General features: G+C 42.9%; 5 protein-coding genes across 5 annotated transcripts in view; 2 read left to right on the top strand and 3 right to left on the bottom strand.

Moving 5' to 3' along the window:
• The window catches only part of lcor (ligand dependent nuclear receptor corepressor), a 96,676-nt gene extending 85,006 nt beyond the window's left edge, over positions 1 to 11,670 (bottom strand). Inside the window, exon 1 of the mRNA XM_080463664.1 lies at positions 11,562 to 11,670. Coding sequence (XP_080319790.1) covers positions 11,562 to 11,658 — 97 coding nt within the window. The 5' untranslated portion in view covers positions 11,659 to 11,670. The remainder of the gene's footprint in view (positions 1 to 11,561) is intronic.
• Positions 11,671 to 27,731: 16,061 nt separating this feature from the next.
• LOC308109866 (MORN repeat-containing protein 4-like) lies at positions 27,732 to 51,535 on the top strand (the record flags this gene model as incomplete). The annotated part of the gene is made up of 4 exons (XM_080463677.1): positions 27,732 to 27,798; positions 40,655 to 40,769; positions 49,337 to 49,446; positions 51,381 to 51,535. 4 exons carry the CDS (start codon positions 27,732 to 27,734, stop codon positions 51,533 to 51,535), a joined length of 447 nt encoding a protein of 148 aa, XP_080319803.1.
• Positions 51,536 to 76,946: 25,411 nt separating this feature from the next.
• Positions 76,947 to 104,518, bottom strand: hoga1 (4-hydroxy-2-oxoglutarate aldolase 1). Its single transcript, XM_080463673.1, has 7 exons — positions 103,948 to 104,518; positions 102,662 to 102,790; positions 93,303 to 93,430; positions 92,899 to 93,033; positions 88,862 to 88,958; positions 84,010 to 84,143; positions 76,947 to 77,572 (listed from the first exon to the last, which is right to left on the bottom strand). Exons 1-7 carry the CDS (start codon positions 104,153 to 104,155, stop codon positions 77,423 to 77,425), a joined length of 981 nt encoding a protein of 326 aa, XP_080319799.1. The 5' UTR covers positions 104,156 to 104,518; the 3' UTR covers positions 76,947 to 77,422.
• Positions 104,519 to 109,787: 5,269 nt separating this feature from the next.
• Positions 109,788 to 128,512, top strand: LOC308109800 (metal transporter CNNM1-like; the record flags this gene model as incomplete). The annotated part of the gene is made up of 10 exons (XM_080463605.1): positions 109,788 to 111,307; positions 120,577 to 120,720; positions 120,801 to 120,941; positions 121,592 to 121,761; positions 121,844 to 121,934; positions 122,398 to 122,543; positions 125,596 to 125,881; positions 126,690 to 126,794; positions 127,709 to 127,813; positions 128,433 to 128,512. Exons 1-10 carry the CDS (start codon positions 109,861 to 109,863, stop codon positions 128,510 to 128,512), a joined length of 2,715 nt encoding a protein of 904 aa, XP_080319731.1. The 5' UTR covers positions 109,788 to 109,860.
• Positions 128,513 to 137,546: 9,034 nt separating this feature from the next.
• On the bottom strand, positions 137,547 to 143,946 carry LOC308109858 (aspartate aminotransferase, cytoplasmic-like). The gene is made up of 9 exons (XM_080463669.1): positions 143,744 to 143,946; positions 140,302 to 140,483; positions 140,090 to 140,213; positions 139,896 to 140,008; positions 139,310 to 139,414; positions 138,669 to 138,819; positions 138,429 to 138,594; positions 138,208 to 138,350; positions 137,547 to 137,822 (listed from the first exon to the last, which is right to left on the bottom strand). The coding sequence occupies exons 1-9, from the start codon at positions 143,850 to 143,852 to the stop codon at positions 137,683 to 137,685; spliced, it is 1,233 nt and encodes a 410-aa protein (XP_080319795.1). The 5' UTR covers positions 143,853 to 143,946; the 3' UTR covers positions 137,547 to 137,682.
• Between the last annotated feature and the right edge of the window lie 233 nt (positions 143,947 to 144,179).

Genomic DNA, 144,179 nt, shown 5'->3' with positions numbered 1-144,179 from the left:
GTCGTCTTTGGATGACGGCGGGACTGTCGCTTCGTCTCCAAGTGCCGATTATTTGAGGTGAACTTGTGCCACATTAAACAGTATTAGATATTGCAGCATTGAATCGTTGGCTTTGCGCGATATGTTGAATGAATCTTCTGTAACAGAACAAATGAACAGCTATGCTCATGTTAGAAAACATTTCCAGCAAAAGAAACTGACAGCGCCAAGCATCTTGATGTGTTGGTCTGGACAGGCGACGGCGTGTACGAGGAGCTTTGACAACAACAAAGAGGTCAGTCTTTGCTTTACGATGTGAGTCAGATCCGTACAGTCTGCGGCTTCACGAGCCGTCGTGGGGTATGATCCCCTTGTGCTGCTCCCCGCACAATGGCTGCTTTGTGCCGTCAGGCCACACTAACGTCGCAGAGAAGACCCCGTCATGACGGCGTGTTCCAACGAGACGTTCGCGCAGCCATTAATGTCAGGTCGGCAAGACAATTAACCGAAGACAAAGTGAAGCAGTTCAGGAAATGAAGCTGAGATTGAGAGAACGGCACTGCGAGGGAAGGTTGGCACTTCCTCCTCAGTCTCGTCTCCGTCTGGGTTCCACTTGACAGACGGGGAAACGACCCAAAAAACACACTCCAACACAACGCTCAGCAGCCATAAAAGCTAAACCCAGAATATAAAGCGATAGAGCCTTCCTCTTCCGCTCCTGTCACTTCTGCTTTGAGGTTTCCACTCTGAGACGCGGAGAGTCGATCCGATTCGACCGAACAGTTTCGTGTTTTCACAAGGTCTGTTTTCTCCCTCACAAAAACCCTCGTGACGACTTTCAAAATGCCGCGCAGGTAACTTGAAACGGTCTCCCTCCTGCTCACCCTCTTGTTAATAATTTGCCTGCTGCTGGATTTGTTTACATGTGGACTAATATACCCCGAGACCTGCTCGCTGTGAGGTTTACCGTCCCGAGCTGTTGATTAAAGGGCAGACCTGGGAGCGTTTATGATGTCCAAACAGGTTTATGAGGCTTTTTCTGGTGCAAAAGGTGTACGGTATCTTTTCACTTCATGAGTCAACGCGGGAGGTTTTTTCGCATACTTTGAGGACTTTCTGTTTGGACTTTAGCTACTCGCTAAACGGATTGAGACGAGGCCATATTAACTGCGCTCTCTTTTCTGTTTTGTTCAGTTAAAGTGCTAAACTATCTCGCAAGCCACATCTGGAATCCCACCCACTGAAATATGTTACTATCATTTTTAAGATTCCCAATTAATCAACAATAATTGGTTCTAAACAAGCCCGAGACATTTTGTATCAAGACTAAAATCAAAGCTCAACTCAAAGTAATTATTTGTTGTATTGATACTTGTGATCAAACAAATTTATCATGATCAAGTGTTTCCACGCGCTAAAGTCTTAAAAATTCCCCCACAACAAAAATTCATAATGAAAGAAGAGTTCGATCAATCACGAAAAATGTGACTAACTGATTAAAATGTGAACCGACTGAGAGAAAACAAATCCACTAAATGTTTGTATTTATGTCAAATCAAGTCTTTCTTGCAGTGCTAAACATCCCACGTTCATCTCGTGTGGAGCGGCTCTCGTTTGAAAAGTTTCCGTCATCTGTCATTTCCTAAACTTCCTTCAGGACCTTGACACCATTTCGAGGAAATACTTTCTCTTAATGTTCTCCGGTTTAAACGTAGTGTGAGTAAAGTCGTATTCATTTGCCGTGATTTATCTCCCGATCATTGTGAATCCATCAGAATGAAGCTTTTCACTGTCGAGTGCGTTTGTAAGGACTAGTTCTCCTGAAGCCGAGGGTTTTTTTTTTTTTTTTTGTTCTGTTTTGTTTTGTTTTTTTTACCTGCGTCTCCATGAGCAATCTCACGTCCAAGGCCGAATCATTGCGAAGTCCCTTTTCTGTCTTTGAATTGCAAATAATTGCCCATTGTTTCCGTGTCATTTGTTGTGCAAACCTCGTCCGTCATGTGTCCTCTCAAGGCTTGTTGTACGAGAGCGACATACCTTCCCTAAACGCCTCCCTCCTCCTCCTCCTCCTCCTCCCTCCCTCCTCCCCCCTCCCTCCCTCGCCGTCTCTCTATTGTTCCGACTTGTCCATCTGTCTCCGCTTCAGAAACGACATTTCCCAAGGTGCATGGGAAATGAAGTTCTGGTATGTGGAGCTTGTATTTTGGGACCGATTCGACACGGTCCTCATAAATGCTTCAAATCAAACTGAAAATCTCGTGTCCGGATGATCAGGCTGCAAGTGTCTCTGTCTGTGACTGACTAATAGTTTTGCAGTGACAGATTTGGACTTAATCTGTTTCAGACTGTGGGCTGATGGTGGTCCAGGGACACGTGATGAGCTGATAACAGTGATGAGCCATTTTGGAGGGGCGCAGCAGTTCGACTTCCCCCCAACAGTGTGTCGCTGCGATCAGGCAACACACGTTCACATAAATCTGTGGGGCCGGATATATAAACACTCAGAAAGAAAAAGTCCAATTTTAGGGGAAACTACTTCTTGATCTTCAGTTTGAGGAACTCGGGTTTGAATCCTGGTGTGAAAACTGACCAAGACGACAGTGTGAAGGCGGGATCGGAATATTTCAATTAGCCGTTTGGTTTTACAGTCCAACTTTATCGGCAAATGTGAAAATCAGCAAACTTAAAACAAAAAGGAAACCAGGCTTCATCACTTCAGATGACGACAGAACCAAGCACTTTGTATTCGTGTTCTGCAAGAAAGAAAATGATAATAATTGACTAATATTATGTGATTAACTGACTTAAGACATCATTTATTACATTTCACTCAGTCTTTTGCGATACGTATATTCTGATAATAATAGTAATTTTAACATAATAAAAACATAAATTTTGACTTTATCTTTCATATTGCTTTCTAAATGTATTTCTTTCATTTGATCATTTCACACGATTGTAACACTTCAGTTTTTGAGTTAAATTGAATTTTTCGACATTGATGTTGCACAGATTTGACTCTCAATAAGTGTTTCTGCTTTATTACGTTTCAAACATATTACATTTTGACGGGGTTTTTTTTCTTCTTTTCTTTGTAGTTTGATTAAAACCTCACAAATCACATGTTGAATTGCAACATGATTTTAGTCCTTGAAATATGAACATGGATAAAGATTGTACAAACATGTTGGAGTTGAATTCCTGCTGCAGAAGAGCAGTCAGGTCTGTGTAATAATCAGTGGAAAAGCTGCAGGTGACTCCTTTAATGGAGTGGAGCGGAGGCAGGCGGACTGTCCCTTTAACTCTGAACCATGACGGCTTACCACTGCTTAAGCGACGGTTCATCCCCATTATTATCTCATTAACAGGGCTCCTCTTGTTCGGGAATACCGAGGTGCTACTTAGTATTAATTAATTGTTAATAACAGCCTGAATGACACACACACACTTTAATTCTATTAGCAGTGAATTTTCAGAGAGAAGGCTTTCTTTCAGCTTAATGGTTAACCCTGAGCTTTAACTCTGCCGCACTGAACACCAAAAAATAAATGAATAAACCGCACAACTTTTGACTTGTAAGTACAAAGACGTACACTGGTGCACACACTTTAGGCTGCCCGCTGCCATTAATCAAAAAGCTCTGAAAAGCAGATTGCTCAAATATGACCTTCCGCACAAAAGCAGGCGCTATTGAAGAAGCAGGAGGAATTCACCGAAGGCGGGTCCGAGTAAACATTCCTGCTGCTCTAAAGCCCCGACACCTCTCATGCTGTGCGTGCTTGTGTGTGTGTGTGTGTGTGTGTGTGTGTGTGTGTGTGTGTGTGTGTGTGTGTGTGTGTGTGTGTGTGTGTGTGTGTGTGTGTGTGTGTGTGTGTGTGTGTGTGTGTGTGTGTGTGTGTGTGTGTGTGTGTGCGTGCGTGTGTGCATGTGTGTGTGTATATACTCCAAACACGAGCTCCAAACCGTGCATGAACCCACATGGTGTCAATGTCCAAAGAACTGTACCACGCAGAGGTCAGGTAGCTCTCAGAACAAAAGTAACACGCACGCGCACACACAATGGAACACTTACATAAATTTTAGGTTGAGTCAGGGACGGCGTGTACAAAGTTTAAGGAAACGGAGGACTTTGGACGCTGGTTAAACCAAAAGGAAGAAAAGGGTGGACGGCAGGAAGGAAAAGTTTTGCTTCTTTAGAGAAACTTCAAGGTTCAGAACGATCCCAAACCCAGTGACGGTCATTAGCACAGTTTAACCAGCGAGCTCATCGTCTCTTTCATTCTCTGAAATGTGTAAATCATCCTTCAAAAATGTGATGTTTGTTTAAAAAAAAAGAAAAGAGTCAATTAAAAAGTGTCGAAGAAGAACTGGCAGCTCTCAAATGCTTTAATTCTCAGCTCATTATTTTCAAGGGTAAGAGGTGAAAACCACAAGAATTCATCTCACTGAGATTCCCCCCCCCCCACAAAAAAACCCACTGATTTATGGAAAAGAGCCACAAAAACATTATTAAGCATCTATTTTCAAAGTTTTCTTGCTTTAAACTCTTTAAACAAACAAATCCGACTCAAAATGAAGCAGCCTTAAGTGTTTCCGGGGAGTGTTTGGGGATTGCAGAGCGCCAGCTCGATCCCCCGCTCAAACAGACACGTTATGGAAACCGGCCATAACGTCACCCTGTCGCTGTACACACACTGAAACTCCGAGCTCCAGATCCAACAAGGGTGGGTGGGGGGGGCTGGCTTCAGGGCAAGTCTCATTGTTAAAGCTCCACAACAGGTGAGCTTCCTCCAGGAGCACAATGGTGATGGAGAGAAGCACAGAAAACGTAGCCTGGAGTTACTGGATAGGGACTGGATAGGGACTGGAGAGGTGCCCCTCCTTTCCTCCACTCTGATTTGACTGTGACGACGAACTCAGCAGTTTCATGCGTCTGTACGAGTCTACAAGGTGTAAACACCTGTCTCTGCAGTTGTTCCCTTGGATTATTATTTCTTTTATATAAAAATACAGTGTTTACGTAGAATACACATGAAAGTGAATTTCTGGTCTTTTCGAAAGAACTTCTTTCAAATTGTTTTCACATTCCTTATCGGTAAAACCACTCGTGAGGCTCCGTTTACACGACAAGGTTTCGAGTGAAAAAAGCACGGCGCTGTTGGTTGTTTTAGGAATGAAACCACACACACACCCATGCAAAAGACAACGATTCGCTATAAACATTAACAATGGTATCAATGACATTCTAGTGGACAGACGACCAAGTTGGATTGTTATGACGTTGACTGTCAACTCCAAACCTACCAAGCCCCAGGAGAAGACGGACTGGGAGTCATGAGACTCTGGAGGCCGCCATTGTTGTTATTGTCGCTCTGTTGAACATGTGAAAAAGAAAAAATTCAAAATATTTCAAGCCGTGGCGCTCAAGCACAGTAGCAGCATTTCTGACATCTACGCAGAGACGGACGCCGAACCTTTTCATAAAGTTGCGTTTTCCCTCATCTAGGCCGAGTCGGAGCTTTTTAATAAAGTTCCGCCGTGGAAGCCGATTTCAAAAAATGTGCATTCCCAGTGGCTCCGACCAACTGCCATCTGATCGGACACCCAAAACATAACAAAGGTTTCCCATTTTCACTTTTTTACAGGTCATCGTGTAAACGGGGCCTCAGGTCCGATCTGGCTCACAGGCCTCGGTTTGGCACCGGTGACGCCCAGTGCTCAGAGAAAAGAGATAAATCCCCCACCGATCACACGTTTCCCTTGAGATCTGCAGCCAACAGAGAGGAGTAAACACCGTGTTAATCTCGCATCACGGCAGAATGACAAGATAAAAAGTACTTTTCCTCTTGTGAGACACTTGTGTTCAGATGTTGGGCTGTCAGGAGGGAAACAAGCACTTTACCCAAACCAAATTGCCCAAAAAGACCAATTTTGAAAATTGTCGTCCCAGCTGAAAAAAAAACAAAACAACTCAAGCACACTAAAGACGACAGAGTGAAGCTAAAACAGGGCAGCCATCTGCTGCGAACGACAAGAATTTCAGCCTTTCATGTGAATTTTCAGGGGGAAATGTTTCTCCTAAAGTCGGTCCCACACATTCAGAGCACAATTAGCCTTTTCCTGCTACTTCGCGTGGCGGGATTCATGGGAGATCCCAGGAGAGGCAACAATAGAGGAAAAGACTTCACCAACAGCCGAGCGAAAACTGCTGTTTTGAGAGAAATTTGACTTCCTGACGCCTCTCGGGACTCAAATAAATAAATAAATAAATAAAAACCTTTAAAGCTTGTGAGAGTTTTATCTGAAGACAAGATGAAATGGCTTTGGAAGGCGTGTGTGTGTGTGTGGAAGCAGTTTGAATCCCGCTCGGTTGTTTGAACGTGAAGCAGAGCGTCCGTGGTGAAACGGCGGGAACACACACACACACACACACACACACACACACACACACACACACACACACACACACACACACACACACACACCTTCTGTCGACTCTCACTTAGTGCCAGTGGTGTATTTTGCTTTTCCACAGATTGCAGTCGGAACTGCCCTCCCCCCACCCCAAAGAGAGCAGCCCTCCTCCCACGGGGCTCCTGGTTGGCACAGACCGGCCCCCGAGACTGCTCCACGCTGTACACACATCCGACTGTGTGTGTGTGTGTGTGTGTGTGTGTGTGTGTGTGTGTGTGTGTGTGTGTGTGTGTGTGTGTGTGTGTGTGTGTGTGTGTGTGTGTGTGTGTGTGTGTGTGTGTGTGTGTGTGTGTGTGTGTGTGTAATGAAGAAGTGCACACAGAGATTTACAGCGTTGGCATCCGGTCCGGTCAAATGGGTGGATCGCTGCCACCCCCACCCCCCCACCCCCCCCCTCCACCTCCATCCCCTAGATAAATGTGCCATGTTTTGTTTTCCTTTTCAGAGAGCCCATGAAAAGAATTAGCAAGATGAGAAAGTAGCAGGCAGATCTCTCGGGGCGTCCATCTGTCCATTACTGAAATAAAAGCTGTCTGCTGGTGGAGGGAGGCACGATGGAGGGATGCATAGGAAAAGGAAGGGGGTGGGTGGGAGGGGTTTGTTGACTTGACAGGACGGGGGTTTAATGCTGTCTCTAATCGAGGGACTGCGAAGACCACATAGAGCACGACAAACAAATAATTAACCGCTGGATGGTCTCGTGTCGCTAATCTGGTGATAAAGCTTTGAACGGCAGCGGGAAGATTAAAGTATCACGACTTTCAGAATCACCTGTTACACAGACGCTCGTGCGTCTTACACTTCTCACAAGGGAGCTTGTTTCGTGAAAGGGCCATCAGATCAAGTCACAATGGCAGACAAGCAAGCGGGCGAGGCTGGAGTCAAATTACAAATCCCACAAGCTGGCATTAATAAAAGAGGCGTGGCCTCAAAGTGGCGGGAAGTCCTTTAGGATCGAGTGGCTGCATAGAGAGTCAGTGTGGATAATGTGAGTGGATTCAAGGCGGGATATCATAACTCAGGGGTGTCAAACATAAGGCCCATAGTCCAAAACCAGTCCGCAAGAGGCTCCAATCGGGCCCTACCACCAAACGCATTGTAAAAATTTCAAAGAAAACAGATTTTTTTTTAACAAATGTGTAGCAACACACTGAGGATGAAGCCTGAGATCATTGAGAGAAAACCAACATTAGCTTCAAAGCCATGCTGCCAGGCTGAGTCTGTAAACAATACCTATCAGGCAACGGCTTTTTGACATTTCTGTATTTTGCACCAGAAGGTTTTGTGAAAATATAGACAATGTTTCTGCGCCACAATAAATAAAAAACATTAAAGTTTAAATTTAAAGCTTATTTTGACACTATTTTACCGGTCCGGCCCACTCCAGATGAAATTGGTTTGTATGTGGCCCCTGAACTAAAATGTGTTCAACCTATTCCCATAACATGAAACTGCACTGAAATGAGCACGATCGCCTTTATTTTAATCCTCTTTCAAATCCCTGCCATTTTTAAAGCCCACAGTGGGACTAGAAGATATTAAAAACCTTAAAATTCCAGTAAATAAACACCTTTAGAAGGGCTGGGTGATTTGGCCTGAAAAATAAAAATTTAAAAAAGCTGGATTTTTAAAGAAAATTAAAGTTTCGATTCGATTTTAAAAAAATTTTCCTCAATGCACTTAAAAATGACTGCAGACGTCAGGTATATTATCAGAAGTTCAACTTTATTCCTGTGATTCTCCTCGGAGTTAAAATGCATATCAACAAAGTAAATGAGGCTCAGTCATTCAACAAATTCAAGCTTTAACCCAGCAACTACAGAAACCCACAAGGACTGGTAGAACGGAACGTGAAGAATGTGAAAAAACTGGTGGGGGGGGGGGGGGGGGGGGGGGACTTGAATTTGCAAAATAAAAATCTTTTTTAGTTACAAATTCTATAAATTGATTTAATGAATTTTTAGCCCAGCCCTAAACTTTTGGTGTAATTCTTCTTTATGAGGTTTATCTAACAGCATTAAAGTGACCCCAAAAAAATATCATTTCTACTTTCTGCAAAAGACTAGCTTCACACTTTAGAAGAAATTATAGCATTTGATTATCCATCTTTATTTTTCAAGATTGGAGCATACAGTTCTCAATTTTTTAAGTTATATATGTGGTTGTTTTTTTTTTCCTGTGTTGCAAACTTTCCTCTGTACTGCAGCTCCCCTGATAAACCACTGACAGCATTTGCCGTGTTTAAAAAGGAGCTGCAAGTGAAGGAGAAAAAAAAGGAGGAAAAAAAAGGAAGCAATCTGCCACTCAGACTCACACCCCTCTCTCGGTCTCCTTCGCAGTCTGTCTCTGTAGCACTGCTGCAACCTTTCAGCAATCAAATTAGCTTCACTCTCTTACCCAGAATGTGTGCCAAAGGAATCAGCAGTTGGGCTATAATTGCTACTAACTAATAATGTTAACCTTTCTATGGCATATAGGCTCCTACTTTATTATGGTTGCCACGCAGGGGCATGGAGACAAGGCTCGCCGTGTCGACAGGCGGCATCTGTGCACATCACCGTGAACTGTCATAAACTGGAAGAGCACAACCTTTGGACCCGACTTTCTTTAGCCTAACGTCCCTGACACAGTTAATAACATGTCCTTAAAAACAAGGCTGTCGAGCCACAGTACGCATTTCATGCCGGCACATGTGTCTTGATGTTATTAATGTCTCTCTCTCTTTTTTTTTTTCTTTCAAGTTTACAGGTTTGTCAGATATCAAAACTCCATTCAAGAGTTTCAAGAACTGTTCTTCACATCTATTCAAGTCACTTGAGCTCGTTGTTCCTCCGTGTTGTGGTTCAAAAGGGTCTGAGACTGTTGTTTGATCTCAGCATGGACATTTTCAGCAACTGTGATCGATTAAAACGGGTGTTATTGATGTGTTAATGCATAAAAAGTAGTGATGTACAACTTCTACCTGCAATTTGTTTACATTCATCATGTTAGAAAAGCAATTCTTCAGAAATCTGCTTCTGACCAAATTAGGTTTCAAATTCAGAATCAAGCAATAAATCTCTCTCTCTCTCTCACACACACACACACACACACACACACACACACACACCACACACACACACACACACACTACCCTCATAAGTCCCTAATACCCCTCTGTGAGCTGTGCTTTGAGGTATTTGCGCCCCTGGGGATTTTTATTCATTTTCCTCTTTTTTTTTTTTTTTTTTTTAATTTTTAGTTTTACTCAATAATCTGTGAAATAAATGTGATTCCAGCTTCCAGATTGGGTGCAGCTCTGCTTCTCCAAACACTTTTAGGGAGGGGCCGACACATCCTCAGCAGCCTCATTGACCCAATAAATCATTTCAACAGCACTAATTATAGGATGGAATTAGGTTAGAAGCCAGATTTGACGCAAGCACAGCTACTATTGTTTTCTTTTTTTCCCGAGTAAATCTCACATATTTTACCATGAAATGATAACTAAATGGAGATTTCGTTTCTCCTTTTTGTTTCATGCCCATCAAACAGCATCTGAAGGTCAGAGATTAGCCTCTTTATTTACACAACTATCTGTGAAAATACTTTTTTTCCCCGATTACAAAAAAAAACAACAAAACAAAACAAACAAACAAAGCAATCCCTCTGCAGTCGGCCCCGTGTGGGACATTAGAAAGCGCTCGGGTGGGTAAGTAGGTGACACGTCAACGCGCAACATCTGGACGCACGGAAACGCGTCCAAAAAAACAAGTGGAGCAGCAACACCTCGGACTCTGCTTCTGCGGCTGCAATGATGGAGGAGGAGGAGGAGGAGGAGGAGGAGGAGGAGGAGGCGCAGGAGATGGGGATGGAGGTGATGGTGCTTTTTTTTATATTCCAGCACCGATGAAAGCCAGATTAGGAGCCGGCCGGAGAGCCGAGAAAACCCGTAGAGGTTAGGAGATCAGAGACGAAGAGTGGATGATAATCTTGCCATAACATCGGGATAGGTCGATGTAACCGGATTAAACTGAGCTAATGAAATACACCACAAATGGAGGATTGGGGGGTGTGGAGAAGGAGTAGTGCTGCTGGTGGTGGGTGGGAGAGAGTACGGATGGGAAAATCCAAAATAAACGAACAGAAGCAAGAAGAGACGCACTGATTTATAATTTTAAGAATATCAGTTTTTTAAAGGTTTGAATGTGCGTTTGACGCTGTCGATCTCTTCTCAAAGCAGCTGTTGTCATGTCAATAATGTTTATTTATTTATTTATTTATATCTATATCTATATAGATATAGATTTTTTAATTCATGCAAAGTGCGCCGCAGAGTTTCCCACCGAATCCAGGAGCGCCTTTTTCAACAAGTACACCGAAGCTCCGATCCACGGTGCGCGTAACGGAGGAGGAGATATGAACCGGCGACCCAAACCTCCACCTTCCCAACCCCCCCGGTAAAAATACAAAATATTATCTCCACTGACATTTCCCCCAATGCAGCAATGCGCGCTCCCAAAAGCCGATTTCCAGGGTGGAGGAGGAGGAGGAAGGGTGCGCGCTCTCAATCTCCAAACATGACGCCCCCCACCCCTCCTCCTCCTCCTACCTCCCCCACAAAAAAAAAAAGAAAAAAAAAAGATATCCGGAGGCGCGCACACGGGCACGGGCCGGCCTATAGACGGGACGCTGATTGGCTGGAGCGCGGCTCCATCTGGACACGTGACTGTCCCCTGCTTACAATAAATAAACAGCTATGGAAATAATGTAAGGCTGAGAAATAACCCGCTTTCTCTTGGAGACGGGAAACAAAAAGACACAACAAACAGTTGACAAAGCGCGCACAGGTGGAAACACCTGAAGCATCCTCCCCGGAAAGAGAAATAAAACTTGGAGCGGAATGATTTTGGGGGGAATGTCCGGTGAGAGCAGGCAGCAGCCGTGCGCAACAACAAAAAGATGACAGCTTTACGCAGAGCCTATAGGTTTCTCTGGACATTACAGCCGTGTGGACACTTCCCTAAAGGAAAAAAAACAAACAAACGAAAATACAGAGAGAACCGGCACCGTGCGGCGGCCCGGACCGCGCCACACGCACGCACGCACACAATGCCAAGCGAGCTTACCTACACAGTGAATGAGTTTGTGCCTCCAAGAGTCAAGTTCCTGCCGAAAGCCGCGCCTCTCTATCGTGCATTGCTGCCTTTTGCACAGACTCGCCATTTTCTATCGGCCCCTCCCGTGGGCGCGCACATACTGCTGGGTGCTTCCCTGCGCGCACGTCACCGGTGGTTTTTATTCTAGGGCTGGGTGGAGAGCGGTATGAAGGGGACGGGGCTGCAGCATCCCCCTTTCTATAGCGCTGCTTTTTGTCCCACCCACCAAAAGCCCGTCCCCCTCCCCTCGCAGGCTCTCCCAGGCAGATTCTCCGCGCACGCGGTGGATGCGCTGTCATTGGTGCGTTAATGGGATGTTGGTGCGTTTTAATGTTGCGCGGAGTGCGGCACATGGCGCTTGTGCTCCAAATTTGCCGTGGCTTAAAGCTATGTGTGTCAAAGGGCGAGGGAGTGCCAGGGATTTAAACTGCATGCGCATAAAGACACTGCATTGTTTCAGTGAGCAGATGTGGTACAGTGGGGCAGAGGGTAGGATCAGCTTTTTGGAAAAAGGCGTTGATGCCAAAAACTGGTCACAGCAGGTGTTTCTTTAACATTCAAATATTTCTATTTTATATTGTAGCGATCAGGGAGCTGATCGCTGTGTATGCAGCAATGCATCTTGGGTGTTTGGGGAATATGGGCTTTAAACTTCAATTAATGTTGTTCTAATTAGTTTTGGCTGTAGTGTTGGTGTTTGTGTTGTCATGCTTTTACTGTTTTATCAGTTGACCCAATTTAATTTATTGTTATTTTAGCACCAAGTACGAGAGTTGTACTGTGTTTGATGTGCTCTGGTCCGTTTTCTTCAAATGTGTTCGTTCTGATTTTTCACAATAAAAGCGCCTGTCTGTACAGCGTGCGGAAGGAAGCCTGAATCGTCCTTCTTCTTCTCGGCTCGCCACATTGGTGTCAGAAGTGGGATCTTCCGTCAGAAGAATGGAGATGGAGGTCCACGAACTCGAGCGAGCTGTCGAAGAATGCATGGCTTCCCTACGGGAGATGATGAAACAGACGAAAGAGCCCAGCGGAGAGGGGAGCGAAGCGTCGAGACCTCGACGTCCCCTGGAGGCCGGTGATCGGCAAGACGGCCTCAGCTCGCCACAACCTCATCGCCCCCTGGAGGCCGGGAGGGGTACTACAGCAGACGGCTCCAGTGCACCGCGGCTTCATTGCCCCCTGGAGGCCGGGAGGGGTACTGCAGCAGACGGCTCCAGTGCACCGCGTTTTCATCGCCCCCTGGAGGCCGGGAGAGGTACTGCAGCAGATGGCTCCAGTGCACCGTGGCTTCATCGCCCCCTGGAGGCCGGGAGAGGTACTGCAGCAGACGGCTCCAGTGCACCGCGGCTTCATCGCCCCCTGGATGCCGAGAGGATTACTACAGCAGATGCCGTTGGAGCTGTCGGCCACAGTTCATCAGAGAGCGTTCCTGCTGCTGCCTCAGATAACTCTTTGCCACTGATGGTTTTGTCAAACCCACAACCAATGATGATGCCCAGATTGCCAGTCAAACTGCCTAAATACAATGGCGCAACGCCATTAACACCATACCTAGCCCAAGTCCAACTAGCAGCACAGCACAGCGGCTGGAGTGATGAGGTTACTGCCACACATCTGGCCCTTGCATTAGAGGGGGAGGCGGTGCAAGTGCTTCTTGACCTTGCTCCAGCAGAACAGCGAGACCTTTCCAGCCTGACTACAGCACTGCAGAGGCGGTTTGGACTACGGCGATTCACCGACCACAGTAGGGAGCAGTTAGCTGATCGGCGTCGGAAGGAGGGGGAGAACTTGGGTACCTTTGCAGCAGATGTACAGTTATATGCCCAGCAAGGCTACCCACATTTTGACGCTGCTGCCCAAGAAGAGCTCGCCCTTCACGCCTTCCTACGGGGCCTCGCGCCTGAGAGGCTGCGGCAACATGTCCGCCTAGCCTTGCCTCAATCCCTCTCCGAGGCGCTGTATGAAGCTGAACGGGCTGAAGTAGTGCTCTCTTCTCAGCCAATGCGGCAAATGGCCCCTGCTCCACGACCACTTGTCAGGATGGCTGACTACGGTGAGGAAGAGGAGGCTGAAGAGACCCGCCAAGCCACGCCACGCCAAGTGCTGTCATCCCAGGAGAGGCCGGCGCGCTTCAGCAAACCATCCCGTTCACCTGGCCGCTGCTACCGGTGTGATGAGCCTGGTCACATGGCACGCAACTGCCCAGCTCCTGCCCCGATTATCAAGACAGAGGGAAACGACAGAGGAGTGGCTCAATGAGGGGACCGCCACTCCAACCTCCACTCCCCCTCCAAGGCAGATGCACGTTGGTGGGCCGTTGCGGCCACTCTAAAGGACTCTATCTGAATTGCCAACTTGATAGTCATCACTGCCGTGCTCTGGTAGACACAGGATCCACAATCTCCTTAGTACGACCGGGTACTCTCCCTGACACCACAGGCACCCCTTCCATGGCGTGGGCTCCAACTGATACGCAACTGATGACAGTGACTGGGGAAAAGGTTGGAATGGAGGGGAAGAGGCTGCTGACAGTCCGAGCGGGAGACCAGGAGGTGGTGCACGAATTCTGGCTTGCCAATATCCAGGACCCATGTATCATCGGGCTAGACCTGCTGAGCCGTTGGGGAGCTCAAATTGATGTGGTGAGTAAGACTGTCACCCTCCGTGATGAGATAGTAAGGCTCCAGTCTGGTCGGGAAGGAAAGAACCAGGGGAGAGAGCACCGTCGAGCAGCCGCAGCGGAGCAGGTGCCAACACCCAACACTAGCAACACACCACCACAATCTGTTGGAGCACCACCCATAGGGCTAACAGTCATTCCATCTGCTGAGACAGCTGAAGCTATACATCAACTCTGGCAGCGCAGCAGTAGCAGCGGTCTCGACTCTCAGCAGTGCCACAAGTTGAAATGCCTCCTCGATGACTACAGGGACATTTTTGCTGCCAGAGATGAGGACTGTAAGCAGACTTCCCTAGTCCAGCACACCATTGACACTGGGAATGCCCAACCAATTCGTCTACGCCCCCATCGGCTGGCCCTCTCCAAGCGGCAGGCGGCAGAGGAAAAGATCCACGAGATGCTCGCAGCTGGGGTGATTGAGCCCTCAGACAGCCCATGGGCCGCCCCAGTCGTTTTGGTGAAGAAGAAAAATGCCACCTGGCGGTTTTGTGTGGATTACCGTCGCCTCAATGCAGTCACCAGGAAAGACTCTTACCCTCTCCCACGCATCGATGACGCCCTAGACCACATTGCTGGGTCCAGCTGGTTCAGCTCCCTTGACCTCCGCAGTGGCTACTGGCAGGTGGAGCTGGCCCCCGAGGCAAGACCAAAGACCGCTTTTACCCTTGGCCAGGGACTGTGGCAGTTCCGGGTCATGCCATTCGGACTCTGCAATGCCCCAGCTACGTTCGAGCGACTGATGGAGAGGGTGCTGGCCAACGTTCCCCGGAGCCACTGCGTGGTGTATCTTGACGACCTGTTGGTGCACGCCAATAACTTTGACAGGGCTCTGTCCAATCTGAGTGAGGTTTTTGCAGCCATCCGCCGAGCAGGGCTGCGGCTGAACCCTGCCAAGTGTCGCCTACTGTCCAGGGAGACGGAGTTCCTGGGCCATGTCGTCAGTGCTCAGGGTGTTGCTACTAACCCGGCAAAGGTGGCTGCAGTTCGAGATTGGCCAACCCCTGCAAACGTCAGTGAACTGCGGAGCTTCCTGGGACTGGCTTCCTACTACCGGCGCTTCGTCCGTGGCTTCGCCACCACCGCCAGTCCACTGCATCGCCTCACTGACAAGGGTAAACCATTCAACTGGGACGACAACTGTGCGGCGGCCTATGCTCAGCTCAAGACAGCCCTCACTGAAGCCCCTGTCCTGGCGTACCCCAATCCGCAACAGCCCTTCATCGTGGACACCGATGCCAGCAACGTGGGCGTTGGTGCCGTCCTCTCACAGCAAGGAAAAGATGGGGAACATGTGGTGGCCTACTTCAGTCGAGGTTTAAGCAGAGCAGAGAGGAACTACTGCGTCACCCGCCGTGAGCTGTTGGCGGTTATCCTGGCCCTCCGGCAGTTCCGGCCATACCTGCATGGGAGTCGCTTCCTCCTCCGCACCGACCACGCCTCACTGACCTGGCTCCTGAACTTCAAGAACCCTGAAGGCCAGGTGGCTCGCTGGTTGGAGGCTCTTCAAGGGTACGACTTTGAGATCCAGCATCGGGCAGGGCGGCTTCATTGCAATGCCGATGCCCTCTCACGTCGTCCGTGTGAGGCAGAGGAGTGTCGCTACTGCTGGCGACAAGAAGAGCGGAGTCAGGAGACAGAGCAGGTGGCGGCCGCCTGCCCGACTTACGACACTGAGGGATGGCTCCCCCTCACCACTGAGCAACTGAAGCAGCAGCAAGAGGCTGACCTAACCCTGTCAGTGGTGAGAGGCTGGATGGACGCGGGGCAGCGCCCTAAGTGGGCTGAGGTGTCGGCCCTGGGACCTGAGGTCAAGGCCTTTCATTCCCAGTGGGGCAATCTGGAGGCCCGTGATGGGGTGGTGTACCGTAGGTGGCTGGCGCCCGGACGAGGGAGTGACCTCTTGCAGCTGCTGGTGCCCCATGCTCTGCGTCCCCAAGTCCTACAGGTTGTCCATGGCTCAGCAGGGGCGGGGCACTACGGGGTTGCGAAGACCCTTCGTCGCCTGCGGGGACGCTTCTACTGGCCTGGCTGTCGGCAAGATGTGGAGTTGCATGTGCACTGCTGCGACAGCTGCACCGCCCAGAAGGGTCCAACTCAGCGCTCCCACGCTCCTCTGCAGCAGTATCTGGTGGGGGCCCCGATGGAGAGGATAGGGGTGGACATCCTCGGGCCCTTCCCGATCACAGACTCTGGCAACCGCTATGTGCTGGTGGCTATGGACTACTTCACAAAGTGGCCAGAGGCCTATGCAGTCCCAGATCAGACCGCCGCTACCACAGCAGAGAGGTTGGTGGAGGAGATGTTCGCCCGTTTCGGGGTTCCTGAGGAGCTCCATAGCGACCAAGGGCGGAACTTTGAATCCCAGGTCTTTGGTGAGATCTGCCGCCGGTTGGGGGTGAGTAAGACGAGGACAACCCCCCTTCATCCTCAGAGTGATGGTTTGGTGGAGCGATTCAATCGCACTCTGGCTACCCAGCTTGCCATCCTCACCAGCCAGCATCAGAGGGACTGGGACCGCCACCTTCCACTGGTTCTGTGGTCCTACCGATCGGCTGTGCAGGAGTCCAGCCAATGCACACCTGCAGCTCTCATGTTTGGGAGAGAGCTCCGGACACCGGTGGAGTTGGTGTTTGGTGCTCCGCCAGAACCGGAGATTGCCGGAGGAAAGGAGATGGATTACCTCCGCAGACTGAAAGAGCGACTGCAGGTTGTGCATGACTACACCCGTCAGGCCCAAGCTAATTCCAACGTTCGGCAGAAGAGGGCATACGACACCCGGTGCAGAGGACAAGCTTTTGGGCCAGGGGACCTGGTGTGGATATACTGCCCTGTCCGCAAAAAGGGGATCTCCCCCAAGCTTTGCAGCCACTGGCAGGGGCCTGGCGAGGTGGTGGGCCGTCTGTCTGAAGTGGTGTATCGGGTGCGGATGCCTGGTAAACGCCGCATTGTGGTGCTGCACCAGGACAGACTTTCACCATATCGCCCCCTTGCTCCACCAGCAGTTGTCGGAGGGGGTGATGGCAACCCCCCAGGCTCCAACCAGACTGACACTCCGCCAGGTCCGGCTGCTGGCTGCTCTGGACGGCCTGATCGCCAGCGGAGGCGGCCTGGACGCTTGAGAGACTTTGTCCTGGGTGATGGGGTCGCCGAGGACGACTGACCCCTCAGGTGGGGGCTGTGTAGCGATCAGGGAGCTGATCGCTGTGTATGCAGCAATGCATCTTGGGTGTTTGGGGAATATGGGCTTTAAACTTCAATTAATGTTGTTCTAATTAGTTTTGGCTGTAGTGTTGGTGTTTGTGTTGTCATGCTTTTACTGTTTTATCAGTTGACCCAATTTAATTTATTGTTATTTTAGCACCAAGTACGAGAGTTGTACTGTGTTTGATGTGCTCTGGTCCGTTTTCTTCAAATGTGTTCGTTCTGATTTTTCACAATAAAAGCGCCTGTCTGTACAGCGTGCGGAAGGAAGCCTGAATCGTCCTTCTTCTTCTCGGCTCGCCACAATATTTTACAATATAATTTACTATTCTATAGGATTATACTGAGGTTTAAATTATTAAAGTAGTATCACTGTCTTTGTGCGTTTACTATTTTCCTTATGGGCAGCTGTGGCCTTAGTTGGTAGAGTTGTCTTCTCTCAATCGGAAAGTTGAAGGTTCGATTTCCAATCTACCTGTTAAAGTGTCCTTGAACAAGACACAACCCCGAACTGCTCCCACTGGGCAGATGTAGCCCATCACGAGGCAGCCACATCAGTTGGTGAGGAGGCAGTGGTGGCTGCCAGGGCTGATTCTTTTACTCAAGTCCATTCATGTTTGGCCCAGAACGGCCCACAACTCTATGGGTTGACTGAATCAAGCATTGATTTTTGAATGCAAAGACAAAAACTGACAAAGAGGTCAGATTTGGACGGGTGGGCAGGGGAGGGTTAAGATAGTCATGGGCCTGTACACTATTACCCCCCCCCCCCCCCCCCCCCCCTCATGTGACCCTGCCTCAACTTAACTTTTAGTATGTTCACAACTACAGCAGTCCATAATCGTTACACTCACACTCACACTCACACACACACACACACACACACACACACACACACACACACACACACACACACACACACACACACACACACACACACACACACACACACTATAGCCACGTTTCCACCGCACAAAAAGTGCTTTGATGGAACAGATCGGTACGGAGCAGTATGGCAAAGTGTAACCAGAGCCAAATCTGGTGCGCGTTTCCTCCGCAGGAAGTACGGTTAAAATGTAGGCGGGGCTGAGAGCTCCACAGTAATCTCAGCCGGGGACGGCTGACCTGAACTTTATGAATCCTCAGTTGTTGTTTGCATCCTCTGCTTTGCAGTAGTTGTTTCGTTAACTTGTTTTTTTTTTTTGCAGCCACAGAGCTGCAGCTGCAACTTCTGTGTTGGTTTCCGAGAGAGCGAACGTTGCCCCTGTGTCGCACCGCTGGATGTGACAGCCGCATATTCCGCGTTGGGGCAGAGATCGCGGACGCGATGCCAGGACAGAAACCAGGGCTTGGAGCTCAGAGCAGCTCCGGTGTCCCAGTGCAAAGTGTGTGGACGCAGTCCGAGTCCGATCGTTGCGTTGAATCATGTCGCAGACCAGCAGGTTCCAGAACTCCAGGGGAACCGGAGCTCTGGGGCGACACGCTGCAGCCCACGCAATGGAGCTCCAGCCAGCGACGCAATGTGACGCGACGAGCGGACTCGGTAGAGCATCAGTTGCGGCCGTAGCGTCTGCTCCTGAGTGCCAGTCTCGGTCCCTGCCTCGAGTCTGCTCTTTCGGGACCAACATGAAAGTTGTGCAGCAAAAGACAAACAAACAAAAAAAAAAGCTGAATATGTTAACAACAGAGGATTCATACAGCCGACATATTAAAATATTGAGGACGTGTAGTAAATCACTGACCAATCAGCAAAGGACTCCTCAACCTTTAGAGTGGTTATTTCCTTAAAATCCCAAATTCTTGTGGTGGAAACCCAAACCGTACCGGACCATACCATTCCATTCCTGCACTTTCTGTGCTTGCATTTCTGTAACACTGAACATTGAATGTTGTAAATATGGAAAATATTACTGTGTATTTTTCTCCCTTCCTCTGTGTGTGTGTGTGTGTGTGTGTGTGTGTGTGTGTGTGTGTGTGTGTGTGTGTGTGTGTGTGTGTGTGTGTGTGTGTGTGTGTGTGTGTGTGTGTGTGTGTGTGTGTGTGTGTGTGTGTGTGTGTGTGTGCCACTATCCGAACAATCTTTAGCCTTCCACTTGTTCCATCTTCAGTCATGTAATCTAACAGCCTTCAATTGTAACAAAAAACTACAAAAAGGTATTCAACCAGATTGTAGCAGCTAAACCCAGACACAACATCTGCAACTGCAGGACAGACCACCCTGATCTTCTTAAGCAAATCAAGCAGATGAGCAAAAACAAATTAAACTAAAAAACAGTAACAGAGCAGCGGCTCTCTTTCTTGTTTTCCTGGCTGAGAAGTCTTTGATGAGGATGGTAAAGTAAACCTTCTGAGAACGTCACTCTCAGTGGCCACCAGAGAGGTGATTCAGTCTGTTTTGGTCCATTGTGGATCTCAGTTTAATTTTCAAAAGTCCAGGTTTTGAGAATGAGTGCTCCCCACTGGCACTGGTTTCAGGTGAAGTCTGAAACTCCACCATCCTGTACAATTACAAAAAAGTTGAAAGAACCTCATAGCAACATGTTTCTTTGTCATCATCTCTAATGGTGAGTTATTTCTCTCTGAGGATAAACTCTTTGGGTTTAGAGTCCATCTCAGGGTGTTTGATGGTCTGGTACTGCTTCAGCTTGAAGTTTCAAACTTTGATTTGACAGTATTTTTTACTCCAGAAGATGAATTCAGCTCTAATTCTGGTCATTGTTTCTATGAAGCCATATTCCATTAAAAAAAACAAAAAAATCAACAAACAAACAAACTTAGATTTCTTCGAAATTTTTTCAATTTACTCAGTGGTTTGGTGGCCAGATTGGAGCCTCTTGCGGCCCAAGTTTTGGTCCACGGGCCTTATGTTTGACACCCCTGTCTTAAAATGAAATCAGTGGCCCGTGGTTGGGAATCACTGCTTTAGATCACCTGGATGTTTCCTCTGTAGTCCAGCTGTGCCTGAATGGAGACGTTGTATTGAGAGGCATGCATTGATGTTCAAAAACCCACACATGATTAAAGCAGTGGTGGGATTTGTGGAGGCCGCCTCATCATGGCTAACTCCCGGTTCACTGGAGGCACAACATGGCAATGTTCGGCTCCACTTGATCCCTCAGACTTCACTTCAGAGACAAGGTGAATTGCAGTGGTGGGCTGGTGGCGATAAGCCTTGGGGCCCCCAGTGTGTTCTGTTCAGTGGGAAACTGGTCCAAATGGCTCTTTAATTGTTGAAGGTTTCCAACCCCTGGGCTCACCGGCTACACCGGCTTGCTCATACTTTCCGCATTGCACGTCTTCAGACGGCTCAAACCTGTGTGTGGACCACAAATGCGCTCAGGATTCCTTATACTACATTTCCAGGTTCACCTCGGTGGACGTTCCATGACAGAGTCAGCCTATGTGTTAATCTGTGAAAGGCGGGTGGGGACCTGTTAACCAGCCCCCATAGAGACTGGCCCCCAGGATAGCGCCTGGTATGCCACATCGCCGGTCCACCCCTGGCCAGAGAGTTGTCGTGGGATCGAAAGTTTGAAGGTTCAATTCCCACAGCAGACAAGCCGTAATCTTGAGTCCTTGAGCAGGACTCTTGACCCCCATGATGTGGCTGCCCTCTGATGGGCAAATTTGGAAACAAATTAATTAATTAAAACGCATCCATATAATGTGCTACTTTACCTCTCTAAAAATCATAGATTGCTATAACCGTCAGTAAGATTTTGCATTTTGTCTCTATTAACATTGTTGTGACAAAAATGTTTCCAAAATGCCATGAAAGGTTTGCATTAGTTTGCAATTACCAGTTAGTCACAGTTCCTGGCAAATGTGCCGCTTGAATTTTAAACATTAAACCCTTGTCACTGCAGATGTTTCAAACTCATCCTCTCCATTGGGTATGAGATAAAGAGGCTTCAGCATGTCTTTTCTTTATCCAGGTTTCAGTCCGCATGCAGTCGCTCCTACACTTGAAGCTCCCCTTTGTTTGATGTTTGATGTCAGCTCCAAAAATTTTGTTCCATCCGATGAATGTCATGCAGATGTCGAGAAAATGTGGTGCGACACGTTCTTAAACTCCGGGGAAATTTCGACCCAAATTTCGCTGGAAGCTCTCACGGCATTTTACATATAGAATGTACCAGTTCAGTGTGATTCTAAGTGAAAATTGTCAGTAATTTGCATATTTTGTCACATATATGTGTCTCCAACTGAGTTGTCAGGAGCTTCCAGATCACATTTAATTTTTAACAATTAATTAGAGAATATCAGATCATTTATAGAAATTAATCAAGCGAATCACCATGTTTAGCAACTTTCCTGCATTTTGATACAATCTAACAGGCTAACGGTTACTGAATGTGGTTGTAACAATGGGGATTTGTTCTGCTGAACAAATTTGGAGAAAGGCCATACATGCACAGAGAGAACAAGCAAACACCACACAAGGGATATGACAATGGTTTCAAGTGAAAACGCAAAACTTTCTTCGCTTCTGGTCAGTATTCATGACAACGGTGCACAGAGGCCATAGAAATGCAACTTTTTGAAAATGCTTCGTCTCTTCGTAGATGACGAGAGCACTACTACCTCGCACATTCTTCTGCACATGTGTGAGTAAATGGATAATAACAACAACATTTGCCTCCAGAGTGAAATCATCCCCAGTCAATATTCTATATCCAATGGCAGAAATGCTGAAAATAATGTACTGAGCATGCCAGGCCATTAGTAGGTGCTGTTGGTTGTTTTTGTAATAAAACCACACACACGTGCGCAAAGAACAATACACTACAAACATTAATAATGGGAGTAAATAGACATTCGTATGGACAGACGATGAAACTGTGTTGCCATTCTGGGTGACTATCAACTATATTCAGAAGATGGTGTATTTAGCACAAGTATAGTTTGCTGAAGGAGCTTTGAGAAATTGAAAAGAGCGAGCAACACATACAGCACTCTGGGGACTGCCACTGTTGTTATGTGTGCACAGCAGGAGCGTTTTTTGCTATCCACTTAGGATGAAGTCCGAGCGTTTCCAGAAAGAATAGTGTTCGCCCTTCTATCTGACAAGTTTATCTGTCCATCTGTCCATCATCAACTATCATGTATCGATCTATAGAATATGGATGATATGTAATAAGACAACCAAAAGATTGAACCTCATGAAGATTGACAAACATCTTCTGTTGGGCACTAAACTATTAAAGAATTCATAACCCCAGCATATATTCCCTATAGTGTTTCTTCTTGTACAATAGTCTTGATCAATGTATTCTTGGCTTTCTGAAGGGATTTTTAGTGGCTGATCATCAGTTTCCAGCACCTCTATTCATTGTTACCCATGTCTTATTAATATTCAGAAGTAGCTATAGGCAGCAGGTTAATCCCAGCCGTGGTGTTTCCCCAGAGAAACAAAACGAGGACAGAAGAGTTTGGTTTCATTTGGGTCACCTTGATTGTATCTCCCCCTTTCTTTTTCTTCTTTTTCATTTAGCTTTTTACTGAATTAAAGGCCTTTGGATCTCCATCACCATCACCTACATCAGCCTCAGTGCAGCTGTTTTAGCACAGTAAATCAAATTCCATAAAACTGGCCAAAACGTGGGTCTAATCACCAAAGTGAAACATGAAATGACACAGTATCGTTAAAGGGAACCTTTATAATCCTACAGAGACGGTGTGCAGCACATAAAAAGAGAGAGAAAGGCAAGGGCAAATGCTTTAACGGAGGAGCACTCCGGCTAATTAAGTCGTTGAACCCGTTGCCCTCGACAAAGATGTCTCCGGCTGAGGGCTGGACAGCGGTCACGACAGCCAATCAGAGCGCGTCTTGAATCGAGCTGGAGGAACCTCAGCCAATCAGAGCGTTTGTCTTTTCACCGCGCTGAAGCAGCTTCTGCCCAGGAAACCAACAGAAAAAAAAAAGAGCTAATTAGTGTCTGAGAGGAGCGGAAATCCTCCAATTGCTGTTGTTTTCAACGATGTAGAAGAAAGCGACTGAGTAGCCCTTTAATGAAACAGGTAAACTGCTTCTTTATTTTCGCTGTGTGTGCGCGTGTGTGTCTGTGTGCGTGTGAGTGTGTGTTTTGGGGGCTGACAGCGTCATGCCGGCAGGATCAAAGGGATTAGGGCTGTCTCCGTTACTGTGGCAACATTAGATGGAGGGATACACACTCCTCCTCCTCTAATCTGACAGCATGCCTGATGGCATTTCAGCAATTATTCAGCCTAATAATGTGCCTTTAGATGTCTTCGTCCTCACCGAGGAGCCTAAATGTCTGTTTGATGCGCCTGTCCGCGGCTGTTTGTCTACAAGCTCATTTCCAAACAGTGGAGAGAGACCACAGAGAAGGACAACAAGCATGGCTGCAGCATGGTGGGAAGCTTTGTTAGAAACTGAAATGATCTCAACACAATTCAACACAGTCAGGAGACAATTAAGTCCACTTATCACTACAAAGGCTGTGCTTACGTTCTCACTATCCAGCCGCGGGATCAGATTGTCCTGTTTACGTGAAGATCAGATTGTCCTGTTTACATGAGCACTGAATAAACTGATTTGATTGATGTGTAGGTTTATATGATCCAGTTCAGTCAGTGTATACCAATACTGCTTTTCATTGTCACACTGGCTGTTTGTGACGCGTGTGCACGAGCCCAGGTCCACATTTGCAAGCGTGAATGCTTTGTTAGCTCAACTAATAAAGCTTATCTTGCGTTTTCAAACAGCCACCAAAGGAATTTGAGTAAGATCGGGAAAAGACAAGTCATTGTTTGAGAGCAGCTTTGCCACTGCCGCTTTTCTCATCACAAGTGTGGATGTGGTCCCCTATTTGGAATCATGATAACAATAAACCACCCCACGGACGCTATCTGACAGTTAATGATACTAAGTCATGTCCTGTTTACACAACAAAGTTTTGAAATGGAAATGGCAGAAATGCTGAAAACAATGTGGTGAGCATGCCAGGCCACGAGGTAGGGCTGTTGGTTGTTTTTGTAATGACACCACACACACACACACACACACATGCGCGCAGAGAGCAATTCGCTATGAACATTAAAATGGCGGTACACGGAAGTTTGATTGTTATTACAAAGACTGTCAACTGTAAAACTACCAAGTCCCAGGAGAATATGGACTGGGAGTCGTGACACTCCGGACGCTAACATTGTTATTGTCCATCTACTCGCACTTGTGCAGAAAAAGTATCTAATACAGCCGTTGTGCACATGAGCAGTAGCAACGTTTCAGAAAAGTAGGTTTTCTTTTCCCCCCCGTTTCCAAAAAGACAGAATGGGGAAAAAGTCCACTTTGGAAGCCATTTTCAAAAAGTTGCGTTTTGAGTGTCTTAGAGCACCAGTGTCGTGTAAACAGACAACAAAAGTGCAACAAAAGTTTTTACTTGAAAACAGTGTTGTGTAAACGGGTTGTTTCAGTGCAGCTTTGTTGTGAGCCAAAGTCAAACAAGCAGAAAGCTATCCTCTGCAAATGATGTCCACACATATGTGGACACCTGCAGTCAAGTGTGGCCATTATCTGGATTTAGTGACAAGTTTTTTCCCTTTAAAAAAAAGATATAAAATCACCAATTACTGTAAACCACAGCTGGCAGCATTTCAGGTCTGCCTGACATTGGCAGGGGGCAGATTGATACAAACTGTGACAGTAAATAAACTGCGTTCATGCAGCTCGGGGAGTTGGAAAGGAGAGAAGTTTAGGAGTTTTATAAATAGAGAAATCCAAACACATGCAGATTTGTGTGCAATCTAAAGTGAGATCTGCCTTTTTCTTTCTCATTCACCTTCAATGATCCAACAGCGCTTCACTTCGTGCAACTCATAGGAAATCAACTCTCTATGGGCGAAAAGAAAAAAAGCTCCTTTTCCTCTTGACTGATCGGGGGGTATCCTATGATTTCCCAGAGACTAGTACACACTACAGGATTTTACAAACCTTCACAGATTTAGAGACCACACACTTGACGGTCCGATTATCCTGTAGTGTGTACCAGCCTTAAGTGAGACAGGACCGGGAGGGGATTTTGAGGAAATGTTGATAACAAAATCAGAAAAAGTGGAAGCTTTAACAACACTTTCCAATGTTTTATTGAATATTGGCGAGATAAGAGGGTTGAATCCAGCTAATGTGCTGATTGACAGGTGAGTTCAGTCACCATTGTTCACTACCACCATTTGCTCAGCAGAAAAAAAAAACTGATGACGTCAGTTAAGATTTTACAGAAAGTATTCTCGGTAACTTAAACTCTCTGGGGTCAAAGATTTCCTTATGCATCCAAATTGGTTTGCAGTCTTCAAAAAACAGGAAAATAACAAAGATCAGCAACATTGTGTGGATTGGAGATCTGATGATATTTGGGCGTTTAAATTGATGATGAAGGTTTGGGTTTCCCTGAGCAACGCTACCAGATGTGGTGGCAAATGTGCATTCAACCTTGTGGTCGTTTTAGACGAAGCCTCTTTCCACCAGAAGCAGACTGAGCCGGGCAGGAAGCCGCCACGTGAAAGGTGCAGACAATCATCATCATCATTAGAAAACATTACTTCACACCTGGTGGCACGAGGCCAGGAATCAGAGGCTAAAAAGAACAAACACGACAAAGTCAACAAGAAGCCTCCCCTAATGGACGGCGGAGGGTATTTATCTGTGTTCTGACGGATGATTGGATGATGTGGTTCATTGAAAGATCGTCTAACTCTTACATACCTGACATGTGGAGAAACCACATGTCAGTTGATATGTCAATGATAACGCATTTAACCCGTCTGCAGCGCAGACATTCCTGAATTTCTCTGACAACGCATTTCAGGCAGTTTGTCCTAGTAGACTTACAGTCTGGCATGCCGCCGCCGCCGCGCATGCGCAAATGGGCAGTTGTTTCGGTAATGACAGAACCAACTCGATATGGAAGACGCTAAAGCAGCACGTTAGGCCTCTTCATGGGAAATTTGAGTTAGACAAACACAATGTGGAATAGTCGACTGACAAAGTATTCTGCACACTCTGCAGGAAGGACTTTTCTTTTCACCGAAGCACTTCCAGCTTAAAATCCCACATTAACGTGAAGCAAACGTCCGTCTGGTACTCGGCTGACTCTTCTCAGCTGCAGCAACATTGTAAATAAGAATTGGTCATCTCTCCTCTCAGACAATGTCAGCAAGTTAGTTTCTCTTAGTCGCTGGTGAAAAGGGAGTAACAGGAACTTGTTAAATGTGGATAAATGTTTGTTTTGAAAAGGAGACTTTTTTTTGTTCAGATGAACTGCTAAAGTTCTTTAATGAACATGTTAAGTTCAGATATAGTCCCTTCTATCTTGAGTCTGTCAGCTCATGCAAATAGAAATCTGATTTATATAGATTAAAAATGAATGACATTAGTTTAAATTAATCCGCGGCAACCCTGTAATCCATCCACATCATCGATGCTCCATCGTTTTAAAAAGACCTTTACTGTTGCAACAACACATCATTAATGGGCTAAAACTAACCTATCTCACAACGGACTTATCCCAGCTCACGTTCCCTATTAGTGGGTGAACAATCCAACGCTTGGTTAATTCAGCTTCACAATGGTAGGAAGAGCCGGCACTTCAGGCCCAAAACCCCAAAAGTCAGAAGGATAGTGAGACTCCACTTTCACGGTCTGTATTCACACTGAAAATCAAGATCAAGCGAGCCTTTGTAGAACATTTGACCTTCTAAAATAAAGAAGACTTCCATTTGGTTTCATAACATTAAAGCTGAATGATCTCTTTGATTAAAATGAATTATTGTGTGAGTTGTGTTTGGCTTTCTTGGGGCTCTCACCAAACACCATTGAGAAACAGGAAGTCCTTGAATCCAACAGTGAAAATCTGATAGAAACCCAAACAACAAATCAGTGAACCAACAACAGGAAGAAGAAACCTAGGGACTTTGACCTAGAGAATTACAGAAGAGTGTAAAGACATGCTGAACTCCATACTGTGGATGCATGGTGTGTATCCTAACGCCACCATCAAAGGCTGTGCATTGAACAGCTTTCACAGCGTTGGCTCCCATAGGGGCCCTGTTCTTCTTGCTGGAGCGTCATGGCTTTGCAGGCTGCCGCAATAAAAAAAAGAGCATTTAACCTCTCGCAGGGTCAGACGTCATTCAGTGAAGTCCCAGTCCACCTTTGTCTGACGTTCAATGCTGCAGGTAAATGGGATTTGACAATGCAATGTTTTCACGTGTGGCTGTGTATGCCTGCAGGACCCATGACCCTGACACGAGGATCCTTCACCTACTCCAATGGCGAGGAGTACCACGGGGAGTGGAAAGAAGGCAAGGCTCACCTAGCTCCATCACCCGCCCATCCTCCATCACCGCCTGCATTTGCATGAGCAGCATAAGTGTTGTTATAATGTGATTAGGACATTGGTGCACAGCCAGAGCCAGGGCGCATGCAAACACGGCATAATGAGAGAATAATACTTCTAAATGTGGGACGCTTAACCTGAGATAGCATGTGTAGAGGAGCCAGGCTTCTTTGAATCATTAGACACCCCGAAGGAGAGTCATACACCGAGTTTAGTGGCATGTCCTGTTTCAAGATAACGTCTCTTTTCACTGGTTTTGTGCTCTTGGACAGAAGAAGTAAGACACCACAGTATCACAAGCTGAGCCACTAAAAGAATCAATTCTTATTGACTTGCAAGATTCTCCATCAATCTCTGACATCTGCTTGGTTTCACCCTATATTTTCATTAAAAGTTATTTCAGTGACAAAATGTCCAAGAATTATTCTTTTTTTGGATGATCTACCTCATTTGTGTGAAATTGATAACCCTTTTTTTTTAATTGAAGTGGGATTTATTTCTTTTAAAAAGTGTGTAGGTCTTTTTAATTTCCCTTTAGACTCAAAGGCCTCTTTGAATTTTGGAATAACGACACCACAGACTTCAATAGCTAAGAGTGTAGAAGACCTTAAAGACCTAAAATATGCTTCCTTTTCGAAGGGAAGTTGGTACGTGCATCTCAAGCATTGGCAGGTTGTTAATGAATACCTCCAGTGGGACAATAGAGGACAGTACAAGTTGTTGGTTTAAAGTGGGTCAGTGTCTTCAATGGAACTGTTAAATACTACTGGGGACACCAATTCTTATTTTAAGTCTGGTTTGGGTGGATAATTTGTTGCCTTATGTTGAAGACATTTATGAACGCTTCACTCAAGTCGTCTGAAATTTCTTTTTCCCGTAGCCTCGGCACCTCAACGTCGTAGAATTGTTTGTATTCCCATACATTTGTACAGTCTTTCCTCAAAGGGAGCACAGAGAACTGAGGCCCGGCGCATCGCGAGACTTCCGTAAAAGTTGTAAACTAGCTGTAGTGTAACCAAAATGAGGACAGATTCAGCAACTGCACGACTTATTTCTCAACTCAAAGGTTTTTTTCAGAAATATGTTTCACTGAACCGTTTGAGTAATAACAGAGAAACTTTGGATCTGAGCCACCATGGTGGTTTGTTTTGAACTCCAAGAGCAGACAGCCCTGAGTGACGCGTTTGTCCAGTCAGGTGCAGCGCGCAACTCCGAGCTGTGCTACATGCTACATGCTACATGCTCACACACCAGCGAGGCCACATGCTGCACATGAGTAAGATACGACTGAACACTCATTAACCGCGAGCTGGAGCATGCGTGCGCGGCACACAGCAGCACGGCGATAGACACTGTCCTGTTCAAAATCTTTGCGGTCGAATGAAAGCTTCTTCTGAGCGAGACGCAGTCGAGTTGCCCGCACGCCCACAAAGTGGGCCATATTTAGATGCAGTGCGCTTGCATGCGGGGGAAAACGCCCCTGCAGACCCACACCAAGACACTGCAACTTTGCCCCTCAGGTTATCAGAGGTATGACTACATTTACTATGATATCTGTAGTGAAGGCAGAAGATGAACATATTTGAGCCTTTAAATACTCTTCAACAACAAAGCTGGACATGTTTTTGTTATTTTTTTCGTTTTCGAAAACTCGTGCAGAAATCTTGCTAACAATCGTCGTATATGGTAATTCTAGAAGTGTTTAAAACACTGTAGTTTTCATGCAAGGCCACTAGTTGATGCTGTGTGTTGTTGTTTTTTAAGGCAAGTCCTTCATTGCATAAGCCCTCTAATTATTTAGACTCTGTAATGGTAACAATAATAATAATAATAATAATAGCTGTTCGTATAGCACTTTTCAAAACTGGGTTACAAAAGGCTGTACGTTAAAACCACAGTAAAATGAATATCAATAAAATACTGAACATACAAATCTTGATCAGAAGAAATAGAAACTAAAACAAGAGAACATCAGTTTAAAAAAGCAAGTTTTAAAAACGTGTTTTAAGAAGAGACTTAAAAGAGGATCGGGGAGAGTGGGGTAAGATGAACCACCTTATACTTATGTTGTCCTGGAGGTAAGGAAAAATGACTCAGAGATGGAATGAAAACATACAGGTATACCTTCATTTCAGGATGTCTGCTATCAAATGACATGATCACAATGCATATCTGTCAAAGCTGCCCAAAATACTAACTTGTCAAATAAAAGTGCTCCTGTGGCTCAATTTACCCCGGGTGAGGGGTAAGTTGAACGAAGTCATTGGGTAAGTTGAGCCACCTGGGAGTGAACTGACAATCTGAGTTTTAAAACATAAACCTGAGCATATTGTGCTAACCAACAGTTTAGAACTTGTGAGAACAAAGAAAGTTAGTCTAAAAACCATCAAGCACTTTTGAGCCCAGACATCATTGACCGCTCTCTCCATCTCTGCCAGGGGTGTTGAGCCCCAGCTTGTCTTCCTCTTATACATTCTTGGCATACTTTTTTGATTGACTTTTGACAAAATTCAGTTTAAAAAGTGTGAAAAATGTATTTACTCCTTGAAAAGAGCCACGCGGATACATAGAATAATAGGAAGCATGCACCTTGTTCCAAAAATAGCTGGAAACGGTTCAGTTCCCATCTTTAGGGTGATATCAATTCCTATAAAATAGTGGCTTCAGGTCATTTATATTGAAGAAATCCAGCACGAGTGTTGCAGCTTTCTACGAGACAATATAGAAGCTACACTTTCTTCGAAATAAACTCAACCGACCACAACATTGGTGGTGGTTATTTGTTGTACGAGCCGGGTCAATGAGAGCAGCGCTACTTTGTGGTGGAAAAGTGTTTTTCCAGTGATGACCTCCATTACTCACGTTGTGGCAACTACTCGCAGATAGTTTGTCAACACTTGATGCAAAGTACAGTAAAACTGGACTATCTTTTGTGGTCTTCTGTTCTTCTGTGGAAGGGCAGGAAAAGAAGTATTACGCACGATTACTGGTTATTATGGGGCAAATATGTGTCCGTCGTTGTAAACAAATGCAAAAAAAAAAAAAACCCAGTCCAAGTAGTGGTTCCTATCCTGGGGTCTGGGTGATGGGGCTCAAAGCTGAATATAGTGTATGTACATGTCAAAGGAAACCATTCTCGCGGCTATCTTGACCCACAAATAGCCATGTCGTTTTATGTGGAAAAAAGTGTCTTTTTTTTTAATGGTTTCAAATGGCTCAGGGCGACGCCATAGAGATGATTGAGTCTGATGTCCATTTATTAAATAAATATCAAGAACGAAAAGCAAATGATCTCGCTTTATGGCTCATTTATGGCCGTCTCTCCCAGTACTCAGTGATGTAAAGCAGATTTTGTGTAAATGAGGGGAGATAACAGTTTTTATCAGTCTAATAAGATAAAGGTTTCTAACAGATTTTACTACATTTATGTGACTTTTATCGATTGAATACATGGCAGTGGCAGCCATCACTGTGATTACCTTTCATCCATCAAACTATATGAAGAGAAGATTGGTGATCAGGTTATAAGGAAGTAGATTAAATTGGAAACCACGAAGAGAACCAAACTGAGGAGGTTGGTCTTGTTTGTTGCATCGCTCTTGGTCTGCTCCGGCCTCATCTAAATGGAGCACATCCCCCGCTTCCTCACTGTTTAAACTGCAAACCGCTGCCTAATAATATCCCAGTTACCATGGAGCGATTCCATTATCCCACAAATGTCCTACAGAGAGACTGTGCAAATTATTTTGGCCGTTCTACGTGTTTGGATTATCCATGACAAAGTACCATCAGGGAGGCGCTCAATCATTGTGCAGCAGACAATAAGGCCAAATATTCAGCCAGCCATCAAAGACGGTCTTCAAGAGGCGCTTTTATAGGGAAATAGTTCTGTGAAGTCCCTGATAGGAACCGCCTGCTGAGGAGCTCCCCTGTGAACTGCGCACTGTCAAGAGCTTCTTTTTTTTCTCTTCTTCTTCTTCTTCTTCTTCAGTGTGCTTTCACGTTCGCAACAGTAGCAAGGAAACGATGCGAGACAATGGACGATTACCGCAGCACCTTCTATCTGCACGACATGTAACGTCACAGGGTTGATGATGTAGAGAATAATACCAATACCTTATTATGGTTTCAGTTGCTTCCATGGATCTTCTTTACCCAACTCAGGGTCTTTGACACCCTGGACAGTCCATCACAGGGACGCGTGATGCACAGAGGAAGCAGGAGTACCCTGAAAAAACAAAGTAGGAAGAACAAGCAAATTCCTCACAGGTGGGCCAAAAAAAGGGTCCAGTATTGGACCGGAACCAGGGACACGCTAACCACAACATGCTTTCACCTCAGAAATACTGTAGCGTCTACAAACAGTTTTGAGTGTCCACCTGCTGCATAGGCTGATTTGTTGTTGGCCTTGACGTTGAAAGCTTTCTTTCTTCAATCTGAAAACCTTGGGACGTCAGACGCATGAGCAAAACGAGTTAACTGATACGAGATCCGAATCGAGCTCCTTTTAGTTTACCCAGAATTCTAGAAGCAGTACACAAGGCTTTGACCAAGTACCTTTAGCATTTAGCATGAGAACGTGTATTCGCTGCTACGTTACATTGATGTTCTCTTCCACATGCAACCGTGGAGAAATGCTTGCTATCTCACGCACACCAGTGAGGTAAAAGCTACACTTTTGATTCCTCGTCGTGTCTCAAGAAAAGCTGTATTTTAATTTTTTTGTCAGTTAGCCTTGAGGTTAGCATGAACCTGAATATAAATGAAATGTACCTGTGATTTTTTACAACTTGATCATCATCACCTGCATCTGAAAGTGGACATTCAGGGCCCGTTTATGCGATAACGATGCTTGGAAGCACTGAAGAGGGAACTTTTTGAAAACTCTCCAACTACTTCTCCGTGTAAACGGGAAAACACAACCTGTTGGAGTCTTTCTCTGTCAGTGATGCTCTCATATGACGCGTTACTATTCCCAAACCAGTCATCAAATTAAAGGTACTTATTCAAGTCACGGTGCGTTACTATTGTAGTGTCCTGCAGGACGAGTTTTTTGAATGTGAAGCCGCTTTAATACTGAACGGAACAGACATAGATTAACCTGGCTGCTCCTCTATTCCTTTTCCTCCAACCGGGCTCCTCCGGCTTGCCCACCTGACCCGCCTCCCATCCCCACGCTCAGCCAATCACAGGCCAACTCGCTCCAATGGCGCGTTCAACTAACATAAAAGAATAGGAACCAACAGTAAGTCATCATCGAATCATTTCAACAATAACAACTGTGGAGATGTTACACTATTTTTTTCCAATTTTCCGGAGCAAAAACAAGCATAAAGTTACACTGGCAGGAAGCGCCCTACATTGTTTTAAGCATTTCTGCCGTTTCGGTGTAAACAAACACCGCTTTCAAATTGTTGCAGCGTGAACGCAAAACTTTTCTGAATCGAAAATGCAAAAACTATGCATGTTCACTTGAGACGCAGCCGTGTAAACGGGGCCTCAAGTCGTACAGGTTTAAAAATGACACGATTTGAATACTTCTACAAAAACATTGATGGCCTAAATCATCTTCCTGGTTGCCTCCTCGCGAGAAAATTACAGCAAAAATGTAAAATGCACCTTTCTATTCTGAGTAGGAGAGGATAATTGAGCATGTTTATTACCAACAATGAAGCGTATTTCCATTGGCCTGCTCACTCACGGAGTTATTAGAATAAAGCAATAGTGAGGATGCCAGTTTTTGTGATAGAAAAATCTCGGCTGCTTTTAATTAATGTGGGATTTAATGTCAGATTGGGTGGAGAAGTGGGTGAAAAAAATGTGTTTCTTTTTTTAAATGAACTTGAGCACTCACACAAAACAGATTGTATCTAACAGGCAATAAAATAAAAAAAAATAAAAAACCTCTAAGGAAAAAGGTGTTAAAGTGAAGTCAGTAACTAATCTGTGCACACACACATATACCATCTGGTGCCAGTGAGCCCGCTGAGACAGGATATCACACTACCTAAACCAGTATTTGCACTTTGACAAAAACACTTTGACAACCTTTAGGGCAAGGTTAAACGCAGAACAAAAGTTTGGCAGTGAGGCAGGCGAGAGGCTGCGGGGAAAAACATATGCTCTCTGCATGATTAACCACAAACTGTTAAACTGGTTTGGCTGCGATGCGCCGATACGCTCGGGTTTTACTTCACAGCAGTCTCTCTCTGTGTGTGTGTGTGTGTGTGTGTGTGTGTGTGTGTGTGTGTGTGTGTAAGGGATTCCTTGCATTACATGATGAAAAATGAATCCTCTTTCTAGAAAAATGCTAAATATTACAAAATATTTGATCACATGACAAAATACGTCATGTAATAAATCATAATAAATACAAAACAAGCTTCATTTTAAGTTATTTTTGCATAAAATAGCATTATTTTCTATTTAAAGTTAGTCTTTAAAGTACAAATAACTTCATTATACTTCTGTAAAACTCCTATTCCTATAATTGTTATAAAGGAAGCAGACAACAAGACTTATACAGACGAATTAGAGTGTATCCGCAAAAGTTTCTTCTCTTTTGGGGGGGTCCGTTTACACGACACCAGTGTGCGGTTACACTGTATCTGCAAAGTTTTTAATCCGGCTCCCAAAGTGGAAAGATTCTTTCACGGCCGCTATTCCCTCCTGCGGAGACTACCGGAGGCTACAGAGCCTGTTACTGCGCATGCACATCTCTCCCCCTCCCTCCTGCTCATTCAGTTGTAAACGAACATGGCGGCCGCGTAGTGGTACGACCCGCGGTCTATATTCTAGTTGTATCGTCCAGATCAGTACTTTAATAGTTGAGACTCACCCCTGATAGCATCCGATGTGTCATCAGTCCATACGGATGTCGGGTGCTCTCCATTTTCTTCATGTTTATAGCGTATTGTTCTCTACACACGTCTGTGTAGTTTCATTACAAAATCAAGCAACAGCGCCCTCGTGTGGCCCGGCATACTAACGACATCCTTGTCTCTGTGTCCGCTGCTGCAGTAGAAACACACTTTTTTAAAATGGATTATACGCAAGAGTTTTTGGGCCACTGAAGAAAAAAAAATTCGGAGGCTAAAACCCCCCCAAAAATCTTCATGCACTCCAGAAAAAGTTGAAAATCAAAGTCGAGATTTTTTTTTTTCACAGTGAAAAAAAGTCCGTCCATCCACATGCCAGCGCGTGTGACTGCTTCCTCAAAATGCATATCAGGCGGTTTAATGAAGTGGTGAAAAGATGCTTCAGGACAGAATTTAGCTCATAAACACGGTGCAGTTATCATCAGTATCAGGACTAGAAGAGACAGTTGCAGCCTGCAGCGTTGTTCCGTCGTGGAAGTTTGTCGAATACGAAGGACAAAGACACGGATCCCGGGCTGCTTATTTAAATGTGTTCTTATTAATCAAGGAAGTCCTGTGTGAAATCACATGTCCATAAGCAGTAAGCAACCCTACATAGTCACAATTAAGTGATTTAATGTGATTTCACATCTACGGGGATGGATAGACGTCTCTCCGTGAAAAAAAAAATCTCGACTTTGATTTTTGACTTTTTCTGAAGCACATGAAGGTCGTTTTTTTTTTTCACTCTCCGAATTATTTTTTTTCTTCAGTGGCCCTAAAACTCTTTCGTAGGATTAGGTGTTTTCACGTGAAATGTTGTCGTGTAAACGGGGCCTGAAACCTAAATCAGGGTGTTAAAGTCATTTTAGTTCAGGTCAAAAACCAGACCAGAGGAAAGAAGGCATAATAACCTATAAATAACGGCAATTCTGAATATATATATAGATACACACACATAGGATGCATCATAATAATATATGATTTATATGATAAAATATGAGGTGTAATAACATATCATTAATTATTAAAATTGGAATGTTATTGTTTTATTATTTCTGATCATTTCGTTATAATATATAATCAATAAATTGATGATTAAATTAAATGTATAATTATTATATACTCATAATTTTCAAATGTTTTGAATACATTAATTTGAATTTCAAATGTCTTCATCCCGCTAACACTTCAATATTTACTTTCCTGTTGAACAAAAACGTGCACTTGTAAACGTAACGTTGATTTGACTTCATTGAATCACTTTAAGGTTGCATTTAAAAACCTAATGAAACTCATTAGGATTGGGCATGTGTTACTGCAGCTGATGTGAGACTCTAAAGCTTAGAAAGTAGAAATAAGATCAATCAAGTGAACTCTTTCAGGCAAGTGGCTTTTTGACACTTTTGTCTTTTTCTTCCAAAATAAACATTATTGGTTGACTCAACGTAAACTCCAGGATATCAATAAGTTCTATTTTGGGAAAATAATATATTTTATGATTTGACAGTGGACAGTGTACAGGTAAGCTTATGCAGAAATGAAATGGGAGGTTTGTTGGATAAATGTATAGGTGATTTTATTCAATTTAATTATTTTCAACAGGTTTAATTCGATAAAAATGGCACAGGAGGGAGTTTATTAGGAGAACCCTACGAAGGGTTAAACATATTTACTGGTGTTTGCTCAGTACAATTGTCATAACAAAATATCTCAACTTAATTAAAGTCTTGACTTCGCATCTACAAGCTGAACTATGTGTAATGTGTTTTTACTTCATTAAATTTTCACACTGAATTCAAGTTGCTCCACCTCAGCTGTAAACATGAAATGCTGCAGGGAATCTACTTCCGTTTCTTTGATATAGTACTATTTCTTTCTAAAGTACGTGCTCCGAAAGATTCAGTCATTTTTCATGGAGATAATTGATCACCGCTGACGTAGGTCATGTGCTCGAAAGTGAGTCTGCGGTTCGTCGCTGGAGCGCATCACGCGACGCGTCTTTTTTTTTTTGCGTCCGTGCATGCAAAGTCACTGTTTGCAGACAAACACGAAGGTGTGTGTCAGACAAGAGGTCTATGGTGTCGCATGAATAATTGAGCGCAGCGCTGGTTGAAGACAGAACTGGGAGCGATCAGGTTACAGGAAGCCGGTCGGGTACTTTCACAACAAGTCGAGACACAGCCAGAAGTCATTTACTGCTGTACTCTGCCCATGCGGTCATTTAACATCTGTGCATTACCGCTATTGATTGACATAAAAGCCGGACAAATTCAGCTGAACCATAATTAGCCAGGGACCGCGACCCAACTGGAGATCGGAGGGAGGCGTTACAATGAGGCTGAACGACAGATTAGAGTATGTCTGGAAGGATCAAATCCCGAGGAGAGGAAATTACTGTCCCTCGCCGATAATCTGTCCCTTCAGTAAAATCCCAACTGACTTAATGGTGGTTTGGAAAGTACTGACATTGCTGTGGCGTGATTTCCTCTCAATCATTGCTGTCGTTCATTTTACCGCTGACTGAATGCTCCATGAATGACACTGGTACTGCGGGTGTTTGTTGTCAGATGACTGCGGTCACTTTGACACTCAACAGATTGTTAGATTCCAACAGCTAGTCTGTGGCCTCGGGGTGTCGATCGCTCATCACGGCTCCGGCAAAATGAAGAGCAGGATTTGAGCTGCTGTTGGTCATCTTTTTGTTTCAGCCATACACGCTTAATGTGGTCCAGCTTGGGCACGAAACACGCATGTGGGTTTTATGCTTTTTTGGGGGACATTGCATTGATTTACATTAATTTGCTAGATTATTGACAATCTATAACCAAAACCACTGTATATACGAACCTTTAAAAAAAAAGCAAATAAGCTCTTCTGATGTGTGTTTTATGGACTTTGAGTCACATCTGTTAAAAAAAAATTGCCATGAAGAAGATAAAAAAACCTGCTGTGTAGGTTTTTCTTTTTTTTGCTCTCAGTCGAAAAGAGTAGTAATGGAGTTTATTTCTTTGATGCTGTAGCAGCATTCGGTTGTCATACACTGACATCTAGTGGTTCCAGATGGTATGTGCCAGTTAATTTTTACTTCCCCAGCCCAACAGCAAAAAAAAAAATCGATTCTTCATACAAATAATACGGTAAGTACTAAACACCGACCAAAGGAGAATTGTAGCTTCAGCCTAAAAACTAAATATATTTACCTTACAAAAATATGCAAAATATTCTTTTTTGATCCCACGTTTCAAACTTCACCAAGTGAGATGGTTTTTACAGCAATCCTTGTAAACCATCAGTTGACATAACACAACTCTTTACCAAACATCCCAAATACCGTATATTCTAGACTATAAGTGTTAAATACATCTGACAAAAGACCCCCCCAAAAAAAAGTATATATAGGTGGCAGTGGTGTTTACGCCAAATTTCATTTTGTTAAACACGAGCTAAGAAAACATGAGTCAAATTTATCACAGATTTTATATATATATAATATCACTACATTTTAATTGGACTCTCTGCGGTGGAACCACGCAGCAGATTTGGTTACGCTGTGCCATACTGTAATGTCCCGTACCGGCTCATACTGCGCAGTGGAAATGAGGTTATACAATCCCGAAAATACCACAAGTGCACTTGATTTATCTCTAAAACTCGATCCTGACCTTTAGCTTTGGATAAAGGACACAGTTGGTCAGACCCCATGATTTGGAATACATACTCACCTTTGTTCCACATTACTTTTAGGTTCCAACCAATGGCAGATTAGAGGCACTTTAACTTACCTTTACCTGAACTCTATCCCAACTAAGTACCTCCCTCTGACCCTTTATCTGACTTAACCTGAAAAACAAGAACATATCTCAATCTCCATAGAGATGTTTTACAAACAAGTAGTTGTGTCTGCTAATTCACATGATACATTCTCTGGACCGTAACTTTTCAATTCACCAAATACAATAGGGAGCTTTAAGTGTTTGCACATATAAAAACATACAAACGTAATATTGTGAGTACAATGGTGTGGAAGTTGATCGACTTATGTGACACGCATAGGATGTGGAAATCCAGGAAAGTCTGCCAGATCTCTAAAACACTGGGAAAACTTTCTTCTAATAGATTATTGTACTTAATGTCACTCTGGAGGCCAACATTTCTATGGAAGAACTGTTTACTGCAGCTTTGCTGCACATGCACAGTAGCAGCGTTTCTGCTTTCAACTTGGAATGCTCTGAGTGTTCCCAGAAACGTTTTAACACGTTTACACAATGACGGATCCCGACCATTTTCGAAAAGTTCCAGCTTGGGAGCTGTTTTCAAAAAGTTGCATTGACAGTGGCTCTGAGTACCGTTGTCCTGTAAACGGAGGCCCAAAACGCAACAAAAGTGTTGCGGTTTCGCTTGAAAACATTGCAAAGTCAACGGGGCCTCAATCAGGCTCCAAACGTTCACAATAATCCTGAAATTCAACTTCATCAAATTGCAAGTTCTGCCATAAAAAAACACATCCGGGGACTTAAAGACACGTAAAACCAGCATTGCTGGTGCTTTGGTCCATATGAGATTTTGCACTACAAAAAGAAAGCCACACACACTCACACACACACACACACAGTTCCAGACTAAATGTTCATGCACAATGTTTAAGGAAAAAGGAATGCAGCGCTCCAGATTTAGTTGTGGCCAAATCTCCTTTCCAAATCTCCTGTGAAAACCCTGCTGAGATTAGGCAGAGGGCAGCACCCTAAGCAGCCCTGACAGATGGACCGCCTAATTTACTTTGCCATTAGCTGGGAGCAGGGGACGGCCCTGCCTCTCGCCCCCTGCTGAGCAGCATCCCATTCAGCTCACAGCATTCCTCTTGCACATCCTCTGCTCCTCTCCTCACTTCTTCAGCCCCGCACCACTTGGCGAGCTCCCAGTAAAGCCTGTCCACCGCCACGCGAGGAATCACATCCAGCTTTTCCTGCTAATAAAGATCGGCAGGAAGGAACACTCGCTTCGTTCTCTCCCCGCGTCGCTCTCGACTGCCGTGCTTCTGCTGCAAATAAGCACCGGAATTAGAGGGAAAAACTGGGTCTCACCTCCTTGGGAACATTTTTAACAGGTGAAAAAGCAAAAGGAGGGGAGTCACATTTTCTCTGCGAGCGCCGTTCATTAATTTCCCAATTTGCCACCTAAAAATACCAAATTAAAGTCTCATTATTTCCCTGCCTCAGACACCTTTTGTCAAAAAAAAGAAACGGCTCCTGCAGTGCGCCGAAGTATTACAGAGGCACTAGTGAGACTAATGAGACTTTTTTTTTTTTTTTTTTAAATGAGTGTTAAATTGAATTAAAAACGAGATGGAATGAATTGGGCGAATCTATTCCCAGCTCAATTTTCTTTACTACCAACTAAGGAGTTTAAAACCCAACAGCTCATCTCAAAAAAGTTGGGATGCAGGCGTCAGAAGGCTGAGTCTCAGAGGTTTACTAATCACCGACGAAACACACATTTCAGAAATATTTGTGCATAATTAGACGCTCCCGCCATCAGAAGAAAGCTCAGTGCATTTAAAAGGGATGTGTCCACACACGTTCAGTCCCTATTAGCTGCTGAAGTAGCTCGTTTTCTCCCCAAACTATTTTAACTAATTAGATTCCAGCAAAAATGTGCACAATGAAGACTTGGCACCACTTGAGGGAAAATCGAGCAAGACGGGGGCCGCTGCTTAATGGATTACCTTCACAGATGTTCCCGGTGCTCCCTCTCATTAGCTCCGTTCCTCCATTCTGTTCACAGCGATTTACCATGTTTGGAAAACCTCTGAGAATCGTGTGATTTTGTGTGGTCGGTTGAAGTACTTATACAAAAATGGGAAATCCAACAGGTGGAAGTGAATATTGGTGATCGTGAAGTCACATCTTGCTTTCTGGAGCTTCTGAACATCCTCAGAAGATTGATCGAGTTTCTTGTCTCCAGGTCTGCGTCACGGCCTTGGTCAGCTGACATTCAGCGACGGGACGTGCTACACCGGACAGTTCGAGAACGGCCTCTTCAACGGCTGCGGGATGCTGGTCTTTCCCGATGGCTCCAGGTCTGTGGCTTTCACAAACACCTGACAATTCAGAATCTCAAATATTACAACTGGGGATCCACAGATAACATTTAGCTACTTTCCGATACCGAGTAACCGATAAGAGTATTTCATAAATGCCATAAAGCCTATTTCATATGCAAACGGTATGTGAAGGCTCTGCGCTGCCGTGAACCACTTCTGGTACACGACTGCTGGAGTACACAGAGGGCTGCTCGACCGAGGAGAAGGACTCAACATCATCAGTAACAACTTTGAGTGGTCGGGTTTGTCCGTTTGATGCTCCTGGTTCTCCTCGTCCTGGTCTTGGTGAACGTTCAAGACCTCTGATCCTGGTCAGTGATGCCGGTGACGTGTTACTGCGTCATGACCACTTTTTTGTCCAGTAACGAGTAATCTAACTCGTTACTATTTCCAAACTGCTAGTCAGACTAAAGTTACTTCTCCAAGTTACTGTGCGTTACTATTGTAGCGTCCCGCAGGACGAGTTCTGCGGGACAGTGCGTTCAGGTAACACAACAGAATGGGAACAAACCAACATCATCAATAAACCTTAACGTTGCCATCAGACCCACCCCCCTTTCTTTTCCAATCAATCAATCAATCACTTTATTCGTTCCCCCGGGGAGGGGGCAATTAAAAGGTCGCATAGAGCAGGTAGTGCAAATAAATAGATAAATAAATGGATAAATAGTGCAACAACAGACTACAAACTATATCTCCGGGTAAATAAATACCAGTAATAGTAACAATCTGATCATAAAACCTTGAGTCAGACATAAATACAACAAAGAATAAAGGCCAAAGGTTAGAATATGTATGAACATGGTGCAGGAGGCAGTGATCATTTTCATGTTGAGATTGGGCGAGCATGTTGTCGGCAGCTGCTCAAAGTAACTCGAAAGTTACTTGCAATCTAACTTAGTTACTTTTTAAAACAATTAATCAGTAAAGTACTTTTTAAACTTTTTCAAGATAACTGTGGTTAAACTGGTGCCGGTCCACATTCAGGGCCTCAGAGCAAATAAGTACACTTTGCTTTAAGTAAAATACAGTTAATGTAAGTTTTACAGCAGAAACACCATCAGTTTCCTATCAAGCCACGTTGCTGTTGGTATACTAAATGTACTTGTGGGCTTCTTGGTATAAAAATTAACAACAGCTAATACTATGTATTTCAAGCTGCCTGAACATCTGAGCTCCAGTTGCCACTTTCACTCCTGATTGATGAATCTACCTTCATATGTTGCAAGATGTGAGTGGACCTATGTGACACGAGTTGATTTAGTTCAAGTTCAAGACCCGGACATACCTTTGCTTATTCAAGAAGACTTACTTGATCCACAATCGACAATTTATGAAAACCAAAGGAAATGTGTTTTTGTTGGATGAAGAATGAGCAAACCACATTGACTTTAATGCAGGACTCTTTGTTTGGAGCTATTAATTGATTAGGCTCCTCTAAGCTGGCTGAGTTTTGCTCTTTTTTTTCAAACAAAGAACAGTTTCAGAGCTATTGAGAGCAGTCACACTCTGAGAAAAAAAAGAAATTGTCTCTACCATCTATAAACTGTTTGTCCAATGTAGGGAACACGAGCTATGGTTTTTATGAGCTTGAAAACATATCATACAATTCAAATCAAATGTTAACACATTTAAAAATAGTTTTGATGCCTCAAATATGAAATCTGTAGGCTGAGAAACATAGCCATCCCAATTAAAACTGTAAATACTTTGACTGTGTGTCTGTTCAGTGTCTTCAGTTTCTCTCTGCTTACATTTCACGCTTACATGATATAAAGAACTCTTTTACTGAGGGTACACAAACCCATGTAGACACTTTCTTTATTGTATATTCCTCTGCTGATACTACATAAGTGGTATCAGGGGCATTAACGCCATGTGTGCTCAGGTGGTCAGTCGGGTCGTCCTTTACTTTCAAGGTTGGCGGTTCGATCCGCTTCTCACTCTGTCCATTTGTTGGGCCAGAAACTGTATGGAGGTTATTCTTGATGGAGCTCAAGCACCTGTGTGTGTGTGTGTGTGTGTGTGTGTGTGTGTGTGTGTGTGTGTGTGTGTGTGTGTGTGTGTGTGTGTGTGTGTGTGTGTGTGTGTGTGTGTGTGTGTGTGTGTGTGTGTGTGTGTGTGTGAGAAGGGCATAATGCATTTGGAGCATTTACTCAAGTATAGCATTCAACTATAAACAAATGTGCTGTAAATGCATTTTATTGATTTTCGCTCACACCAATATTGGCACTGAAGCGTTTTTTTTTCTTCTTTTTTTTCAAGTAGTCTCACTTTGTTTTCGCTGAAAAGTGTTTTCACGCAACACCTGTGCTTCCATTTAGGCGGCCTTATTTATATTCATCAAAAAAAATGATGCCTCCACAGCTAGATGGGAGCATGTTTAGGATGTCTCTGATGTGTCGATGTTCTCATGTTTCCTTTTATCAATCCACCGATCCATTTTCTTCGCTATTTACTAAGGCTGTGGTGTGCATGCGCAGTGGCGTCTAAACGGAGACGAAGCCCGACGGAGTTGGAGCATTGTCCAAAAAGTTCCACGGTCATAACAAGTTGTGTTTTCAGTGGCTCCCAGCACCGTCGTCATGGAAAGGAACACCTAAACGTAACAGAAGTTTTGCGTTTTCGCTTGAAAAAGTTGTAAACACAGCCTAAAATACTCGCAGTGCAGTACTTGTCTCTCTTGTCTTGACACCTACGAGACACACAGCTCATATATACAATAAGTGTGGAAAAACCATGTATAAAAACATCTAATTCATGATCACAAAGTGTATTTGAATAGGACAAGTTTCTCATTGGATTTCCGTAAAATGTTGCCACATGCAATAGGCTTTAAAGAACATACACAGGATGCACTCATTGTTTCCTGCACACCTGCTCCAGAGGGGGCAGCGACACTCTCATTCATCTCTCAGCCGCCCCTCCATTGCTCTCACGGTGGGCCCTGAACCACATGACATCTCCTGCCTCTTGATGTGGTCTCAGATCACTCCCACATGTGCCCAATTAAGTGTTGGTCTTCAAGGACTTCTTCTAAGTCTTACCTGTGCTGGAGCGGTCAGAGATCAGACGACCCTGCAGTCGGCTCCCAGCTCCCAGTGGTGGGAGCAAAGCTTTTGACTCCTTGCACTGGGTGGCGATCGCAGGTTTTACTGTGGTATATATATATATTTTTTTTCTTTTCTGGCTTTGATTCAGGCTGATTTTCTGGAAGCGGCAGCAACTACATTCATAAAACAGCAAATCAGAATTCCTGAAACGAGTGGTGATTGCACCAATGTGGCAGTCACGGGCTTGATTCTACACAGACTGAAATCAGAGCTCGGGAGGAGAGTCAAAGGTCTTATGTTCTGTCAGATTACTCAAAACACAATAGGTGACTGATAGGTTTTTGTGGAATTTTGGCTCAATGACGACGTCCACACATCTTCTTTCCCATTGAATCCAATCAAAGGCAACTTTGTTTTTACCGCATAGTTCAGCAACCAGGCAAATCAAGCATGTTCAGCTGGCGAGAGCAATATCAAGGAGAATGTTGACGAGAAATGTCAGAAGATCAACATGTCCAAGATAAAATGACTCTATAATGAAATTCAGAATCTAATAGACAGGAAATCAGAATTGGAGCCATGCTGCACTTTTCATAGTTTGTTCCAAATATTTGATGCATAAAAACTAAAAGCAACTACTGCATGCTTACGACCAGAAGGTCACAGGTTCAATCCCCGCAGTGGACATGTCATCATTGTGGGTCCTCAAGGTCCCAGGGTGCCGCTGCCCACCGCAACCTACTAAAAGGATGATTCAATGTGGAATACAAGGATTTAATAAAGTATGATTAGTTTTAGTTTAGAGTATTCTCTTAAAGTGATCCTGGGCCAATTCCAAATCTGGACCCAGTTGGTTGTGCTGCCTAAACTTTCCTCTGGAGGCCCTCGACAATGGATTCGTACCGGCTCTCCTTTGGGACAAAGTCTTCTGTCTATAAGACAAAGGTCCCCTCCCCTCTGAAGAAAACTCTTTTTGGCCATGACTGTATTTCTTTTTATCATGAACTTTAAGACCTAGGTAAGGGTCAGGAGATCTCTGAGAATGTTGCTTCACTTCTCTGCTTCCTCTTCACTTTTTACTGCAATAATGTCAAAAACAAGGCAACATGCACTCACTAGCTAATGTTGACAGTATGGGTAAAAAGAAGTTTTCCAAAGTCATATGAGGCAGTTCCAGTTTGTATCGTATCCTTAAATACAGAGGTGGAAAGAGTACTAAAATCTTCTACTCAAGTAAAAGTACAATTACACTGATGACATTTTACTCAAGTACAAGTAAAGTTACCACTCTAAAAATGTACTCAAATACAAGTAAAAAGTCACTCCTATAAAATGTACTAAAAGTTACTTAGTTCCTTTTTTGACAGCGGGAGAAAGGTCTCTCCTGAGCAGTGCAAGAAAGACGATGGGATATAAATCTCAAGGTAATTGCTCTTATTGAAAGGAACAACTTTACAAATGAAATTGCTGTGGCAGTGAAACTCAGAATGGTTCAGCCACAAGTGCTGTGACTTTCCCAAAAACCTCTACTGTCAGGTACCATCCCCACTAAACTATGGCATTCTTTGATATGAAATTGTGCTCTACTGCAGTGCTGCAATGCACCATGGGTGTTTGGGTTCCCTATCCCTACCCCTGCCCGAACCAGGGTCTGTATCCCCTCCCCCAATCTGTCTGTCTGTCCTGTCCCTTCCCCTCCTCCGTCCCCTCACCCCAACCGGCCAGCGGGAAGCCGCCACCTTTGAGTCTGGTTCTGCAAAAGTTGAATTGAATTGGGCTGTTGGGACTTTCAAGGCCATTATTGTGGGTTATATTAGTCTTGTTGTGTTGTTAGTGATTATCGTTTGTTGTGCTTCTGTGGTTTAATTAGTCCAGTTAGTTAGTCGGTTTAGTTTACTGTAGTTTAGTAATTATAATGTTGCAACCATGACTGAAAAGTGTGTTTAATCCCGTCCTGCCAAGGTGGTCTTGTTTGGATTTGTTTAACTATAAGTTCGTTCCTTATACAGTTGGCATAAAGGGAAGTGCTTATTCTAAGGAAAAGGTCTTAAATTTCGCCTGACACATAGCTATTACCAACATACAATTTACTTGAAATCATAACTCAGTACACTACTTTTATAAAAACAAACTCCTGACAAAGTAGAAATACTGAGTGTCATAACAACTTAAACATGTACAAACACACATTACTTTCCATCACTGCTTAAATGGTTTGAAACAACCTTGATAACCAGCAGAATATTTACTTAATGCAATTTAAACCAGCTGGCAGAAAACAGGCAAACAGAAAGACTAAGGTCTGAAGAAATGAGTTCTTCCAATGCAGTTATTTACATGATTTGAACGTGAAAGCTGCATTAATTTTGAAAAAAAAATCTTTTCTTTGTATTCGAATATTGTCCGCAGTCCAGCGCCTCCGTTGCCTTTCTTCGTTTATAGCACAGGCGCCAGGTTTTGTCTCCCAAGCAGATACAATTCCAACTGCATTAGTTTATGTTCTTTGTGTGCTCCTCTTAGTTTGATGATGGTGAAACGTTCAAGTGCAAAACCGCTTAGCAGAAAGCACCCAAGGATAGCGTGTCCAATGCCATCTGTTCTGCTTTTACTGATGAAACCTTCAAGGACTTTTGAAGTACTAAACATGGTTTTTTTTTGTAAGGTAAAATTATTATAATTTTTTTAAGGTTACATGAATATTCACCAGAACATTCATCTTTTCAGCATTAAACAGTTTCTGCCTGTAAATATTAAAGGCACTTATAAGAGACGACCTCAGTGGATGCTGGAGAAATGAGAAATTTCCTGCGCCATGGAGCCCGCACAGAGTCACAGTTTTATAATAACTACAAAGTAAAATCCGAATGCAGATGAACAACACTCAACAGCCGCTTTTAAATTAATTTGGCTCTCACTTGTTGTCGATGCTAATCACCCTCCTTCCTGCAGATGCTGGAACTCTGGCTTGCTCTTTCGCAGTTCGGATTTTTTGTTAATTTGCAGCTGTTTGACACTGAAGTAATTGTGTTCATGCTGTGTGTGTTAAAAAGGCTGACATCCTGCTCTTTGATTAACACTACACTCTTAATAAAGCAGCTAATTCAATCCTCAAACTACATTGTTCTTTTTCTTCTGCTTAGTTTTGTAAAGTTAAATAGTTGTTTTTTTTTTAATTTAAATCTATTCAATTAGTAGTCAATATTGGTAGCATAGATTTCAGCGAGTATTATTGATTTGTTTGAGCTGCTGCATCCAATGTTGTCTGTATTATGTACTATGTATGGCCACACATTCGCTTTCCTTTTGTTTTTGAACCTTGAAGTAATTTACGTGATTGCAACATTTCTTTGGAAGAAAGACGAGACAGATGACAAAACACTGAAAATTTGGGGGTTGTCGTATAAATACTGATAATAAAAGTGTCCATTCGTTATCGGTAATTACCATGATGCTTGTCATCTCATTAGAGTTTGAAGGCTGATCCGTGTTCCCAAAAAGAATTTGAAGAATTCAGACGATATGTTGTGACTCGATACTTTTTCATGGCCAGAGCCTGACAGACACCACAGACTGGGGAACCTCGTGCACACACAGTGGATCCTTTTATTCTGGGACAGCGCCGTAGCATCAGATAGTGTGCCATTCGACAATCAAACCGAGAAAAAGATGAGACTCAAGCACTATATAGATATTGCAATAAGTTGTATAACAACATTCTATATATTAACAATGTGGGACGCAGTCCAACAAGAAGCACCAACGCACGCACACGTTTCCTTTTTTTTCCAGATGTTTCATGAAAACTGCTTTGAAAAGACAAACAAATGTTGTTGTTCCTTCCCGTGGCCAGAAGACTCTATAGTACCTCCTCCCGGTACATGGTGTTTGCTGTGTTTTGCTTAATTTAATATTTTCTGTGCTTAATATTTGTCACATTAAGTCTTATGCAAATCAATATTTAAAAATCCCTTATTTCATTTCTATCTTGTCCTTTTCGATATTCAGCTCTCTTGTATTTATTCTGTGCTGAGCAATTTTCCTCTGGCATTCATAAAGTATTTCAATTCTAATCTGTTTTATTCTATTCTATCAAAACTGTCTGAAGAAGGATGAAAACATTAAAATCAGGAACAAAAACAGCTGAAAATGTAGTGAAATGTTTAACATCATATATTGGAATTGAAACTTTATAAATACAACACAAGACGCAGTTTTTTTTTTTATACGTGTTTCTAAACTACTGTAGATATGAAACTTTAGAAGCTGTGTCAGCCTCAGTAAAGAATATTTTATAACATATTTGTAGTCCTGGTAATCTCTTGTTTGTGATGTTAAGGTGATATAAAGGACCATTTCCAGTGCTTTTGCTCTTCAGTCAGTTTAAATGTTATTTAATCATCTTCCAAAACAATATCAAATTACTGTGAAAAAGGGAGAATTGCAAACTATTCATCAGAACTTTCCCTTGTCCTCCCAATCCATATAGATAAAGTTGAATTGAATTGAATTTGACCACAGCAAAATACCTATAAAAAAAATAGTTATTGCCTCAGTCTGTCCCCAGAAGAATTCTCGGACGGAATCCTCTGCCAGGGACGCTTTTATCTTGCAGACCTCCACACACGGATGTCGATATTCTTTTCCAAAGTTTCTTTGGAAAGTTGGAAAGACCGAAACTCAGACTGCCGCATTCTCTTAAAGGAATACACGGCACGCACTGATGATGTTTACGTATGATGTTTTTTTTCCCGATGCGCCACCGCCCGAGAGCGCATTGGCAGCACAGGACTGTTCACACTACAAATCCTCTGGGGTCAGATGCCCAGACCACCTGGGAAAGCGCTTTGTGCTTGTTCACGCTTGTCTTCGGGGCTCGTAAAATCGTAATCGAACGTTTGTTATTTCCAGGCGTGAACGGGCCCCGAGAAGAAATGATAAGATATAATGTGCGTTTAGTCACTTTACGCTTCCCTGATACTTCCACACTGTCAACTGAGCTTTGCGAGCGTGCAGACATGCAAACACGTCGATTGTTGAGTGGTTTTTTTGTCGACTTTTTTCTTCTTAACATACCTGTCAGGGTTGGGTTTTTTTTCTTCCTTTCTTTCAGTTTTATAATTACGAGAGCTGATACATTGAAACTGACGTGGTGTTCCCGTGTACGCTGAGGGCTGCACTCCACTGATGACAATGAACCATACTGATCCTGAAATGCGTCGCATATTTCTCCTGCCACTCAAACGCTTAGGATGACACATTTCAGGAAAGCTTTGATACTCAAATACCTTTTTTTTCCCCTTCTAATTAAGCTCAATAGCCTTTGTTGTTTATCACATTCATAACTAAAATTCCTACAAATCAAGTGCCGCAGTTAAACCGTCTCATTCCTAGTTTTCTTACACATACAATTCCTAAATGACATAACATGAGCTGCTGTGCTTGAGCTTGCGATTCCTTGTTTGATTTGTGTTTTTGTTTCCTCTCTTTCAGGTATGAGGGTGAATTTGTGCAGGGGAAATTCCAAGGCGCCGGTATTTTCACTCGCTTTGATGGCATGAGGTTTGAAGGCGAGTTTAAAAATGGATGCGTGGATGGCTACGGTGAGTAGATTAAAAAGGACGTAATTCGAGAATGAAGAAAGCCATTGTTAGTAGTTACTATGTCATTAAAAGTGATCTAAAGCTTCAAGAGGCTTTGGAGCAGAAGGATAAGGTGCTATATCTCAATTTTATGCCTTTTTTTTTTTATAGTCTTCGACCAATAAAGACACTATTTTAAGTCCAAGAGTTTATCTGAACTCTTGGTTGTCACACCGCCTCTGCTCTTTGTTCTCATTCCAAATGTCTTTTTTAATTATATTAAACAGTGAAATGTGCTAATTGTCTGGTCTGAAGCTCCCGCGTGCCTCGACTCAGTCTCTGGGGGTAATCAACACGTTTTTACGTGAAGGCAGCTGTGTGGCGAGGGGTGATCAGCGTGTCACTGTGACAACTGGCAGATTTTTTTGCTTGTAAAAATAGAGACGTTATGCAGAGACGCCTTCAGCCTTCCCAATGTGAGAAGCACAAATCAGAGCGGGGCCAAGGGCTGCTTCTGAAAGGATGTGCGTCGTGCTCGCATGTTTTCCTCCTGCAGCCTTTCGATAAAGATTAACCTGAGTTTAAGTAACCGTTAACTCTAAATGGAAAGTCGTGGAGACGAGGGAGCGGTTGAAATACCGCCTCAGGGTTACCTAATAATGGTCACGTAAAGAAAAGTCAAAGGTTTGCTCAATTCAGAAACATTTTAAGGCAGCTATTCATCTTCAAGTTTTTCCAGTTAAAACATCAGTGTCTCTCTTAGGTGCCACTCAGCTTTGAAATGAATCAAATGAATCTTTCCAGTTGAGTCTCTGCAGGCCTGCAAGTAAAAGTTGAGCTTTAGGGTGTCAGACAAAATTTTTTTGTACGTTTCGTGTAGTTTGATTCAAAAAAGTATCGTAATCTATCACAACTTTGCTTTCTTGTTCCATGAAAACAAACAAACTCATAAACTTGATCTTTGCTGCTAAAGTCTGTGTCAGTTTTATATCCTCATCAGCAAAGAAAACACAACTGCTGAATAACATCACATACATAACAACACGTAAATAACATTATATAATTAGGACGTGTAAATAACATTATATAATATTGACACGTAAATAATGCAACATAAATAATGACATGTAAATAGCATCACATTCATTATGGACAAAGGCCCTGATTTATGAAGATCCTGCATAAAGCCTGCTATGTTCCACACTTAATGCAAATAGATTGTGCTTCCACTTCGAATGTGTTTTATGAGTGATTAATTAGAAATAACACCATCAGTGACGTCAGCGGCAAACAGAAGTATTCGAATTAGAGTGATTGAAAGGGACACAGAATAATGTGCTGTTTTGAAACGTTTTGGAGGAAGAACTTATTAAACATTTTGGAGCCTGTCACCAAATTAATCTGGATTTGGCAAAGACATCAACAACAACTATTACATAACATACATGATGTCTCATACAGCTGTACATACACCACGCTCATAATGACATGAACAAAACTTCCCATTGTGTTTGTTTCAAATAGAAATGGATGTGTGGATGTGACAGTTCTACTTTTTGGGAGTGTTCTGTGGCAGTTTTATGAAAAACCGCTGGCGAGCCTGTTGGTTGCCAAGCAATTTGTCCCAAAGACTCCGAGTCAGGCTCCCAGTTGCACAGTCTGTGTTGTGTACACCAGCCATGCACCCTTTGAACCTCCCCCCTCTGATGAGAGCCTCACACATCCCCTGTGAACAAAGTCCATGCGGCCATTAAATTCCCACCCAAAGCAGAGATGGTCCTTTTCAGAGCCAGAAAATGTAGGTAACTCGATTACGAAGGTGGATAAATGCATCCAGGTCCGACATTAATGGCTCTGGGTCACCTGTTTGATGAAGTGACTTGTCTTTAGCTTTGCTTTCATTCAGGTTGCTGTAAACCCGTTCCCTTTGATGACGTCCCTGATGTCTGGTGCAGGAGTGCTGACGTTTGTGGCCGGTGGTCCCGGCGGAGGGGGTGGCAGCCACGAGGGCCTGTTTGAGACCAGCCAGCTGACGAGGAGGGAGAACAGCCAGGGCGCCGTCCAGAGGGCGCAGGCGGCCGCTGCCAAGGCCCGAGCTCTGGCCATGTGAGCCAAAGAGGCCCGGTGACAGCACCATCCACCCCTCCAACTCCACCTCCACCTCCTCCTCATCTGAGCTGCTGATTGTCATCTTTCTACTCTTTTCACTTTACTTTTCAGTTTTCTTCTCATCCAGGTCCTTTTACAAATATTCTTTTATTTTATGCCTCTTGCCTGTAACGTTCCCCAGAGTAGAAGGGAATATCCCCGGTATTAAAGAGGTAACGCAGCCACTGACTCAGGATGAGCTGAGCCAAACACGGATTACCTGCTCAGTTAACACGCTGGTGCTAAATGTGCGTCAGGGTCCGCAAACCACTCAAAACCCTGTATACAAAAGTGCATGTGGACATTTTCCAGTGAAACAGCAGGTTGGTGGCGTTCATGCTGAAAATGTCTGCGATTGTCTTGGTTCAACCATCTTTTTCAACTGTGTTTGGAGTAATTCTAACAAGGTTCCTCAAAGGATATTGCAAAAATCTATACTTTTTAGTGTTTTACAATTTTAACAATACACTGAAATACTAAAACATAATGTTCAGTTTATTTTGAGTACATTTTCCACACATATAGTTTGATTCTCTCTAAATTTCCCTCAGTATTGCCATCAGAACGACTCATGTGCTGACTTATGCTGACGACACAAGTATTTAGAAACATTCTAGCAAACATTACTTTTTGCGATTATCTGTTATGTGCACTACTTATAAATACGATTGTTACGATCCTACTTTTTTAGTAATGCACCAGTAACTGATTACTGTAGTTGTAGTTCTTTATGTTTCAAAAAATTGTTACTTTTATTGCACATGAAAACAGCCACAAAGCCTCTCTCTGTTTAGCTTTCAGTTTTCAGCAGTACACATTTTGAAAACCTCCCGTTTACTGGACGAAGGTTTCCTGAACTCCATGATGCATTGAAGGCCACAAATCAAGCAGTCACATGCCCATTTGAAGACATTCACTAGAGTTCTGCTTGAAAAAAATATGAAAATATTCCTTTTTTTTTTTTTACAGTTTTTTACGCCAACTTTCATATCAAGATGGTGCTATGGAATGTTTAATTCCCACAAACTTTCATATCCAAGGCTCGTTCGTGCGCTGATTCAAATTTACACACACAGTTCATTACATGCCTGGAAACCCAGGGATACAGAACATAGTTGCAGTACCACCTGAAGTCATGCGGGGCACCACTGAGATGAGAAGAAACACACATGAAGATTTAAATGAATCAACATGAATATCTCTTAAAAGTCTTAACTTAAGTTAATGAGTTAGATCAAGTTGGAAGAACTTCATTCATTTAGATGTTATCAATTGAAGCAATGCAGTTAAGTTGGTCCAACTAGTTTCTTTTTTTCAGTGTTCGATAACAATGTTTTGTTCATAGCTTTGAGGTACAAGACAAATCCTTATGGTGAAACAGGAATAGAAACCAGTTTCAATTTACACGTCAAGACATTTCCATCATGAAATGACCAAAGCTGTTCTTCCTGGATGTCCCGCCCTCCCTTTAAAAGGTGCATTTGTCGTGATATCCAACCGGTTATTGGTGCTCTAATCTGAATCCACAAAGTTTGTCAGTGAAAATGAGATGTGAGCAGTTTGTGTTTTGGTTTGGTTCCTTTCACTCAGTGCCGTTACAGCTCAGTCTGATCACAGATCAGCAGCGTCGTCCTCCTCAGTGCCAACCACTCAGTGCCAACAGGCTGAACAGCTGATCCTGACTCAGTGGCTCATCATGGGGCGGGGTGGTGGTGAAGTACACACAGGGTGGAGGGGTGGGGGTGGGGGCAGGGGGGTTGAATGGTGGATGGGAATGGAAGCACTCGCATTGTCAAAGCTCGCAGTAATGAGTGCAATTTTTGTTTTGAAGGTGCAATTTGATAATACTGTGCAATTTCAGCTTGAAAGCAAGATCTCCCTTCCACTGGGCTTTTACATTCGGGGATGAGGCTGTTTTGTCTGCAAAAGAGGCTTTTGTAGGTCAGAGAGAGCCTCATCCAATGAAAGAGAGACGGCATGTCAAATGCACGAAGGGTTTCATTCCAGAAAATATGTGCAAAGGACCTTTTTGTATGTGAAGTTTGATATGTATAAGAGTATCTTGTAAAACTCTGAGGCGAACCCCGACTATGAAGACTTGTGAGCTTTAACACAGGAGTTATCCTCGAAATCCTTCATATAAAAGGTGTCATAATAAACTTTTTGGTTCGTTAAATACCCTCGGAAGGTTAGTTTATATAAAACGTCGTTGTTTTAGGTTTTCTCATTCCTAAAGACAATTTAGCATTTTCTAGCCCAACCGCAAGTCTTCTTGACGTTGTTTGCATCCTCCAGCTTTTCTTTCTCCTCTTCATAGCCTTATTGAAGTGAAACAAATCACTTCAGAAAAGATTCCCGTTTACACGCCAAATACTATGCCAGGAATACTAACGACGATGTAGTGAGCATGGCGGGCAGCGAGTTGGCGCTATTGTTTGTTTTTCTAATGAAACCACACACACGTGCATGCAAAGAATAATTTGCTATGAACATTAACAATAGGAGTTCTCGAGGGCAGACGATCAAATGGGATTGTTATTATGGTGACTGTCACCTATAAAATTACCGAGTCCCAGGAGAATATGAACTGGCAGTCATGACACGACGGAGGCAAACATTGTCCATCTACTGAGCATGTGCAGAACTATTTACTACAGCCATATGGTGCACATGCGCAGTAGCAGCATCCCCGCCGTCTACATGGAGACAGGGGGCCCCAAGTGTTTCCAGAAAGTAAATTTTTTTTCTGGTTATAAAGACACAGAGACGAAGTCAACAGGTTTTGGCTCTGAGCATCGCTGTCGTGTGCACGGACTCCCAAGACGCAAGCATAATGTAGCATTTTCATAGAAAAATCATTGTGTAAATGGGACCTAAATCTATTACCAATTTTCCTCTAAACTACAAATTGCAATCAAAAGCCAGCTCGTTTTACATGAAAGGCTCTCCATCGCTTCTCCGTTCGAGAGCCTTCAGTGAGGCAGCACTGTAATTATTCTGCCATAAATCACCAGAAGGGTTGACACACTGCATCATGGGCTCAGAGGGTAACAGCTTTCATGTACTGGCAACTACTTCTATTAAGGAAACAGATGAAACATGGAGGATTTCGTAGGGTAGCTTGATTATAGCTTATTCAGGCCTACAAGAGTCCATAGGCGTGGGTTCCTTCAAAGTATGTCCTCTTCCTGACGAGTACGATGTGTTAATTGTTAAGATCCATGTGCCAAAAAATATATTTAAGAAGATTATTTCACACATTTTTCAAAGGAAACTCTTCACTCAGTGCTTTTCCTCCTCTTGGCTGCCGGATGCAGCTTTTTTTCTACTTTACACGACCTTTAAATCAGCAATGCCACTTTAGATGTTCAGTGTTTGTGTGTAGTTCAACAAACCTTACAAAAAAAAAAAAACAATAACAAAAAAACAAACACAAGCTTCAACGGTGGGTGTGTGTGTGTGTTGTGATGTTGTGGATGGGCGTCAGGCTATCAAACAGGAAATCAAGTGAACTATCAGTTGAGTGTGATTACCTTTGGGTGTGGATTTGGAGGCTGATGTTTTCCCAGTTGACCAATTTGACAGCGACATAGACGATGGGCGAAGTGATGGAGGCATCTCACACCTTTTAATTGGCTCTGGGATGCAAACACGTTCTGTTAGAATTGCAGATGACTGTTGTAAAACAACTAAAATAGCTAATATGGCTGAAACAGCTTAAATGGTTGATATGGCTAAAACATCTACAACCTGCTAAAATGTCTTTACGTGGCTCAAACACACATTTTGGCCATAAAAAAATGAATTATCTAAAAACTGTAAGATGTTGAATATTCTTATCATATTCAACACAAAATACAGTTTTCATGCATGTACCTGAAATTATCCAACTTTCGAAAGTTGTAATGTCCTCCTTTTGAAGGTTAAACAAGTTTTGATTGATTTTTTGGGGTAAAAAGTGGTAAAGTCGTCCCTTTTGGTCACACACATTGCAGACTGCTGCTCTTGGTGAAAACCTGATTCCTTGTGATTATTTATTTTTCTTCACTTGCCTTGTGATGGATGATTCTTGTTCCTTCAGTGAGAAAACAAAGAGAGTTATGAAACCCTTTAAAACGCACTTTTGAAACCTCAACTTGAAATGTTGCTGTTTGATATTATGCAGAGTCAGTCTGTGGTGTTGGTACTTCTGGATTCTTTCTTTCACTGTGACAGTGGAGAACACCATGGAAATTCACCCTTTTGATCGTTTATTTGTTTGTAAGCCTGAAAGTGAGAACAAAAAACTCAATCTGTTGAAACATGCTGATGTCCTACTTTCCAAAGTTCTAATCCTAAAAGAAGACATTCTGGCTTCTGAATTCTAAAAATCAATCTTGACCCAATGGACAATTAGCTTAGCTTAGCTTAGCTTAGCTTAACTGACCTGTTAAATAAACATGCACCTTCCAAACACTCAATAATTAAAAAAAAGAATATGAATGCATAGAATGTTTTTTCAAATTATATATATTTTTTTCCAAGTGTTTTGTTCTTCGTTCCTGCTATAATCGATAAAACCACTAGAGGGCACAAATCAGTGGTAGCAGATTCCCAACTCTGAACGTCTTCATCGTTTGTCAAAATAAATGTTGTCCATGAGAGTCAGTCTTGCTGTACACTAAGCTAGGCTAGTTCTTAGTCTCGTCATATTTCTCTTAATTGTTACTCCTAGTGATGGCCAAATGAAGCTTCATGAACCACTGTCTTCATTTTCTGGGGCCACTAGATGCCGCTGTCTGTTCAACAAACATTTTAAAACACACTTCATTGCCAGTCCTTCAGCCTCTATCTTCAAACCAAAAGCGCCATCTGGTGGAGTCAGAAAATAAAGAAAGTGGTTCATGAAGCTTCATTTGGCCATCACTAGTTACTCCTCCGCTCCAACAGAAAAAATGTTAGAATAGCTTTTTGATCAGGAATATTCATATAATGAAATGGTTTACATTCAGTAGACAGACTCTTTTATGGGCTACATGTAGACGAAGCTGGCTTCGTGCTAAGCTAACTAAGCTAAGCTAAACACAGCATCAACAAAATAAATTCTTATGAGTTTTAACATTTTTTTCCATTACTGGATAGAGCATCAACACTTTTGACCTGCCTCTGAAAAAAAGGAAAATGAAGACTTGATGGTTTTTCACTGTGGCTCTGTGACTGTTTCTCACCAGGACTCTGTCGCTGTTGGTTTTTTTTCTCTCTGTGGGTATTCGAATGTCGATTTAGATGCTTTTTTCCCCCCTTCTGTGTATATTTCACAAGACAAAAACCTTGAGTCTGTAATAAGAGAAACTGTCACCTATTTCACACGGATGTAATCAGTGTCGGATATTCCATTTGATAAACAGTATTCACTCCTCACACTTTCACACAAACACTCTGGATTAAGCATTGTCCTTACACCATCCAAATATAATGGAAAAAAATACAGACTGGTAAATATGTATAAAAAAAAAAGAAAATACCCAGAGTGAGTCTAACGAGTGCCTGAACTAAACTCTTCTTCTACTGTGCTTTGAATACTTTTGACTGTTTGACAAACTTTTTATTGGGTGTCACTGTTTTTTAAATGTTGATCTTACCCATGCTTGAATTGTACAAATACAAGGGGAAAATATGAAAAGTGGGGGTGAAGGACAGTGGTTTGTTGCGATTATAGCCCGACGACAGGACCGACTTGCTGCCTTCAAACCTCAGCCTTTATTTTAGGGCTCAGTTTTCAGTGATACATCAAACAAGAATCTTAAGTGAGACAAAATCACATTTGCAAGAGAAGAGCCATGTGAAAATCATGTCATTTAAAAGGAAACTCCAGCAATTTCACTTATTAGATCCTAGATTAGAAAGATAACTAATAAATATGAATACTGTACATGAATGTTTACAGCATATAATGGTTATAGTCTATAGATCAAGGATATAGAACTCTCAAGACACTCGAGGCCGCCATTCTTGTTATTGTCCATCTATTCACGCATGTAGATGTACTACGGCCGTGGTGTGCATGCGCGGTAGCAGTGTTTTCGCCATCGACATGGAGATGGAGTATGAACATCTTCAGGAAGTTACATTTTCTCCCCGTTTCCAAGGAAACAGAGTTACAATGTTTGTGAAAAGTTCCGCCTTGGGAATTATTGTGAAAAATAGGCATTTTCAGTGGCTCTGAGCACCACAGTTGCGTAAAGAAACACAAAAGCCTACAAAATGTTAAGTATTGAGTGGTTAATAATTCAGGCCACAATGCTTGACCCTAATCAAGAGGGGATCTGTTTGCCCTGTTAGGGAGCATTTTGGTGGTTTAGGCCTTTGAGGGATTTACTCACCACAAATCAATACAAAGTTATTCTGACCAATTCAATGACACTGATTCGAAGGGTTTCTTTGAGCATGATAATGTCCACCTTTCATTGGAAACAAATGATCATTGATTGGTTTGATGAGGATGAAACTGATGAAGATCTCATGGAGTGGCCTTTTGAAATCGCCACAGCTCCAACCAGTTAGACACCTTTGGGCAATACCGATTAGACGTCGGCCTCCTCCTTTGGCCTCCTCGGTCGTCTGCACCAGAAATATTATTGGGACAACGTTTATGTCCTATATGAGGCGCCGTTTAACTGTCATGTGCCATCAACAACGCCATCAGGCAGCTGCAGTTTATTAGAATATTCATCCTGATGATGTCAAGCACTCTTCTGGAAAAAAGGTCAACCACATCAACTTAAACATTTGTATATTATCCTGCTCGGAAGGTGCTAGTAGTGCTAGCTAGCCATGCTCAAGTTACTTTGATGACGTTTGAATTCTTATTCCGCCGATGACGCCACTGATCATAACAATGACCCCACAAAACCTGCTTCCGCTCAACTTAGCTAAAGTTCCAGGCTTAAGGAAGTTTAAAACGTTAAGTGTAAATACACAAAGCGGGGATGCTAAATGCTAACCACCAGATTAACGGACAGAGCAAAGTGCCGTGCTCTTCAGCAGCACCTGACATCTATGAAAATTGTGAATGAAGTGAAGATATCAGTATTTCAGCTAAATGCTTTTCTTTACAATGTTTTAGGCTAATTGACTGGTCTTAATTAAAAATATGTTTTGTTGATGAAGAATTTACTCACAAAGACCCTAGCGTTGAATTTATTTTGGACAATGTGTTCCTTTATGCTAAGCTAGGCTACTAAGTCATGAAACTCTTGGAGGTTACCTCTTCATTCCTGCTCAGATAGAAGCAGTCATGTCACTTTGGATTAGATTTGGGAGTTCATACTTTGATGATTCAGGCGCGTCAGTTTCAAACACAAATCAGGAGGCTGTTCTAACAGGATGCAACACATGTTGCATCGGTTCTTTTCTTGCCTCCGTATCTATAGCGCGTATGTATTTCTGATCCATAGTAGGAATTTCCAAGTTGCCAATTGACAAAGTGTTTCAGCTTTGGGTTGGGGTTCGTCATCCCTCTCGCACGTGCCTGAGAGAATAGATGCACTTCTATTTTAATCAGTCAAGCTGTCCATGCGGGCTGTTTCAAGGTGTTTCCAGCTCTTCCTGTGTTGTGTGTTTGGAAATGTGGCCTGAAGGCGGAGCACCAGAATGTGTCTTTAACTTGAGAATGTTGTGTTGAACAATGTCGTGATGAGATCTTCTGCTAGTGGACTTCCAGTCACACAAGTGCATTTGGAAATTGGTGGAGTTTCCTTTTCAAGAACTGAAGTAGAATTGTTAAGCTGTTAAACAGCTGAATGCTGATTTCGTTGTGAAATTAATCAAAAGCGGTCTATTTTTCTGAAAGACCTGTTGGTTCAAAGTCAATTGGATTTCAGTAAATTGTGCGAGTCAACATTAGGAATTATCCCGAGGGACAAATTAAGAGCTGAAGTTAAATGTGATTTTGTCTTTCTCCATAAATATCCACTGAAAATCACAATGGATTTAGTTTATTTCATAAAATTAGGCGAGGATCCATTTTAAATGGAGATGTGGGAAAACATGAGGGAAACACAAACAGAGTGTGATAAGAGGTCACTACTGACTGAGTTTATTTACATTATTTTATAAGTAAAGAGCTTTTCTGCTCAGATTTCACCTGCACATCAGCAATCTTCGACACTATGCAGTTCGATTTCTCGCTGCTGCTATTCCCTTCACCAGACGTCACTGAATCATGAAACTATGATCACAAAAAAAAGGTGAGACAATCAAAGATCAAAGATTCACTTTTAAACGCATGATATACCTTCCTCTCAGAGATCCAGTCGGCTCAGGCGTCACAAACTCTACAACTATCCTGAAAATGTCAAAGACCGAACACATGCAGCAGTTGTTTCTGATCAGACTGCTCTTTGAATTTCAAAGTAGGCCACTCATACCAAAACACGTAAATCTGGAATTATTCTGGATAATCTGGGACCTCTTGAGGAAATCTTTTAGCACGTTTCACTCGGGGCTTCGTGCCCTTTATGGCACCTTGTCAAAAAAACAAACATTGAGAAAGTATCTGAAAACTGAGGCCCGTTGTTGTAACGAAGCCATAACATCACTGTGGTCGTTTTTACGATTACCGTAAATGTTGCCAGGTTATTATGATGTCATGTTGAAAAAAGAAAAGAAAAGAAAAGCTCTGGTATTTTAAATGGGAATGAATCCACAGATAAACAATAAAGAAATGCATGAAATTGACTGTGTGCGTTTTTTCTTTTCTTCTTTTTTCTTTTCGTTAGGCAGCGGTGTGTGAGAGACAATCAGAACAATGAAAGGTGCATGCACACACACACACACACACACACACACACACACACACACACACACACACACACACACACACACACACACACACACACACACACACAAAAGGATTTTGAACTATGATCACACATCTCAGCAGGTCTTAACGATTATTTGTGGAGCTTGAGCTCTCAGAGAGAGACCACCCCCACCCCTCCCCCCCGGCCTCGTCCACCCCTCCTCCCCCGCCAACACTCACTAAAATAGCTTTAAGGTGTGTTTAGGTTGGACTTTAACCCCTCCGTCTGTTTCGTCTCCCTGGCAACCGTCCAGAGTTGCCTTAATTTGTATCATTTCAATCCCGAGTGCTTCCGCAGTTTTGCCTGTTTGCCCCTAATCATAGAGCCTGTTGCCATGGTGAAGTATTTGAATATGCTCCACGGATCATCCTCACCTATCACACCAGAGGGGGCAGATGTGCAAGTGTGCTTTTTTGAGATTACGTCTTTGTTGCTACAAGTGAATTCCTTTCCTCCGCTAAACCCGCAGTCCACATACTGCAGTATAGACCGGCACAGACCACCTTCAGACCAACTTCAGACCAGCTCAGACCAACTTCAGGCCAACATGGATCAACATAGACCTGCACTGATGACGTTCAGACCAGTATAGACCAACTCAAGACCAGCATAGACAAACATCAGATAAGCAGAAACCATAGCAAATGAGTAAAAACCACCATAAACGAAGACAGGCCAGCATCAGACCAGCATAGACCAGGACTGTTCTCCACAGACTAGAACCACACAAGCAAGCAATACAAGCAAAAAATAACATCAGTGTAGACAAACAAAGATCAGATGTGACCAGCCAGGGCCACCAAAAATCAGCATAGACCACCATCAAACGAGCATGAATCTGGTTTGATGATACTGCATCAACTAAACTAACTTTGGAACACCGTAGATGACCATTTACTGGCATTAGACGAGCTTCAAACAAACTTCTCATCGGCACAGACCAGCATAGACCACTAACAGAGCAGTTTAAACCAGTGAAGGCCAGTAATGATAAGCATAGATCAAGCACAGGGTAGTATGGCCAGCATGAAGTACCATAGACCATGGATCACCAAAATCACAAAGATAAACTGTAGAACAACACAACAACCTAGACCAGCGGAAAACACTTTGTTGTGTTTTGGTACTGGTGTGCTGGAAGGACATCAGCTTATCCAACTCTGGAACAAGACCATCTGATACTAACATTAAACCAGCTTCACACAAACTTCACACCAGCATCACACCAGCATAGACAAGGACAAGACCAGAAAAGGCAAATATGAGCGCAGCATACATCAACAAAAGGTTGAATTAACAAGCATTGAATAATCTGACAAGCAGTACCCAGAGCAGAGCAACAGACCAGACCAGCACAGAACAGTTAGGACCATTAGAAACCAACAAAGACCAGCTTCAGACCGTCATCGATCAACAAAGACAAGCAAACAACAAAACAAAACCCTGCATTAAGCAGTTATATTGTGTTTTGGGGCTGGTACAGTTATAGTGCTCCATTGAAACCACAATCCCACCAGAATCAGACCAGCATTGAGCAGCTACGACATCATCCAGTATCTTAGCAGAGTACTTGTTTCCTTTGCAAATTTCATTTTCCAAACATGTGACTTCACAGCGCTCCTCTCCTCCTCCGCCTCCTCCTCCTCCTCCCCCTCCTCCTCTGTCTAATTCCACAGGGAGGGATCTCCTATTTTCTATTTCATGCATTCCTTAAAGAGAGAAGGCTTTGTCTCTTATCTTATCAGTGAAGCTTCACGGCTCCCAAAAGCTTTGGCCATGTTTAGAGAGGAAGTGCACGTGGCATACTGATAAGAGAGGCCTGACACTGCAGGGAGAAGCACGCTGTCGCTACACACATAGCTGCCAAAATATATATATATAAAAAACAGCAGAGGATGAACGATAAAATGAGAAGGAGGAGGGGGTTGGGGCAAGGTAACATAAAACACACACACACACACACACACACACACACACACACACACACACACACACACACACACACACACACACACACACACACACACACACACACACACACACACACACACACACATATAGCGTGGATTTTTGCCTGCTTTTAATTGCTCTGGGTTCTCACTGCTCACAACAACAGCACATTTGGGAGTTTGTGCATGCGTATGCGTGTGCATGCATATGCGTGTGCATGCGTGCCTGTATGTGTGTTTGAGAGGAGCTTGCATGCCTGAGTGCGTTGGGGGAGGTATATAATAGGTGTATTCATCTGCTAAATAAAAATTTCAGCGGCCCTTGCTCCTCAACTCTGAGCCGCAGCTCGAGGAAGAGAGGCAGCGAGCGACAGCAAAGGTTAGACGGAAACATCACCCTGACGCCGGCTTCTTCTTATTAAAAATCATATATCAGCTGCTGCACAAACCCACTAACCTGAAAGAGAAAAAGAAAGCACACCAGCCTGAGAGGAATTAAATTGCTGTCATTTTTTGGCGGGCGGTTAAACCAGAAGATATTGAATGGAGATTGGCACCTTAGATGGAAAGATATTATTGCTTCTTCAGAACCAGCGAGGAAGACTAGGGTGAGCTTTAACGTGCAAGAAATCCCAGATAATTCAAATAAAAAAAGCACATATAAGTTTAGAATATGCTTAGGAGGGTGTTTCCAGGCATTAAACATGTGACTTCACAAGATATTATTGGGAATATATATATATATATATAGTTGTGGAAAAGTCTCCCAAAAGGAAATTGAGTAGAGCCTCATTTATTCATTGGTTCGTTCAAGATGAAGTCAGATCTTCATTACAGTTCTCCCTCAGGCAAGTCATCACAGCACATCTTGATTTTAAGACCAGGACACATTAATTTTATGGGTATATTTTCACATTTAACATGCCACCACCTTCTCCCTGCAGGTGCTCGAGGCAGAGGGAAGAAGAGGAAGAGGAGCACAAGAGAAGCACAGGCAGATTGAAGAAGGGCGAGAGGAGGAATCACTCAGAGGAGGAGGAGGAGGAGGAGGAGGGGAAGTGATGGGTTGGGTTGGGTTTGGGGGGGGTGCATACCGGGGGATATGTAGACATGATATACATATTCAACATTTTGAGCCCCATCAAGGAAGGATCCACACTTTGATGCTCAGATGCATGTAATCCATCTGTGGTGCAGCTTCTTCTTCTTTTTCTTCTTCATCTTCGGCTTTCAGACTGGTAACACATCTAGCCGATCCCAAATCTGCATATCCCATATTATGCAACACTTCACTTTCTAATGTTTTTCTAACAGTAATATGAGTCCCCATTGCCTGTGTGAGGACCACGAAGTGAAAAGTCTGTCTTCTCTCTCACTTGCTTGCTTCACTTTTTTGCGAATGTGTGCTCATACAGGCAAATCAGAGTTTTTCCCTTCATGACATCATGTGGGGAAATAACCATTCCCTCTGGTGGTGGCTACTCACTTTGGCCCTCCCAAAGGTAGATGAGCTCTGCGATCTAAAATTACGAGCGGCACCATTTTTTCTCCTCACAAACGCTACCAGGAAAACACACACAGCACATTAGCATTTAAAGGTACAGACACAGAAACAGCCTGTTCTCAACAGAGCTTACTGGACTTTTAGGACCTGTCCACATGAGAATGGAGATTCACGTAAATGCTTTTTTGTGTATTTGGTGAGTCACAGCGCCCCTAAAGGCCTGGCATATGTACTACATGCCCTCGTGTTGAGCCGTGTTCATAGTGACTTATGTGTTGAAAAAAAAATATCATTTTGGCTTGTGTGGACGGGGCCTGAAACTTGCTGTTGAAAAACTGTACATATGGGACCTTTAATCATGAATAGTATGTAGCATCGCGATAGTTTGGCAGATTCACAGTTCATCTTACTTTTGTCATTCTTGGTAATATTAAAGAATCTCCACACCGCTGACATTGCACTTCTCTTGTGTACCAGCAGGTGATGTTGCTGACACATGACGTCACTTAGTACTTGTCGAGTTGTATCAGGGAGCTTTCATAAGTACGAGTACTCCGAGCAGTATTGGACCTGATACAAGTATTGGTATTGTTGCATTCCTACACTGATGTACTGCGGTTAGATGTTTTCAAAGCCCCTTCAAAAAATTCAAGAGTCACTCCGAAGTCAAATTGAGACTTTTTCTGTTTGCTGTATGGATATCACATTTTTCCGGCTTTCAATTTGAAAACAAAAAACAGAGCCATTAATCTTGTCAGGTGCAGGAAAATGCAGGTGGCTTCAAGCAGCCGCTTGCGCCTCCGCCGCCACTTTCTGGTTCCTCTGCTGAGGGCCGTCTCCATTTGACGTGGAAAATAGGTCACACAGCTGCTCAATTATGCTTAAATTTAGATCCACAACGCCCAGTTTAACAAGTCACTAATCAGGTTGTCGCTACCTTTCTTCACACGTTACATCCGACGGCAATCAAGACTGAAATCTGGCTGTAAAAACCGAGCAAGACATTTTATCTCCGTATATCTATATGTGTGTTCACTGACGCGTTGCTGTTTTAATGTCTGTGTTTTATCTGCTGCCTACATCTCTCCTCCAGCTGATCCACTCCCTCCCCCTTGTTAAAGGATCTTTTTTCTCTCTCTTTGACCTCCACACAGGCCTCGTCATCTCTGATCTGCTTCCATCTGGTACATGCTTTTTCTTCCCCGGCACTCCTCTGTGGTTATCTGCCCACCTTGCTCTCCCTGCCTTGTTTCCATCCTTGTCAGCCGTGAGGCTTGGCGATTCAGAGGGAGACGGCGGACTGAAAGAAAACGTGACTATGGCTTCTCTGTGGTCACTCGATCTGAAAAGGACGTTTGAGAAAGTCAAGACAAATGAAAAATCGTCATTTTTTGGTTGGAAGTGAGCCGGATGGCAAAGTTCTGAGTCTTGGAGATCTTCAGCGTAGATAATGCCTCAATATTCACACATTTCTTTTCTATATAACAGACACAAAGATCTAACAAGCTACAACAAGGACAAATACACCTGTATTGCCACTCCGAGAAGCCGTAGTGATCATAACCTTGGAAATGAAGCATTGGGAGGAGTAAAGGGTGGATGAATGGATCAGTGCTGATTACGTTAGACTCAACGTTTCCGTTAGACTCAACGTTTCCATTTAGAGATGACAGGCAAATGTAGAACATTTCTAAAAACGATCACGCTTTTTTTGAGGGGGATAAATCTGGCCAAAAATCAATCGTTTCGTGAAAAAAAAAATATATTTTTGTTATGGTAATAATGACAGTAACTGCTCTGATTAAGTCCCTTCATGTGTTCTTCATCACTTAAAATGTTTTCTCCTTCTTCTCCTATGCAGGTTACGTTATGATCATTTCATTAATAACTAAATCCCCCCCCCCCCCCCCCCAATCTATCTCTCTGTCTATCCTATCCTTACCTCTTCTCTATCCTCTCCCTCCAACCGGTCAGCAGAAAAGCCGCCACCTCTGACTTTGGTTTCTGCAAAGGTTTCTTCCTGTTAGAGGGAGTTTTTCCTTTCCACAGTCGCAAATAAATCTGCTCGCTCATGTGGATTCGTTGCGTTTTTCTCTGTTAAAAGCACCTTGAGATGAATGTGTTGTATTTGGTGCTATATAATTAAAGTTGAATTGAATTGAATCAAAAAAGTTTCTACTTCTTAGAAGGTGAAAAACCCCACACCTTTTGTGTAAGAACATGAAAAATGATCTCTATTTTCTGATACACACTGTAATAATCCAAACTTAACACAGCTGAGCCAGGCTTCATTAGCCCAGCCTTCGCAGTTTTCTGCTTACATGGCGGAAGGAGAAGAGTTTTAGTTGTATGAAGGAAATGTTTGGGCTTTCCGGGGCTTAGTTTTGCATCCAACAGTGTGGTTGGATGGATTTGCTTTTGCAGACACATTAGGACTGACCGACTAAAGGTTAGCTCACCTACAAATGCACACAAATGTGATATCAAGCAAACACACAAGTAGAAAATCATCAACTGACAGGAAACATTGAGGAGCAAAACATCACGCATGGAATTTTGTGTTCCAGCTTTTTTCGTAAAGTCTCAGTAAATCATTCCTCCAGGTAGTTGGACCCAAGCCACAAGCAACAGCGATATATAGTCTTCAGACCAGACATCACGGAGCGCCTTCCTCTCTTCTTCCTCTCTTCTTCTTCCTCACTACTCAACGTCTGCCCACAAGACATTATCCAACTTTTTCTTTTTGCATCTGCTTCTTCCGATTTGTGCTGTGAGCTTTCTTTGTTTACTACCCAGAATGCACTGCGCTCTACGTCACGTCTTCTCGCTCCGTCCGCTAAAAAGTCTGCTGATGGTCCCTGATGCGTTCACACTGTCTGTGAACCAGAACCTCACTTCACTCGCAAGAGAACCAAGACCCACATTTTCCAGTGGACTAGAGTTCACCTCTTTGATCTGGATTAGAGTCCAGGGGAACTTTCACACCTGCAGCTGAAGGTGGAAGTCCATTGCATGCTTTTACTTAAATGGCCTGTTTTTTATGGTATTTTTTCATTGCAGCGAGAACTTTTGACTTTTTCTATAAATTTCACCGGCCAAATATCCCAACCTTTTTGTGAGTCGTATACTTCACATTTAGACAGAGAGAGAGAGAGAGAGAGAGAGAGAGAGAGAGAGAGAGAGAGAGAGAGAGAGAGAGAGAGAGAGAGAGAGAGAGAGAGAGAGAATGCAGTGGCTGACCACAGTGAAGAGGATGGAGGAGAAGAGAAAGATGAAAAAAAGGAGGGGGAGGGGAGGGAAAATCTGGGAATATTCTAAACTTGGTTTTAATCTGGGGCGATGCCAGGATGGTAGAAAGAGAGAGAGACAGAGGTGGAGAAGGAGAGGGAGGGAACAAGAGGGACAGGGAGAGAAGAGAGGAAGAGATAGAGAGGGAAGTAGAAAGAAAAAGCAGCAGAGAGAGAAATTATATATATATATATAGACAGAGAGAGAGAGAGAGAGAGAGACTGGGCATTACATGCTACACTAAACAGAGAGGTCACCACGCGCCTGCAGGGTTGGGACACAGATAGAGAGAAGAAGAAGAAGAATAAGAAGGGGGGAGGAATAGGGGAGTGGGACGACAAGCTGTCAGGTGTGGAGGGATGATGGAGTGCAGAGGAAGCGTGTGTGTGTGTGTGTGTGTGTGTGTGTGTGTGTGTGTGTGTGTGAGAGCGGGGAGATTTCGACTGGATGTCCTCCCCCGTGTCATCATCACCCTCGTCCTCGTGACGTGGCGGGGCAGCTTCTGCTGACTCGCCACTCGCTCGCCCTGGGTGCAGGAGTGAGAGAGGCACTGCCACAGCCCCTTAAACCCCCCCACGCGCCCACCGGGAGCGAAGGCATCTCTTGCCCCGCGGGGTCCGAGATTCTCTAAATGAGATCAAAGAGATGCCCTTGACGCAGAGCAGGCGGTGGGGTATTTTTTTTGGGGGGGGGGGGGGGGGGTTGTACATGGTGGTGGGTGCCGCCGCCTTGTGGTTGCTCAGGGAACAGTTGCAGTCCAAACATGAAGTGAAGCCAATATACTGTATCTCCTACTTTTTGGAGTCAAAAGAGATTACAAAATGTTCCAAACACTCACTTGGTTGAATGTGAAGAATGTATCAATGACATGGATTTTTCGCTCCAGAAGGTTATACGGCGCCGGGATCAACAGTCAAGAATGCTGTGCAAAAACACCCAAACAGAAGAAAAAGAGAAAAAAAAAAAATCCAATTATGCTTAGAGACAGCTGTGAAAGAAGTAAAAAGTTTAACAGGCTAAGGTTAGGAAGTAATTGTGTTTGAACATACCATCTTTTGGTTAAAAAAAACCCCAACTGTCCTTGAAAAGAGGTTTTACAGACAGGAAATGAAAATAATTCCCGTCCAAGTGGAAGAAATCCTTGACTTTTTTTTAAATTCATGTGAACCCTGCACTGGAATGTCTTTGATGGTGGAAACATGAGACCCTGAAACTCTCCCGTCTTCAAAAAATCAGCCTGGTGATCGTACTCGTGAATAGACCTTTTTTTTTTGAATTTTCTATTTGTTGAGAAATGCGTTTGTTGGGAACTTGCAAGCAAAACAAACCACAGAGTCTAATTTCATTGAGCTCACAGAGGCTCAGAAGCAGATTGGTAGGACGTTCTGCAGCCCGTGTGCTGGGCGGCCTTGCTCTCCGAGCCAAAGAAGAGCTGAGGAGCACCCAACTCATGAAGGCAGGAACTAATTGGTCTTGAACTTGACTTTTTAATTCAATCAGACGGAAGCAAAGAAGCAGAACCGCATTTGAAATGTGTTGCAATGAAACACACTGTCACCTTTAATTGATTTAAAACTACGAACGCTGATAACTGTATCCCAAATAACACCAGATTATGTTCTGGATCATTATATCAACTTGTACATAGGAATTCAAGTATTCCGGTGTCAACTGGCGCTAACAGCTGCAGGGTATCAACTTTTTTTTTTTTTTGGGGGGGGGGGGGGGGGGGCTTGGATTTTAGCATTTTAGCTTTTTAAATCTATTATCAACACATTTTCAAATTTGAAAACAACTGCAGGCATCATTTAAGTTACATGAGCAAAACACAGGAGCAAAGTCTTCTACTTGTCTCGAAGTAACATATAACATTAATAAGCATGCTTCTTTTAAACATGTATTATAATATAGTAGGAAGTTTGGCATTCGACTCATGATTAGAATAAGATAAATGCCCCTTTCAGACATTTTGAAATGAAAACGGAAAACTTTCATTGGTTACATGAACATTACATCGTTTTCAGTGTAAAACTGACAATATTTTGTGTTTTTTCCCCAAATTTTCATTGCTTTTGCCAGAAACAAACAAACAAACACCCAAACAAACAAATAAATAAATAAAACGTAGAAATTGTAAATGCCAAACTTTTCTAAAAGGAAAACACAGAAGCGATGTGTTTTCACTTGAAACGTTTTGTAAACAAGGCTCAAAATAGAAGACCTTGCTGGGAGACTGCTGACGTTTGACGGAACACTGAAGGACTGAAGAGCTGTCATCAAATGTCAAAAGACTCATTTCATTCAGGCCGATCCACATGATCAAATCTGGCCTCCTCGTGATTGGCGTGAGACTACGGCCCCGTTTACACGACGTTTTCAAGTGAAAATGCAAAAATGCATATTCTCTTTGTAGTTCTATAATTAACAATCACCCGTTATAACAATCCAACTTCGTCTGCCCATAAGAATGTCCCTGTACTTAGCATTGTTAATGTTTAAAGCGTGTTGTACAAATTGTTATATGTTCACTACTCTATTAGATAAATCAGGAACCCCAGTTAATTCCATTAAAAAATTTGTCTGATTAACATTTATCACGGTATGAATGCTCATTCCGGCCAGATTGGAGCCTTCGGCGGGCTCGTTTTGGTACCGGGACCATATGTTAGACACCCTTGACATCACTGTCCCACTGAATTAACACTCCAGTTTGATGGCGCTGTCACAACTGAGCAGGGGTGACCAGATTTGACTGACAGTTTCCAGGCTTAAAAACCAGCCCACATCACAATCCCTGCAGAAAGTCACAATAAAAATTTGATATATGTAAGTAATAATAAAGAATATGATATAATCACACAGAAGTGTGATCAATATTCAGAGTGCAAACACAAAAAAGTAATCTAATCTCAGACGTGTGACTGCATATGAGGGTTGATTTTAACTATATAAAGGTGCTTTTTATTTTCCCTTTATTTAAACCAACTATGACACTAACTATAGTGTGTAACCTTAATGTTGACAGTGAATTCTTAATAAACTTTCCAGGCAAAGTCTTGATACACAAACAAAAGTTTCCGAAGTCGACACCTACACACACAATTTAAAATGCTGCTCAAACAAAAAAGCAAGAAAATCTTCAGTCTCCACCTCATATTTTAAGTTTAATTATAAATACAATATGTAGTGTCTATTTAATCATTTTCTTTTCTTTATTTGTTTTATGTTTGTTCGCTTATCTTTCTTGTTAAGTTGTAACCTTTGAGATTAGTTTTGTCTTTTAATGATTTGATTCTCCACCAACAGTAACATACATGTCAAGAAGAGCAGATAAATTAAAAAGTTCCCCCCCAAATGTTTTACGTTTTCACAGTTTTTTTTTTTTTTTTTTTTTTCAAATAATACTTTTTATTGCTTGATTTCTCCCTTTTAAAACAAATGCAAACCCTGATTTGGATTAGTTTCGGTTATGAAGGATTCTACAGTGCAGTGGTTAGCGCTCTCACTTCACAACAAGAAAGTTCTGGGTTCAAATACCAGCCGGGGACTTTCGGTGTGGAGTTTGCATGTTCTCCTGATGCGTGTTTGGGTTTCCTCAGGGTACTCCGGTTTATTCCCAAACATGCATGTACAATACACTATAAACGTTAATGCGAGGACACAGACATTCCTATGGACAGGTGATGAAGTCAGATTGCTAATCCAGGTGACTGTCAACTCTTAAACTATCAAATCCCAGGAGATTATGGACTGGGAGTCGTGACAAACATTCTTGTACTGTCCATCGACTCGCACGTGTGCAGAAGAACCATTCACTACGGCCGGTAGGCAGGCGCAGTGGCAGTGTTTCTGCCATCGACACGGAGGAGCTGGCAACCTGTCCAGGTTGCATCCTGCCTCCTCCAAAGTAAACTGCCTGCCACCCCGCACAGGGGAAAGTCATGGAGAAGACATATGGGAAGGATATTGTATTATTATATATCAAAGGAAGAACAAAACAAAACAAGTGACTGTGGCTCCCAATCGGAAGGTTGTAGGTTCAATTCCCCTTCTCCACCTGTCCACACGTCGAAGTGTCCTTCAGCAAGACACTGAATCCAAAATGGCCCCCAATGGGTAGACAAGGGGCCTTGCTTGGCAGCCGCCACCATCGGTGTATGAATGTGTGTGTGTGAAAGTGAATAACGATGTATTAACAATGATTAATGATTAGCAGCGATGGGACCGCTCAAGCAGTTGAAAAGCGCTATATAAGTGAAATCTATTTACAGAGAGAAAAGAGAAAAACAAAGTCTCTATTACTCCACCTCAAGTAATATCATGTCCATCCCTGAGTTCATCTTTTTGAAGTCATCCATGAGATGTTGCCATATTAAGTAAAAAATGTTTTTATAACTTTCTCTGAACTAATTTATCAATCCACCCAAACGTGATTTTTCCAAAGCCAACGTTAGAAATGTCCAATATGGCAACCTTTCCAATGTAAAATTTTGTGTATCGCAGTCTCCTCCGGCAGCTCTGATCCAAACTACTAAACAGTGGAGCGTCGTGTTTCCGTCTTCCCTAAAGTACTTTGTGCAGCTGGTCAAACCACAAGAATCCAGTTTCATTCTGCTAATGACACTCTTTGGACCTTCACGCAGCACTCATCCACAAACCAAATGAATCTTCTTTCCACAAGACGTTTACTGACCAAAACCAATTATGCATCACAGCGCATATAAGTCAGGCATTTTCAAAGTCAATCAGAATTGATTACTTAAAGCCTTATGGTGTAGATTGTTAGATCATCAACAAATGCAAAATCATGAGAAGAGATATTCTGCGTGGACCACGAGTCTACACTGCTGTATTTTCCCTCTCTGACATCAAACTGTTGAACTGAATGAGGTAGAAAATACGAGGAGACAGAACAGGATCAAACATGCAGATAAATTGAGGAAACCTTTCAGAGCTTCTTCACCCAGTAACGAGACTCAAATGAAACACTGCAAAAGTCATTGGAAGTCTAATACTTTGATGCAATTTGAATTATAAAATGAGCCCCCAAAAAGGACTAAACACCTCGTCCACCTCAGAGTGATGTATATTCCTTACCATTTATAATTCATTCATCAGTTAAAGCCGTTTGTGTTTTTGTGTTAAAGTCCCGGCCCTCAGCATAAAGAAGACTTCATTGGACACTTTCTTTTCATTTTCCCAAAAACTTTGAATCTAAATGTAAATAAATGTTTTAAAGAGCCATGAGACTCAACTTCACTGAAAGAGTCCAACATGCAGCAGTTCACCTTTATGTCTTTATATAAATATATGAAAAGTCAGGTCACAGAATTGGTGTTTTACCTTTCAGGGTCAGGAACGTCCAATAACAGAGTGAGTCAAAGTCAAACCTTCACAGTGATAAATAAATCCAATCTGTATTCAGCAGAAGGTTTTAACGGACAGAGCATTTCACACGAAGAGCTCGGGAAATAAAAAAAAACAACATTTCAAACATTATTTTGTTACTAAAAGCAATAAAAAAAAAAAAGTGGCCTTGGAGCTCGGAAATATAAACAGAGACTCACTTAAAACTGGTGGCCGGCTGTTTCTGTGAAATGTACAGGGAGCGTTTCCTTCCTCGCCACATCGAAATAGAGAGAAAAACAACACAGACATCTCGTCTCTTGTTATGATCCAATGAGCATTTCTGGCAATATCTCCTGCTAAGTAAGGTGCTAATTGGACTCACGGTAAGATATGGGCTCTGGTGTGAAAAAGCCAAAGGCTCTTATTGCCGTGGCTACCTGCTACACTCGGCTTTAATTACAGTAATTATGGTTTTTAAGTTTTTCACATCAGAGTGTGTGCTGGCGTTGTACTGCAAACTGACGCCGCGACCTGCAGCTCAGATTCCTGCTGTACTGTCACCCAGATCAAATCTTGAGATGAGGAACTTTGTCTGTGACCGACTGATCTGAAAGATGGAAATTATCTGAGCAGCAAGAAAAAATCAAAAACCACAGTTTTAAGTTTTTTTTTTTTTTTTAAATAATGTGTGAATAATGAGTGAAGCTCAGTCTCATGGCAGTAGAACGAAGAAATCCTCAAATCCTCGGAGGAGGAAACAAAGCTATCAGATATAAAGAACTTGACTATTTGACCCTTCATATCAAAACTGAATTACACATAGATGACTAATTTAAACACGGCTTTGTCCAGTACTGTTCTCTACAATTCCTTATATTCTTCCTACAATCAAGCAAAGTGTTTAAGGGTGCAGAAGGTTGCACAAGCTCTGCTCTCCATTCAGCCCTTTGTATTTCCCAATGACCTTGATGATTTCAGTGTTAAAGTACAATTGGTCTTCACACAATAACCACAATAAGCACGGCGCTTAAAGTTATTATGAACACGGAGACGTCTCCATTGGTGACAAGGCGGTGAAGCCACATTGATCATTCAACATGGTCGTGAGACATCTTGAAAGGATGATGTGAAAAAATCAAAGTCAGTTTTTCTACACCTGCTTTGTTAAAATCTCAACACCAGGATGTTGATGAGGTTAATAATAGAAAATTACTTGGTGGGTTTAAGAGAAAGATCCTGGTTTCACTTTGAATAACAAATCAATGACAAGTCTCTTAATTTTAGGAGATTGGTTCCGTCCGATCTGATTTCTTGAAATCACACTGGCAGCTGTATTGGTCACTGATTGGTGATTTATCACCATGATTCCATGAATGACACTTAAAGTATTCAAATTACTCTTTTGCATGCTTTTGATGAGGACTGTCACACTTACAGCCTCTAGCAGGCCAGAACCAGCCTGCTAGAGGGTCCAATGCGGCCCACAAAAGGAAATTATGAACAGCTTTGTATCTATTTGCAATACATTTATTTGACCACCAGGGGCGCACTTCAGTCTGTATTATGTGGTAAGTCAGTTCACCTGATCAAGATTACTACACAGAAGTAAGAATGTGTCTACATTCAAGTGTCCAACACCATATTTCATATTCATTTTTGCCTTAAAAAAATAACAGTGAAAGGTTTATTTGTCTGCGGTAGACACGTGATCGAATATTGACATATTTGCCCTGGAATGCTGCATTTTCATATTGTTGTGGTGCATTGTCTTTGAGGATTTTCTCTTGTTCTAATTAGTTTTTGACATTATGCCGGCTTGTCCTGTGGCAAGCTGTTGCTCGAACACTAGAGCAGACAGAGTAAGCTTGTTCACATTTCAGAAAGACGCCGTTCGCAACAATCAGTGGACAGGGAAAGTGCGAGGAACACAAGAAAAACAATGATGTACCAACGATTCCCAGCTTGGCTCAACAGCAGGTGACAGGAACCTGAGTGGTGTCTGCTTTCACCCGATCAAAACCTCCTCAGATTTGAATCTGTGGGAGTTCTTGAAGGACCAAGTGTATAATGATAGTCCACTTTCCATTGGCGAGTTGAAAGTGGCCATCACCCAAAAGATTTACGCCATTCAAAGGGAAAAGCACATCGGATTGATCGACCTCTTGGCTCGCCGGATTCAAGTGTGTGTCTGCAGGAAAATGGGGGTCGTTTGGAACATGTACTCCAATAAAAGTATCGATTGAGCAAAAGACCTGAAATCTCCAGGTTTTCATTCTTATTGCAACTTTCAGGACATGTAAACTTTTTCGGGAGTTTTTTTTTTTTGTGTGTGTGAATAAGTACTTATTTGCAATGACGGTCTGTATACAACTCGTGTTCAAAAACGATCTTGTATAGAAATCATCTCTTGAAAATCTGTCATATATCTGAGCATTTTGATTAAATACGACATATGTGTTAATGTGACATTGGAGTCAGGACGTGGGTGAGTGGAACATGTACTATCATATCATATCAGATCTACCTGTATTTATTAAGTAGTCCCGCACTGTCCACTGATATGGACACATTCACATCGCCTTGACCAGTGTTGCCGGCTGTCTTGTCTTGAGATTCGTCTAAAATCTTTGCTGGAGTTGCTCGGTTGATTGTCAAGATATGGCTCAGATCTGTACAGTCTGACCTCCAACACTCCCGCGAACACTCTCTCATACTCTTCTTTAAAAAGTCGTCAACTACCGAAGGACAGTCTGGAATGTCAGAAAATAATTGGCATTCTTCTCTTTGCTGTGCGACCATCTCTGTGTTTTGATGACTGGTTGCTGGTACATGTTCTCGCTGGGATGTTCACAACGTTTGCTTGGTGGCGCTCCAGAATCACGTCTTAATTTAATGTATTTTTCGTAGATGTTTACCAGAAGATGACAGCGGTATGACAAAAACGTATTATGTCAATACTTTGATTTCTTATTGGTTTTTTCAACCATTTTTTGGTGCCATAAGCACTTCGAAGTAGCCATTGAAACTGGTTCGGACATTTGAATAGGTTGTGCTCATGTCAGTTTCTTTAGGAGGTATAACAGACACAGCCTGTGTGATCATGGCACAGTCACAGTTGACATGTTTTATTCTATTAAAACAAACCTTTTAACCTCCATGCACACCTAGTGAAATGCAGGTCATGGTCTGCTTTCAAACACACTCCGGTGGGGTTTCACTGAAGAATAAAAGCAGAACGATTGAAAAGAGTACAAAGAGACCAATGATACAGAACCACCCTGCTTCTCCTCTTTGGAGAACTTCCTGCTGGCGTTTCCGCACAATTTGTAAGCGAGTACAACCTCTCCGCCTACCAACACAATTACCCTCAGTTGCATATAGCTCGGCACACGGTGGTGTTGTCAAAGCTACGACAGGTGCTGTCCGACGTGTTTACTTTGCTCATATCTTATGTACAAATCTGCACAAAAACATCATCTTTCTGAGTCAACTTTTCCTCTGTAAATGAGCAATATATGTTGTAATGTTCTGGAGCTATGTTTAATCATGCTTCATTCTGTGTCACAGCCTGATATAGTACATATTTACTTGCACTTGCCTGTCATTAAGTTCTCGTAATGTGGATTACATGCTTGCTTTAAGTGATTTCCTGAGGCAAACAGCCGGATGTCTGTATTGTTTACTTGAATTACAATAATTAGGGACATTTGATTTTTTTCTTTACGTTGCTTCAAACCAGGAAACTGCCCCACGGGTGTGAAAAGAGTCCTACTCTCCTTGGATTTCTTGCCAGGATGGATGACCTGGTTTGTTCCACACTCATCCTGACCAGCGGAACACCACAGGGGTTTGATCTCAGCCCCCTCCTCTTCTGCCCTTTCGCCCCCATTCACTCCACGATCTCCATCGTAAAGATGGAGGACCCATTGAAGACAGAGATGAATCAGCTTACAGGAAAGATAAGAATTGTAGCAATACCTTTGGTCTTGGCTTGAAATTGGTGGTCTTGCGTCGCACTGTGAGGCTGCTTGAAGGACAGTCCTCATGGTTTTGCGACCAAAGACAAACCTGATATAAGATTGTGTCAGACATTTGGGGTGATTGTAGCTGCTGCTGTGTACTGTGTGCTGCTTGTTAGGTTTACATGAAGTGTGTTTTGCTGGAAAATGAGCGACCATAACGGTTCATGCTAACAAAAAGTGCTAGTAGATGCTAACAAATCTAAAAAAAATCGTCAACATTTCCATAATGGACGGATGGATAAATGGATGGATGGCAAGACAGACGGTCAGACGGACCAGAGAAATGGGGGGAATGTATAGCTGGATTGCATAAATAGATCGATGAATGCGTGGAAGCATGGATGGATATAATGATGGATAAAAGGGAGGAATACTAGATGAATAGAAAGCTGAAATTAAGGTAAAGAAACAGAATATTGAAGGGAAAGACAGTTTTATTGGGAAAAAGAAGCACGCACACGGTGCTCTACCTCATTCCAAACATTATCTCGAGCACTTTGCTATCAGAGGCAGCTGAGGAGCAAACTGAAGGTTCATAAGTGATTCACTCAAAGACTAAAGTAAGCGACTAAAACTCTGGTGAATACATGAATGGAAGGTACACAATAAAGTTCATATTTTAGATTCAGTTTCAATAGTGAGCTGATGTCATTTCTGTTTATGAATACCTCCATGACATGACCTATATGACAGGATGATTCGTCATCCAGTCTTTTTTTTTAGTCCAGCGAGGAGATAGACTTACAATTGTTTCTTCTGCTGCGGGGATCACAATTAACTCAGGTTTTTAAAAAGATTTCTCCAAACACATGGCATTGTGCGATTACTTTTAAGCCCGGCACATACTAAAAGCTGTGGAAAGGTGATGAGAAAGCACAACCCTCCGATGCCCCCTCACAGCCACCCGTTGGAGGAGAAGTCCCGCCTCAGCTGCTGCGTCTCTGCATCGGTAAGAGGCTGAAGAGGCGATCTGCAGGCACCTCCGTGGAAACCGAACCACTCCATCGCCTGCTTGAGGGCGGGAACTCCCAACTTCCTAGTCACCTGGTAAAATAGAAATCCTATCAATAGCTATATCGGACACGGGCAACTCGCTGGACAGGAAGCCCTCGGCCCTCAACTAGGATCATGTTGATCTAAGTTTCAAACTCTGCTCTGTAACTGTGAGCTTTATTATCATGAATGTGTGTCATGCAATGTGGAGTTTGTTTTTTTTCTGTCTTTGGACCCGTTTACACAACAAGGTATTCAAGTGAAAACAACTTTTGTTGCGTTTTGGGTGGCCAAAACCACTGAAAATGCAACTTTTTAAAAACGGCTTCCAAGGTGGAACATCGTTTAAAGGAAAACAGAGGTTTTTTTGAAAGGGTTTATATATTTATCTTTATGTGTATGTATATAGGTGAATCAGTGTGCACATTGTGACAGGCGGCCTGTCCACCCCCCCATAATCACATCCTGGTGCCCTGGGCGTACCGTTTCTCAGAGGCGCTGATTTCTTTTTAAACTCCGTCTCACCTGTCAGGAGCACGGTGAGGTGCGGACGTGTCAAGAGCTCCTACGATCATTAATACTGGAAGCGAGACATAAATCCTCACATAGGGCTTTTCCACCAAAAAGAACCAGGTGCTAATTCGGGGGCTAGCGCTTTTGCCAGTTCTTAAATGAGCACCGCCAAAGAACCGGTTCTTTTTCTATTGTCAACGGAGCCAAGTGAGAGCCACGTCATTGCGTCACAACAAAACGTTGTACGTCACCAATGTAGCGCCGGCAGCGCTCATACAGGAACAAGGAGACGGACTGTATAAATCTTATTTTTCAGCATTACATTGTGAATTACTGCTCCTTTCACTTTATTTCTGGATGTCGGACTCAAATGCTTCAACATCGGGAGGAATGGAGGTGTAGAATGATAGAACGCAGCTCTAAACCCGTTTCCAAAGGCAACCTAAGTAAACACACGCTGATTAAAGTTCTCTTTCACATGAAGCGCCGTTAAAAGTCTCATTTTATGGCTAAAAACTTCAAGCTTTCATTTACAGTAGTATGTAGTTTATGTTGGAGTTGCTGATGAACCAAAAGTATCACTTCATTATAAAGACGTTGTGTGGGTAGAAAATAGTGGAGCGTCTCATAGCGGAGAGTAACGCAGTGCATGCAGACCTCCGCCTGCGGTCATAACGCCATACAAGACCTGGAAGTGAAGTTAGTTACAATGACGTTACGGCCAAAAGCGTGAAAAAAAACGACAACGGAAAACTGCTTCTAAATGATATGTCTGACGCTGCTGACTGTGTGACAGGGCAGGAGCTCTGCAGCACAACAGTTGGAGAGCCACCGGCTCCATGATCGTCGATTAAATCATTGCGTTCCCCATGCGTTATTATTTTTTTCTCTATAACCACTCCGGGGCTCCGTGTTCGCTGTAGATTTCAGAAAGCCGGTACAGCGTCTCTTCCGCCTCGTAGGAAGCGATACCTCCGCCCCCGGCTGATGACGCGTCAGGCCCTGCTCTGGCCCCGCTCTGGCCCCGCTCTGGCCCAGCAACGATGTGGGACCAGCTAAGCACCTGTTTAGACCCTGATAGGCCGGGGCTTTGGTGGTGGAAAGACAAAGAACTGGTGTTAAATCTGGCCCTGGCTTCGAACTAGCACCTGGTTCCTTCTGGTGGAAAAGCCTCCACAGACCACACTCACCACAGGCCGTGGTTTAGGTGTTTGTGTTTTTACAGTCTGCTTGCACTGTTGTCCAATCTCGCTTGCACAATCTGAGGCTCATCTTCAATGCAGAGAAAACAGTGATGTTTTTCACTCATTGTAAGTTACCAGACAGCCTTCCAGAAATAACCACCACTCAGGGTGAACAAATAGAATGCAGCTACAACTGTCTTGGCTTTGTACTTGATCCAGAGCTTATTTTTAAAGAGCACGTTGCAATTTTCTTTGGCAAACTTAAAATTAAGATTGTACTTTAGTTTATTTTCGTAACAAATCATGTTTTTCCCAAAGTGCTCGTAAATGTCTTGTGTCTGCAACGTTTCTACCACTTATCGACGACGGTGATGTTCGGTATATGGGTGCTTCATTGAAATGTCTGCAGTCCTTGAACACAGTGTATCATTGTGCCTTAAGGTTGCAACTGGATGCGGTCGTCTCACTTACCACTGTGAACAAAATGCCGGATCTGAGTGGCTTCCACTCAGAGCGAGGAACTAGAGGCACTAGATGAGGTTAGTATACAAGGCTCTTTTTTGGCTTGGTTCCATCTTATCTATGTGCTCTTCTCCGGAGGACCAACAGCCATTATTCCCTACGGTCCAGGGACATTAGTCTCCTACATGTTCCTCGTGTTCGGACTGAACTGGGAAAGCGAGCTTTTAGTTTATCTGCCCTTTCTCTCTGGAACTACTTCAAACAGAAAGTAAAATGTCCAAACTGGTATCCTTATATAATTTACGTCCTTTATTACTCTTCAAAGAGCTAACATCGACTAATCAGTGTTCTTGTCTTTAAAGTTGTGGTTTTTTACAGTGAATGAAATCAGCTTAACATTCTTTTCCACTTTATTCTAATCTGCCTTAAAAAAAAATCAGCCTTCTATCATTTGTTTATAGTAACCTGCACTTTCACTATTGTATGCTGTTGTTTTAAATCTGTTTTGTTTTTAAATGTAAGGATGTGGTGTGTGCTGCGAACCTCGTGGCCAGGTCACCCTTGTAAAAGATCTCGGTCTCAATGGGTTTTTTCTTTTCCTGGTTAAATATTGGTTAAGTGAAAAAATATATATATATTTATAAGGTGTACATGATGTAATGTATTACAAAATGTTTTGGGTTGTATAAAACAAATGAACTAAAAGAGGAAAAACCCCTAAGACCTAACTGCCCAACAAAATAACTGTAAATGTTAGGGGAGAGAGAGCTGGCTGGTGTGCTTACACACATATTTAAAAAAAAAAAAAAGCTTAATCTCTGTTGAGACGGCAGAACCCCTGCTCCTGTGCATGTGCACCTGGGCTGAAGTAAATAATTCATCTGCCCGTGTGCAAGTAGCTGGACAATCAGAACAATGTTTCCTCCAGAGTGTCATGAGTCCCAGTCCATAATCTCCGGGGACTCCTGGGTAGTTTTAGAGTTGACAGTTGCCGTAATAACAATCCAACTTGGTCGTCTACCAATTGTTCTCTGCACGCATGTGTGTGTGTGTGGTTTCATTACAAAAACAACCAACAGCACCCAACATGAAAACTGCATTATTTTTTGTGTTTCTGCTATTTTTGTAGAAACGGATATCGTTTTCAAAACATTGCAATGTACACGTGAAACTTTTCTGAAAACATAAAAACTACGCATTTTCACTGGAAATGTTGTCGTGTAAGCAGGGTCTGAATCAGTCAGTTGCACTCAGTGGCCACAGGGCTCCAGTTTATGAGCAAAGCAATTGACTCTAAAGCCTGAACAAAAAGAAATGAGCTCAAGATTTTTGAGTCATTAGACTTTACAAATACAAAATATGTCTTTTCCACATTGTACAACATATTCATTTGCTGAAATTGACTTGTGAAACCAACCAAGAGCCGCAATGGAGGACGAGGAATTCTTTCAATTGATTTTATTCACTTTTTGGTTTCCAGCAGCTTTAATGTCCTTTGTATATCTGAAAATAGTTTTTGACTTTGTTGAGGTAAAGACGGAGTTCACATTTCTAACAGAAGACCTGGGTAAAGTGCTTGTATCCATCAGGTTTCCAAAGCTGGGTATTCCTAGAAATCCTGTTTTTCAATCAAATATGTTATAGTGATGACGTTAGACGTCTGGCAAACTTATGCAGCAAATATGCCACAGTTAATGTTACACGGTGAATAGTTCCATATTTATTTTTGATCATGTTTTCACGAAATTAAAAGAAGTAAAAACAGATCGGATTTTTCCCGTTGCTGCACTGAAACTCTCCGGCGCCCCCCAGGGGAGACTTTGTTGCAGATATATCGAGTCACAGTTTGACCCTCGGATAAGCGAAGATGAAATTTTAAACAATAATCACATTTACTCTTCATGACACGAGACACGGATCTGATAGATGTTCAGCTGCCGAGCTCCAACTGCAGCGTGTAGATACTGCTGCAGAGTTGGAGCTTTACAATCCTCCTGTGTGTGTGTGTGTGTGTGTGTGTGTGTGTGTGTGTGTGTGTGTGTGTGTGTGTGTGTGTGTGTGTGTGTGTGTGTGTGTAGGTGGTGCAGTGGTACAATCATGCTGTTAGGGCAGTAACATTTAACACACCTTAACGAGCACGTTTGTAGCCTGAAGCACATTCCGAAGCAACTCGCTCGGGTTCAGTGCATCGTGGAGCGGCGTGCAGCTCACAGCGCTGACATTTAGCTTTGCCGTGTCACTCAGAGCGCTGCCTCGTGTCATTCAGCGTCCGCTTCAGTCTGTGCGCACTGCAGACATGAACTCAGGGCTCCAAAACACACTTCTTCAACTCGGAGAACACTCAATTTCGTGCCCTTCATTCTGTGTTTCTAAGACTTACGGGATCCGGTCGGGAAGAGTTTACACAACATAATCCAACTGTGAGTTACACAGCTTACTTTTCTATAAAGGTATCGGTGAAAGTTTCAGTTACTTTGTTTGACTTTGCTTTAACACGTTTGAGTGACCCGAGGGGGTTGAATAGGAGTTTAAGTGTAGAGTCCAGAGCAGCATTTTATACGAGGTAGCTATGGAGTGCTTCAGGTACTTGAACCGGTAACGTCAATACGAGTCATGACCTTCCAATCTTTCCTAATCTTGACACACTATAAAACAATGTCGTCAACTTTTTTATTTTAGTTTACCCACAATGTCTATCAGTATTCTATTTAAAAAAAAAAAATGACAAACAAAATATCAAAGCAGAATGTCAGGGGCTTCGTTGGTACGTGGTGGGTTCAGTTGAGGAAGACAGCCTGATACCAAACTAACCCAGGGATCTGTTCTGGGTACAATTTTCTTCTCGCAGTACATATTCCCTCTTGGCTAAATAATTAGACGTTAAAATGCTATTTCTTACCTCTATGCTGACAACATCTAGTTATACCGTATTGTTCTTATAAGGGCAAGTGTTTTTTTGTCTGGTGGTCAAACAGAGGATTCGGAGGGAGCTCGACGGAGCAACCCGCCACGAGTATCTGGAGGTCTCAGGGCTGCCGATACCGCTGGTGTTTCAGATTAGCTGGTTTCCCTGTTAACCGGTGACCGGCTTCCTCAAGTGTCCCCTTTTCGCAGCAGATGTTAAAAACCCGACCAAAATCTGTTGCTGTTCTGGTGAAAGTCGTTTAACCGCATTTTCAATAAAGTTTGAAATATGATACCATTTGTTTGTCTCATTTTAAAAGCATCTGCTATCAACAGCTTGTGGAAGAAGTCACCAATGAACAGGGGCACCAGTGAAACCTAAACACCGGACAGTGAAGCACGATAATAACAATCCACATTTTGTCATATTAATAATAAATCTATACTATTCAACTTATTATTTGAGCTGATATATTCAAAAAATTTTGAATTAATCCAACATTTTTGTCTTAACTTTTAGGGTTTGACATCGTCAAGTTCCCCAATAAATCCCCGAACTGCTGAAACCACATTTTTGTCAACAGATCAGACTTTAGCACTCGGTTTAATAAGTACCTTCATGAAAACAACCATGTAACAGTTACTTAACTTTGGACCCTCTTGACATTTCAAAAAGTCTTGAAATGTGAAATACATAACTAAATATTACTGAAAAGTGATAACGATCATATAATGACAAACTACTTCCAAAGCCATTCCTGGTGTTCACAGGACCGAAATCAGAAACACGGACATCAAGGAAAAATTAACAATAACAACAAACAAGTCAATCTGCTGCTTCTGGAAACTGCAGATTTACACGTCATGGAAATAAACCCCAAAGAAAACATGGCCCAGTTCCAGCTGGTGTAGTGAAGGGGCAACAAAAAAAGAGCACTGTTATTTTGTAAACTAATCTCAGAGCACAAAGTCATAAGCTGGTGTTTGTATTTACTGTGAATTTTATTATCATCACGATAACAATATCACAAGTTCACGTTCTAATATTGTGCAGCGCCCGTATAGATTATTTTCGGTTCCGCTGATTTGTTGTGGATCACAGTATTTATGGTGCGCAGTATAAATATGCTGAAGAGAAGGGGGCTGCCTCATTTCTGGAATGACTGGACTTCATACAAAAATCCCTCTGGGGTGCATTTTTGTTGCACGTCAAATCAGCCAGAAATACAGCAGGGAAATGAAACCACGCTCCTTCTCCTGGCCCACGGGGCAGTAATGCAGTGCGAGTACGTCAGGCTGCAGAACCTCGCAGGAAAGTGACTAAACCTCCAGTCTGGCACCGTTTGTGAGCGTTTGTGCGTGAGGAGCGCTGGTTTCACAAGAGCGGCGGATGAAAGCGTGCGGCGTGCAGCAGATGGTACTCACGGCGGCGTTGGGCTCGATGAGGCGCTGCTGCAGGTCTCTGGCTTCCTCCCAACGCCCGGACACACACAGACGCTCCAGCTCACACAGCTCCTGGCCCAGCACGTTAGCGAGCGCGCACACCCCACCGACAGCACCTAGAGAGTGTCGGAGAGTCGGAGAGAAAGACTGACTGCAACACATTAACAACACCGATATGCTTCTTGGGCAAATAAAAAGAAAAAGTGTTTGTACTGTCTCAGTGTTTTCCACTGGGGGAGCACAGAGAACACATGGGGGCTCACACCTTTGCCTGCTCTGAGAGCGTAAACAGTAGATTTGTACATGACAAAGAAGTATCCTAAAAGAAGAGACTTTCTAGAAACTGGATCAGGCCTGAGAAACTGCACATAGTTCTACGCTGCAGAAAGGGCCTTTACACTAATGTTTAGCTTCACTGTGTTATTATGCAATCATACATCGAAGAGGGAAACTATTGCTTTTCTTTGCTACATACATAGGTAGTAGGTACAAAGTATTTAAGTAGGTTGGTAGTTAGACAAGTAAATACGTATATGGTGAGGAGTAGATATGTAGGTAGGTACATAGTTGTGTGGTAAGTAGGTAATTAAATGATAAGTACATGGTTGGTAAATAGATTAATAAGGTAAAAGTTAGAATCCTTCGCAGAACACACCTCAAAACTGGAAAGTACACCACATGAGCTTTAGTCAAACTGAAAACTGCATTTACTGGCACATCAGTCAATCATTGTTTCCACGCATTTTGGTCTCAAACCTTTAGGTCAGTGGTCATGAGCAGGCTGTCTGCTCAACAACTGCCCTACTAGGTGATCACATCAGCCTCAGCATTTAAAAAACATTTTATTACTAGCATTGACCTCTGCCAAAAAGACCACAGTGCTAAATTGGAAAGATTAATATCCACAACTCAATAGTTGAATCTACTTTCCCATCATTCAAACCTTGAAACACAGTATTCTGAAATGACAACTCTGAATCCTATGAAATCATCCTCATATATAGACGTAGGTAGGTGGCAAGTAGTAAGGTATATAGTTAGTGCAGTTGGCGCATAGGTAAGTGAAAACTTGTAGTAGGTATATTAGTACACAATAAATAAGGATAAGGGACAGGTGACAAGGTGGGTACTAGTAACTAAAGGTTCCAGACCCTCATTATAAATGCAGTAATAGTTTCCTTCTGCAGAGTTCAAAGCATCACAAACTGGACAGGAATGACAGACTTGTGTGTCTTGTTGATTGTATATTTCAAAAAGCCATCCATCACGTCATTCACATACACACAGATTCAGAGATGCCAGCGAAGCCTTTCCTTTGCCCGTCCTCCACTTTTCCTTCACTGTCAGATCAGTAAGCAGCAGCGCCTCGTATGATGTCCTTTTCTTTCTTTCTTTTTTATAACTCAGACATGCTCCCGGGCACCAACATATCACCTTTCAGCGTGACATCTCATTGTCTGTGTCTGCTGACGGAGACGGCATCCGCCCGTGGTCTCCGCCGCTGCTGGTTGCTCATGGGCGGATTTGGCGTTTCATTTCTGTTTCCGTGGCCTGCCATCGCTCACGTCGCACAGCTGACAGAAGCTTACCTCGCGCTGCTGACTGACTGACAGAACCACAGACCCGCCCCCTCGCACCCGAACGCCTCGACTGGCAGACCGAGGCTGATTTGATGTGTCCAAAGGAACAATGGAGCCATTTGTGAACACTGAACGCAGAAACAAACATTGATACACTAATCACATGTTATTACGACAGAAGAGACAAGTTAGCGTTTTAGCTAATAATGGGATAATCGTTGTTTCTAACAAGAAATAATTTTTGCTTCAAGTATGTCAGTAAATCTCATTAATTGTATTTACTAAAGCCTTTGCTTGTAGCTGAGCTGTTGTTGGCCTCTGGCCGTGACCCTGCGGCCACCAGCGTGATGCTACTCTGAGTAACTCGAATCAACATTTGTTACAGATATTTCTGGTCATGGGAAGAAAAATACATTGTATGGATGCACTAAATATTAATCATTCTGCTTGGAATTGAACACCAATACAAGAATCTTTCTTGCTTCTTTAGCTACTAAGAACTAGACCGGGGTGTCAGACTCATTTTAGTCGATGGGGTCGTACCAGTAAAATAGTGCCATATTAACCTTGAAATTAAAATTTTAATATTTTTCTTTGTTGTGGTGCAGAATATACTTGATGAAAATGGCGACATTTTGACATAAAATTACTATAATTTTAACATAAAACCAATTTAAATGATACGAAACACAGTGAAATGTACAAATAAAAGTCTCCCACAGCTGTTGTATTATGCATCTTTTTACAAACTCACCAGTAATAATACTAGTTTGATAGCAACTAGGAAGCTCACCTTCATGGCAGCATCACCCTTATCTTAGCTCAGCTCTCAGTGATGTGTCGCTACTCTTATGCAATTTATGTTTTAAAAAAATCCTGCCGATGCATCTTACTGAGGAATATTACAAAAATAGTGTATCATCTCTGCAGTTGTGTTATTGTTGCAATGTTAATGTTAATGATTATGTGTGTTGGTTTCTTGGTTGAAGAGTTGAGAGAGGGGGCGGGTCAGGTGAGCGTGAGACGACCTCTGTCTCTCTGTGTGTGTGTGTGTGTGTGTGTGTGTGTGTGTGTGTGTGTGTGTGTGTGTGTGTGTGTGTGTGTGTGTGTGTGTGTGTGTGTGTGTGTGTGTGTGTGTGTGTGTGTGTGTGTGTGTGTGTGTGTGTGTGTGTGTGTGTGTGTGTGTGTGTGTGTGTGTGTGTGTGTGTAAAGTGAGATCGTTATTCTGGGTGACTCAACTACAAAACTACCAAGTCCAGAGAGAATATCTACTGGTCACATCATTTTAGAGTCCACCATTGTTATTGTCGATCTACTCGCACATGTGCAGAAGTATTCATGACAGTCGCTGTGCATGCGCAGTTGCACCATGTCATAAAAGTTGCATTTCCCCCCCCCCGTTTACACAGAGATGGAGTCGGAGCATTTTCAAAAAGTTGCGTTTCCAGTGGCTCCGAGCTCTGACGTCCAGAACACTGTGAATTCTTCCCACCTTCACTTGAAAACGTTGTGTAAAGGAGTCAAAGAGGTCAAACAGCAGATGAAACCGAGTGTAGAATGTAAACGTGACTCAGCAGTCGTAATGTTTTCCCATTAAAGCTGCGAGAAATTCTGACTGACACGCAGGGTCCAACGGGGTCCAGCACGACCACGGGGGCGCTACATAATGACAATTTGGACATCAAAACTTGGAGCGTGCACTCTGCGTTGATACATTAGCATATCCATCGCTCTGGGTTACCTGGCTTCCACATCAACTGGATCCGTGTTCAAATCTGCACATGCACACACACACACACACACACACACACGATCAGTTACTTGCATATTTTAGTTATGGAGATGAGAAAATGTCAGGGATCAAAGATCGGAGAGCTGTGGGAGGAAGAGGGTGTGTGTGTGTGTGTGTGTGTGTGTGTGTGTGTGTGTGTGTGTGTGTGTGTGTGTGTGTGTGTGTGTGTGTGTGTGTGTGTGTGTGTGTGTGTGTGTGTGTGTGTGTGTGTGTGTCAGCATGTTTGACAGGGCTGGCAGTGGGAGAACATGACTCATTAGGTTCTTGAGCATCATACTGATGCCTATTCCCAGACGTGTTATCTAATCCAAACACGCTGTACGTGGCCGACATACCAAGAAGGTAGAAGACATCACTTCAGATCGCTGCAAGGATTGCTTGTGTTTTATAAACTGCTCAGCTCGCGGATGAAAACACAAGCTGCAAATAAACATACCAAAGCAAGCAAAGTCGATGCTGCTACTTGTTACTGCAGAATCCATCATTTCTGTGGCGGTGTCGATGAAGTGACCAACTGCAGCAAGAACTTACAAGTAGTCTGGTACCAGAGTCCACTTTTCTTTTTGGGGGGGGGGGGGTTATTTTGTTTGGGTGTGGTCAGTGCAGAACATTTCATTGTATTTAATCCACCATATTTGGATGATACGCTGATCAGATTGAGGAGCGTTTCTACTGTTCTGGATCCGTCTTGTCTTCTTTCACTAAGGAATAAATCACGTATGCACACGAAGGTTTTTAAAAAGCTTCTTTAAATTTCATCCCATTTTTTGTTTTTTTATTTTATTTTATTTTTGATCTTACCATCGTCCTGCATGGTTTAATGTTTTACAGAGAAACGCTGCATCCCTGCTGCATATTGACCAAAAGTACCTGGAAAACCCCAAACTGTTTACACAACAACATTTTCAAGGAAAATGTAAACATTTTGTAGCATTTTTGGTGTCTGATTCCACATCATCAGTGCTCGGACCCACTGAAAATTAAACTTTTTGAAAGAGTTCAGAGGAAATCATATAGGCTACATGGCTGGTAGGTATTGCCGAGTGATGCATCATGGGGAACTTTGGAAGTGGGAATGCGCAATGCTGGCTGAAATATAAGTGGGTATATGCCGTATACCTTGGCCGACAACACTGATCATATCCAGTAAGGTCTATGTTCATTCCACCATCAACCAAGTGGCCCAAAACAACAGTCAGTTTACGTCGCACTGTTCTGTTTGCATTCAGGGGCGGTTTTATGACAAAAAACACAGAACCCGCGAGTGAATTAACATGAAAGCTACGTCGCTTTTCAAAGTGTCGCCGTCTGAACGCGAAACGAAAACGTAGAAATGACAACATTCTCAGTGGAGGAATTCAGAGATCAAGTTGTCAGGTCATCAACACGTGTCGATGGCGGTTTGAACTCCTTTGCTTTGGTGGAGGACAACAAGCAGCGGCGTGTTGGGAGGGTTTCTTACCAACACAATAAGCAGCCATGAGGAACCCCGCTGAGCCCGCTAAAACCTGGAAATCCTCCGCCCGCGTTTTGTGAACAATCAGGCCGATCCGTGTGATCTGTGAAGAAGAGGAAAAGCGTTTTATCGTCATCGCTCCTCCCTGCTGTCAGGACTAATATCTGCTGTAGTTTGTTAATCCCAGGAGAGGCAGTCACAGGAGGCGACGACAAACCCAACATCTCACAGGGTAAACAAATCGCTCAAATTGAGACAAACAGCATCTCCTCACGTGGTTTGAAGGTTTTGGAAGGAGGGGGATCGCTGAAGATCCAAAACAGAAGCAGGAAAACAGACAGGTCCCAAGTGAGAGGATATGGGAAAGAAAAAAAAAAAAGGAATCAACTTCAAAAAAAAAAAAAAAAAAAAAAAAAGGAAGGTAGAGGGGGGAGGAGGACTCATGAATATCTGATAAGATCCCTATTTTGTTTGCCTCTTTTAATTCTCTTTTGTCACTGTGGATGTAAAGCTCACAATCCAAATAAACCTGAACTGTTCAAAGGCGGCATGAGACGACTTGGCGGCGGCTGAAAGCTCCGCAGGGAAAACCTGGTGCCACCGCCAGGAGGCTCTATTTTTAACCACCGACTGTCAATCAGCTCCCCTTATATCCGTCATTTCAAACACGCAGGACTGTAATTGATCAGTCAATCAGGTTATGGGAGCTCCTGCTGGTCCCCTGAAAGCTTCAGCGCTCTGGCTATTCACACACATCCCCCAGTGGGAAAAATGGGACTGCAGCGAGCCTGCCGTCAGCCCCGGTGACAGAAAAACACTCATTAGCCTTCATTTTATAAAGCTTTAACATGGTTATTTGCCTGTGGTGTGCAACTTAAGGGCATAAGGACACATAACCTTTCAAAGCATGAAATATGCTCGCAGGTGAACTGCAGCCATCTGTAGTGAGTCACAACCTGAGGTCTGGGGCACAACTGATCACGTCCAGAATAATTAACCAAGACACTGGATGGGATCTAGAGGAGACCTGGAGAACGTTCAAGTTCTGAATTTAGTTTCTAGAGCCTTTGTGTGTGGAGTCTGCATGTTCTTCCTCAGCCATCAGTCCATTCTGACGTCCTGCAGTGATCCACATCTCAACATACTAGGTTCACTACTTACTTTAAAGTGTGTGCGGGCTGTTTGTTTTTGTATGATATTTGTACATGGATCTTTTTTTGGTGCGCAAGCGTGCGAATGTGTCCAAATGGAGCAGTCAACAGAGTTGACAGTTGACTCGCTCAGTTATGGATGAAGTTTCAGTTTGGCGCTTTTCACTCCTGCATGTGAGAGTTGTGTGAATCCATCGCTGGCTGACATCAACCTGAGTGCTCACTCCAAACAATTCTCTTTCTTTGAGTGCGGTAATTACACCGCCAATGCTATTATTTACCCCTGTGATGGAGGTGAGGGCAGGACTATTTATAACCCTGCTAATTGTCGTACATGTGACAGGATGAGACCAAAAAACTGCTTCTTTCACTCAGCGGTCACAAAAACAGGCCGTACCAACTTGACCGTCTATTCAACGCACGCACGCACGCACGCACGCACGCACGCACGCACACACACAGGAAGAACATGGAGACTCCACACATGAAGGCTCAGAATCAAACCCTCCTCTTCTCACTGTGACGGATCATGATGATTATCTGAGGTAACATTTTTGCTCCATCACAATGAAAGCAGCATAATTAGCAGTGTGATAACTGTAAATAATATTTGGAGCACTAACAAGGGTATTGTATGTTGTCCCCCCCCCAAGACTCTTAGAACTGTTTTTGCTCTTGCAACAGGAAGAGACTGACTCTCAATCACATCATATTGTTTGCCAAAGCTGCCGAACAGGACAAGGGAGAAATTTTTTTTATAAATAAAATAAAATAAAATAAAAGAATAATTAGCTAAATTACCATCATCATCATCCACATAATGCGTTCCATTATGAACTGCTTCCTACTGTAAATATCTCCATCTTCTCTGTGTCCAACTGTAATGTTCATTCTACTATTCTTTCATCAGCCAGGCTGAGCAAAGCAGTGCAGCATGTTAGTTAAAAGCAGTAGGTGGCAGCAGCAAGTGTAATTTGGCACCAGGCTCGTCATTGTGCAATTACCCATAAAACGATGTTTGTGAAGAGCTGTTTGTTAAACGGTGAGACTCAGCAGCAGTCTGAAGCCTGACAAGCTACTGAAACATGGTTGAAATTAATATTGTGGCAGGGAAGAGACAGATCTTCCTAAAACCATACTTCTATTGAATTAAATGAAAACCAAAACTCAAAAACACACAATCAGACACACTGCTCCTCTTTCAGGTGCTTGCTCCAGTGTGTATCTACTCCGCCTGTCACACCTGTGTCCAGGCGGCTCTCCCTTTATGGACACAGAGGTGATTAAGTACCTGATGTGAGTCACCTCTCTTCCACAAATATCTATCAAAATATTAAACATCAGAAGTCGTTACACTAGAAGTTATCGAGAAATTATGTGGAAAGAAAAAAGCCTTCTTTAAGAAGGTTTCAATGTGTTACTGTTATTCACTGATCACTGCTATGAAATTAGGAGTAAATACTAAAGTTAATGTGATCTGCTGTCTGGGCGTTATCTTATAGAATTATTGTGAAAAACAAATGACAGCCAAGCAACACTTTTAACAGAAGATATGGAATCCCAGCTGCGCGTTGGGGAGGTTGGACACCCCCCCCCCCCCCCCGCCTCGCAACGTACTCCTGGTTCAAAGATAAGCGTAAGAGTCTTTCTGTGTGGATTTTGCATGTTCTCCCTGATTTTCTTCGCTCTAACAATCCAAACACGTCCTTAAATAGATTTTTCGGCAAGATGCTCAAAGTCTTTTCATGTAGAGATTCAAGATTTTGATTATCGGATTTGTGATATGAGGAAAAATCCATCTCCACCATGCAGGGTTGAAGCAACTGTGAGACGTTTTTGTCCTGAATCATGTTGTTAAATTCACAGTTGTTAGACGACTCGATCAACCCAGCAAACAGCAGGTGCTTTCTGAGGTGAAAAAAGAAGAAGAAGAAAAAAAAAAATCGCTTTGACTCACGTGTTTCAAATCATTTCGCTGCAACTTCTGTGAAATTGACCCATCACCCCTTGTTTTCTGCATTTGTCCTCTTCACGCCCACTACAGAGCAGGGCCGCTCTACACTCAGACTACACCTGCACGTGTGTCTCCCAGCCAGTGGAGAGACATGCCATTTCCCAAATCACAAATCCACTAGGAAATTCTTGCGACCACTTCCCACACAGACGAACAGAGTATCGAGAGCTCCAACAAGAGCAAACCGTTTTCCCCGACAGCATCCCTGAAATCAATAGTGAAGAATGAATTACCCCAATTACTTCAGAAGAATACAATCTACGAAAAATGGCAAAAAAAAAAAAAAACGTGATGAGAAAAAGACAAAAGATCCGGCCCATTCGCAGCAGATGTAAATGTAAACTAGGATCGAGAGAAAGAGCACTGTTACATGGAAGAATAAAGGACAAAGACATTAACATCCTCCACATACATGTTATTTTCTTTATTCCCTCTTTCTTTTTCTTTTTGAAAAAAAAAAAAGCAATCCAGTGATCACCTGGAGAAAAGTAGCTCAGAAGTTGGTCAAATGAATCTGCTACACAGGAGGAGTGATGAGTCTCATTTTAATCTAAGAGTGATCCCCGCAGCAGAGACTCACAACTGTCAAACCGTAGAAATAATTTGTTGGACCCATTTAGTAATTTATGTTCCAATTCATGTCTGTACAGATCAAAAACTTTTTGTATACTTTTATTTATGACTGCAAAAGGAGGATCAGATTGTTGCGTCAAGATACCGTGGCCCGTCTCAATCAGTTCCCCTGCCGGCCTTTTATCAAACATCCCAATGTGCAGCAGATTAAAACCCTGATTCATTACATGCGGCCCAACAAACAGTGTTTCATCATTTCCTCATCACGAACCGGTTCTAACAAAGCCCAATAAAGAGTTCCTTACATCACCACCGCTGTCTTTCACTCCCTGGATGTTAGGGTGCTGGGAGAGATGCACCACAGCATCCAGCGGCAGCTCCAAGCCCGTGTTGGCCGGCACGCTGTACAGGACCACCGGCACAGGGCTGCTGTCCGCCACCTGTAGGGGAGGAAGCTCACTTCTTCAACCAGAGTCTGTTTTTACATCTAAGATCACCACTGCCTTACAAAGAATTCATGAAGGGAGTTAAAGTTAGAAGTGATACATTATCACGGTCTTGGTCTCAACCCGTTCTCGGCCTCGTTGTTGGTCAGGGACTTTAACTTTCATGGCGTTTGGGCAGGATTTCAACCGGTGACATGCTATTGAAGGTTACGTCAGTTTTTATTGTACAAATGTGTGTTGCTGTGTTAGTGCTGCCTGCCGACCTTCGTGAAGTGCTGGATCAGAGCACGACTGTCCATCTTGCCCTTGTAGAAGCACGGTGTCACCACAAGGGCGGCGTCGGCCCCGGCTGCTGCCATCCCTTCTGTAAGCTGGACGGTAGCTCTGGTGGCTGAACCAGAAGAGCAACCACAGAAGGAAGAACTTTATTTCACAACATTATGGGAAAATGTATATATGCCAACAACAAAATTTGCATCATTTCAAATGTTTGCTTAAATTAGTTTGGTTTCCCTGAAGTGACTTCAAGTTTGTTAAAGGTCCCATATTCTGTGTCAGAGGTCCAACAACATTTTATTCAAAGTGCATTTCCCCAAATTCAGCCTTGGTCATAGTTTCATCCAGCTCTACTGAGAACAGGCTGTTTCTTTGTCTGTGGTGTCTGTCCATGTCTACTCCAGGTCCGTCTCGAGGAGAGAGTTCTGGTGTTTCGGATTAAGTGGGTTTCCTGTTATCTGGTGACTCTTTACCATCCCTTGCTGCTGCTAATAACAGTTGTTAAAAACCCGACAGCGAACGTTGTTTAACAGCTTTTACAATGACGTTTGCAAGTGTCGGATCTTTTGTGAGTCTTTTCTTTTTTTTATCAATGCTGCGATGGATGCTAAAGGACGTCTGTTTCCATTTAGGACTCGTGGAAATGCTGTCGTTCACCCAGTTAGAACCTGACGCAGAAGGAGAGCCTCCTGAAGATGGTGAGTTAAAAATATTGTGTCTGAATACGTTAGTTTGGTCGTGTGTGTTGTTACAGTTACAGTTAAAGTGGAGCAAGTGCGAGAGAGGGATGACAAACTTTCTTCTCTTCTGGATCCTCGTGCACAGGCTATGGGGACACACATTATTGTTAAAAAAAAACCATTAGAAAGTGAAATTTGCATGATATAAGACCTTAACTCCAGATTCCATTCACCTCTTTTCAGCTTTTGGCTTCTATATTTTTTCGAGCACCACATTATACTTCATGACTCCTTTTGATAAAAAACAAAAACTATTGAATTATGAGTATAACAAGGATAGACAAACTGATTTTATTTTTCTTATTCGAAAGCATATATTTTCTCATCGTGTTTTTCACACTTTGTCACAGTATGGTGACACAATACAGTGAAACCAAGGATGAAACTTCATGTTGAGGTGAATTTAAAGCCACACGTTGAAGTCCAAACACAAAAGTGAAACTTAAACTGCAGGAGGCATGGCAGATTTTCATTTTGCATTGATTGCGGCTGTCTGTTGTCTAGTCTTTTGACAAGATTTCTATGGCACATTTTATTTGCTATTAATGGGTCATTTGTGTGCACACATAATGCCTGCGCTCACCAGCAAGGCCTCCGCTGCTTCAGCCCCGCATTAAGGAAACCAACTAATACAGTCTTGGTCTCAGTTTTCCACAGTGTGGATGTAGAGCAGGAAGGACAGAAGGAGGGGTCGAATGTAAAAGAAAAAAAAGAACACTGGAAAGAATGGAAAAATGGCCCTGAACAAGAGAGCTGGCTGATTCTTTGCACAGTATTTACATAGCACTAGTTTGTTTTTCGTTTTTCTGAATAAGCCACTCATACTTCTACATATTGCACGCGTACACACTGCCACCATGTCTTATTTCTCATGCTGAAAAAAAGTGGGCATGAGGGTCTTGCGCTCTGCCTTTATACATGGAGCAGATAAACAGATGGAAGGACGGACGGGGAACCTGAATGGCATCAAAGAAACAAAGAAGACGTGCCATGAAAATTGCTCTGGGTTTAAAATCAGTTCTTTAGGCTGCAGCTATTGTGGAAGGAAGGTCAAGCAGGCCTGAGATAAAAATGATTGTGTAACCTGGTGTGCATGCGATCTGGAACCTCAATACAGGGAATTAAAACCTCTCTCAACAGTCTCAAACAATACCCAACATTGAAATGCTTGTTAAAGCATGGCCGAGCTCTGATCAGCCAGTAAGGGTTGTTGATCAGCGTACATGCACTTTGCTCTTAAAGGGAACGCGAGACAGCCCGCTGTTGTTTTGTGATTAATTAGAATAATTGGTACATTCATGGGGTCATATGCATAGGCGTCAAACCTCAAGTAAGCCAATCAACGGGCACCCAAAGAGTATTGACAATAGTGTACATCATTGATAATATGTTGGTGATCAGTCTGACGGGGCCCTCTACTAGTTCCTTGATGCTGCTGCTGTGAAGCATGTTGAAGAAAATGTTACCGGTCCAGCCCACTCAAGATGAAACTGGACTGTGTGTGGCTTCTAAAATCACATTTTATTTTGTATACATCTTTGTATATATTACACACACACACACATATATCTTTATATTGGTTCAGTTATTTGATTTTAAAGAAGTATCTTTCTCCCATGACATGTTTGCTGTTTGGTTAGTTCAATATTAACTGGCCCTACAATTTATCACATGTCACAATGTAGTATTTCTTTGCTCCCTTTATTAATGTTTATCTTATATTTACTTAATTTTATGGTTGTATAGTAATAATAAAATGAAAAACAAATGACCAGCACTGGTTGTTGCCCAAATGCTTCGAGTAGTAAGGATTAATACAGTCCTATAACAAAAATCATAAAAAAAAAAATAGTAATAATTTTTTCAACCTTGGCTGAAGCATTCAGGCAAATTGACATTTGGCTAAGTGTCGCTCCCAAAAACAAATTGACCAACAGCATTGAACAACCAACTGCCTAGAAAAGCAGACAATAGCAGCATAAATCTCCATAGAGAATCATTAGAGCCGGTGACACCTTTGTTGTTTTCTGGAATATTTAAGCTATTTAAGATACAGAAAATGATCAAACAATGTGCAACAGTGATACCGGGTATCCCGAAAAGATAAACAATATCCCATGTCCCAGAACACACAAACTCAACGCCACAACCAGAAACAAGGACTTTCTACATTTGTTCCAAAGTAAGGCAATGTCTTGTATGAGCTTAGTAATCTAGTCGTATAATATCAATCACATAACACAAGCAGCGACAAGGTTCTGTAAGCGAGCCACCGAGCTTACCTGATGATCCGTGCCTCTAAAAGGTGTCCAGTTGTTGCGATGTGGTTTCTACACTGACAGCATGCAATCAGCTGCTACGGCTTGTCCCAGTTAGCAGCAGTAACTAAGAGCCGCATAGTTTAGCCAAAGGTCAATTCGTATAATGCAGTAATACTGGAAACATTATTCGAGCCACATATTGAGGTAAAGAGTACGTAATAGGCTTTATTAAGAACAGACACAAAGGGTCAGGTGTACTTATTTAAGATGATTTACATCTTATTAGGATCTAAAAGCGATTTGATTTCATCTTCTTCCACTCAGTGGAGGTAAAAGTATCCAGGTCTGTATTTCTCTCTCAACTGAGCAATGTCCTCGTGTCGTTTAGGGAAATAAAGGGTTAGAAACCAGTGTATTCCTGAGAACAGCTGCTCATCATACACATCCATTTATGACCATACACATCTTCCAGTGGCTCCACTCAGCAAGAAGATAGAGCTTCCTTTGTCTCAAACTGGTTTCCTCAACTGTCAGTTCAGCCATTTCAATGAGCAGCCCTTCAAGATGTGGAGGAATCATTGATTACTAATGCAGTTCCCTGAACTAAACCCAATAGGAGCCATAATATTCAGATTATTAATGCAGCATAATGAGGTCTAAGTTTGTTGCCTTCCCGTCGCCAGCACAGTGGGTGGAAATAGCACTGGATTTCTGCAGAATTTGGAACTTATGTGTGCCATTGATAGCAAACACATCCAAATAAGATCTCCTCCGAGGTCCGGTAGTGACTATTTCAACTACAAACGGACCCACTCCATTGCGATATGCCGGAAGAAGTAGAGACTGGCGCATGCGCAGTCGGTGCGCACAGGTCGCGCGGTCACAAAGAGGCGTCGGCGCGGACACCCGCGCACGGGGGCGGATGACGATTTTGACGTCACGCGCACTCTGCGCACATGCGGACATTCGCGGACATGGGTAGCACGAAGGCCCCTTTAGACACTGTAGAACTAAACCACCAATAAAACTGAACAAACTCCATTCCAGTACAATTGTTTACCCATGAAAATTGGTGCCACCGGCTCCGCGATAAGCTTTTAACAGTCAAGGTCTTTAAAATCCAGTTTAACCTTTTATCCCGAAAAGTATGAAACATCCACAAAAACCTTAATACATAATGCAAATAAGTGAAGCTTTGATTCAACAAATTAAAAAAAAAAAGAAAAAAAAGAAAAAAAAGCAGCAGTCTGAAGAAAATTAAATTGCGCACGGCTCTGAATGTTTTCATCCTTTAGTGCCTCTTCAAATTCAAGTTGGCTGAAGACATAATTAGCTTTATTTGAAACATTCCACTTCAATGAGTTTTTGAAGAACTTTTGATGACCTTCATTAAAGAAATGAATTTTAACAATCGTGACATGTTGGCAGGGCTAAACTTCGGAGAAAAGACACACTCATTTTGAAGCACATATATCAAACTTCTCCAAGCTGCTTCACATTATGTGAATCTAAAAATACAGATGCTTCATCTTCTGGCGGCATCAATCAATGTCGGAACAATCTTAAAGGGACAGTATGTACAATCCAAGTAATGTCACTTGAAGTTAAAGCAGTAAAACACGTTTTTTGAGGTCACCTTTTTTGGACCCACACCTGATGTCCAGTCAGAAAGAGACTAGTACATTAAAGGTCCCATATTATGCAAAATTCCCTTTCTAATGTTTTTTTTACAGTACCATGTGTCCCCGCAGCCTGTGTACGAGGCCCCAGAAGTGAAGAAAGTCTCCTCTACCTCACTTGCTTGCACCTTCCCACAGGTAGATTAAAAAAAAGTTTAACAAAGATTTCTGATATACGGAATAAATTCAGTATAGTATGAAAAAACACTTACAGTTAGCAGGAGCTAGCATTAGCTACTTGGTAGTAACTATAACAACACATACGACCAAACTAGGTAATACATTCAGACACACAATATTTTTAACTCACTATCTTCAGGAGCCTTTCCTTCTGGGTCAGGTTTTTGTTCTCGCTGTTTGAACGACAGCGTTTATATGAGTCCTACCAACAAATCCACCATAAACATGAAGGCATTATACCGGATTAACTGGTTTCCCTGTGAAATGGTAACGGACGTCCTTTAGCGTCCATCGTAACATATATCAAAAGACTCACAAAAGGTGCTACAATTTGAAACATCATTGTAAATGTTGTTAAACAACATCCGTCAGAAAAGCGACGGATTTCTATCGGGTTTTTAACGTCTGTTATTAGCAGCAACAAGGGACGGTAATGGGCCACCAGTTAACAGGGAAACCCTTTCATCTGAAACACCAGGAATGGCTTTCTTCCCCTGAGGGGCCTGGAGTAGGACAGACACTAGGGATGCACCGATCCACATTTTTTCACTTCCGATCCGATCCCAATACCTGACTTTGAATATCTGCTGATACCGATGCTATTCCGATACCAAAGCTCTGTTTGCTTTAATATTATTATTGTCATTATTGTTGATTTTATATGAGGCAGTAATAAACTATCTACAGGCAAGTATGAAATGTACGAATTCATGCAGGTATTCTCTCAAAAGGCAACTTGACGTTAGTATAAGAAAGAAAAGGAAACAGTACAAACTGTTTTTGAACAATTTGGACAATGAGGGGGTCTGTGTGACGTCATCATCTCTTAATAAACTTATTACATCTTTAAAACCTCAGAATCACTTTTTAATCCCTTTTTTAATGTCGTGTGGACGTATTTTACACTCAGTACACCGCAAAGCAACAGCAACGTGCAATGTTTGCAAAGCTGGATCGCCACAGTGCTGCTAAGCTAACCTGCCAGCTGGCTGCAAACTGTGGAATGGATTTCCTGACTCATTGAGACTCTCCTCCATTCAGGAACTCCATTCCACATTTTGCAGCCAGCGAGCAGAGCACCCTGCAGGGGGTCCCCTTAAGCACAGACGTGGCTCGTGGATCGGAAATCTTTGCAGGTTGGATCAGAAATTTCCTATCCATGAATTAGGTTGGCATCGGAACCCGATTGCGATACTGGATCGGATCGGCCCCATCCCTAACAGACACAGGCACAGAAACAGCCTGTTCTCAGTAGAGCTCACGAGAAGGAGTTTAAGATTGCATGAATTTCTGGACAAAGGCTGGATTTGGTGAAATTAGTCCGTAGGGTGAACGCTGTATCGCTTCATTCCATTCCGACATATTGAGCACTACAATGTCTTCAGGGAGTTACAAAGATATATTAGTCCTGAGCTAGATGTCAAAGGTTCATGTGGAATCCCGCAGTTTGTATAAAATCAGTGTTTGAAGTGGGTACTACTTTCTTTACTAGCGTAATGATATTGTTGCCATACGTGACCTGCTGGTCCAATAGGCGAACGCAAAGCATGCAAGATGGTGGCGACCAGGATAAGATCTTACAGCAGTTCAGAGGAGGAAAACACGACAAAACCTTTTAATAAGCCGTTAGAAATATGCTGTATGTACCAGATATTGGTTAAAAAATAAATAAATAAATACAAGACATTTCGGCAAAACAATGGGAATCGTTCAGAAACTGCGTCGAACGATGGCTTTGTTTGAGTGGTGAGAGCAAGACCTTCGATCAAATTTAAAAACACTGCATCATATTGATTTTGACAATGTTCCAGAAGATGCTGGTTTCTTGCAACATGCGACAGACGATCCATTGATAGAAAGCGCTTGGATCCGTGGAGAAACACAAAAGAAAGCGTCCAGAGTCTGTGCTAAGAAGTGGTGCTGCCAGCATTCTATTTTGTTTAGAGTTGTGATCATTTTAAATTAAAATCTCCGGGCTAGGTAGTACTGATTTTAACATAGGGAAGTGGTATATTGTGTTTACATAAGATCGTATTATTGTATGTTATATTTGATTTAAAGCCCACACAAAGACAGAGAGACACCATGTAATTATCTTCCTTAATTAAAGGCTTGTTTCTGAAAGCTGCTGAGGTGAAGGAAGACACTGGGATTCTTTTGCGTATTAAAGATAAAGACAGTGTGACCATGGAAGTTCAATGACACAAGTCCTGTTACCGCCGGTACACCAGGTTATTGGCCAAATCCACTTCAACAGTTACTGGGACCACAGAAGAAGAAATGTCAGACACAATGTTATGTGGTCGTTGTAATAATTTGCTCATACTGCACAACTCTAGATATATTGTAAATACATACCACGTTTGTTGCACAGCTTTCTGCACTGTTTAAGTCTGAGTGTTTCAGAAATGAGCCGGCCTTCGTTTAAGCTGGAATTATTGTAAACCAAGAGGTGCTGAGGATGAATCATCTAAGAAGGAAGCTCATCACCATAGTGAAAGAGCTTGAGGACGTTGAGGCTTCAAACTACAGGTAAAGTAACTCAAATTACCAACATCGTCTTCGTCAGCTTTGGACAGAAAACATCGCAGCAATTCTAAATGATGGATTAATCATTGTAGGTCATTTGAAACCAATGTCCAGGCTCATAATTTTGCCTCTTTGACTACAATAACTGCTTGAATAGGGTTGTCAAGGTGGTAAGTATTTCCCCCCCAAAAAGTCTGGGATGGTAAATTATCTTGTACTGGTAAATATAAATGTATTCATACTGTAATCAAATATCATGGTATTGATGTGTTGCAGGACGCATAGATTGAAGAGGAGGCTGACCCTCGACTCCCCTCAGCTGATGTTTCACTCCCAGAGCGAGCACAATATATTTGAGCTGGTTTTTCTTGAGGCACTATCGCTGCAGATAAGCTCAGACAGGGGTTACCTCAGCCATCAGGTACAGAATCCTCAGGTCAACAACAGAGGGAAGCCTCGTCCACTCGTACTTAACAACCAGTTGAAAATTGACCTACATGGGCTGGCCAACATTGTCAGATACAGCGGGTATCCCCCAATAGGAGAGCCAAACTCTCCTCCCCTTTTAACTTTGTTTATTGTGTGCATGTTTATGTGGTATCGTTACACATCTAATCGTTTTATGGTCTGAATGTGATTACTACACAGGCGGAGATTTGAGCTGGTTTTTATTGAGTTGTGTGGATTTTACATTGTTTGGGCTGAAAATAGTGAGTGACATCTGGCAACCCTGCTGCTGACCAGCGTGTCATCCATATTCATGTCTGTCAACAGCGTTTTCTGCGCATGCGCACTGGGGACCGAAACGATCTGGTCTGATCACGTTCATATGGCAGAAAACTTTTTAACTTTTAACCCAAAGTTCATAAAGGTATAGTCCGCACAAAAATGCATTTAAAAAGTAGTGCCCAGACATGGGAAGAAAAATCATTATGTAGCCACTTTGTCATGGTTTGACCTTACGGCCTAAATACAGTTTAAAGACAATGTGGTTTGACCTCTGACACGGATGTGAAATTGTTGAAAACCGGTAGGATATGGGACCTTTAAATATTTAGTTGGTGGCTGGTGAAAAAGGCCTTAAACACAAAACAATTCCTTCACAGGAAAGCAAAACTTTAAATATGTGGATGGACGTTACGATAGCACATACGAGACGGAAAAGAACACGTGTTACAGCACATGGAGCTTCAAGAAAGGTTTGTTTGTATCCTGCTGAGAAAAAAAAGCAGAGTAACAGCAACTGATGTTTATTCTTAAGTTTGTCGATGAATGGCAATAAAAAGTAAAAGAATAGAATTGTTCCATTTGCAAAATGTTTCAGAGGGCAACTTTTTAGTAATTATCCGTTCACACAGAAACTCTAGGAACTCTGTAGTTTCCATGTTCGGCCACTAGTCGGTGCTGTGTTTTGTAACGAAAACTAAGACGCAGAGAACAGTATGATGAAAGCATTCAAGTTTGTTTGAAATGTATTTCTTTCCTTGTGTGAGCTCACAGTATTTGTTGTTGGTAAGAAACGTTTTCCACGTAGGCAGATGATTGTGTCGTCAATCTTTAAAATGTAAATCTTCTCTCTGGCACTCTTTCACACCGCAGCTTGATAAATGAACAATTTGATCCAAAAAAGAACAACAAAACACTTGTGTCGGATTTAAACTGAGTCCAAGAAGAGAAAGAGCACTGTTAAGAAGTAAAAGTCCCAAAATACTAAGACGCTGACCACATCAACTTCAATATGCATCATAAGTCAGTTCACCATTGCAGCACTTGACAATATAACACACACACACACACACACACACACACACACACACACACACACACACACACACACACACACACACACACACACACACACACACACACACACACACACACACACACACACACACACACACACACACACACACACACACACACACACACACACACACACACACACACACACACTTACATTCACAGCCTGATCCGGCCATCAGCAGCTTTTCTTTGGGCAGTGATCGTCGGACCGCCCTCACCACCTCCACTCGCTCCTCATTACTCAGGTATGGATACTCGCCATTGGAGCCCTGAACCACCAGACCTGCGGCGCAAAAGACAAAACTGTTTATCCTCTATTACGTCTCCTTTAAAGTCTGAAACGCTGCAATCCAAAGACCACAGCAAGTGAGGCCTTCTGGTACAATCGTTAGGAATCTCCTCTGTACAGATTTCTTCATTCCGTTACTTTTATTATTATATCGTGGGAAAAAGTCAATAAATAAGGAATTCAAGGGAAATGGACATTTTTGTAGAAAGTTCTGGTTGATTCAGAAAACAATATGGTATTTTATTGGTCATGAAAAGATTTAGTTGACTAAGAAAAAGAGGCCAAGAAATATTTAAGAAAGGAGAAAAAAAAAACATCTGGTCAATGCAGAAAGAGTGCTTTTTTAATAAAACATCTGAAAATATTTTTAAATAAATGTATCTAGCTTACTTACAAAAAACTGCATAAATATCTTTCATGAAAAAAAAGAAAAAGTCAGAAAAAAAGATTGTCCCAGAACATCAAGTTTACCTACAAACGTATATGTAAAAAAAAAACAAAAAAAAAAACATCTGGTGCACTACATAAAGGGAGTGAAGCCATTTATTATCTAGATGAACATATTGTTCAATTTACAAAATGGGATTAGATATTTTTGTCATATAGTTCAACAGACATCTAAGAGTTTTCCTTCACAGTTCATTTTAAAGAAAACTTAACCTCAAGAAAGCAAAAGGCAAACGTTCATAAAACATCTGGATGATTCAGAAAGAGGGTAAAAAAATATATTTTCCATATCTCAGAAATCATTGCATTATTTAGAAAAAAGAAAAACAAAAGTTTTCTGAAATAAATGTTAAATAAAACCTTTTTAAAAACGAGCCAAAAAGATTCAGAGAAAGGGGCAAAGGATTTATAAGTTTCTAGTGATTGAGATATTTAGTGTCTTTACATCAGTAACATTATTTCTGGTGTGATTGACTGAAGCGCTGAATGGATTTAATAACCTGCTGCAGTAGCAGGAAGTGAACACTGGGGGCGACAGAAGCAAACAGGGGAGGACGCAGTGTGTGCTGGACTTTGTCCCGTGTCTCAGGGTCCCCGAGTAAACAAATACAGGAGACTTGTGGTCAAACCAATGCCGCGTTTCCTCTCGGTTAAAATAAAAGTGTAGAAGTTCACATGAATCCTCGCCGCGCCCTCAGTCTGACCTTTAAACGGGATCTTTGCGTATTTCTGCAGGTTTTCCTCCAGTCTGCGGTAGTCCACTTCCTCCTGGGCGGTGAACGGGGTGGCGATGGGCGGATAGATCCCGCTCAGGTCCAGCCTGGCCGCGGCCGTGAGGCTCCAGCTCCGGGTTTGGATCCACGCTGTCAGTGGAGCGGCTGCCGCGCGCCTCCAGGCCCGGACACACTGCATGCTGAGGCGGACACGCTGCTCGAGCCGCCGGATGACTTTAGTCTGGGAGTCTGAGCAGCTGCCTGCAGTCCAGCGAGTTAATCACTAACTCTCTTCTTCAAATATTGACCACAAGTGTTCATTTCTGTTCCACTGATGTCCTGACTGGAAGTGTGGGTCGTTTTTTTGTAATTGTTGTTGTTTTTTGCGTGTCGCGCTGCGTAAAACCTGCAGACTCAGCACGCACACACCCGAGTCAACTGTAACTTTCAGCTTTTTGCGAAGTCTTTACATGCACTCGTGTGTTTTGGATCCTAAACTCTGTCGCACAGACAGGAAATCCGCCCCGGCACATTCAGGGATCATCAATCATCAGCTTGTTCCAGAAATAACGCAAACGGAAGTGACGCGGTGTGGAAAGACGCTCACCTGGTTCCTGACCGAGACACACGAACCCTCACTGCACCTTTTGTTTAACGTCAAATGGAAAAAGAGACATCGAGGTTAAAATACAACCGTTAAAAGACAATAATCTGATTTTATTTAATATTTTAAAATGAATAAGATTCAGAAGGGGCAACTTTGAATCGAGTACAACTGCCTCAAGGAACTGTGTAATTACTGGTTTGCCGTTCCATATTTTTTTAGTTTTTGTATCATTACATAAAACCAATAATCTAGTCTTAAATCAGTGATTTCCAAACAGTGGTGCCTGACATTCAGAGAGGGGCTCTAAAGATCTATGAGGGGTTGTGAAGCCCTCTTGATGATCGATGGACCGACAGACAGAAATTGAGGTATAACATAATCTCAGGTGGGATTTCTCTGCAGCAAACTTCATGAAGCTGTAAGAAATGAAACGTCACTTTCCTCCATGGTGCTACTCACAAACAAAACCCCTCCTGCTGCTAGTTATGAATGCAAACAAGTGATTTCACGTTAAAAACTCAACTTTGTAAACTGAGGCACTATTTACACAGAAATGTTTCTAGTGAAAACACATAGTTTTTGTATTTTTGTTTCAAAAGTTTCGCGCTCACAAGGCAACGTTTTGAAAACAGTGTAGTTTTCATGCAGGAAATTTCGAACTACCAAGTTAGATTGTTACTCCGGTGACTGTCAACTATAAAACCACTCAGTCCCAGGATAATGTGGACTGGGAGTCATGACGTTCAGGAGGAAAACATTGTTCTTATTGTCCATCATGAGCACGTGCAGAAGAACTATTCACTATGGCCATGGTGTGCATGTGCAGTAGCAGGATCTACAAGGAGACGGAGCTCCGGTGTTTCCAGAAAGTTGCATTTTCCCCAGTTTACACAACGGCAAAGTGAGAGCATTTTCAAAAAGTTCAACCTTGGTGGCCGTTCTTTAAAAGTTGTGTTTTCAGTGGCTCCGAGCACCGTTGTCGTATTAAACAAACACTTAAAATGCAACGAAAGGACCATTGTCTAAACAGGCCCTAAGAGCAGACAAAATGAGGCCTGTTGTTTTTAAACGTTCAAACTTTATTTCCTTCACACATGAACACAGTTATTAAGTTTCAGAGCGGAACTCAGGCTGAGATGTTTTCTCATAACCTCCAAGATGTTCAATAATCACTCTTTTCTTATCAAATACTCAACTGTGGCAAATCTCACAAGAAAGAGTCTTAATAATATTGAAGAGAGGGCAAGGCAAGTCAGATTCATTTATAGAGCACCATTCAAACACAGGGCAGCTCGCAGTGCTTTACAAAGAAATTAAAGAAATACAGAAAACTTTAAAAGAAATAAAAAAAAATTATAAAAGAAATACATTAAAGTTTTAAAAGAAATTAAAGAACTACATTGGAAGGCTTTAAAAATAAAAATTCTAAAAACAATCTGCTTATCTTAGCTAGAGTTAATGATAAGGAGGTATACAGTATTTTTACTTTAGTGTGTTGAAGGATTTGATGCACTTTGTCGATGTCGCAGCCTCTGATAGCCTTTGTACTACTGCCACCATGTGGACATACTTTGAACTGCATAGACGTTTACAGTTTGAGCCATTTAACTTCAACATTCAGGTAAAACAAATACCCTCATAGTGAGTGTGTATGTCTATTTCTGACCAAAAATGTGTTAAATAAGGAAATATTGACCATAATGAAATGCCCACTTTTACATTATATGTTCATATTGTCGTGACCACATCCATATGGGCAATCTGAAACTGTAATACCGATCATGATTTGCCTGGAAAACATGTTACCACACACATACGGATGACTGAAGCAGCACAGGTGGAATAGAATTATATAAACTGATCAACTCACCCATACATAGACATACACAGAAAATTAAAACAGATTCTACAAATGTACCTCTGACTTTATCTGTCCATTGTCTGTACTATTACATCAGTGAGTGGGAAGATCATCATCATCATCATAATAATAATGATAAACGTTTCAAGAAAATCTTAAGAAATGATTGGGGGAAACGCTGCTAATGTTAAAGCTGGATTCATCCTTCCAGTTTAAATCAGTGTAAATCCCCTGAGATCCAACATGGAAATGCATCACCTGCCTCAATAAACCAAACCATTCTATATATTTGTCTATCTTAATTGAGAATTTAATGAGTTGAAATAATGTGTTAAAGACAACTGCATGTATTTTGTGCAGATGAAGCTGTGCTGTAGTGTAATGAATGATGTTTTTTACAGACTCATCTCCTCTAAATGAAGCTTCTTAATGAATTGAAGTGGCCACAGGGGAACTGCTGCTTATTAAAAGCTCAATAAAAACACACACACTCACTCAAAAACACTCTTCAAAAGGGTTTAATGTAACCTGCTCTTCAAAAACATTAAACCAGCTGGAATCATTTAATAATGTACATCATGGAGAAAACACGAATCACTTACTGCGTATTGATATTTAACTGAAGCTTATTTGTGTAAGAATGTTTAATAAAATACATTTACATACCAGAGCAGAAACAAAGAAGGCATCTGAATGAGGATTCTTTTTTTCCATTTTATTGGAGTTTATTGTGTTATTTTTAAATATTGGTTTTAACTCCAGCTCAAGCAGTGCAGAACGATGAAACGCCGCATTTCACACTATTGATTAGAACATCCTAATTCAGATACTAGAACATATCATCAGTGTTAGAGGTGAAGCACTGAAGTGGTTTCCATCATATTTATCAGACAGGTTCTACTTCGTTCATGTTAATGACTCCTCAGCTCACACTAAAGTTAAACATGGGTTCTGTATCAGGACCTATGCTTTTCACATGATATATGCTTTCTGTAGATAATATTATCAGGAAACAATCAACTTCCCTTGTGACACACAGATCTACTTATCTATGAAACTAGATGATACTGATCAACTTATTAAACTAGAAGCTTGTCTTGAAGACATAAACTCCTGGACGAGCTGTAATTTCCTGCTTCTGAACTCAGATAAAACAAAATGAATGATATTTGGCCCAAAACGTCTGAGAGAGAAATGATCTAAAGAAATAGTAACACCGGATGACATTGCTTTGACCTCCAGTAGCACTGTGAGGAACCTGGGAGTTCTCTTTGACCAGGATTTATCCTTCAACTCCCACATTACACAAATCTGCAGGACTGCCTTTTCTCACCTACGTAATATTTCTAAAATTACCAACATGTTGACTCAGAGTGATGCTGAAAAACTAATCCATGCTTTTGTTATTTCGGGAGTCGACTAATGTAACTCCCTATTATCAGGGTGTCCCAGTACCTGCCCAAAAAGTCTTCAATTGATTCAAAATGCTGCGGCGGGAGTTCTGACAGGAACCAACATCAGAGATCACATCACTCCAATACTAACCTCGCTTCAGTGGCTCCCTGTTTAATCTAGAAGAGAATTTAAAATCCTCCTTTTAACTTATAAAGCTCTTAACAACCAGGCTCCACTATATCGTAAAGAACTGTTAGTCCCATATCTCCCAAGAAGAACACTTTGTTCTCAGAGTGCTGGCTTACTGGAGGTTCCTAGGTTTTCTAAAACTAGAATGGGAGGCAGAGCTTTCAGCTCTCAGGCTCCTCTTATGTGGAACCAGATCCCAGTTTCAGTCAGGAAAGCTGACACAGTCTTTACTTTTAAGGCCAGACTCAAGACTTTTCTATTTACTAAAGCTTACAGTTAGAGCTGTTTCAAGACACTGCCATAGTGCTATATAAATAAAGTTGAGTTGAATTGAATTGAATTGAGCCGAATTGAATAAAAACATTGTTTTAGATCTGTGAAACATCTAATCTCGAATAAGACCTTTCAAATAAAGCTTAACACTGTTATTTGTGTGGGAATTGTCATTACAGCATGCCGGACAATACAAGGTGACCCTCTGCGTTTTGTTTTAGTTTTTTTAAATTTGCTTTCTTTTTGGTTTCGTGTAATTTTTTATTCTTAACAAGATAATGTGGCCAACAGGTTATATGTTATATATATATGTTATATGTTCATCACAGCACCGGTTTCACATTGCACACATCTAAAGACAGGATAGTTACATATATATATATATATATATATATATATATATATATATATATATATATATATATATATATATATATATATATATATATATATATATATACACACACATAGAAATATAGGACAACAAGAATTGCCGTCACTCAACATAAAGAAGCAAGTATTTATGTGAGTTTAAATAAACGATAGAATTATTTGTTTGCTGAAAATCACCGTCCGTGATGTGATGTGATGTGATGTGATGTGATGTGATGTGATGTGATGTGATGTGATGTGATGTGATGTGATGTGATGTGACGTGATGTGATGTGACGTGATGTGATGTGACGTGACGTGACGTGACGTGACGTGACGTGACGTGACGTGACGTGATGTAATGTGAAGAAAATTTTACTGACCAGCAGGCTGGACGCACATGCGGCTGTATCGGGACCCACTGACCACCAGAGGGCTGCCAAAAGCAAGCACTTTGAGTTACTACAAATCAAACAAAGGTTTCACAGATAAGATTTTTTTCATATGAATCGTTGGACTCTGTAGGATTATCTGGTCTGGAATTGTAAAATTGTAAAATTGTACTTCTATCTTTAGATACAAAACTGAGTCACATTCATGAATGTACAATTTTGATTTACACTCTATAATTTGTATTTTTTATTTCTATTTTTTTTTTTGCTTTCATATTGATTTTATTCTAGCTATTTTTATGATTTTACTTTGACTGTTTCTTTTCAGTAATCTTTGCCATTTAAGTCGTTTTTCGCAGCGTATATGACTGTTTTAGCTGTTTTCAGCCTGGAGATTGGACCATTTTTAAAAATCAGTGCGGTGTGCACAGAAAATCAAGAAACAGAATGTTTCTTACCATTACACATTGTGAAAGCTTCGTGGAGCCGCTCCAGAGCAGCACATGGCTCCAGAGCAGCAGGCTGATTTAGACAAATAAACGAGATGATAAACAGAAAGATGGAGTTCTGGATCACAGCAAACACTTAAATCTGTGTAGTGTGCAGGTCATTATTAGAAAGTTACATCCCCGCCGGCTGAGGGCAAGTCAGATCCCCGTAAAGGCCTCCTCTTCCCACGCCCCCAGCCCCCCCATCACTGATCACAGGTCCCCTCCTTCCCCGCACAACATGGACCGGAACCCACGCAGCAGCAGCAGCAGCAGCAGCAGCAGCAGCAGCACGTGACCTGGGCTACCCGCTCCTCACACCGCATCATGGCTGCGGAGGCTGCGGCGGTGCCGTACCGTACCGGGGCTGGAGCTGGAGCCTGCGGGGCTCCGCGCTCCTTGTCCCGGCTACTGCTGCTTCTCTCCCTCTACTCCTGCTCGCTGCTGCCCGCCCCAGCGCGCGCGCTGCTCGGCTTTCGTCCGGAGGACACCGGGGCGGAGCTGTCCGTGCGGGACGGGGTGCTGAAAGCCACCGAGGGGACCCGTTTCATGCTGCGGGTTTACTACTCCACCTCCCCGCAAAGGCTCAACCGCACCGCGGGGACGCGCGCCAACAACGCCGCGCCTTGGATCGCCTTCATCGAGGAGCCGAGTCCCGGGAGGGAGGGACAGGTTCACCCCAAGAGGAACATGTGCATGGACAAGACCGCCCGGACGTCCGACATCGAGGTACTGGGCTCCTTCAAGTCCGCCTCCAGCCAGAACTCGGTGCTGGTGGAGCTGCTGGCCAAAGACCTGCGCCGGGGAGAGAAGGTGAAGTACTACTCCATGTGCGCCTTCGACGGCTCCAAGTGGGAGCACTACCGGACCCGGGACTTCTGGGTGGCCGTGGCGGAGCGCTCCGCGGCGCCGGACCTGTGGCTGCAGGTGCTGGTGTCGGTGCTGCTGCTTGGGCTCTCGGCGCTCTTCAGCGGATTGAACCTGAGCCTGCTGGCCCTGGACCCGGTGGAGCTGCAGGTGCTCCAGAACAGCGGTACCGACACGGAGCAGAACTACGCGCGGAAGATCGAATCCGTGCGTCGGCATGGGAACTACGTGCTGTGCACCCTGCTGCTGGGCACCGCCATCATCAACGCGTCGCTGGCCGTGTGGATGTGTCAGATCCTGGGCATGACCTGGCTCTCCACGGTCATCTGCGCTTTCGGAATCTTCTTCATCGGGGAGATCCTCCCGCATTCCGTGGCGTCGCGCCACGGCCTCGCCATCGCCTCCAAAACCATCTGGGTGACGCGGCTACTGATGGTGCTCTCGTTCCCCATCTCTTACCCCATCAGCAAACTGCTGGATCTCATCCTGAACCAGGAGATCTCCAACTTCTACACCCGGGAGAAGCTGTTGGAGATGCTGCGCGTCACGGACCCGTACCACGACCTGGTGAAGGAGGAGCTGAACATCATCCAGGGTGCGCTGGAGTTGCGCACCAAGACGGTGGAGGACGTTCTGACGCCGCTCACCGACTGCTTCATGCTGGCCTCGGACGCGGTGCTGGACTTTAACACCATGACCGAGATCATGCAGAGCGGCTACACCCGGATCCCCGTGTTCGAGAACGAGAGGTCCAACATCGTGGACATCCTGTTCATCAAGGACCTGGCCTTCGTGGACCCGGACGACTGCACCCCGCTGAAGACCATCACTCAGTTCTACAAGCACCCGCTGCACTGCGTCTTCAACGACACCAAGCTGGACGCCATGCTGGAGGAGTTCAAGAAAGGTCAGAGGAGACGCACAACTTCACAACTTCAGTTTGCACATCCTCCGCACGTTTAGCACATTGACACACAGATGACCTTCAGAGTTTATCATGCACACAAAAACTACTGCGAAACCTTTGAGTTCACATTGTTAATTACAAAACACATTCAAGCAAAATCTCAAAGTGCCACTTGTGATGTTTATAAAATAAAAGCATAAAAACAAACGAATAAAATCAGATAAAAGCAGGTACCAACAAGGTGCGCAACATGTCTGTTTACCTTTGTATCGAAAATGATTCAATGAAAGGATTAGATGCTACCGAACCTGGTGTTTGAACCACTATCAATTCCATGGGGAGTTCTTGAAGGCGGCTGCTATAGGCTTTAACCAGCAGGTTAAACCTACAGCAGCACATCATCCGTTGTGTACACTTTAAGAAAAAAAACAAAGAGATAATAATAACTTCTTATTGATAGAAGCATTTCAAGTAACATATCACTTCCATATTCCACATACCTTCAAAAAGCAAACTAAATGTTGCATTTTTGTTAAGAATGTGTTAAACAAATGTTAAATGTATCAAGTAACTGAGAAAGTTTTGACTTTGGAACCTAATTGATGTGTATTTGGAGAAAGTGTGAAGTTTTGAGGAGCCATGTGAAGCTGAATGTTTCTCATCTTTTTTCTGTTGATAACACAGAATTCTCCCAACTCAGAGTATTTCCTGTGTTCCCTTCATAATCTGATGAAAAATGCTTCAGTTGTACATGTTGCTTTGAAATGATGCAGGTTTAGAAACTGTTTTAGTACCTGATAGGCTCCAATAGAGGCGTACAACCTGCATCTCTGCAGCCACATGTGGCGCTTTGGCTCTTTTGTTTGTGGCTCCCTGAAGCTTTCACTAAACTATACCTGAATTTATTTTTACACACCTGTCTTTTTCAAAATAAATTTTATCTCTTAGATAAAAAAAATGGCTTTAAAAAGGCACAGTAAGTAAATTGAGAAAAAAAAGGCTAAACTGACTAGAATTTCTAAAAGGGAATAAATAGGTAAACAAAATGGAACAAAAACCAACAAAACTGCTGAGAAAAGAGATACAATGGTTCAAATGTCCTTCCTTCCGGTAGCCTCTATAACGTCTACTTGTAAATAATGTCTGCTGCGTTTTGGTTAATTTAAATCTTTCAGTTCTTGTATTTGTCACTGTTAAGCCTTAGACATATTTATGTTTTCAATCACTTATTTATTTTTTGATCAGATTTCATATTCATCCTTCGTTTTATTCAATCAATGTGAAGTAATGCTGAAAGGAAATCCCCTCTGGGATATATATATATGCAACATAAGATATAGTTTTTGTTTCAAAACTACTGTATCCATGAAACTTTAGAAGCTGTGTTAGCGGCTCCAGGCAAATTTTCTCTCAAATGTCTCTCTTGGTCATAAAGGTTGCAGACCTCTGAGCGAGTCTGAAGCTTCATGGATGTTTGTTTTTTTTCACCTGGAGCCTGTTCAGGTGTCTTACTGAGAAGTTGGAAGTTTCCCACTTCCCAGTCATAAATTCCCAGCTCTGTGAATACCCTGAAACAAGGGCTCCTTTATTTTTTTTTACCAGGAAGGTTTTGTGGGATACATCAGGGAATGCAAATGTGTGTCTTTACAAATTGGATCTGGAAGGGAGCCGTGCTGGTGGCTCGGCCCTCCTTCTGTGTCACACAGGCTTTGCAGTGCTGCTGCAGACTCTTTTTTTTTTTTTCCCATCCTGCATGCAGTCAGCTGGTGCTCCTACCTCTCTGTGAAAAGGGTGGGGTGCCGCCCAGCCAATGGCGAGCCTCGCCGCTTATCGCTGCCTTCCTGCGTGCTCCGGGATCCTGCATAGTCAGCAGTTTGTGTGTGTGGCGAGGATGGAACAAGAGGGAGGTAAACAGAGGAGGACACCTTGACCTGCTGACAGGAGACACTCCACAGCTCTTTTATTTATAGTCTGGAACTGTAATCACTAAACAGCGCGTCCCACATCAACAGCGCAGATAAAACTGATGAATGTGACTAAAACAACTCCAAAACATGCAAATAATTAAATAAATCCACTATATTTTTATGTTTTTTTCTGGGCTTAAGGTGGATTATCAGAGTATTGGTATTAGTATAATGGAGGCGAACCAGGTGCCATCAGTGTTCTCTCTCGCTCTCGCTCTCGCTCTCTCTCTCTCTCTCTCTCGCTCTCTCTCTCTCTGTAGCAGCACGTTCATGCACTGCGGCAGAAGAAATGCCGACCTTTTCATTCATTTCACTGAGACTCCTGCAGCAGCAGCTTTGCAGTGTTTACCCGCTTCTTGTAGTAACCAGCTCACATCAGTCAAGGAAATCTCCTCCTCATACAGACTCGTTACATGGACAGCGGGCCCACATCATAATAATCCACAAGTCTAAAAAAAAAACCCTCAATCTCAACGTACAGAGCAAATGAATACTAGTTGCATGAAAATACAATATTCATTTACAAAACTTGAAAAAGTTGGAAATAAGGAAAGACCCCGGTTTGAAAATACAGTATAATCTCAAAACATCACGTTTACTTCAACCTCATCATTTTGGATTGTCGAGAACACAATACTAATTTAGTTCGTGTCGTAGGGGGTTCATTTTATTACAACTGAAAATACAACAAATGATTGGAGGTTTTCTGCGAGGTCAACAGCAATAGAATGTGTGCATTCGTGAAATCATTGGGTTCCTTCATTCGTGACGACTTTTTCTTGTTCAACAAGCTGCTGCAGAAGGTGAAGGCGGTATTTATGTGGTGGATTTGACTCTACTTCCTATCGCTGCAAGCTCTGCAGAATCTCAATTCTGGTCTTTGCCAATTTCAGTGTGAAAGTAGAAGAAAATGAAGTTTAGAAATATTGAAAAAGATCATATACACATTCTCGACGACCACTTTTTTTCTCACATATTTAAAATTCAGGCAATGTGAATTTCCAGAACATGAATACAAAGTGAAGGCTTACGGTTTAGTACTTTGTATTAAGTTGTGCACATTGATATTGCAATGATGATAAATTTGCTATATCCTGCAGCCAACAATTGTTACTTAAATAGAAAGAGAGAATGATGCACAAAGAGTTGTTTTTACAACATGAACTTGTTGATCCTTGAGGAGGACACTTGCACTCACAGATCAGAGCATGATTTCCCTTCACCAGAAAAAAACATGGAGAGAAAATCCAAGAACTTCGCTGACACATCAGAGAAGATTTGACTTATAAAACTGCTTTCTATTTAAAGATATTGAGCAGAACTGGCCTCAACCTAAACTAAACTGTCTCACGCTGATTTACCATATATTTGAAAAGCAAAGTTAAAAGGAGGCCTGTTGGCTTCAGTCGAGGTTTCTGGATGGAAACAAGCTACAACTGGGAGGAGAACTGTACCCCATCCTGGCAGAAGTTAGTGAAAGCGAGTCGCAGCCAGCCTGCTGGTGTGCTGAGACCACAGAGGCTCTTTGGCCTGAATACAAAGCAGAGCGTCTGGCACAGTGAAGCTGGCCGAGTGACGGCTTCCCCGCTGTGAACTAACGGCAGCAGCAGCGTGCGAGAACGGGGGGAAACCTTCCCCGTGCCAGAGCGAGCACTGTGTAGACAGATGGGAAGCCGAGTGTGAGCATCGCACAGCGATCGGACATGATCCACCAAAGCTGGTGAAGGAATGTGTCTTTTACCAACAATCCAACAATAGGTCCAATTTTATCATCCTGAAAGTCTCAACTGAGACATGGAAGTTTGCATCTGTCACCGTAACCGATCCTTTACCATCTTTTATGGGCTGTCAGAAGTGATTAAAGTCGAGAAACACGGGACTAGCTCAGGAATTGAGTTATATGAAACGCCCCTTCCATTACTTTCCCTCTCTCTTTTGGCTCTCGTCCCTTCACAGTCCCCTCGGAGGCAGATGATTAAATATTCATTGTGCTGTATTTTCACTTTGTCTCTCTGCCATCTGTTCAATTCTGGTGCCATTTTTTTACACATTTGATCCATTTGACCGACGGCTGAGTCTTAGCCTTAGTTTTAGATTTGGTAGAGTTTGATCTAAAGCGTCTGATAACGAAAAGATGACCCACTTTTACTTTTCACTGCTGAGCTGTTGTCCTCCTTCTTTCACAACCATGGCTAATTGGTTAGATTGCAGTCTACACAGGACCTTCTGGAGGCCATTCAGACACATAGGCCTTTTCCACCAAAAAGAACCAGGAGCTCGTTCAGGGCCGGTTCTTTTTCCATTGTTTTTTCCAAGTGAGAGCCACATCATTGCGTCACTCCAAACGTTGTACGTCACTGATTTCACCAATGTAGCACCCGCAGCGCATATACAAGAACGAGGAGACGGACTGTATTCACTGGTTTGGTCCGGGTCGCGCCATTGAGTTTGGCCTGAAACATTGCGTCTTCTCGTTGCTCTATTGGTGTTTTTTCACGTCCGTCTTGCTTTAGTCCGGAGCCCCGGAGTGGCCATAGAACAAAAAACATTGATAATAATAACACTTGAATGAGCTTTGGGCTTATTTTTCAACATTTCATTACATTGTGAATTTCTGCTCCTTTCACTTTGTGTCTGAATCAAATGCCTCCACATCGGAAGGAATGGAGGAGTAGAATGATAGAATGCAGTTCTAAAGCCGTTTCCAATGGCAACCTACAAAAACACACACTGATCAACAAGTTATCTTTCACATGAAGCGCCATTAAAAGGCTCATTTTATGGCCCCCCAAAAAATCCAAGCTTTCATTTACAGTAGAATGTAGTTTGTTTTGTAGTTGTTCATGAACCAAAAGTATCGCTTCGTCATGGCGCAATGCAGTGCATGCAGACCTCAGCCTGCGGTCATAACGCCATACAAGACCTGGAAGTGAAGTTAGCTACAATGATGTTACGACAAAAAGCTTGAAAAAAACGACAATGGAAAACTGCTTCTAAATGATATATCTGGCTGACTTTGTGTAACAGGGCAGGAGCTCTGCGGCACAACAGTTGGAGAGCCACCGGCTCCGCGATCGCGGATTAAATTATCTCGTTCCCTCGCGTTATTATTTTAGTTTTTTTCTATAACCACTCCGGGGCTCCATGTTCGCTGTAGATTTCAGAAAACCGGTTCAACGTCTCTTCTGCCTCGTCGGTAGCGATAACTCCGCCCCCAGCTGATGACGTGTCTGGCTCCACTCTGGCCCCGCTCTGGCCCCGCTCTGGCCTCACTCTGGCTCCGCTCTGGCCTCGCTCTGGCCCCGCTCTGGCCTCGCTCTGGCCTCGTTCTGGCCCTGCTCTGACCCAGCAACGATGTGAGGCCAGCTTAGCACCCGTTTAGACCCGGATAGGACGGGGCTTTGGCAGTGGAAAGACAAAGAACTGGTGCTAAGCCCCACAATGAGTTGCACATTGTTGTTTGACCTGAGCCTGTAAAACGCAAAAACGAGTGTGATCGATATCAATCATTACAGGACAAGTTTCAACCTTTCTTTGTATTTGTTGTAGTTGGGGATTTGGCTTTTGTATATGCTGCGGTTTTTATGTTTTTCTGCAATGTTGACCTGCCATACAGGTCACACATACAGTATGTAGGTTATCCTTGGATGGCTCACATGAGGTCAGCACCAACTTGAAATACAAACACAGATTCGACTAATACAGGAGTAGAGGGTTGTGAAACACTGAACCTGCTGGCAGGAAACGTACGGTTGCAGCTGGTCAATAAATGAGGCTTCAAGTGCAGAACCTGCGTTTGGATGTACCATCACACAATAAAATGAGATAAAGTCTCAATATGCTTCAAACATGTCAGGAGATATTGCTGCAGGTTTATTGGTGACCTAATTGTGGTCTGGAGACACAAATTAAATGTTATCTTTCTAAGTCCAAAGTAGATCCAAGCTGGCAGATTGCATTTACCCTGTAGACATTTGGTTCATTGGGTCAGAATGTGTTAAGTGATGTGAACAAGACAAAAAGAGACATTTTTGAATTTGTACTATCTCATAGACAGAAAGAAGTGTGTGGGATTTTGCATCTGATTGGTTAACAAGGCTCAGTGTTTGGTCCTCTTATGTTTAAACTTGATGCATTATCGATCTTTATGCTGATGATACTCGCTTGTATTGCACTATAGATACAGCACCATCTGCCGTTATATCTTTTTAATGCTGTTTCAAGGATTCCGAAGTTTCAGAATCACTCAGATGGTCCTAAGTGCTGAACTGTGGTGCAGTGGTTAGAGCTCTCGCCTCACAGCAAGAATGTTGTGGGTTCTTTCTGTGTGGAGCTGGCATGTTCCCATGTGTGTGCGTGGATTTCAACTGGGTAATATTTGGGTCCAGCGCCCCGTGAACCTGAACGATGGATGGATGGATGGATGGATAAATAGAAATGCTCTCCAAGCACCGTTTTCGTGTAAATGAACACCCAAATCATAATGAAAGTTTTCCCTTTTTACTGGAAATCATCATGTAAACGGTGCCTCACACGATCCTTATTGGAAAGTTGCCTTCTCACATTATTGACAGAGAAAAAAAACAATTCAAAATGAGCCAGCAGATGAGACGGTTGAAATGAAAAACTCCATTTAAACTTGCAGAACAGACAAAGTGATTTGAATTAAAATGAATTCTGAGGAAAATGTACAGCATATGAGCCTGTCTCAGCCCAGTGGAAGTCTGCCTGACCTGATTAGCCGCACCGAATGGTGAACACTTTTCAGCTCTGTGCATGTTTGTGCCTCGGTGTGTGCCTGAGGTACTTGGCAGGCGGAGAGCTGAACTGTAGCCAGACTGCTGAGATGGAGCTACAAACAACATTCACTCTGTTTTCTACCACTTCGTGTCTGTATGCATGTGCACGCGTGTGAATGCTTTTTCTGAGTGTGACGTTTTGAATTATGCATCAGCTGGATCACACCTGATGATTTCTCCATTGTGCTGCAGAACCTCTCTGTCACAATCCTTCCTCACATGCATACAAACCTCTCTGTTGTATTTACGTGAAATACACTTCCTGGACAGGCTTTGCACGTATTGGTGCATTGCATTATTAATCACGCCAATTATCTGCCGAGATGCCTCAGCATTGCACCTGAGTGCACACACTCATCATTGTGGGAGTAAATACACAGGGAAACACTGCAGTCTGTTTTGTTTGTGTCACATGATGGATTGTGTTTTTACATCTACAGCGTCTTTTGTGTGTACACACCCCCCGTTTACACCCACTCCATTCAGCTCTTGCTGCTCCATCCACTCTACATGAGAGTGCTGAGCTCCACTCCCACTCAGGATGAGTCACACAAACACAGTGAAGCAGGTTTACTCCAATCCCAAGCACTAATTTCAGATCAAACAATATCTGTGGAAAACATTGTGTACTCTGATGATTTGTGTATCTGAAACGCAGGACACACTGTTCTGTGCACGGATACACAACATCAGATTATGTGGACTTTATGTGTTTTGTATTAATTTTCTTGCTCTGAGTGAAATCCAAACATGGAGCTCTTTGAAAGTCAGATTGTTATTTCACTTTGGAGTACAAAGTGTGACCCTATCTGGCATGGTGGTTAATTCAATCCCACAGTTCCTGTTGATGGAGAGAAATCAATAACACAAAAAGATGTAATTAATACTCACAGGGCGTAATCTCATCTGGGCCATTTCCGGGCGGAACTGTGCACATCAATTCAGTTTTCAGACTAATATGTTCTAAATGCACGTTCACACGAACCATGGCTGAACGTTCACGTCAGAGATGGAGATATTGACATGTCCTTTTTAGTACAAAGCTGCCACTGACAAGTGAAGCAGGATGTTTACACCTTGCTGACTTTTGGCTGCATCTGCAGTCTTTCTTGGCGCGTCATCTGACATGTGATGACGTGTCGGTCTGTATCAGATGACCAGGCCGACAGATAGGAAATCCACTATCTGCAATAATCAGCAATTTTTTTCATGGCGGATCTAAACTAAAGCCATCCACACAGTCCCACACACTGCAGACACACTCTCTGGAGAAGATACGTAGATTACATCCTGGGAATATTAAAAACTGGACACACACAAGACCTCACAGACCATCTGAACAACATGGACGACACTGGAAATATACAATTCACACACGAAGAGGAAACAAACAAGACCCCTTCTTTTCAGGACATGAACATTTACTACAGACAAGACGCCACTATAGAAGTCACAGTCTACAGGAAACCCCCACACATGGGCCAGTACTTCCTTTGGACATCGGAACACCCGACAGCACAGAAACCTTCTGTTCTCAGGACACTTTACAATTGACCGGCATCATAACAGATGAAATAGACAGACAGGAGGAGGACAAACACATCCAGAACGCACTTACACAGTGTCAGTATCCGAAATGGGCTGACGCTCTGAGGAAAACTGCAGATGCAGCCAAAACATGTCAACAAGGTAAAAACATCCTGCTTCACTTGTCGTTAAAAAGGAAACTATAACATATGTTCATCTTTCATCCTATTTTAGCTTATCCTAACTGTGGATGGAGGCAGAATGCACAGGCTATTTGTCCAGCACATGACAAACACAGACAACACATAGAGCACAGTCACACTTTTGGTCAATTTAGAGTTTCTTTAATTAAATTCAAATGTATACTTGGACTGTGGTAGAAAACCAGAGCAAGCAAGCAAGTACCTGTACAAAGTGCTGCATAAAAATAAATAGGATGTAAAAGTGCACAGTTTACGATATTTAGAAGATACATAAAATACAAAAAAAACTGTTAAAACAAATTAAAGAGGCTAAAAACAAAGAACACAGAAAGGCAATCAAGCCCAAACCGGACTCAAACCAGGGGCTTTCTTGCCATGATGCAAGTGTGCTAACCACTACCCCACGGATTGGCAATAAAACAGAAATGTAAAATCAATTCTGATGTAATTGATACCAATGTTATGGGACAAAGAGCCCTCTAGTGGTCATGGAAATTATGACGGGAACAATGGAGATTCGCAGTTTAAGCCTTTATTGTAAAAGTGTTTATATTTGGGAATTTCTCCCAAAGTTGTTTTGCAAATCAGAGAATGCACAATGAAGTTGTTGATATAGGTGTTTCGTGAATTTTTGACAACTGTACTGCGTCACACTTTTTGTGTTGGGGTCTTTTTCAGATCGGTTTGATTCCTTTTTTTTCCTGATGTTTCGTTCCATAGTGAACTAATTTAAGAACTGAAGCTGAGCTGTTGTACTGACCCTTCCTATCCAGGGAAATCCCACCTGGCCATTGTGCAGCGTGTGAACAACGAGGGCGAGGGTGACCCTTTCTATGAAGTCATGGGCATCGTCACCCTGGAGGACGTCATCGAGGAAATCATCAAGTCAGAGATCCTCGATGAGACGGACCTCTACAGTACGTATCCTGACACACACATTTGTCCTGACGTAGCGAATAAAACAAGAGTCTTGATCTCATTGCTCTGTGTGTCTCAGCCGACAATCGTTCTAAGCGGAGGGTCTCCCACCACGAGAGTAAGCAGCAGGACTTTTCCATCTTCAAACTGTCCGAGAACGAGATGAAAGTGAAGATTTCGCCTCAGCTTCTTCTGGCGACGCACCGCTTCCTTTCCACAGGTACCAGCCAATCAGATCGCTTCTCTGAGAAACCCTCTGTTTCTAAACTGTACAATGTAGGGATGCATCGATAGGACCAGTATCGAGTATTCGGTCCGATACTGCACGAGGTACTCGTACTCAGAAAAGATCCCTCATACAACCCGACGAGTGACACCTCGGCTGACATCATACGTCGGCAACGTCGCCTACGAGTAACAGAGGATGAGGGATGTCAACAGTTTAGAGAATCTTTGATATTTATGAGAATGACAAAAGTAATTCAGAGTGTAAATAATGTTCTGCCAAAATATCAGGAGGAGGTAAAAGATTGTACAACACCAGCAACTTAATCACATGTGGACCAGCAGAGTTAACCTGATGTAATTTACAACTTGTTATGTTATGTTGACGTTCACTGAGTTTAGCAAGCTGACCAACACGTCTCTTAACTTTTCAGTCTTGTCACTCTACTTTGTACCACAGGATGATGTTGTGAGCTATTCTGATTCACAACTATCAACAAATTAAAAGTAAAGTGAGAAGAAATGTTTTCTTTATATCTTGTATAACACATCTTGGGTGTGTTTGCGCTGAAAACTGATTCTTGTAATTCTTTGAACATTCTGAATTTAAATGTAAATCTTTTTGGTGTGTTTATACTGTGTCAGAGGTGGAGCCCTTCAAACCGGCTCACATCTCAGAGAAGATTTTACTGCGGCTCATCAAACATCCCAGCGTGGTTCAGGAGCTCAAGTTCGATGAGAAGAACAAGCGAGCGCAGCAGCACTTCCTGTTTCAGCGCAACAAGCCGGTGGACTACTTCATCCTTTTGCTGCAGGTATGTCAAACAATCCAAAACCAAGACGGTGTCCAGACCATGGTCAGAATGTCTCTGTGTCTCTGTGTCTCTGTGTCCTCAGGGTCGTGTTGAGGTGGAGTTCGGTAAAGAAGCGTTGAAGTTTGAGAACGGAGCCTTTTCTTACTTTGGGGTTCCAGCCATCATGCCGACAGGTACACACACTTTACATTATGCTTTTAAAAAGGACAAACCAGAAGAATCAGCAAAAAACTGTATACACTAATCAGCCAGAACATTATGACCACAATATCTTATCAGTCCGAGAACACTTCTGACTAAACGCCTGAAGGGGAAGATGCTCTGATGTGTGTTTATTGTGACACAGTAACTAAGTTGTTTTGGGCCATATTTGACTTTCATTTCTTGAAAAAATTTAACATGAAGGGAAATACCACTGAATGCATATTAACATGTGTTTTTGTTGGCCAATCGACAGTGAGATCTATTTTTTTTGTCTTGTAGTGTTACCTGTTGCTGGTCATAATGTTAAAGTAGTATTATTTTACAAATTGAAATGATTTCCATGCTACATTGATGAACTGGAAAGGAGTCAGCTCTAACAGGTGAATGAATGAGAGGATTGAGCTGATTCAGTTCTCGTTCTTCCCCCTGCAGTCCACAGATCCCCCTCTCGCAGCAGTGGTCTGGACCGCTCCGAGTCCATGCTATACGGGGGCAGTATGGGGCAATTGAACGGAGGTGGGAACGTCTACCTGCCTGACTACTCTGTTCGACAGCTCACACATCTCCAGGTCATCAAGGTGACACCTCAAACTCACTCATGAAAGTAGCACACTCTGTTTTTAAGCTTTGTTTTCACATCTGGATTAAATGCGATCGATAGTTCAAGTCACGGGTCGGCAACCTCCAACACTGAAAGAGCCATTTGGACCCGTTTCCCACTGAACAGAACACACTGGGAGCCTCAATACCCTCTCGACATAAAAATTAAGATATCGCTGCATGGATCGATTTTAACCTCTATGCTATGGCGGGTCTAAAATAAAAAAAGAATAAACAAACCGCGTCTTTAAAATTAACTAAACATATCTAAATAAATGAATGCAACTATAAGGAATCAAACCCTGGTTTCCCGGTACGGCAGGTAAGAGTCATAACCACTGTACTACTGTGGCTGCACGGGTGAGACCCGCTTCCTACAAAGATTTGATCACCGCGTCACTCAGTTCAATCTTTTCGCTAAAGGTTTTGGCCCTAATTAAACTGTCTCTTCACAAAAAATATTCCATAAATGAGGAGGGGCAGAGAGAGGTGATGTCCTTTCCTTTCCGACCCAGAAGCTTCTGACCGACTGGTAACAGACCAGCTCTCTCTCCGTGTTACGAGTCGTCCATTCATTCCCCAAGTCTCCCCGTCCATATTCTCCTGAGACTCGGTAGTTTTATAGTCAAGAGCAAAACTTTTCTGAAAGGAAAACGCAAAAACGATGCGTTTTCAGTTGAAACATGATGGTAAATACACGCACATTAAAACTTTTAAGGAGGGAAGGAGGTTTGATGTCTGGATTTAATGTGATTGACATTATAAGTAGAAGAGAGTCGGTTCAGTTTGAAGTGAGATGGATTCGTTTTTAGTGATTAGAAAGGACATGACACTGAAAAAGAGTCATTTAATTGTTGTATACACAGTATAATTAGTTCTCTGCATGTCACTGTGCAGCACATACTGAGTGTTTTCTGAGTTAGTGGCCTCACAGATAAACACAGACCCCTCCGCTCAGAAAGCCAGCTCTTTGCCACTATGGCTACCGCTCTCTTTAGCCAACAATCTAGTTAAAAAAAAAAAAGGAAAAATATCTGGTGGCACTGCAACACAATGCCTCCTTTTTTCAGATCTGTTCACCAGAAAATAACAAAAAATTACATAAAATGTGTTTCTACAGAAGATCCTGAATATTCAGGCACATCAGGGTTGGGAAATCCATCTATTTATAGTTGTGGTGTAATGGTGAGTGTTCTGTCCTGGGCTGATTTATTGCCATTGTTTGAAAACATGCATGTGAGGCTTACTGATGACCCTAAATTCCCTTTGTTAGATGTTAATTTCAGTGTGCGGTTCTCTCCGTCTCTCTCAGTATAGAAAATGCATGGATGGATGTTTTGGATTCTCACAGCAATTTGTTGCTCACCACAAAAGATAAACATATCACGATGGATTGCAAATACAGAATTAAGTAATTTGAAAGTAATCGTAAAGCTAAACGTGTCATTCCATTGGTTAAAAAGAAACAGATTTTTCAATTAATTTTTATTTCTATAGAACTGAATACAACACTGTCATTTCAAGACACTTTTAAAAGCCAACAATTCCACTTTCTGCTGTTCTGGCTGGTGTTGGGGGATAGAAAGAGAGAAAATCAGAGGACAAACAGATTGTTGGGAGGGATTCAAACCTTGGTTCAGGTAGGGGGGTAGGGATTCTCCAACAAATTAAGCATCCAGTCACATCACTCGGCATGGCGGAGGCAAGAGACTCATCCTGAAGGAAGTTACTTTGGAGGCTTTTCCACCAGAAAGAACCAGGTGCTAGTTCAGGGCCAGGGCCAGATTTAACACCAGTTCTTTGTCTTTCCACTGCCAAAGCCCCGGCCTATCAGGGTCTAAACAGGTGCTTAGCTGGTCCCACATCATTGCTGGGCCAGAGCGGGGCCAGAGCGGGGCCAGGGCGGGGCCAGGGCGGGGCCAGGGTGGGGCCAGGGCGGGGCCAGGGCGGGGCCAGGGCGGGGCCAAAGCGAGACCTGACACGTCATCAGCTGGGGGCGGAGTTATTGCTACCTACGAGGCGGAGAAAACGATGTACCAGCTTTCTGAAATCTACAGCGAACACGGAGGCCCGGAGATGATAAGTCGCTCCCTCAAGTTAATCATGTGAGGGAACGAGATAATTTAATCCACGATGGCGGAGCCGGTGGCTCTCCAACTGTTGTGCTGCAGAGCTCCTGCCCTGTCACACAGTCAGCTGCGTCAAACATATCATTTAGAAGCAGTTTTCCATTGTCGTTTTTTTCACGCTTTTTCCCGTAATGTCATTGTAACTAACTTCACTTCCAGGTCTTGTATGGCGTTATGACCGCAGGCGGAGGTCTGCATGCACTGCGTTACTCTCCGTTATGAGACGCTCCACTATTTTCTACCCACGGAACTTCTTTATAATGAAGCAATACTTTTGGTTCATCAGCAACTCCAACATAAACTACATACTACTGTAAATGAAAGCTTGGAGTTTTCAGCCATAAAAGGAGCCTTTTAACGGCGCCTCGTGTGAAAGAGAACTTTAATCAGCGTTATTTACTTAGGTTGTCATTGGAAACATCTTTAGAGCTGCATTCTATCATTCTACACCTCAATTCCTCCCCAATATTCGCACAATATAAAAGTGGATTAAGACAGAGGACAGTAGGTAGTAGTCTCAGAAGCTCTGGATCCTTCCAGCAGATCTGCTCTGACTTCTTGATATAGTTTGAAAACTGTTGCTGATTAAAGCTGGTAAAACTGATTTTACAACTGAGATGTGATTTCTTTACATCTCAATGCGTCATTATGATCCTAAACCAAACCCCAGTGGTAACTTTTCTTTGTGTTTCTGCCTTTTTATCTTTTAGCATGCTAATTCTTCTGCTCACTTTTCATTCATGCCCTGCAGTGGAGAAACAACAAACTGCTCGTCTTGGTGAACGTTGCATCTGGTTGCAAGTGGGTCCAGAAAGAGAAAGGACACTGTTATTCTGAAACGCGAAGACGTTAACATTTCCTATGACTAGCTATTACCTGGAATCCTCTGCTCTTCCATCAGATCACCCGGAGCCACTACCAGAACGCGGTGACGGCCACCCGGATGGACAGCTCCCCTCAGACGCCGGACGCCGACACCCGGCTGGCCGAGGCCAACAGCCCGACCCCGGAGGCTCCGCCCACTGACCACGCAGCCACGCTGATGCCCACCGAGCACGCCACCAGTACCACCCTCCTCATGCCACCGCCCCGGGAGCTCGGCAGGCCCAGTTCGGCCCGGAGCCGGGGGCAGCAGTCCAGCGTCCCGCACAGCACATCGCTGCTGAATGAGAAGAACCGAATCGTCCGTGAGTCCTGAGACACGTCTGCAGTTCAGACGGAACAAGAAATGAATTTCATGAATATGAGACGTTTTCACTGGAAACATTGTGTATATGGGGCTTTAATTATTTTATAACATGGACCTGCTCTACCAAAGGAAATGTGCAGACAGTGGTTAGAGTAGTGGGCTTGGAGGTTTTCAAATTTGAATTCCACTGTGAGTCCCTGAGCGTGACCCTAAAATAGAAGCAATAAATAAAAGAAAAGGAAAGTCTTTCAAGTTTTGTTCACTAATTACAGCTTGACTTCAACCATGTGCATATTAGTTCTGCAATCAGTCAGACAAGTAATACTCATAACGATCTTATATTTCACTATCAGAAACTATGAAGTAACTCCATTCATTTTCAGAGAGTCAGCATTAACAGGCACCATCTTGATCCTTTACTTTCCAGAAGCATTGAACACTTTTGCTCATGTAATTCTTGCTGAGGTGGGATTTTACCACACGGCTCCTGAGTGGCTCCTCGAGCTGCTGACAGATGGAGAAGGCAGGTTTGGAGTGTGGTTGCATTTGAAGCAGAGTGTCTTTTTGAGACATCCTGAATCAAACGGCTCAATCGACTCAGGTCCCGTTAACACGACAACAAAGAGTGGAACCGCAAAACTTTCGTCATGTTTCGTCACGTAGTCTGACCTGTTATTTTTCAACAAACAAGTCTGGTGTCATGTAAACGGATCCTTAGATCATCTTTAAAAAAAAGTCCTACTGCAAAACACTTTGATCAGATATTTGAAATTAGAAGCGCCTAACTGTGCGTGTGTGTGTTGCAGGGAGTAAGTCTGACGGCCAGAAGAGCCCCAGCGACTCCGTGTTTCTCAGGATGGACGAGATTCCCTACATCAGAGAGGACCGAGCTGAGCCTGATGCACACGCCGGTTTGTTTCATTCATTTGTTTTTTTTTTAATGTGACAAAATAAACTGCTGCTTTCACTTCTTCTCAGGAATCAAAGCTGAAAGAAACAGTAAATCCAAAGGCAGCTTCAGGCACCATGAAAAGTTTAAACAGGGAGTGTTGTACTGTTATTTTTCAGCTGCTTCAATTATTCTGTATAATGTGGCTACTTATTTTTAATTTATCCTCAGAATTAGTTAAAGACCAGCTTTCTGCAATGAGATGACTCAAAGGTTACAACCTGGTTGATGTCGTTCAAAGTTAGAAATTTGTAACAATGGAGGTTAATAGAAGTGTTTGTGGAAAATAAGCCACAATTATAGCGTTTGATAGTAAAGCTCAATATGAAGAGCAAAGCTTACTTCTTAAGATGGATGCCTTATTCCATGTAAAATTTCTCACGTTTGTTCCTGAAAAACTTCAGGATTGATTGAAACTATCTGCTGTGGCATTTTGTAAATCCACAGCTATGTATACATAAGAAAAAAATGTATTTAGAAGATTGTTATATAATTACTTTATGCAATTAATGCATTCATTCTCATCAAAAACAGTTTTTTTTTTCATTTATTGAAAAAACAGAAAAGAACAGTCAACCAGTGATTTAATGGAGTAAAGACTGTTGTGTGTGTCTGACTTTATGTTGCCAACATTACAATAATAAAAGTTTAAAGCTGAAGAAATACAAGTATTTCCATTGGATTGGACTTTATTACTTTTCAATTGAACCACACCTGAACATTTTCATCAATTTGAATTTTATCTTCTCATGAAAATCTTTACTCAAATCTTCACAAAAGTCATTTTAAAGGTGTTAAAATGATTAGAGTACAGGAGTTGAATTTGTCCTGTAAGTGTTCATGAAGGACGGACTCTTGTGGCTCTCTGTCTTTCAGACTTGGCTTCTGTTCCCATGGAAACGGACACGTCGCCTTTCATCAGCAACTTGTCGCTGAGCAGCTCAGAGGACACGCTGGGCAAGAAGCTGCTGCTCAAACTCAGTCAGTCTCACACACAGAGACACACACAGACACACACAGACACACACACACACACACAGACACACACACACACACACACACACACACACACACACACACACACACACACACACACACACACACACACAGGAGTGTCCAGTTCTAACCCTGGAGGCTGATTGTCCTGCAGGTTTAAGGTCACTCCCAGTTACAGTACACCTGACTGCATAGAGGCAATAACAATAACAAGCGTGATGACAACCGTCATTATATTCAGGTGTGCTGACACAGGCGGAGAGCGAAACTTTCATTTAAAGTAAAAACGCATAATTTGTGCGTTTTCATTTCAGAAAAGTTTCACGTTTACAGACCAACACTTGTCCTGGCTTGCAAGCTACATAGTTTTCTGATATTTCCATGTAAACATCATTTTCAAAACGTTGCCGTGGAAATGTGAAATTTTTCTTTTACTCATGAAATGTTGTGTAAATGGGGCCTCGGCTAGTTACATAATGTACATGTGTGTGTGTGTGTGTGCGTCAGCTCTGACAGAACAGTTGATAAGAATAAGATCTTGACAGAAGACAAAGCTGCCATTTCGATTTCTTTCCATTTAGTAATATGTCTTTTCTGTCCTCAGGTCATAAGAAAAGGAAAAAATCCCGGGAAGGAGAGAAGACACCAGAAGACGTTTCAGAGCAGCCGCTGGTGAAAACCTAGCCGAGCGTGTAAAAGAGACCCGAACTCTCCAAAATCCCCAAACTCCCATCGCCTGGTGGTTCTTAAAGCTGTTTGTAAAGACGATGTCTTCAGCTGTCAGAGTTTTATCTGAAAGCAGTTCATACGCTTATCACTGAAGGAGGTCATGAGGTGGATCTATCACCTGGAATATCCTGCGCGAGTGAACGGAGCGCACCATTCTCTTCAAGAAGGCTCAGCTTTGGCAATATGCATCAAACCAACGTTTGATCAACAAAGGAATTAGCTTCTTCAATACGCCTCTCATCTCCACCCCTCCGGCTTTTTCCTGCTGATGCTCGTATATAAAGGAATGACTTTGAATGTAGTAGATTTTAAAGAGTTTTTATACACAACTCACATGTGCGCACTCACGCCGGAGCTGAAGGGGACGATGGGACACAGGAAACAGGAGGAGGATTCCAAAGAGGATGCTGATTTGTACGCACTCTTCCACAAGGCACGGGAGGAACCTCAAACAGGAGCGTCCAGCCTTGTACTGGATTTCCTGATGGGATTATTTTCTTAGCATTTATCACCTCCCTATACAATGCAGAAGCGTCCCGTTTACACGACAATGTTTTCAAGTGAAAACGCAAAACTTCTGTTGAGTTTTTTTGGGGTCCGTTTACACACCAACATTGCTCAGAGCCACTGAAAACACCAATTTTCTTTTAAAAACGCTCCAGCTCCATGTAGACGGCGGAAACACTGCGACTGCACATTCCCACCATGGCTGGAGTAACGAGTTGTTCTGCACATGCTCAGTAGAATGTTTCCTCCAGAGTGTCATGACTATCAGTCCATATTCTCCTGCGGCTTGGTCGGTAATTACAAAAACAGCCCCCACTAGTGGCCCAAAATTAAAACGGCATTGTTGTCAGTGTTTCTGGAATTGCCGTGTAAACATGAAACTTTTCTGAATAAAAAAAAACAACAAAAGGATGCGTTTTCATGTGAACTAGGCCGTAGGCTCACCTTTTATTTGTCAACAACCTCTGCAAACTCACAGAACTCTGCAGCATCGTCTCATTTTGGTGGAAAAGAAACCTGCAAGAACCTTCTGATCTCCACCTAATCCAACACCTTGAAATAAGCTAGAATGACCACGACCCAGATTGTATCTCCCGGCACCGCCCTCACAGAGCCTTTTGTGTCGGAGGTTTGTGGTTTGACTTGAAACTACGTTGATCAATCATAACCGTTGCATCACAGCATTTCACAGACCCAGAAACTGCTTCAGAGTGTGCGCTCATTCATTTTCCTGACGAGTTCAACGCCTTTGCTTGTACAAAGTGTTTTTCTCATATTTTCCAGCTGTTTTTGTTGGATTTTCAGTCTAGATTTCAACATAATTTAAGGACCCCCCCCCCCCACTGGTTCAGTAAAGCATCATTTATAACAAGTGTGTGAGGAGAATGACTTAGCTATCATCTCAGGAAATGACCTGAAATTCAATGTTTTATTAATGTTTGACAAGAAGTATTTCGACATTTTACCCCATTTATTCATCACTTTCTCATCTGTTAGGATTTTCTTACCACTTGGTCTCTACTCTAGTGATTAGTTAAACTTAGCATGAAGTCTGGGATCGGTAGTCTGGATTCGCAGTTTAGCTCGACTCTCAAACTGCTGAATCTTCTGTCATTCACTTCAAGTGGATGATATTGCATGAGAAAGACGTCACTTGTAAATACTGACCTGAAGCGATGTTCGAGTTGGGAACTCCTCTGGTCCTACAGAACAAAGACGGAGTCCTTCGCTTTGCCGACTCCAACAGTTGCTGCTAGTATTATTTGCACAAGTTAAAGGAAACCATAAAAAGACACTTCCTGGAATCTAGAATAGACCTGGGAAAGCTTCAAGGTCTGCTCCGAGACCTGGACCTCAGGTTCAAGGATCAGGGTCTGCTCCTTGAATACTTTAGAATGTGTAAACAGCAGTTATCAGTTTTGAGCTAACGGGTTTGGTGACTCAACGGGAAAGTTGTCTGTTGTTTATTTCAAAGACGTTGTTCAACAGTGCCTCAACACGTTCCTCAAGTCAAAACAGAGAATCAAGTGAAGGCCACCAGATATTTAGAAACGCACAGTCTCACGCAGCTGGACAATAACAACAACGTTTCCTCCACAGTGTCGTGACTCCCAGTCCGTATTCTCCTGGGACTTGGTAGTTTTATAGTTGACAGTCACTATAATAACAATCCAACTCGGTTGTCTGTCGACCAGAATGTCTGTGTTCTTCCATTGTTCATGTTTAGAGCGTATTGTTCTCTGCGCACGTGTGTGGGATTTTATTACATAAACAGACAACACTGTACAAACTGACATCATTTTCATACGATGTGTTTTGATTTGGAACGTTGTCGTGTAAATAGGGCCGAAAATTTGGACTCTTTGTAGAACATTGAGCAGACCAGGAAGGCTCCCACTTACGTGTGTGTGTGTGTGTGTGTGTGTGTGTGCGTGCGTGTGTGCGTGCGTGCGTGTCCACTAGAGTTTGGCGTCATTGTCATGTTGTGTCGCCTTCTTTAAAGAATTTGTCTGAAGCTCGGGTGAAATCGACTGCAAAGCATCTTGAAGGGAAGCAGCTGTCTTGAAGGGGTTGCTATGAATAGAATTTTTCCAACTTCTTCGAACTGCCCCCTCGTGGTCAGAAACAGATTTGAGGTTGCCAGCACAAATCTGAGCATTTATCTATTGGATAGAAGGTGTAAATCGTTAAAAAAAACTAAACAAAGAACAGCTTTTTCTTTCAGTGTTTGTCATGTTTGCATGTGGAAACATCCTTCTTCGATGAACATTTCCCCAGTTGATTGTGTTAAAAATTGAGGTTCGATCAGCTGCTGGCTGCCAGAATAAAGTGGTTTGAAATGGATTGGCCCTAATTTAAAACTGTAAAAGCTCAATTTGCCTCGATGTCTCAGTTGTTTTCCTGTGCATGTGCTTTTAGTGCCAGCATTCTAACTTGAGTTCCATTTTATATTTCATAAAAGTTTAATTTCTCTATTTCAGTCCTTTGTTTGGTCTGGAGATTATTCTGGTCCTGCAGCTCAGACGGGATGAAGACAGACTGGAGCCGGTCTGCATACTGATTCAGAACATGAAAGAACACGTCAGGTTTCTTTCCCACCCTCGATTTATGACCACTGAACCTTTTAATATAATCATCATTCAAGCTTCTTTTTTAATGAGATCTCTTTCAATAATAGATTGATGTTAATGTTCATCTTTAAGAGCGGTAAAAAGAAACTGAGCATGTTGCTTCATTAGCTCATGATCAGGTTTGTTCTGCTTGGAAAATCTTTAGCACCGTTGACACGACGACGTTTGGAGTGAAAACACAGCGTTTTTGCATTTTCATTTCAGAAAACGTTTGCATTTTGTGATCATTTGATAAGGATGTAAATTTACACTGAACCCGCAGAAATGCTGAAAACAAGGTCGTTTTCAGGTTGGGCCAAATTATGAGAAGAAATCCAAACAAAAAGAAATAACATTAACATTTTTACATTTTAAAACTGAATTTCTTAAGTGTAAAGAAAACAAACTAAAATGTTAAGCTTTTGTAGAAAACCCTTAATGCAACATTTACAACAGATGCAGATTATATATCGAGGTTGCATTCAAATATCAGATTTTTAAAAATTGGTGGAAACAAACCTTAAGGAAAGTTAGAACAGAAGTGGCAAAAGGAGGGAAAAGGCAGCGAATAAAAGAAAATTATGAAAAAGAAGCTGTAATATCACCAGTTCTATAGCATTCAATGAGAACGAAAAGAAGATTTTAGAGTTTCAGAGTCTTTGTTCACCAATCCGGTCGAAGTTTTAAATGGAAAAAGGCTCTCAAGGTGAATTTGTTCAGTGGTCAATCTAGAGGTTGGTGGTTCAATTCCCCAGCTCTCGCTGTCTCCTGTCCTTATGTTAAAGCAAGACGCTGAACCCAAACATCATTAGTTTAATTTGTTTTGTTTATTCAGATTTTTAATCGGCTGTCTCACTGGGGGCATCAAAGCCAAGCTGTCAGGGTGAGTCTGTATAAACACCCATAATGCAACAGCTATAGGGGAAGTTTATTTGGGACATTTGACTGTGTTTTGCCCGAGAAGGTTTCATTAAAACTATCTTTATGTTGGGATTGTAGTCATTTTCTGTAGTAATTGTTTGGTTTTGTGAAATATAGACATTTCATATACTCTGTTGCGCCACAACAAAGAAACTATTATACCGGTTCGGCCCACTCCAGATGAAATAGGACTGTATAATAGGCCTCTGAATAACGTGTGTGACACCCCGCTCTATAATATCGAGGAAGATGTTGAGTACATACACGCTTTTGTGAATCATGTTGACACGACAGATCTGTGCTACTTAAGTAAAATCTACTCTCCGTGTTGCTGCAATCAAACTCAAAATGATCCAACTCCAACAAAGTGGTCAAACATGTTAATTTCATCAGATATGTAATCTGGATTATTTTGTAAATTATATCAAACAATCTCATCCTGTGTGCAGTTCTAGGTTTCCAACCATCCCGACCTTTTTGAAGTGTATTTCAGATCTTCTGGACCTGCAGTCCTTATGAGAATGTATCGTCACATTTGTGTTCTGTGTGAAGCTGAACGTGTTTAAGGATTATTATCGGGGTTTATAGAGTTCGATTCTGAATGCAATTGCTAATGCCGACCCCTAATGTTTTTGTTTGGCTTCTCTTGTCCTTTCCTGCTGCAGCTCGCAGTGTAGGAGAGCAATACTCACTGCACCTGATGCCAAACGGCTCCATGCTTCCCACGTCTGAATTTCTATCTGACGAAGCTGTCTTTTAACCCACAGTGAGGATGGATGTGTCTGCTGGGTGGGTGGATGGGAGTGGCTGCATTTGGGTCTGCAGGATCAGATTTGGGGCACTGCAGTACAGAGGAGGAGGAGGAGGAGGAGGAGGAGGAGGAGGAGGAGGAGGAGTGAAAGGAAATGCTCGCAAATAAGGGGAAAAAATGTCAAATCCATCCAAATAATTATCTTCCTGATTGATTTCACCTTCAGCTGGAAGGAAACTTTCAGTTTTAAGGTTCCTGGGTGAGAAAACCTGGAAAAGAGTCACTTTCAATGACAATCATCAAATTAAAAAAATCTTGTCCCGATAAAAGGTTTTCAGTCACAGAGATAAAGTGGGAGGGGAGCTTCTGGGCTCCTCTGATTGGTTAATCTGACAATAGCGAGGAAGCGTCCCCCCACCCTCTCTGTCTGAGCTGCTGAGTCACTGTGCTGCAGTGGAGTGCCGGCCCGTGGTCGCGGCGACACGTTGAGAGGATGCTCTGCTCCTATTCAAACCAGATCACTTGAGGATTTCCAGACTCCAGTGGAGATGATTTCTATTGTTTTCAGCTCAGTTTTGTAACAGAACATGTTTTTGGACTTGAATACTTGTAGAAAGACACTATGTGAGGATATTTTGCATCAAAATGTACAAATAAATACAAATATTTCACACAAGTTTAACAGTCTACTGTCTTCATTTGAGGTGAGGGGGTCAAAACTGGTCTGTCGGGTATCAAGCATATAAAGACAATACTTTAGCCATCCATCAATCTTCCATAATACTTGATGCAGAGAACACGTAAACGCCACACAGAAAGAAAACAAACCAGAGTCCTTCGGGATCAAGAAACTGTCGTTCTTTTTTTTCTTTTTTTTTGCCAAGTTTCAAATACATGAACTGGCATTTAAATAGTTAAAATCCGTTAAATAATTGAATGTTTGGTAGTTTCAAGAACGTTTGAGGTCATTGAACTGATTTCTTGAAAATAAGCTTGAATAAATATTGATATTTTTAAGAGTTTTTTTGTACATTTTTGAAGTCAAAATGGTGCAAAATGCATTTGGAGATTGTAAATGGATGAAATTCTGCAAAAGACACAGCAAATATGATGAAGAAATATAAAAACAAAACATAAAGAAACGGCCAAAAGTGTTCCAGAGGAGCAGCTGATGAACTCTTGGCTGACTGAGGTGTTTTTACCGAAGTACAGAACGATCTGGACATGCTGGTGATGAACTGCTTCAACCCAAGTTTTACTGGGTCAACGTCACTGAAAATCTGCTGAGAGCTGCAACTCTGCTTGTACGCGCGCCAACCGCCTCAAATATTTGTTGATACCAGAAACGGGGTTACTGATTATCTGGTGGTGATTGACTAGTTAATCATTCCAAGGATCAAGAGTTTGAAAACAATTGGGTCACAGGATACTGAACAAACCTGCCGCTCTTGGAAGTGCTCCCAGTCTGCAGTCAGGGTCAATCCAAAGTCGTCCAATGGAAGGAAAGCAGTGAACCTCCCGGTCACGGAGTGAAGGTCGTGTGGTCCGATCCAACAGACGGGTTACTGAAGCTGCTGCAGAAGTTGAAGTTGGGTAAAGTACATTGATGCATGACCATGATGACCATCACAAGTGACAATAAGGACGGCGGTCCGGTCAGATTAATCTTTCACATCACGTAGAAGTGGAGGAGTTTGGGCTCACCTGACGATCAGATGGCAGCAGGATCCATTTTTTTTTGTCTTTATTTGCACTAATAACAATATAATAGACAGTTAAAGCTGCGTTGAACACGCACTCATGTACGTTAGGAAGTGATGCATGTTGAGGTTTGGACGTTAGAGTTTGATGAAATTGCGGTAACCAGTCCTACATCGAAGTGTCAAAAAACGTAGAATTTCTGCTACCACAAGGTGACGCTCTGACCGTGAATTAGAATATGGATGTGATCAGGGCAGGACTTTAATGAAACATGTCAAGTTTTAGGTAGATTGCAGCATGTAGAGCAGAGTTACACATCACTTCCTGTTTCATGGCAACGTGTCAGTCTGACAATCTGGACATGTTCTACATGGATACCAAAATTCATGATCCTTGGTCAAACTATTGATTATTTTAAACATCTTTAAACAGTTGCCTTGCCCATTGTTGAGTTTTGTGCCAAATCTGGGGAGTTTTTAAACTTGTTCAGGTCACAAAACGACATTTGGTAAGAAAGAATTATTCCCTCATATACAATAGGCTCCTTGCACTTTCAGTTCTCAAGCCCTAATCATAACAACTAAAACTTGGCAGGAGATGAACAAGGTAGACGTCTCACTCAGAATAATAAGTAGGATACTGTTTGTACGGGAGACAAATAACAAGGGCCAAAGAGGAAAGCGATTTAAATGATTTCTCCATAAAGTTCCAGAGTTTGAGCCAAAGTTGATGATTGGAGGGACGACAGAGTGGACGACTGCACGTCTCCTCGTGGGGTCGGAGTGAATGTCTGATGACAGGAGGAAACAGTAGTACAATGTGTCTGAGAGGTTTTGTTCATTATTAATGAATTAACATAGAAGTATGCATATTTGCATATGAATTTGGTAATAGTTAAACTTTCTAAACAGAGGTACAGTTGGAATATGAGATCATTGTTAATCAAATACTTTTCATACAAAAAAAGATTCTTAAGTGAAGGAGGTTACATTATGTGAGGTTTGGATGTATTAAATTATGGTAAAGTGACATTAAACAGGACTTACTGACTAACTAATGGCTTTTCTTGTGAACCAACCTTATGGTAGGCTTTGGACAATCTAAGTTTGGGAGACTTTGTGTCCTGGCGTTGTGGAAATATGCGAGGCGGAGCGAAAGAGGAGACGGTTAATTCTGTGATTATATAACAAGAAAACCATCATCTTTACCCGACTCGGTGTTCTGATGACTCAAACCTGCACTTGGAGAGTGAGAGGGAAAAAAAGACGCAGCAGGACGTTTCAGTGGCTTATAGTTTATTTTGTCAGGAACGCGATGATGGGAGTGGCTCGCCACAGTAACAGTAACAGCACTGCAGAAAACACGACGAGGAGCGAGGGGAGGAGTTTGTTCGGAGTTTGTCACACAAAGAGGATCCATCTACCGACACGGCCGTTAACGCAGCTGCAAGGAAACACTTTGGACGGGAGACACGCGTGTTTACCTTAATGTGACCTTTCCAGACCGGCCGTGACAGTGACCAGGATCGTTTGAGGAAACCGTCCAGGGCTTGTGCTGTTCAGTTCGACGGGTTCAGCCTAAAACATTCAGATTACAGTATCGCTCGGCTATTTGTGGATTCTACAAGCTGAACACGTGATTATTGGAATCGCCGGTCTAAGACCCGGAGGAAAGCAGGAGTGCAGTGCGAAGAAGTGAGTCGGACCAAAAACAGTTTGCGTTGCGGTTTGTTCTACAAGCTTTATGACCTGAAGAGACGTTTCTCACCACTTCCCATGAAATACAGTTTGTCTGGAGCAGCAAAATTTATCTGTTGAAACAAGGATAAAACGGGTAAAAACTAAACTTGTGAACTATTATTTATATATATATATATATATATATATATATATATATATATATATATATATATATTCAAGCCAATTTAGAAGTTTTGTCAGTTTCAGCAATTTGTCACATTTTATCCATTAAAGCAAATTTGACACTATTAAGGGCTTAAGGCTTTCTGCATTTTCTTTTTTTTTGGCCACTTTAGTTATTCTGCATGTTTTTGCTACCTCGCTAACTTGGCTATGTTAGCAGCTTAAGCTAATTTGGCCGTTGCAGTTTATCCAACATTGAATTTTCTAAGAGTTGGAAATTCAACATTTATCTCCTGCAGTGAAAGGCACCGGTCAGATACAACCCAGATTTACTTCAAAAACATTAAAAATAAGATTAAAATGCAATTTAAACCTGAAAGCTGTGGGGGGGGGGGGGGGGGGGGGGGGTAGGGGGGGAACTAAGGTGGGGCATTGTGACTGTATTAACAACCTTGCTGGGTGAGATTGTGTGTTTCATCCACCACAGTCAGATGGGATCAAAAAGGGGAAAAGAAGGCAGTATTTGATGGGAAACATGGGATAAAAGGTGCTAACTTTGTAGCTTTTAAACACTTTACAACATCGTGGAGCCGGTGAAGACCGACTGTGTGCGTTCAAGGTGTCTCCTAAAAGACATTGCACTTCCCAGAAACTTTCACAATTTCATCTGAGAACTCAAAGACTTCATCGTCCCTCCGGTCCAATCACAGGATCCCTGCTGTGGTTCAAGCAGAGGGAGGATGGAGGATGAGGGGGGGGGTGGGGGTAAAGCCTTTACTGGACTTTGGTGACGGCCTCGTGGATGGACTGCGCCACATAGTCGATGTTTTTGGAGGTGAGGCCGCACATGTTGATGCGTCCACTGGCCATCAGGTACACGTGGCGCTCCTTGATCATGTACTCCACCTGTTTGGCTGCAGAAGCAAATATCGGGATTAGTACGGAGTAAACACCAACCGTTTACTGGGGCCCCGTTTACACGACGTTTCAGTGAAAATGCAGACTTTTTTTGTTTGTAAGTTTTGTAACAGAAACACAGAAAACAATGTTGCTTTCCTGTTTGGCCACGAGTGGGTGTTTTTTTTTTTTAATAATAAAACCACTCACACATGCACCCAGAGAACAACACATTAACAAGCCTAGAAAGAACAAACAAAAGTAGTGCAGTTGAACATGTTGTCGTGTGAACGGGCCTCCGGTGTGTGTGTGTGTGTGTGTGTGTGTGTGTGTGTGTGTGTGTGTGTGTGTGTGTGTGTGTGTGTGTGTGTGTGTGTGTGTGTGTGTGTTTCTCCCACTCACGGTTCAGGCCGGTGAAGCTGAACATGCCGATCTGCTGGGTGATGTGGTCCCAGGTCCCCGGGGTGCCCAGGGCCTGCAGCTTGCTCTTCAGCTGATCCCTCATCAGCAGGACGCGGTCCGCCATGGTCTTCACGTTGTCCTTCCTGGAGAAGAACCACACGAGAACAACGGTCAACAATCGCTCGAAGAGCTCAGATTGTCGATCGCGTGGAGTTTGGTACCATTCAGCGAAGAGCTCGGGGCAGTTGAGGGTCTTGCTGACGACGCGCGCCCCCTGAGACGGGGGGTTGGACCAGGTCGTCCTCACGATCTTCTCCATCTGGGACAGGATGCGGGTCAGGTTCTCATTGTCCCGGGCAACCACCGTCAGGTTGCCCACCCTCTCGTCTGAAGACAGAGAGACGGTTTAGGAGCGTCCAAACTCTGGAGAGAGGGAAAAGAGCTGAAACATGACGACTCACTGTACAGGCCGAAGTTTTTGGAGAAGGACTGAGCCACGAAGAGCTCGAAGCCCTCAGACACGAAGAAGCGAATGGCCCAGGCGTCTTTATCCAGACTGCCCGAGGCGAAACCCTGGTAGGCCGAGTCGAAGAACACAAACAGATTCCTCCTCTAGAAACATGCAGAGAAAGAGAGAAAACGTGGTTATAAAGTAAATGCAATGCTGTGAACACTACATATATATATACTATTCGAGATAACTACATGTCTCTGTTACTACAGAAAGCTGCTACAGTACCACAGATAAACCATTATTACCATATTGTCCTTAAGTCGCAACTTTTTTTGGTGTTTTGGCCGATTATGTGATTTTTATATTAAGAAGCTAATCGTCAACGTTAGAATTTGAACTAAAAATTATAAAATAAGCAACAAAAAACCACAGAGCAGTTACAAGTGATCATAGAAAATGTCAGTTTTTTGTTTTGTTTTTCATTTCAAAACCTTCTACACTGGTGTCAAACTACAAGCACACGATGCTGCAGACCAGTGCGGTCTCCCATTGAAGTTAATAAAGCTTAAGAAAGAAAACGCTAAAAGTTTGAGTGAAAAACTCATTCCACACGGGAGTGTTTTTTTTTAAAGGATTGCTCAGTTTTACCTTCATGACTTCTGCGATCTTCTTCCACTCCTCCTGGGTGGGGTCGGTGCCCGTGGGATTGTGTGCGCAGGCATGAAGGATGAAGATAGAGTGTTCCGGAGCTTTCTGCGGAGAGAGAACAAGTCACATATGAGGCTCATGAGTTTGGAACAATTACCGAGTACAGTCTGTTTGGTCTAATCTGTACTTGATGCCAGTTGCAGTCATAACCTCAGCTTTGTTAACTCAACACTTCACAATATTTTCCTCCAGCCCCAGGTGGCGTCTAAGAAAGGACGTTTTCTGTTCAGACGGCAGCGTTCTGATCAAGGTCGCAGGAGAAATATTTTCGAAAGAATAAACATTTTCGATTTCTAGGAATCACTATTGTAAAACTACTGTTTTTTTGGTCAAAACTCAAAAAAAGTTTGAGGTTTACATTTGAAAGTCGCTTTGGGAAAATTACAATCACTGTTCATCCCTTGGACAGTCAACACACAATCAGATTGCACAACACCTGCATGGAATCTGAGCATTTCTTGTAAAAATAAACGATCATCTCATTGTGCTTGAGGACAATCTGCAGAGTTGGTGAGTCTTTGTTCACCTCCAGGTCGTCCATGAGCCCGGCGAGGTCCAGGCCCCTCTTCGCGGCGTCCCAGTAATGGTACGGCCGGATGTCTTTGAAGCCGGCATCAGCAAACACGCCGTTGTGGTTCTCTAGAAGGAAAACAAACCAGAGGACATAAAACTTCAGATCCAAACTGATGCTGTGAAGCTTGTCAGGAGATGCTCACTGACCCCAGGTGGGCGCTGAGACGTAGACGGGCGTGGACGTGTTGTTGACGCCATTGTACCACCGCCGCAGGAAGTCAGCACCGATCCTCAGGGCCCCGGTCCCGCCCAGAGCCTGGACTCCTCCCACCTGGTGGAGGGACCCAGAACATTTAATCCACATATGAAAAGACCACTGTGAGTTTTTTTATTTTTAAATACTTTCTCGTTGGCCTCACCCTGTTGTCCTTGATGGCAGCACTGTCGTCTCCCAAGGCAACCTTGGACGCAGCAGAGCGAAACTCGGGCAGGCCGAGGATGGGGAGGTACTCATGGTTCAGGCTGCTGTCCTCCACAATCAGACGCTCCACCTTCTTCACCACCGGCAGCACCCAGGGCAGGCAGTCGTCGGTACGGTAAGCTGGAGGGACACGACACCACACACATCCTTACCGACCGTAATGAATGCATTGTTTTTCTTTTCGTTTCAGAAACAGTATTGTGCTCTGTTTCCATAGAAACGCTGAAAACAATGTAGTTTTTGTGTTGAGCCACTAGTGGGTGCTGTTTGTTTTTGAATTGAAACCACATACACATGCACATAGAGAACAATACACTATAAACATTAACAATGAGAGTACAGACGACCAAGTTGGATCGTTATCACAGTTACTCTCAAATATAAACCTACCAAGTCCCAGGAGAACATGAACTGGGAGTCATGACACTGGAGGAAACACTGTTAATGTCCATCTACTGAGCATGTGCAGAAGAACCATTTACTACGGCCATAGTGCCTATGCAGGGAGCACCATTTCCACCATCTACACGGAGACAAAGCCTGAGCGTTTTCAAAAAGTTCCACTTTGGGAGCCATTTTTAGTTGCGATATCAGTTTCTCGGCGTACCGCTGTCCTATAAAAGAAAGCCCAAAACTAGGGCTGGATACAAATATCTGTGTTACTGTGGCATCCAGATATTAATTGTGAGATTAACTCATGCTCTCACTGCTTGACTTTCACTTTACACTGAAATGGAGCTGCCGCCCCAATACGATTTAAAAGTTGTTCGCCTGGCTGAGCCTCTGCACCAGCGGCATGCAGGTCAGGAAGGGCAAAAGAAGCTGACAGGAAGGCATGGCGATGACACTGCTTCTGTGGCACCAACGATGAATACAGACACCTCAGCGTGCTCAGCATCGGGGTCCAAGCTGAATCCAGGTTGAACCCAGCTGAGATATTGCAGAACGAGCTCAGACAGCTGTTTAAAGCAGACGGGTATCGTTCTGAGCTAAATCACATCTGTAAAGAAAAATGGTCCAAACTGATAAAATCCAGGGTTTACTTCCTTTTCCCTTTTCCAAGTCTTTTGATTAGATCTTAGCGGTATCAGTCAGCACAATGTGTTAGCTGTCTCCATGAATCCATAATATAATGTAGAGCTGACATTTCTCACAAACTAACATTTCAAATAATCTTATGTAACGTCGCGCACCCTGTTAAGGTCAGCTGCAGAGCGAGACATATCTGACTCCTGAAGAACTCCTGCTCCCTCATGCTATGCAGAAGCGTGTCATATATCAGGCCGTCTCTCTGACCTGGAAGGTCAAACAAGTCCTCACTGTAGTTTGGAATGAGAGGAAGATAAAGTCAGTCTGAAGAGCTGGGAGGATTCTGCTGTGAAATGTGGAGCAGGTGGTGGACACGTCGAGCGCACTGATGACCGTGGAGCCGCCTTCAAACAAACAGTAGGGGAATCTCCTGAGGGACCAGTTTACATGAACATAAACCAAACCCCGGCTCCTGGCTAGGATATTAAGGCAGCGGCTTCACATCGCCGACAACAACTGGCTTCGTTCTCAAATGTTTTGGCAACAACTTGAAAAAGCCTAGCGACGATCAGGGCTCTTGAACCACAAGACCCCGTGAACATGAATAACCCCTGCACAGGGCGGGCATCAACACTAACAAAAGGAGAAAAAAAAGGGAAGACAAGCTAAAGCTAAAGAAATCACACTGCAATTTAATCCCAGTTGTGAAACTTACTGAGACAAAACATGAGAAACATCTCCAGGTTATGTAGTGTAAAGAACTGGCTCTGAATCTTATAGAGACACCAGAGATCACATGGGACCCTTAAAAGGTTGTCAAAATGAGATTTTCAAAGAATACCAAAAGAAGACTTCAGAAACTGCCTGCTTTTGTATGTTGCTCAGTGTTTGGATGAAGTACATTTTGGCTTCACTCTACAGTTTTGGTAAATCAGAGATTAACAGTCAATCCAAGAAAATGGTTAGGAATCATTAGCAAAGACCCCCACCTTCACAAATTCTATTATGAGAGCATGACTATAAAAGCAATCCATAATGGATGGTAAGGTTATAGTTTTAAAGGTCCAAAAGAACAAACACGAATTTGTAAAATAAGCATTTGAAAGATTATTGGGATAAATACTTGATTCATTAATCAACTACTTAGTCTAATGCTTAAAGATATATTTTTTAGAAACTGTCAGTTACTGTCAATCACATCATATTGTTGGCCCAAGCTGCCGAACAGGACAAGGGCAGAGAAAAAAGACAAAAAAAAGACAAAAAAAGAAACTGTCAGTTACAACAACAGCTTCAATATGTCAGCGAAAACTAACACATTGTTACTACACAAACGCTGGTGCTCCTTTAAACAGTTGCAGAGCTGACTTACGTCATCTGATCGAGACTTAAAACTAAGTTTTAATGACTTGAGATTGTAATAGAGACAAAGCAGTGCATGTGTATAATCTCAGGGTTTTTGAGTGGCCTCTGCTAAAGATAATTTAGAAGTGAAATGATCCTTTGATCATATATATATCATGTTGAACTGAATACTGCAACTAGACAGTTATTGTTTCAGCTGGATGTTTGCAGAAAATGAAAAGCGACTCACATTTACCACTTTAAGGATGACACGTCCCCTCACATTCAGACTAATGCAGATTATCACGGTGCTAATCAAATCTCATAGCAAAGATAACAAACTTCAAGGATGTTAGTAATACAATAGTGCTCAGTGATTTAAGAAGTATGGTCATGACCAGGTTGTAAAGGATCAGAAGTCCAAATGAAGGATGTACATTTTCATGAGGTAAACAAAACCTCTCAAGGATGCTGTAGATTTCTATTTATCAACATGAATTTGATACCCAAACCAGGCTTTTAAAGGTGGCCACATGATGCTCTGAAACAGGCTGTAGATTTCTCTATTAGAGACTAGAGCACAATGATGCGTTCAAGAACACAGATGATAGTGGGACAAGTAAATGTCGCCTATAAATACTATGCCACGTTAAACTGGGGTCTCTTTGACTGAGATGGGGTAGTCGTCTAAGAAAGCAGTGACGAGACGAAGTCCTGAAGTGTTTCTAAACAGTAGGAGACATGCAGAATAGTTATATTTGCTAACTCCATATATAGAGGAGCTGGACGGTGCCACAGCTGTTAGCTTCGGTGTTAGCTTGTAGCGAAGGTCACGACAGTGAGCTGCTCATGTGAGGCAGCGTGACGGCTCCATACCCGCTCAAACTCACAGAGCTCAGAGGCCAATGAGGGGAAGAAAAAACAGCCGGGGGCAGAGTTTGTGCCCCGCTGAAGGAGGAGTAGCTTAGCTTTAGCATTTGCATTAGCCCACAGCTAATCACTCTTACCTCCGACTCCCAGGTTCACCTTCTGAGCGTGGCTGTCCTCTCTAAAGTCAGCCGACAGCTTGAAGACGGCCACCGGCGGGGCCTGCGGGACGTCGCTGAAGATGGACATGGTTCAGGAGCGGTGCAGGAGGAGCTGACGGGACGTGGAACTTCAAGCGGCGGACAGCGGGAGAGACAGACTCGGTTCACCTTCACCGCGGCTTCAGGACACACACAACACTGGCGGCGGGGCGACAGCCAATAGGAAGGCACGTCGAGCGACGCAGCCCCAAAACCAGCCAATCAGCGAGCGAGAGGCGGACTCGGTTCACAGGACTCAAATAACAGACGGCGGTGCAACAGCCAATAGGAAGGCACGTCTAGGGACGCAGCCCTGAAGCCAGCCAATCAGAGTGTAGCATCATAAACGACAAGATACGATTTATACATTTGTTAT

This window comes from Lipophrys pholis, assembly GCF_963383615.2.
Source record: "Lipophrys pholis genome assembly, chromosome: 5".
Classification (NCBI taxonomy): domain Eukaryota; kingdom Metazoa; phylum Chordata; class Actinopteri; order Blenniiformes; family Blenniidae; genus Lipophrys; species Lipophrys pholis.
Note: the sequence above shows the minus strand (reverse complement) of the source record. Positions and strands in the feature narration are given on the sequence as shown.

Coding starts and splice junctions, on each gene's coding strand:
- hoga1 (XM_080463673.1), bottom strand. CDS start 104,155: ATGCAGTGTGTCCGGGCCTGGAGGCGCGCGGCAGCCGCTCCACTGACA. Junction 93,034..93,302: donor TGATCCAGCACTTCACGAAG/GTCGGCAGGCAG, acceptor CCTCCCCTACAG/GTGGCGGACAGCAGCCCTGT. Junction 84,144..88,861: donor CATGGCTGCTTATTGTGTTG/GTAAGAAACCCT, acceptor GACACTCTCTAG/GTGCTGTCGGTGGGGTGTGC.
- LOC308109858 (XM_080463669.1), bottom strand. CDS start 143,852: ATGTCCATCTTCAGCGACGTCCCGCAGGCCCCGCCGGTGGCCGTCTTC. Junction 139,415..139,895: donor GGCTCATGGACGACCTGGAG/GTGAACAAAGAC, acceptor CTCTCTCCGCAG/AAAGCTCCGGAACACTCTAT. Junction 138,595..138,668: donor CAAAAACTTCGGCCTGTACA/GTGAGTCGTCAT, acceptor CTCTGTCTTCAG/ACGAGAGGGTGGGCAACCTG.